At 50.0% G+C, this 142,966-nt stretch overlaps 1 protein-coding gene across 1 annotated transcript; it reads right to left on the bottom strand.

Moving 5' to 3' along the window:
• Positions 1-47,281: 47,281 nt before the first annotated feature.
• Positions 47,282-134,290, bottom strand: NRP2 (neuropilin 2). Its single transcript, XM_059820113.1, has 17 exons — positions 134,202-134,290; positions 122,004-122,181; positions 104,873-105,054; positions 100,239-100,469; positions 99,524-99,679; positions 97,464-97,633; positions 96,251-96,406; positions 87,657-87,801; positions 87,031-87,380; positions 85,771-85,915; positions 81,898-82,014; positions 79,548-79,700; positions 69,436-69,698; positions 67,403-67,499; positions 64,880-64,921; positions 48,213-48,278; positions 47,282-47,594 (listed from the first exon to the last, which is right to left on the bottom strand). The coding sequence occupies exons 1-17, from the start codon at positions 134,272-134,274 to the stop codon at positions 47,290-47,292; spliced, it is 2,829 nt and encodes a 942-aa protein (XP_059676096.1). The 5' UTR covers positions 134,275-134,290; the 3' UTR covers positions 47,282-47,289.
• Between the last annotated feature and the right edge of the window lie 8,676 nt (positions 134,291-142,966).

Here is a 142,966-nt window from a genome sequence, read left to right as displayed (position 1 = left end):
CATTGATCACGGGAGCGCGCACGCTAGCAGTGAATGTGCAGTCGTTTTTAGCAAGAGTTTACCTTCTCACAGGTTCCTCTTCTTTCTACTGATGCACTTCTCAAAATTCACGAAGAAAAATTTAAATTATTCTTTTTAATACCCGCAAACCCAAATAAAAGTATGGAGGGTTGGTGGAAAAATCTACATTTGTGTTTACTAAAATTAAACTTGGACTTTAGGAGAGGGCTGGTCATGAGAGACCTTAGCTCTATCAGGTAAAGTTTTGGTTTTGTCTTTAAAACTAGACAAGAACACTGTTGTTGGGAAAGAAGAGTTTGGTGGAGGAGGAGTTACAAAAGATGTGTCTTAGAACAATTTTCTCACTCATGTCTTCAGCCATTTTTTAAAAAAAGCAACAGTGACTGTTCGGGAGCTTTTCCCTTTGCTGTTCTGCTACTTCTCATGGTTGTTGGGTTCTTTGCTTTTTCCCCTGTTTTATTCTGCTTTCACATACTCCTCCTCTGGCTGCTATGGAATAAGGTAGTGGAGGCATGAAAGGAGAACATGGGCTTGCCCATAGATGGACAGCAATAGTTGGAGAAGGCTTTCTTTTTCTGTCTCCTTGAACTGAGTGTTGGCACCTTTTCAGTCTACTCTGGCTCATAGAATTTGGTTTGGAAGTGAACAGGATGAAACTTGGGCTTTTGGCCTTAAAACTGTACTTACTCGATGTAGGAAAATGCATTCTTCCTGTTCCTTCCCCTTGCTAGTCCCCCAAACACACACACAGTGAGATGTCCAGAGGACCCGCGTATCAACTGCATACGCCTGTTGAACTTGGTCCAGTAATGCAAATGCAAAACCTGAAAAAACCAGAAAACCAGAACGCAAAACCTGCTTTCTGTCGTCGACAGCCAGTGCCCGCGGAGGTGAACTCTTGATAGGTAACATTCCCAGATATCCTCTGGAAAACTTTAACTTTGGTGCAGATTGCTCTGATGTAGCTAACTGCGATGGCGTTGGCTTCTACCTTGGAGTGGACTGATTTACCCTGAAATAACTCTCTAACCTGTGTCTTAAACAGTGTAGTTGGTTCCGGTGCAAATAGATTCATTCTGAAGTGATGGACAGTTCCAGTCTCATGCAAAATAGCTACATCCTACCAGAAGGGGTTGAACCAGTTTCTCTGAACAGTGATGACCTTCACTGTACAGTTTTGGGTATGTCTCAGGGATTCCTTGTGGAAATAAGGGCAGTTAACAAAAAAAAAAGTTGATAGTTTTAAAAGTAAATAATAATTTAAGGTAGAGCGTCACCTAAGTGAGAGCGCAAGAAGGAGAAATCTTTGTTCAGTTTTATAGTCCACGGTGTCTGGCTTAGGGACTCTTTCTCTTCTCGGGGCTCTCATCTCAAGTTCAACATACAGAATCTTTTTCATCACGCTCAGCTTTAAACTTTTTATTTAAAGATACCCTTCCCCAATGAGCTTTCAGAATACTTATTGTAGATTTTAAGAGAAATGGTATATTAATTTATGCTATTAACATCACCTCATAAATTATAAGTTTTATACTAAAGCTGTATTGAGTGTAATGAATTATGTTGCATATGTGTTTTTAATAGCTATAAAATTATATACAAGCTTTTTTGGAAAAACAAACTAGTGAAGCACCTTTTTACACTGGATCTTTGCCGTGTCAAGGTGTACAGCTATTCTTTGCTACCTTGCAGATATCTATATCTATATATAGATATATATATAAATAAAATAAAATGGTATCCTGTATCAACAAAGCATAGAACTCTTTTTAACCCTTATATTACTGTTCCTATAACTCTTTTTAAATTTTATTTTGAGTGTTACATTCTGCAATAATTTATCCGTGGTTTGTACCTATGATTAGAAATTTAGTTACAGGGTAAATAGATCAAATTTTAAAAATCCAACTACTGTAGCTGGAAGTTGTGAACCAAGTTTGTAAGACCTTTTCTTTTCTTTTTTTTTTTTTTTTAAATGTATTTATTTCCAGTTAGCTCTGTGAGTTGGAATTTGAAAAGTCAGAACATTAGGAATCTACAGTGTCTTATTCAGGAATTTTTCCCCTCCTTTCCTCACAAAGGAATTCCCACTGTGACTTATAAATAGAATTAGACTGCTTGTGTGCATGTATGTATTATATATACACACAAAAAATATGCATTGGGGGGGGATGTATGTGCGATACGAATGTGTATATTGTATGTAGGTCATAGTTTTGTAAAGAGAAAAGTAGTCGAGAGGTGATGGAATGTATTGTAGAAATGTGATTATTTAGTAGGGGGTTGTTATGTCCTCACTGTTGTATAAATAACTGAAACTCTCTACTACATAATCTTCTGTTATAAGGCTAACTCTGATATCATGTCAATTTTACTGTTTTTTAAATGAGTTGCATTGAGCCCTGTTTAAAATGCCATGAAAATACCAAGCTCCCAAAGACAGCCTTTAAATAAAACAAATGGGGGAGGAGGAGGGATGGGAGAAATGAGTGATATTTTTCAGGAGAAATTGAAATGGGAAGCTCTGCATTCGGTGGGATGGGGAGGCATGGGAATTGCTGTATCTTTGCAAATTAATACCTGAATCTCCTGTGGTCTGATTTGGAAAATGTTGTCAATCAGTATCCTTGTGTTTTGAAATTAGGTTGTAAGGGGCACTGTTTGTGGGGTCATCTCTGTTCTGTAAAAGGATCTTGTCTTCAAAGTAGATTCTTTTCTTTCCTGAGGGACTTGGCGTGTATTAATTTTGCCCCAAAATTGCTGTTGTGGGATTGCAGAACAAAATAGGATTTCAATCCAGGGAGTTTCACTCGTGCTGTGAAATTTTGAATTTAATTATGGCCACTTAACTTTTTTTTCATAATTGGAGAAGGAAGATTTCTTTATGGGAGTTCTCACTTGAAACTGAGAAGTCGGAAACATTCTTACAGATTGGCTTACTCTTCATACTGTTCTATTTAGGCTGGAGAAAGTAACCTAATTGTTATTTATTCATACAATATCACTATTAATGATGATGATCCTGGTGACTTTAAAAATCTGTTTAGAAAAACAGCTTCCAGTATTGCATAGGCAGTTGGATTTTTGAAGGCTTTTTTTAAGCAGTTGCAAATAAAATCTTAATTTTCAAATATTTTTTTTATATCCCCTTCGCTATCAGTCCCTCCCCCCTTTCTCCCTCTCCACAATTCATTTCTGGCACATATGCATACAAGTGAAAGGGCAGGGAGGTGGAAGTTGTCAGAGGCCTTTCCTTCTGCTTATTTGGTGGTAATGGGAGTTAGCAGCATAAATCTTTATGCCTTTATGGGGAAGAATAGACCCATTTTTGTGTATACCTGTACAGAGAGATATATCTGTATATGAGATGTTGGTAGCACTTTGCAGAATGTGGACTTGCCCAAAATGGTGTACAATAAATACGTATGAATGCAATCAATCTAAATCTATATATACATGCATACAGATGTATAGCTGGAATATACGTTGTATCACACACATGTACGTTAGTTGTATCATGAGTAAGTGTGTGAGCTAAAGAGAGAGACTATCCACGTAACATATGTATAACAGGTAAGCACTTGTGCCAAACAAGGTTGTTTTAATTCTTCTGAGAGATTTGGATGACATCAGTGAGTGATCTGAGCTTGGTCACCATTGATTTGTGTTACTTTAACCCTCACAGTGGAGTTTCCTTGGTAGTTTCTGATTTTGTTTGTTCTGTATTAATACTCGTTGAGGCCTCTTGCAATGCCAACCTCTTCTGGTTCTCTGCTCCATTACCTTCATTCCAGCTCCTCCTTGTCTCTGCATCTCTACAGTTTCTCTTGCTAGCAGCAGTCAGCTTTAATGGCCCAATCCAGCTCTGCTTATGCATTGGGTAAATTCTCTTAGTGACTGTAGTGGCAGCTGAATTGGGCCCTGAGCACTTGCTTGAACTTACGCAGAATTTCCCAGCTATTCAATTGTGCTTGAGTACGACTGTGATTGATTTGCAGATGAACACAAACTTTTCTTAGAACCTGATGCAAAGCTTCCTAGCATATTAAAAGGTTAACCCAGCATCGTATTTTAGAGGTAAATGTTCAAAATGAGAAAAATGCACCTGCCAAAAATTATATCCAATTTTCAGCCCCAGGAAGAAAAAGGGAGTTTGGTTTGTGTTTCCCGTAATGCAGGCAGTAAGCTGAAGGCAGCCCTGTGCTCTGTTCTGAGCACTGGGGTTGTCATCAAACGTATCAGGAGAAACACAGCTCGTTACATTTTACCATTAAACAGATTTCAAAACGAGCTGCAGAGTTGACCATTAACATGCTTGCACTTTGCATCTGATTGGGTATTGAATGATCTTGCTTATGCAAGTAAATTGTGGGTTTAAGTATTTTATTTTCTGTTTTCTGACTAAATGGAGCTTCTATATCCTTTTAGCAGAAAGCAGCTGTCAGAAACCTGCTCAGTCACATTTAAGCACTGTTGAAACTCCTGGCTAACTTAGGCTTCAGTTTCAGTGGAGAGTGCTGCTCCAATTCTGTCATCGAGCTGTACTGCATTCCACGTTTTCAGTATGGATATGGCATGATTTTTCTTGGCCACAATTCAGCCATGGAATTTTGTCTTCCTTGCATTTGTATTAGAAAAAGGTAACTGGTGTACTGTTCCATCTGAGCTTTCATGCAATCATACACGACGATTTCTATACTACATATGTTCGGGCGTGTGTATGGGTATTTCTGTGTACTGTGTGTGTATAATACATATTTATATGCACACATATATTACGCTATTTTAGTTTATGTATGTGGAGAACGTACCTGTTGGTTCTCTCCTGATATATACTCATGCATACATATATTAAATATGTATATAGAGTGTAGATGTCCTGCATATACACATGTATATGTTATGAACCTTGGCTGGCAATTTTTTCCCCACTTTTTGCAAATTGCTGTCCCTTACGACATATTTTCACTGAAGCTGCGTTATATAGAAGAAATGGAGAAATGTGTTATCAAAGTTTTATTTTAAAAAGGAGACTCTTAACTATCTAAAGCCATTTGTAATTGTCTTTTGAATTTTTACTAGAAGGGTTGTTATTTTAAAAAAGAAAAAAAAAAAGACAAAAAAGAGAAAACAAAAAACCAAAAGCAAGCAGACAAGCCCTTACTCCCACCGTCAATTAGATGGACGTGAGAAAGAAATGGAAACACACATTTCTAAATATTTATTTCCTTCAGGGGTTTCTGAGGCATACTGTAATCACATTCTGCCCCATCCCCCCCTTTTGTCCAATTATAATTTAATGATTCATGGTTTCTTTTACACAGCTTTTTTCCTCATTACTTTACTTTCGTAAATCATTGTTCACGTCCTACATTCAATAGTACTGATATCACTAAGGAGATTTCATGTCCTTCTGTCCTTTTCAGGAGAAATACCAGTGCATCACTATTGTGTTACATTTTAACATACTTTGTGGAGGATGGATGTTTTTATTGAAGATGTCTGTAACAAGTCTTTAACTTACTTAATGTGAGAAGCCTTCCTTGGAATCTATCGTTTGTTTGTTTCCAACGAGTTTCTGCAACTGTTTTTTCACCAACAGATTAAGTAGTTCCCTTCTTATTTGATGCCTGAGGTTTTAGGGTTTGGGTTTATTGTTGTGGGTTTGGTTTTGGGGGGTTTTTCCCTCCAATTGCCCAAAATGTTTATCTGCAAGTGGAGCAAAACAGATGTCAGAATCTAAACCAATATCCTTTTTGCAGTTAAGGGTAAATATCTTTATCCTAGATTTAATAAAAGAGAAGGTGGCAAATGGACAATCCGAAGTGCTTAGAGGGAACGCTCACTCTTTTTAAGGCTGTCTCAGAGAAGTTTGTGTTTGGTGTCATTTTAAAGGTAGCTTGATCACGCTTTGATATCAGAAACAGCCTTGTAACAAAGAGCCTCGTACAGTTGTTTGGCCACTAGAGTTTAAAATGTAAACAAGTTGCAGTGGGAAAGCAAAGGTGAGGCAGTGTATTTTGAACCAGTGAATTGTAGCTTGCAAAAGTACCTGATTTTTTTGAAGTAACTGCATGGTAGCAAGGATTAGCAGTCTCTTACACCCCTTCCTTCTTCCCCCTCATCCCCAACACATGTGTTCAGCATACCATACATTGGGAAAAATAAACAACTTACTCCAGCAAGGCTAAATCCACTTAATGACTGCTTAAAGGGAACATACAAACTTGCATTGCCACATCCCGTCTCATGGTATTAGCTGGAAGACTAGCTAGTACGCACAAAAAGCCCAGTCCAGGTTGCTTCTGCGAACGTGTCGCTTTCAGAGAGTGTGGTGCATGGGGATACCCGAGAAGAAGGGTCCCTTCCTACGGGGTCCCCGGCAGCGGTAACAACTCACACTACTGCTTCTAGTGCTGGAGGCTCACGGACAGCATTCCAGGGGCGGGTAGGAAAGCTGGCGTTTGTACTTTCCCTTTAAATAGGAAAGGTTGGCTCACATGTTCCTCATACTTCTCAATGAATGTACTGTATTACCATTAAAAAAAAAAAAAAAAATCAATGAAATGATAATAGATTGGTCTCCTTTTGTTATCTGGTCCTTGTTTAATTTGTTTAAGGGTTTTTGTATACAAAAGTTTACATTTTTATGTATATTTTTCTTGTGTAAAAACTGATGTAATATGTGTATAAAACACTGTATGTATTATCTGTATATAGTGTGACAAAATGATTTTCTTTCTTTCTTTTGGATGTATTAATAAATCTTGCTGTGAAGTAGCCGTGTTTACTATGATGCAACCCTCTTCTCCAAGCCATTTTGCTAAGTCCAAGGTGTATGAATATTGCCCAGGCTGAAATCTAATCCATAAAGTGATTTCTTTTTTCTTTTAAAACATAACCTAAGTACAGTTATTAAACTGTCCTTTGCTTAGATAGCTGTAGAGTCTGATTCTGCTCTTGCCTATTCTCTATTGCTTTCTAATGACATTAGCTAATTAGTTTTGCAAACAAATTGGGGTCTTCAATCTCAGTCCTAATTCTAATTATAGTGCTTTCTAGCTCTGGATCACTGGCCTGGAGACCAGATCCTCTTCATCTTGTTTTCTGGTTTGAGTTTGCAGAACTTTACTTGAAATATAATTTAAGGGGTATAGAACAGAATTTTGTCTTATACATTGTTAATGCTTTCTGAGGTTTAAAAAATATATATCTGCTTCATCACTGAAACTGGTAAGTTGGAGTTTGGCGTTATTTTGGGGATTAGCATGCGGATGAGAAATGATGGTTGCTGAGGTGCCGTGGGGCCCTGGTCAGCTCTCGGGCAGGATTGTGAGGCCAGGGCATGCCCGTGGTGACTACCTGGATCGGTAAGACGCTGGGAATTGCTACTGCCTTGTTTGGACACAGACAGCTGCGCCCTGGGGAAAAGCGGCCGTTCCTGCCACTCTGCTGCGACTGGTGCGAACTGAACTGCCTTGGCTGGCACTAACCCCTTTCAGGGTTTGCTCTCTGAGAGCAGCTTTTCCACAGTAGCTTGAAGGATGCCCTCTGTTTAGACAGCCCTACGCCTCGGACTCTTTGCAGTAAGTAGATGGTTGCTGCGTCTTCCTCTCAGCATTTGTTTTGTGAAGTCTTCCCCTTTGCTTTCTGACACGAGAGTATGTGCTACAACTGTGTTTGCTCTGCGAGTCTCCACCTCCAAAGTGTTTGAGGTTGTGACTTGCAAGAGAAAAGCAGTCATGTCCTAGGTGAGATCATCTTTCAGGTTCTGTTTTTCATAAGCAGTCTCACTTAATGCTTCCCTGATGATCAGAATGACTATCAGCAGAGATTGATGAGAAGGGGATTCAGTAATTTAACTTTTCTTTTTAATGAACAGTGGTGCAGCCATTCTAGACAGTGTAATTAGAGCTGCGTTTCAGTGCCTGATTGTAATTCAGGCTGAGGGATAAGCGGTGACAGCAAATGATGTAGTCTTCCATGCTAACACGTGCTGCAAAGGTTTCAGGGCAAAGGATGGAACTGGTTTGTGTTTTAATATCTTGCCTTCCTGGGAGATGGGAGTACACTGAAAGTGTGACATCCAGACCTTTTGTCAAGACAGAGCAATGACAGAAAAGATCAGATGCTTAAAGTAGACAAAAGGTGAGTCCAGCAGCATAAGTTCAATCCAATGTGGCTGGAGAAAATCTACTTCAGGCTTGTTCATTCTAGGGAATTTTAAAGGTTATGGGCTGAGGCATGTGGACACTATAGGGGTAATAGTGACGAAGCAGTTCTGGGCTGTTACTGTTGCAGTTCTGGCTGTGCATGTGGATGTTGCAAAGTTGATCATAGAAAATGCTCCTGTCTCAAGAAGCGCTCAAAGTCAAAATGGTGAGAGCTGGAAGAATTGTTATGGAGAAAATAGTTGTTAAATTCTGCTTTTAATAAGCCAGCAAAAGTAAGTTGCTATTTGGTGTAAGACTTGAGGCTGCGATGAGGAGTAAGAAGGTGGAAGTTAGGAAAATGTGGTCTCTTCCCTAGGGATGACTCCCTGGCAGAAGCAGAGTTGCCTGGTCTTGTCCCAAGCTGGGCGTTCTCCAGCGTGGGCTTGACAAGAGATGGGCTGAGACTCCTCTGCTGACTATGGCAGAGACCAACTGAATCACCTGGGGTTTTTTTCCAGCATTTCCATGAACAACGAAGAAACGCTGCTCTTTAGAAAATGATTGCACGGCTCTCAGCCTGTAACTTTACAAAAACAACCACTCATTGTTCTAGTGCCACGTTTCAAAACACAAATAGGTTTTGTTTGAAGTATCAATTCAGGAAGAATGTGGTACATCTTTCTTTGTATTTTGACAGTCCTCTCCAGCTCCAACAGTAGCCTTTTAATAGTTGGCAATTATTTTCTCAGGAAAGCTCATTTAGTTTCTACTTGAAAAGCAGGTGACATTGTGTTACAGGAGCAAGTGTTGCTCATGTATTCAGTGAAGCAATTGGAAGGAGAAGCCTTTATTAAATTTGGGAGCTGGCTTCCTGCAGAGGTGAAGACAATCTCTCTCTCTCTCCCTGCATAGTCACAGGCAATTGTCCATCGGGGGGGCCATCTTCCCCAGTCCCCCCTGGAGCCTACACCCCAAGCACAGGGCTGGTACTCTGCAGCTGTCAGGTCTGAACTGGAGATGTAAGATGCTTGTTTTAAGGGGCTAAGAGGTGGTGGTTGTGTTTACTGGTATGAGGTTCAGCCCAGGAATGGCTGCCTTCTTTTACTGCTATTGCTAATGTATGACTTGTGGAAGGTGCCAATGAAAAGTCTTGGTACCACTGAATCTAGTAAGAAAATTGAAGTGGTGTGCTAAAAATGTTCCTGAAAGCAAAGTAGCTTTCATATTCAGATGGATTCTTGTGCTTCTGTAGGGGAACGGTGGCACAAACTTTCTATGCCTGCATCCCAGAACTCCTTTGACAGATGTCCTTAGGACCAAGAGGCTTGCGTGTCCTGTTCACCCCTCACATCTCCCTTGCAATGGCTGACGTAGCCACCGGTGTGGAGGGGAGTCCTGTAACGTGAACTCAGTCTGGCTCTGCTGCCTGTTTCTGCTCAGCTTGTGCACCAGCTTCATGTTCTCGATTGTTAAAATTAAAAAAGTAAAGCCTTTGCTTTCATGCTGTGCAACTCTTGGTGGAAGAACCCCCCTGTAACCAGCCTGCAGCTGTCCTGGGGGCTCTTGCGAACCTGATCTGCGGGACCCTCTGTACTGTGGTGCCTACCAGAAAGCTGATGCTGGTTAGGCTGCTGACAGAGATGTAAATGCTGTCACGCTGATCAATATTTTCTCACAGCTCCCTTGTGTTCTGCAAGCCCACCGTTCCTGGGAGGGTGTCATGGACTCCAGTGGCTTCCAGCTTTCCCACTGCAGCTGCGTTGGATGCAATGGCCTTCACAGCAGGAGAGAGCGCTTGGGTGAGAGGGAGGGGAGAGGGTCTTCAGAGCTGCAGACCGGTGCTGTGAGCCCGCAGTGTGACCCCAGGGAGGGCAGTAAGGCTTTCAAGGAGCACAGCTGGCATCTGCCACGGCACCCTCCCCTGTCCTTCATCAGAGCATCTCCGTGGTACCTGGTAAAACAGGGTATGGCTCATGCTACAAAGAATTTCACACATGCAAAAAAATCTTGATTTCTCTGGGTATCTAAGTGTGTTGGAGCATTACTCTTCAGGCTGGGGCTTTCTTGCACTGAGGCTTTGCATGTGCCGAGACCGGCAGTGCTCATGAAGAAATGCATTGGACCCAAACTCCAGCTGAAAGGGTAGCATCAACCTTGCCTCACCCAGCTGGTGCCAAAGCATTGGCAAGAATAAAGAGCCTGATTAATGTCAGATTTGGGCCAGTACTCTGCCAAAGTTTGATTTTTGAGCTGTGAGTCTCAGTTACTGCCATGTAGTTGGAGTTGGTCCATGTTTGTGCCAGTGGAATTTGTGTGGAACTGGACCCTGGAGGAGTTCACAAATATTTCCCAAAGTGACTATTGTCACCATTTCTACATGGAGCACGTGGTACCTGGTTACAGCTTCCCTGTGTCTCTCCGTGGCCGGCTTGGTGGTGCTGGTCCCTTCCAGTGCCGGGAGAGCTGGCTGAGTCCAGGGACCTTGAAGCTGTTACCAGTTTTGGTCAGGTCTTCAAAATAATGCCTTTGTTAGGTTTCATTTTCCATTTGCTAATGAAAAATGTTCTTTGCCATCACCCCATTAGGATGAACCCAATTGGGATGGGCAGAGAGGTTTGAGGGGTGATTCTTTAAGTGCCTAGAAGCATATGACTGGGTTAAATCCAAAACACATGAGGCATCTGGGTTTCTTCTCTGCACATTCCTGCTGCCTGTTGGTGCAGACATATGGACTTGTTGCCTGAATCAAGAGGCACATATTAGCATCAGTAGTGGATATCTCCCTAAGTGTGTAGTCTTCTATAATTTGTGCTCTCAGCAATTTGCATGCATTTGCTACAGCTGCTTTAGTAAAGAGCTTTTCCAGTCCAGCTGAGTGTTCAGAGTCAGTAAAGCCTCTTGTCTTATATCTGAGAGCACTTGGTTGTTAGGGTTGGGGTTTTTTTTGCCCCAACCAGTTCAATGCCTCGTTTAATCCTGCAGAATTTAATTTTTCTGTTAACCAGCATTTGCTCAGTGGAGCCAGCCAGTTTCCCCTGTTATTAATCTCATTTTTTTCTGCTCTCCCTTGGGTCCTACTGTTTAATATAGCTTTGGGGGTGTTTTTTTTTCTCCTCTTTTTTTGACCAGTGTATTATGCATTCGATATAATACTTTTGTCTTGTCTTCGCCATCTCCTTTCCCCTCAGACTGCAACTAAAATTGTTGCTGAAGAGATTCTGGTAAGCAAAATTAGATTCCTAGAACTCAGAATTGTTCCTTGTCAGACCTTACCCTCTTTACTCGGCTCCTTTATCTCTCCCAGCTCTGCCCAGGTACAGAGCTACTCCTAATACCCCTAATTAAGAAATGAGAATCAGTCAAGGTCTTGTACAAATATATATGTTGTCTGAGGTAGGCCCTTTCAAAGACGGTGGAGATGAGGATCTTGACAAATCATCACTCTTAGAAAAATTCAGCAAAGCTGCTGCGATATTTTGCGTGCCTTGCAAAGCTGGCTGCCTGTAGCAAATTTCCTGTGATGACATGCCAAAAATATGATGCCTTTATCAGACACCGTTTCCCATTAAAAATGCTTAAAAAGCTAGCGGTCCTGCTCCTATCAGTTCCCAGTTTGCTGTGAGGTTGGCTGCTTTCACACAGCCCTGTGCTATGGGGAGCAGGGTGTTTCATGAAGACCGCGCTGTGTCTCTTTGAGTACGTCCCTGCTTTTGGGCAGACTTTGCCCACAGGCAGCACTGCTGCCGTCTGCCTTTGCCAGGTGACAGAAGACAGGGCTGGTCAGTGGCAGCTTAACTCTTACAAACACCGCATGGGTCTTCTAGTGGCTCTAAATGTAATCTAAACTGTATAGAAAATGATGGAGGACACCAGCAGAAAAGAGCGAGTGACTCAATGTGACTGAATCTGTTCAGCATCAGTGGGTGACACAAAAAGGCACTGTCCTTATCTTTCAGTTCTGGTGCCTGCATGTATTTTGGAAGGCCATCTCACAGGCTCTCCACTGTCCCATGCACCTTGCCATCCCTGTGGCACCTGGCAGCAGAGTTGGCTTCACCATCAGCTTGCATACTCCTTGCTCCACATCTTCCTTCTTGTCGATGTGCTCCCCAGTGGATCCAAGCTCTTGCTAGCAACTCTCTCTGGTTTGCTTTCGTCTCTTGTCCAAAACTCCAGTTTGCAGTCCACGGAGCTATTGACAGACAGTATTTTTCATCCTCTTGCTGCCTTATCAGCTCCCCCAGCCCATGTTGCTTACCCTGTCCTATGTGGGCAACCTGTGGTGCATAATTCTTAAATAGATCAAAACTATAAAAGAAAATCCTCTTTTTGCTTTGGTCGTTTCTAATGCCGTAAAAATAAATCCACTCATTCATATAATTCATAATTCAGCCTTGTTTTCCCTCTGTCTCCTGTTTTTCCACCAGTTGTTTGGGATTTGATTTGCAGCGGAAGGTGTTGTTTGATGGAAGGGGTACACCAATGAGAGCAAACGGCTTCATCCTCTTGCACTCGGAGTATTAACTTTTATGGCTTCCCCAGTGCTATAAAACCAACACATCCTATTTTATTTTTCATTTTGGACATCATTCTGTTTATTTTTCTTGCAAGGTTTTATACCAAGATAAGCATTCTCAGAGGTTTTTGTTTACTCTGAGAAAATGGCTTGGCAAAGGAAAGTATTACTGGGCAAGGCTTGCATTATGAGATTGGTTGATGGCTGTAATTTTTATGTGAAAGATGCCAGACTGTTAACAATTGAGAACTGAGTTTTCTACTTCTATTTTCGAACAAGTAATCTGCTAATTATTTATCTAGGGATTATTCCTTACTATTGGCCTATCTGAGTCCATGTCATACTTCTAATAATCCTGCTGTCATGACCTATGCAGGAGAGAAATGCCATTCCCGGGGTAGAAGCGGAGAAAGAAGGCAGCGTGGAGAGGAGGGCAGCAGTCTGAGAGCTGCCCTGCTCGCCTCTGCGGTCACCGCAGCTGCCTCGCTGGTGGATGCATATGGCATGCAGTGCTCAGCAGAGACCCATTTTCTCACAGGAGGTAAGCTAGCGTTAACGCTGTTAACTGCAAAGGTCTGTTTGCCCAGCTGCAGAGCGGGACCCGGGTGGATGCCTGCCGGGTTGCTCTCCGGGTGGAAGCGGCCCGCTTGTGCCCACACAAACGTGCAATGGTGCAAGAGCGTCGTCATTGCAGATTCCAGTATGGCTAAGGCAGGACTGTAGTATATTCTTGCTTGAGATTCAGGTTATTTTCTGCAAGCCAAGACCAGGACCTGAAAGCCATTTTTTTTTTTTTAATCGTTTTAACTTTACGGCTGTAGTCCGCGTTGAGTCTCAGACAGCACCACAACACAACGGCTGCCTGTCAAACTCACTCCCTGATGGCGAGACCTCTCTGTTGGATCAGGAAGCTTCAAATGAAAAGCTTTGAATTTTCTTTTTTCTTCACCGATGAAAACTTGCTGGCGGTGTGAGACAGCTCACCTCTTTATTCCCCCCAGGTCTGAACTACACCCAAATGGAGCTGTGTCCTCCAGAGCAGCACTGGTGTTGACGCTCCCCCACACCTGTGCCAGGCTGGCAGGGCTGTTTGACGGGACCTTGGTCAGAAGTGTGGTCCCCAGCAAGCGCATGGGAACTGCTGAACGTGTTGTCAGGCCCTGGGAGGGAGCTAGCAGCAAGAACCCCGGCAGACAGCCAAGGGCAGGGCAAAGGTGCTGCATCTTGCCGCAGATGACCTACCTGGTCCATCAGCTTTAGTTTTGCATTCCTGGTTTTATGTCATTGCCCAAACTCTGCAAGGAGCAGCAGGCCATTGTAAGAGGTTTTTGTAATGTAAGTATTGCCTGAGATTTAATAATCAACCCAAAGTTGTGCCTGGCCTGTGCCAGGTTTATTCCAGAGCGGCTGTGCCGGGGCTGCCGGCGAGCTCCCGGCAGAAACGACAGCGACAGAGCGTCAGCTGCGGGGCTGGAGCTGTGTAGGGGCTGTGCAGGGGTTGCTGAGGAGCAGGACGGGGCCCTCGGTTCCAGTTGTTCTTTTTCAAACCCAGAAATGACATCCTGCAATACGTGGTATAGTCTGTGCAGAAGCTCACATGTGCAGAACTGATGCTCCCCAAGCTGTGTGAGATAAGGGAAAGCGTGGGGAAGCGGAATATCTTTATTACTTTTTTCAAGGGGAGATTCTCTTTCACTTTTCATTTCCTCTTGCGTTTCCTTTCTGTATTTGTGCTTTAACATTAGGTTTGATTCTGTCTTGATAGCATTCAAGTGAAGGCTTACATGTTTCATCAGGATTGTCTCTTTTGTTTTCAGGACTGAAAGTCCCAAACAGTATGAAGCAGTGACAGCCACGTACACATCTGGAGTCCTTTCATCTGCTCCAAACAGACACTTTCCTTTATTCCTATTCACCCTCATTACTTAATTTCCTAAAGAGGCTGCAGCTCTTTAATGCCTGAGTGACGTATGTCAAAATGTCTCGCTAGGCTCTTCCACTATGTGATAATTCAGTATATCGTGTTTCCAGAGCTGAGGAAATACATTTCCTTCACTTTAGTTCATTACTCTTTAGGAAATTGCTTTTCTTCAATTATCCTGACAACCTGGATTTTGACAGCTCCAGACTCGCTGGGTGAAGCTCCTGCAGTCTCTGCAAACACTTTTTTCCCATGCGACTTCTCTGTCTGTCATCTGTCATGTCCCTCCTAGAGAGCACCTTTTGTTTGGGACTTTTCTTACCTCTGCCGATGGAGGCATGGTATCAGGACACAATTTACAATGCTGATCCTGAAGGTTTACAAAAACTGGTTTACTGTCCCCTCTCCAACAAGGTATTGCATTGCTTTGCAGGCTCAGGGAGATCTCCATAGGTGAACTTGTATTACCCTTTTACAGAATTGCACAGAATCACAGAATCATTAAGGTTGAAACAGACCTGTAAGATCATCAAGTCCAATCATCAACCCAACACCACCATTCCTGTGCTAATGTAACCTTTATGGCCAAGTTTTATAAAAAGAGCCATCACTTGTGTTGTCTGGAACAGGATCTTAAAGAAAGCATTAGCAAAGATGAACTACAGGGAGCACTCCTCAGCACTTTCTAATCCAAGAGTCACTTAACCTATTCAGAGGCAAATCCACAGATTATCTTGCAGAGAGCTGTCATGAGAGCTTTCACTTACGACCAAATACAGATGAGCCCAAACTTCCACGATCTCAATATTGCTCTCCTTCCTTCTCTGCGCTGTTGCTTGTACATGCAGGAAGACAGGCTCCCCCTTTCCCACACCTCATGTCCCCGGCGGCAGCTGGGGGAGCTGGCACGGCCCTCGCTGTGCTGGTTTGCTCAGTAACTCCAGCAACTTCTTGCTGGTCCTTTCCCAGGGCTCTGTGCTGTGCTCTGATGTTGTCTTAGGAGGCTCAGGTGCAGAGGGAGGGTGGCCCCGTGCTGAGACACCTGATTATCTCATGGCTAAACCAGAAATGTCCTGTGCTCCTGCACATGTTCTTGATGCTGTGGACTGCTAATAGCACCTTCCTACCTCCCAGGGTCATCCTGAAGAGAAAGTATGTGACTGTGAGGAGTTCCCATGGCATGCAAGGGAGGAGGCAGCACAGAGGGAAATCTAGACCAGTTCATAAGAAGAAAACACTATACCAACATAAGCAACTATTTATACTTAATGGGAATCTTGCATTTGAATCCTAGACCTTAGTAAGCCCATTTTTTCTTCACAATTGCTTCACTTCACCCATGTAAGGGTCATGACTGCAAACCGCCCCACCTCTCCTAGGGGCTGTCCTGACCCAATCAGTCATCTGTCTGCTGCAGAAATCCCGTTTGCAAGCAGAGTGATTATCCTTGTTTTCAGTTTCCATCAGCTCTAGGTGACAAGTTGGAGCATGGCAGTCCATGGCTTCCCCCAGCCTCTCTCGGGAAGTAAAAGGCTCCCGGCTCTTCCCTTTCACCATACCCCACCAAGAATTACATGTTTTATGGCAAAGTTTTCCTTCTTTACCTAGACCTACGCTGACGAGACTGGGTAAGATGCATTTATTTGCTGGAGACCTGCAGACACATGTTGATATTACTCCCTTCCTAAACGCTGCTCTGAACATGTATCTCATTTTCAGGTGTAATGAACCTCTCTAAGCTTCTCCTTGTCTCATCTTCAACTCTGAACATTTTTTGGCAGTTTTCTGTGACAGTCTGATGGGAAAGAAGCTTTGCTAGATGAGTCTACCACTTGCTGATTGGTTTTTTTCCTCTTTTGTGACAAAAAAGCTCCTGTTTGGGTATTCATCACCTGGGCTCTCCTTCAGGAGAGAAGATGGACTGGCCGGGCAGCTTCAGTATTAATGGGCTCTCAGGTAAGTGGGTCTCGTGGTCCTTTTAGGGACACGGCAACCGTGCCTGCCCGGCTCTGCAAGCGGCACCAGCTGCTCTGTCCCGCTGGTGTGGCTCTTCCGCAGGCTTCACCATCTTGCCTTAGTTTGGTCCTGGGTTTCGTAGCTGTTTTGTCGCTGCTTTTAAGGCAGCCTCAAACCCGCCCGCAGGTGTGCTTCCTGTTGACAACTCCTTCGCCTGCAGTTAAAACCAGACACCAAACTGTGGGGAAAATTAATGGCACCTGCAAATTACGTGCGCTTAAATACTGAGCTGCTTCATTTGCAAGTACAATCAGGTATTTTGGTATCTGAGACCTGTGCCCTCATGCATCTGCATATCTTAAGCATGTAAACAGCTGGAATTTGCTTCACAGACCTGCTGTGTTGGCAGGCAGGCGCGCTGGTGTGGCTGTGCACAGCGCAGTGAAGATGGCTCCTCTGCATGTCCAGCGTTGTGCATGCGATGTTGGTGATCCCTGCCAAAAAAAGCAGCTCCTGCTCTTCCTCTGTCCTCCAGTGGCTTTGGGAACGGCTCTCTGTGGTTCCCTTCAGCACACCTGATTGTTGCTGAGGACCCGAGACTCACCTTGGACCTTGCACCAAGGCACCCTAGTCCAGCTGAGATCCTGCACCCCAGCCAGAAGGTGAGATTTAGGTCTGGGAGACCCGCCTGGCCCTTGCTGAGCTCAGCACAGCCTTGGCCACTTACGTAGAGGACCCACATGCCCTCAGCCAGGGGCACAGTTTGTTGGAGCCCATCAGGCCCTCTAGATTGTCTTAGCTCTGCAGAAGGGCAGCGTGTGCGTGGTATGCAAGCGACCAAATAGCGCAGTTAAACTGAGCAAGGATGTGTCGCTCTTCCTCTCTCTGTTGTTTCCCCCCAGCTAATCGCAAGTCGTTTTGAAAGCTCATGTTTTGGTCTCGCTGTATACAGCAAACATAACATCTCCAAACCCTCATCCCGGCAGCATGTGGTAACGCCATTGCTGCACTTGCCGTCAGTGTGCATGGCTTTCTGCCATGCCCTTGGGCCTGGGGCAGCGGGCAGAGCTGGCTCATGGTGCTCCCAGGGTAGCGAGGGGCTCAGACAGCTCCAACGCCCTCGCAGCCTGTCCAGCAGGAACTCACCCTGGGGAATACGGGTGAAGGTCACTCCCTGGCCCCCCTCACCCCTGGGCAGCGACAACAGCCGCTTCATTGTGGAGCGGGGAGAGGGGAGCTTCAGCGGCAGGACAGAGAACGGGGGTCGCATCGCTGGCTGAGGCAGCAGCTCGGTGCAGCCCTGAGCCTGTGTGGCTGCTGGGGCGAGGGCCCGCGGGATTTCCGGGAGAAATGGGAATGTTGTTCTTTGAATCCAAATGAGGTTTTAGGCACCTCGTCTGCCAGGTTGCTTTGTGGATGGCTGGAAAGTCAAAGGCTTGCGGCACCGTTCTGTCCCCCAGGCTCTCTGTTGCCCCGGCGGGAGCCGAAGCCCCCGGGACATGGCTGTCCCCAGGGCTCAGCGCAGGGTGCGGGACCAACATTGCCTTTTCAGCGTTACGAACGCGTGGAGAGCAACACATGGCAAATCCTAATTTTAATTCTAACATTTGGTTGCTCAGCAGCTGCTGGACCCCCGAGCCCCCCGTAGGGGTATGGCTGAAGAGCTGCCTGCGCTTCCTCCTGCAGCTGAGGCTGGTGATGTTTCCTGGTCCCTGTGGGGCAGCTTTGATGCCCAGTGGTGAGCAGAGCTGCCCTGTGCTTGGCCAGGGAATGGCAGCTGCCCTCCTTCTCTTGCCCCAGCTTCCTCACAGCTCAGAAAGGGCTCAGGCTGCCATCTCCTCCGTGGTCCGGCCGTGGGTAGTGCCGTGCGAGGCCGGTGTTCACAGCCTCATGGCCCAGCCCTTGAGGCGTTTCTGAAGCTGAATTGCTGAGAAAATGCCGGGCTGAGCACGCAGGTGGGACGGGCAAAGCAAGCTGCCATGGAGGTGGTTGCCCTGCAGGACAGACGGACGATGTGAAATCATTAGACAGGCGAGCGAGCCATGATCAAACGGAGCAGAATTACCTGCAAATGCAAAAAATCAAAGCGTGTCAGGGAAAGCGGGAACACAGAACGGATAAAGAGATCAGCATTAGCCTCCTCTTGGGAAGACCGTCAGGGCAATAATAACTTGCTGGGGCTTTGATTTCTGGTGAATGCCTACAACGTGAGCAATTTGTTCGCTGCTGGCAGAAGATTTCGTTGGGGGTGAGGAGACTGGGGGGAGCAGCCCATGCTCGTCAGCTCTCTCCAGATAAGGAACCGTTTGATGTTATGGTACCTCTGCCATTGGAGCGGGGAGAGCGGATGGGCTGTTCTGCACAAGCACTTCAGTCCAGCCAGCAGCATGCAAGGTCCTTTATTACTGTTTCTTATTGTAATTGTTGTTATTAGTATTATTATTATTTGTTATCACGGACACCTGCCAAGACACACAGGCCATTTTTTCTGCCTTCCTAAATGCCAGCACCTATTTTGTTAGCAGTGAATCTGTGGGCACGTATCTGGGCAAGCAACAGCCTACCCTGCCTGCATGCCAATGTGGGGGCATTCACCAGCGGCTGCCCGGTGTGAACTGGGCCAGGAGTGTGCGAGTGTGTGCGCACATCCATAAGACAGACTGTCATTTTTTAACCTTCTTGCCCTTTCCTCCACACTGCCATTCTCAGACCAGGCAAAATCCAGTTCCAGTACATGGAGAAATGTGTTTCTCTGTACCCTTTTGGATGTCCAAGCCTTGGTGTCTCACAGGGCTGCAGGCTGGGTGTGTTTGTGTCAAGTTTCTGATACATCTGTGGAAAGTCAGGTATAAAAGACCTTAAAGTGGTGATGTTTTCAGGTGCAGAAAAACTGACTAAGACCATTTGGCATCCTCTGCATGGGACTCCTGTCCTGGAGCTTCAAAGGCAGTTTGAGAATCAGGGCCCCAATGCTTTTCAGGGGGAGGCTCAATGTACATTTACATCCATACCCCAGACCGCACAGACAAGAGTAACTGGGATCAGGTGCCCTTAAAACCTGGGCAAGACATTGCGGTGACTTAGCTGGCACAGGGTTGAGCCTCAGGCCAGGAGAGATGTGTAGGTGGAGGGATCCGTGATAGAGCCTCCATAAAACAAGGTCAGAGCCAACGCTGCTGCAGCAGGCAGGCAGCCGGGGCGCAGGCGGGAGCACTGTTGGTGAAGCTCTTGCAGACCCTGATTTACACTTGCTGCTGTCTTTCCTGGCACAAAGGTGCATGGAGGAGGGGGGTGATGTCTGGCTTCAGTTGATTCACAAGGTGGAAGCAGGCAGCCACGGTCTCCGCACCACCTGAGGTCTGTGTGCTGGCGCAGCACCCTGCTAGCTCGGCCATCAGCCCTCCCTGGGCCCTTTCCAGGTGCAGGCGCGGCACGCGGCACCAGCTCTGAAACACACCGTGCATGGCAGCAAGAGCACTGCGAGACCGCAGGAACGTCTGGGTCACTGGTGAGGCTGCTGTTAACGCTCTTTCAGTCATCTTAATGTACAAGTCCTTATGATAAGACTCTGGCTTAATCTCAGCTCAACTGGAAAAATGCTGATGACTGGAAATGTCATCAGCTGCCTGTGGGCCAGGCTGGCCCTGAGCTGATAAGGAGCAACGCAGAATAAAAATGTCAACACAAAACCGGAGAAACACAGAGGCTGGTTGCATCCCTTCTCCATCCTGCAGGAAGCAGGGCCTCTCTGCTACCTGCCCTTCCAGCAGCTGGACTTTCCCTGAAGTCTCAGCGAGAAACTCTGGTCTCTCTTAAAAAGGACAAAAGTGGCTGATGTCCTGCCTGCAGAGAAAAAGCAAAGCTCTTGCCCCATAGACTTGAAAAAAGAAGGTAAGTAAACGCAACTTTTGTTGCTTTCTTCTTTCTTTAACTTTTTAATGAAAATCTTGTGATGTTCTGGGTTGGAACCTTGTTTTCTTGAAGCTCTGGTAGATGGTGGGGGAAGGAGATCCAACCAAAAAGAGAGCCGATCTGCCTCCCTCATTGGCCACCTGGAATGAGGGCTTGGAGCACCACCTGGGCACTAGGTTTGGGCAGCAGCTCCTCTCACTCCGTGCAAAGTGTGTGCTCAGGACCCCATAGGAACACCGAATACTGTGGCCCTTGGGCAAGGAGTAATGCCAGAAGTAACTATCTAACCTTCCCTCTCTGGTGGGAAGGACCTGTTAATTCTCCGTGGGGAATGGGGTGCAAAGCTGAGATCTTGTGATTTCCGGAGCAGAACAGTGTCTGAAAACGTCACCTGGGCCTTGAATTTGTCTGCGTCCCTTCTCCAAGTTTACAGAGAAAATAAAATCTAAAGTATAGGGAACTGTACTTGCACAGCCAGCAGGTTATAAGTAACCTATGAACTCAAAAGCAACCTGTGAACATTTCCATCTGCGTTGTAGTGAGGAATCTTTGAAAGAAAGATGGGAGCTGGGGAGAAGAGAGGCAAAGAGTGATTTACAAAGGCTGCAGCTGGCATCAGTGCTGGCTTTATGTCACTAAAGCACTGGGGTTTAGGAAGGAGGGAAGATGCACACGTTCCTCACCCTGCTGGATTCCTTGGCCAAACTCCCACCCCGGGACTTGCTCGCTCTGCCCAAGGCACAGGAGCCACCCGGGTTGGTCTCCTTGTACTTTACCACACCAGCCCTGATGCCAGCTCTGCCCTGCGAGGCCCCGTGGGGTGCGTTGTGCGTTATGCGTGTGTGTGCCCAGCCAGGCAGTGTGATATTTGTGGAGGCTATTCCTTCTCCCGCCGGGCGTGCGGGGACGGTCCATTGTCAGCTCAAACAGATCTCCCTGGTGGAGTTTCCCGCAGCTCCCTTCTTGACAGTGTGGGCGCTCGTGCCTGTATTTACGAGATCACCTTAGAGATTAAACCCTCAAACTCCCTGCCTGGTTCTGGTCTCATCCTCGCAGATACGAGCCCTGTGGGCAGCAGAGTGCTGGCTCCTGACTTACAGCGGCGCCGGGGAGATCTGGATGAGGGCTGACAGGTCCTGGCCGCAGCAGCGGCAATGTCCTCTTGCCACCGGCTCAGCCCCGGCATTTCCAGGGGGACTTCGCGAGGGGGTGACGGCCGCCCGCACCCCTCCGTGCGGCTCGGCTCGGCGCGGGGCCCGGCCCGGCCCCGCTAGGTGGAGCTCGGGGCTCACGCACCGGCCCGCGGCCTCCGCGCTCCGCCCGCCGCCAGCGGGGATCGCCCTGCGCGGCGCTGCCTTCCCTCCGCAGCAGCTCCCCGGTGGCGCAGCTGCGTACGGCCCCCGGAGCGGAGCGGAGCCATGGGGGAGAGGGGACTGCGGGCAACGCCCGCCTCTGCCCGAGGCGCAGCCCTGGAAGGGAGGAGGGAGCCGGCGCGGGTGCTACCCCAGCCGGCGTGCCGCTGCTGCCGGGCTGGCGCTCGCCCCAGCATCGCCCGGCCGGGAGCCTGTGCCGCGCCTGCTGCTGGCCCCGCGCCTGCGGGAGCCGGGGGACGGCGGTGCCCGGGGGACGGCGGTGCCCGGGGGACGGCGGTGGCCAGGCTGACCCCTGTCCGGGCCCAGCCAGCGCGGGCAGGCGCCTGCCGGGGTCAGGCTGCGACCCGAACTCTCCAGCCAAACCCAGAGAGTCCCTGCTCTGAGGGGCTAAAAATGGAAGTGTGGGGCTTGGGTGGCGGCCGCCAAGGAGTGGGCAGAAAGGGGTGGTGGGACAGCAGGGGGAAACGACGCGGTGGTGAAGGTTAGCGTGAAAAATGTCATCCTCGTTGTCAGCCGCTGCCACGTGTCTTGGGAGCGCTGTGGCAGAAACGGGTTTGGAGGAGAGATGTGAAGGCACGCAGCGAGCTGGCCTTGCAGGCATTGAGCTCCTGATGTGTGAATGTAGGAGAAAAGAGAAAAGCTTTGCTAGACCTCTTGGTTTTTTGAATGGATAATTTAATCACTGACATTAAGTCCTCCTAATTATTTCTTGCCACGGTTACTGCCAATTCATTAATTTAATTCATATAAATCCATCAAGCAGTTGTTACACAGCAAGTAAGCAAAAGCACCCCAGAGTTTTGATGGGACCGCATTAAAATACTCGAAGAGGTTAATTATCACTGTTAATTACTTGCTTTGCAGACTCGGTTGCGCACAGCACTGCCTGGTGCCCTCGGTGCTTGGAAAGCCAGGGAGATGGGCCGGGGTAATGGCAGCAGCAGGGGCAGAGGGCAGGGAAGCCCTGCCATCGGCAGGACGCTCGCGGAGGGACCGATGGATGGGTGTCAGTATGTCCAGGCTGGGACAAGGAGGTTTTGTGGAGGCCTCTGGATACCAGTGGTGTGACCAGGAGCATGTTTCCTTACCTTCCAGAGTGATTTGCTTAATCAGCCTTGACTTCCTGCTCAATCAGTCGGCTCCTCCGGCAGGGCAGGGCAGGGCGGCCGAGGGGCTGCGAGGGGCTGCCCAGGGAAGAAGAAGGTTCAGAGGCTGGAAAACTTTCCCTGGAGGGAGCTGTGAAGGAAATTTAAACTAATTTAGCATAACAAAGGAAAGGTTAAGAGGTGACTGGATCATCATCTCTAAGTACTTATTTAGGAAGGAGACTTCTGGGAGCAGAGGCCTGTTTAATTTGTAGCGCAACGGCATAACAACACACAATGCCTGAAAGAATAAGACAGGCAAAAAAAAGGGGCGTCTCCCTTGTTAATGCTTAAGGTTATCTTCTAATGTACTCAGGGATGGTAGAGTTTCCATCCTTCAATATCTTTAAACACAGACTGAAGATCTTTCTAAAAGACATGCCTGGGGTCAGACAGAAATTATGGACTTGTGATTCTGTGGCCTGGGTCTTGCAGGAGTTCATATTAAATGATTTTATGTGATCCTTTGGCCTCAAGATCTATGCATCTCTTTGCGATAGCTAACAGCTGCCGCAATCCATCTGGTAGTTTGTAGATGACCAGGACGTGAAACGCTTTGTGTCTGCCTCAGCCCAAAACATGGTCCTGATGCACAGCCGGGACCGCTGTGCCACTGCAGACAGCAAGGCGCCCCTTGAGTCCCCCTTTTCCCTCAAACGGATTTCAGTGGTGTAGCATTTTCCCCACACTACTAGTTTTCTGTCCAGGGATGGCTGAAGGCTTGCTGCTGCACAATTTGATGAAAGCATGTTTTGTGGTCTGGGCTCTGCTGTTTGCCAAGGACTACTGAGGTATATGGCATCATCTGCAGAGGCTGTACGGCTTTATTTCTGCTGAGCTCTGGCCACTCTGAAAAGTGACTGTCACTGAAATAGTGGGAACCAATACCTGCTTTTCTAGAAAACTTTACAGTTTGGGAGAAGGAGTCCTCTCTTGCCCCCAGGAAATGTTCAGGGTTCTGGTGGCCAAGTCCAGATTTGCCTGATGGGACATGAACCTAAAGCTCTTGGCTGCCAAATCCTCCTGATTTAAGGCTGCTTCAGGGTTTGAATTTCTTCTCCTCAGAGTCCTTGAGTTGCTCAGCTGAGCATTGTGTTAATGCTGGGCTTTGAATGCGCTATTCCTCCCTTGAATTGCTATGCTCGGTTGCCCAACCATGCAGTAGTTCCTCAGCTGATGTAAATCAGTTTAGCTCCGCTGCCTTTGCTCCTCTGTCATGTACCCTCCCTCATGCCGTCTCTGTGAAGCCTGGGGCCCCGGGGCAGCAACCGCAGCAACCTTGCTTGCCCCCATGGGCCCTGCATAGGAGGGTGAGGTTTAGCTGGAGATGCCAATTAAAGCCCAGTTGGCCGGGGCAGAGCTTCGGTGGAGCAGTGTTCTTGTTATCTCGGTCCTGGGGCTGGGACTGGTCTCTCGTATCTCCCACCCTTTGGAGCAGGCAGATGAAGTGCTGCTGCCTGTCAGCCCCCTCAGTGCTGGCGGTGTGGAGGATTTGCCCCCGTGAACGGCACCATAAGCAACATATAAGAAGGCAGCGTCCCTGCGCTAGGTCGTTGACTTCAGCAGGCTTCCTGGTGGATTCAGACTTCCAGCATGACTCAGGGTATTGCAGTGTATCCTTAAGATAACATCTTTTGCTTGCCAACATGTAGGCTGGCTGCCAAGGGTGGGGGAGGAGATCTGTTGTGAGTCTTTTGTATGTGCTCATAGTAAATAGATACATGCCAAGTTGATTGCACTTGCCTTTCTATTTCTTTGCTAGGAATTGAAGGAAGGGAAGAAATAGTCCCCTGTGGTCCGCCCCAAACCACTGCCCCACGCCACTTGTTTCCTCGGGTGCCTGCAGCCGCCCGCCGCTGCTGCAGCCAGCACGCATCGCAGAAACAACGGCGTCGGGATCCAGTTTTTGCAGCACGGTTTGAGATCCCTGACCCGCCGACCAGAATGCTCTCCCACTCCGTGCCTGAACACACTGCTGGGTGAGAGAGGTGCCAGTGTCCCTCGTTATGGGTGAAGGGAACCAGGGGAGAACAAGGCAAAGTGACACGAGGGTGCCGCTGGCCGGGGTCAGAGCTGCCCTCGGCGGGGGCACCCTGCGCGGGTCAGCCCTCGTACTGCAGAGCTGAGCAGCGCGCTGGGCCAGCTCAGCCCCACCTCGTGCCCTTGGTCTATGCCTACTTGCAAAACCCCAGGAGAGCATCAGGTTTTGATCTACTGCCTCGTTGCCAAACCATTAACTTTTCCAGTTCAAACGCTTAATACAATGGCCTTATTTTGAAGACTGCCAGCTGAGCTGCCTCTGCTTAGGACTATCATTTCCAACTGTTCTCTGGCAAGATGCTTTCTCAAATGATTTAAAAAAAATAATCAAAGTTGTAACCACATCTGTGGCTGCCTTTATCTCTGGGAGCAGGGAAAATTAGCTTGGAGGCCGTGAGGTGCTTTCTGAAATGGAAGTCTTCTCCTGCAGACGGCGCAGCTCCTGGTGGTGGAAAGACCAGCCACTAATGTGGCTCTCGCTAAAATTTCTGGCAATTGTGTCCTGCAGCTGAGTGAAAAGAGCAGCCTAAAAGCCACGTGATTTAGGCTGTTATCCTAAATCAGCTGTGGGTTCTCTTTATGCACACCATCCAGCTGCGCTGATACATCTGCAGGCCGACCCGGTAAGGAGATCTATAGTGTTAGTGAGTGGTTTTACTTAAATGCTTCTCTTTTTCTATTAGTTCTTCCTAGACTGCAATATCGGTCTTCCACCCTCTCCTAGCACAGCTGGCAGAGGAGGAAGCAACGCAAATTTTTGCCTCAGTGGAGAATGGCAAAGGTACAGAGTACACCTGGAGCCGTCTTCTGTGCATTGCTCCTGAATTAGCGGGCCGCATTGTCCCCCGATGTAAAAAACCCCACCTCAGTGGCATACCAATGAGGTTACACCGGTTTACTGCAGCTGAGGCTCTGCCCCCGTCATCTCTAGGAAAAGTTGATTAGGTCCAGTGGATTGCTGACTTCTTTTATGAAGAAGCTGTAAAAAGTTCTTTTCTTCTGCGAGTGCTTCTCTCCAGGGAGTTGTTGGCAGAGAGAGGCGAGTCTTTCAGCAATAATACATTTCAAAGTTATTATGCCAGCAGAAAAGAAACACAAGGATTTGAACTTGGTAACATATTTTTTTATGACAGGCCAGAACACTAAAGGGAACCACCCCCCCGCTGCGCAGACCTCCCCGGGTCTGCAGGGCGCCTGGCTTGCTGCACCATGGGACGGCGGCGGCTGCGACTGGGACCCCCCGTTTCAGGGCTAATCCCAGAGGGAGCTCACGAACGCGGGTCTTGGTTTCGGTGGCTTGGTCCTGCCGCCAAGCCGACTCCTGTGCTGGCTGGGAGGGATGGAGATTTGGAGATTTGGATGGAGCTTGCCCGGCCTCTGGGCATATTCCTTCTTCTGGCTGCGGACTGATGGGGTCACCTTCTCCCTCCAGCCCACCGCTGAAACGAACCTGCTGGTAGCGGTAATGCATTCGGGTAGTGAATGGTGCAGCCGAGTCCCAGTCTTTGTGCTGCTGTGGTAATAGTAGTGCTCTCATGTAGGAAATGAGTGAATTGTCAGCTGAGACCTCCTCTTTTTGTAATGATTAACCCTCCGCTAATGATTTGATATAATATTGGGCGACATTGAGTGCTGCGATATTGATGTTTAATGTGGTCCAAAGCAAGGGCTCAGGAAGCAATAAAGATTTATTCCAGCTAATGTGCAAGGGCCGGGTTGTCCCTGGGCCCCATGCTAGCTGATGGCCTGGCGTGTTTGCCGTGGTGTGGCAGCCTCGCCTAACAGAAGCTGAATTTCTGGCTAATAATTTAATGAAGGCTTCACTGTATTTCCAATTACTGGAAAAAGCCGTGATTCTTTTTTGCTATGTGTTATAAAATCAGCCCTTCATACTCCACGGAGCCAAGGAACAACACCTCATCCCTCTCTTTGAGCGCCTAATTGGTCCTCCAGCAAATCCTGCCCACCCCGCAGCGACGTGCTTGGCTGTACAGAGGTGCTGCCCATGGGGTTGGGAGCTGGCTCCCAAATGGAGGAGGGTAGCGGAGGCAGGGCACCGCACCGGGGCACCCACCCGGCCCCAGGACACTCCAGCTGGGCATGGCTGAGGTAGACGGAGCTGGCGCAGACAGGCGCCACAAATAAGGTGGCGTGGGAGGAAAACTTGGAAGGACAAATTACCGCAAGTATTGATTCCTCTGGCTGCTTGCAGAGGGATTTCATTTAGCAACACTGCCAATGACATTATGTGCAGGATCCTGTCCATGGCTGGTTTGGTGGCATTAAGAGAATTACTTTGGCCTAAGGAATAGGAATAAGAATATTTCAGCCTCCTCCCTGGAAAGTAATGGTGGATCATCAAGCGTGCAGCCAAGTTCAGGTCTAGTCACTTACCAAGCGAATGCAAATGACAGGTCGTTTTATTTAATGGAGACCATGGTGTGTTGTCCAAAACTGTTGTGTCTTTCTCCGTGGATTGGTTTCCCACCCCACTTCTAAATCAGACCTTGTCTCTGCTCCTGACTGACTTTTTTTTTCAAGCAGAAGATATTTTTGCTGACTCTTGCACTGAAATATGTCAATGGATTGCACCAAAACTCCTCACTCAGCTGTATTTTATGCTGCACTATGTGAGGAGGCAGGAGCTGATGTGCTGGTGGTGGTCACTGCCAGCCCCTGGCAGAGATGGAGCACCTGCCTTCTGCCAGCTTGGAGCCCGTGAGATGCTCCATCAATTTCACTGCTGCCCCATCCCACCGAGACCAAGGAGGTGTGGTGGAGCCTCACACCCTGGCATCAGGCCCTTTGCTGGCACGGTGGCATGGGAGCACCTGGGCTGCGATGCACTGGGGTTTGGACAAACCACTTGCTCTTGTAGTGCTGTTCAGCTGCCATTCCGCCGGGTGCCGGCCAGCTGCTCCCCTCCAAAGCCAATGATCCCTCTTCCTCCAGCACAGCCTGTGGAAGCGCCGCTTCCCTGAGCCTCTGCTGTTAAGGAGAGGTTTGGAGGGGTAAAAGCCGCTGCGAAGAGCCAGCCCCCCAGCTGCTGATCCCGCACACAGCCCGAATGCCAGGCAGGCGCACTGGGCTGCAGGGTCCAGGCGGTGCAAAGGCAGGGCTGAACCCCCGGGAAACCGAGTCCAGGGGGGTCCCACCTGATCAGGGCCTTTATTTATGCTACACTTACATCGACTTCTTAAACTCTTCGAACGCAGCCCGTGCCTCACCGCGGCTCACCAATTAGATCAGCATGAGACAAAATACTTACCGTCACAAACAAACGTTTTCAGATGGGCCGCAGCATTTTGCTTCATACAACAGTGACGATTTGTAACAGTCGTGGCTGAGGGTGAGTTTTTTCCCCTGTTCTTTTGTGAAAAACAGAAAGTGTTTGCGAAGTAAATGCTGACATTTTAGCTACAGACCAGTCACCTTTCAAATGAAATGGGTGTGACTGCTCACCGGCGGTTAATCCTTCCATGGAGATTTTTGCTTAAAGAGCTGGAGGAAGGTGGGGGGGTTTGTTTATTTGTTCAGAATCAGGGTTCTGTCCTAATTAATTTTTTAGCTGACAGGGAGAACAGGTTTCTGCTTTGTTTCGCCAAGTGTTTTGATGTACAAGCAGAGATGCTGCGCAGGGTGTGTGTTTGCAAAAGAGGCTGATAGGGAAGATCAAGACTGATTTGTTACATTTGCAGAGAAAGAGGCTCCATATCCACAAAACAGAGCAGGGAGTGACTGAAGGCCCCAGACATGAGCATTTTGGAGCTGAAATTGTGGCTGTAAGCTGGTGGCCAAAGTCCTGTTGACCCTGCAGAAGTCAAGATTTCATGCCAGGTGTCTTATCACACCCTGGTTCCCCCTCCCAGTTTCTGACCTGCCCGGACAACGTCTCAGCACAGCTCTGGGCCCTTCTTCAGGATGTCCCCAAGGGCTTCTGCTCCAAATTTGGGCAGAGCAGGGGCTGCTGGGCGATTTGGGAATGAGCTGTCCTGGGAGAGATGGTCTCCAACCATTTGCGAACAAGCTGCAAAATCATGCTGACAATAGGCCTGCAAAGCTGCCTTTTGGCTGGAACCGTGCCTGGAAAATGTATTTCCCAAGTGGGGACTTCAGCAGTCACGAATCTCTGACTGATGTGGTTGAAGGACATGGCAAACACATGACCCGTTACCATGATCCACCAGGCTGAATCCTGCTAATGTGCTTGTTTAACCTTCTCTGACACCACCCAGAAACTTCTGCCTCCGAGTGCCACCAGCATCAGCCCTTGCTGGCACAAACCCCCCTGTCCCCGCAGGCATGGGCAGATGGGAGCTCCCTGGAGGACAGCTGGCCTGGCTGCTGGGAAAGCTGCAGTGGAGAACATGGGAAGGAGCGAGGAGCTGGCTGCGCCGCTCCCATGGAGAGCCTGAGGGCTCACCAAGGCGGTGGCACCGGTGCCGCTTGGCCTGGGGCGGGGGATTGTCACCTCTTCCCTGACATGTGCCTGCTTCTGAAGGCTGTCAGTCCTCCCCCCAGCTCTTTTTCTGCGGTCTAATCCTTTGCTTCCAGCCTTTGTCCTTCGTGGCAAACCACTACCAGGGTGGGTGGGCTGTAGTGTGGGGTCTATGCTGGGGTGGATGGAGGTAGGATGGAGGTCCTGCTTGGCCTCCACAGCCAAAACCCGTGCTTTCTGAGCATGGCAGCATGGCTTTGGGGACCCTCAAGGGCACGGGCACCACTTGGAGAGCTCCCTGTCCCACCCTGCTGCTTGCTGAGGATGTTCACCTTCATGAGCAGCAGTGAGTTGCGACAGTCCTTCACGAGCCATCCTAACTTGTCTCTAAAAGCACAGCCCTCCTGGACTGATTGTCATCCACAGCAACACCATGGCTGAGCCTGAAGTTGGTGCCAGCTGAGGCGCTTCGGCTGAGGTATTTTGGCTGAGGTGCACAGACGTGGAGCTGGGTGCTCTCACCTCTCCAAAGAGCCATGGCGCTGTGTCCTGACGTTGGCATGAGCCAGTGCTGTGCTTGGTGAGTTCAGAGGATGTTTTTACACAATCGGGTCCGGGAAGGATTGAAGAGGATTTCTTTTTCTTCCCCTTTTTAAACAATAAATAACGGCAAAATCCATCTCCTGCCTCTTTTAAAAACAGCTCCTTTTCCTGATGGATAGATACATATAATGAGATTCTAAAAGTCGTAAATCTGCTGCGACTTTATTACCTGCATCTGTTGGAGATGATGTGAAGAGAACTTCATACAGAGAGGACTCTTGAAAGGTTACAAAGGGAACCAGCAGTCTTCAGAAAATCTTCATCTAGAGAAAACAGCCAAGAAAACCCGTGTAGAAAAAAGCACTTGAGCTGGATGAATAGGTGTCAGGGCTGAATGCGAGCGACACTGGCAGCGGGGCACCTTGCCGTGAAAGCGAGCCGAAGCCAGTCCCCTCCATGGGTAGCTCTGGTGCAGGAGCCGGCCAGTGGCTGCCGTGCACAGCCCTCACCCCCAGCACCGGCCGTGCAACGGGCTGGCCGGCACCCCTGCCCTCGCTCACCCCAAGCCCCTGTGCTTGTGAGGGGGGGGCCACAAACAGTGGCAGTGTCAAAGCAAAAAGCAGAGCTCAAATGCACTGTTGCTTTTTTATTTGCCCTCTAGTGAATGTGCCACCATTTCAGCCTCTGCCCTGGGGCAGGGAGACTGGTGAGAGGCAGCCCCGGGGCTCAGACCCTGCTCTGGGCTGCTGGGTCTGCCACAGTGGACAGCCCCATGGGTGGGGGGATGGCACATCATGTCCTCGACACATGCCCATGCTGCCCCACCTTCCCTCTGGGCTCTCACAAGGTCACCAGTGGGTGCATGACACGGGAATGGGGCGGGGTGCAGGAAATGGCCATAGAAAATAACTATTTTTTAAGCTGCTCAGTAGATGAGTGGGGATCTGACTGGCTCCCAGGTGAGCTGGTGGCAGCTCTGCGCTTGGTGTGGAGCCCTGGTCCAGGGACTGGCAAAAACCTGGAAAGATCTCAGTGACTTCTGAGCAGGGTGGCCATTTCTCAGCTGGGACAGGTACCTGCTTGATGTGGCCAAGAAAGCCGCATGTAAATGAGGATGTCCCAGCCTGCGCCTCGCCCGGGGCCAGTCCCAGTGCTGTCAGGGGGCTGCGGTTGCCAGACATGGTAGAAATGGGCTGGAGATGGTGCTGGGAAGTGCAGCCTGCTGCCGGAGCACCACGAGCTGTTGTGCAAGGTCATGTCTGCAGTGTGATGCAATGATGTCTTCATGACATCATAATGCAAGCTGGCAGTTATTTTAGCGGCAAAGAATGAGCCTTAAACCTTCTTCTCCTGATTGCAAGGGGGAAGATAAAAGGAGGAGCTTTGCTTGCTGGCTTTCCTGCCCAAAGTAGCCTCTGCTCTCACCGACACCTCACCCTTGCTGAGCCAGGGAGGCAATCCAGAAAGCAGAGCTGCAAGTGGGGAGACAGCAGATGACATCTTTAAGCTGTGATCATTGAAGAATATTAACTGATCTCGGGCTTTGTGGCTGCCAAAAAGTGATGCTTGAGCAACGTGGCGCCAGGAATCCTGAAGTCACTTTTGTAGCCTTGGAAAATGCAGCTGCTTTGGGATTTCAGCCCAAGACGGCTGTTATTATCCACTGTGCAGAATGAAGCTTCTGTTGGGAGCTTTTACAAAGGCCATCAGTCTTCCCAAATAGTAGTTGTTTTTATCACCTGGCAGTAATGATACTCTCTGGTCCCTTTAATATCCAAGCGTGTTCCCAAAGTGAGACCGGGAAACTCATTTAGGGCTCACCCCCTCCGAGGGAAACGGCTTACAATTTTCTGCCAGGTAGCCCTTACCGTTGTGAGAATGGGCACTGCTCACCTAATAAAAACCTCGCTGACAGACACGACCTTCTGGAGGTTTATCGTTTGTTGTGGAGCAGAGCAACATATATCATGGCTGAAATACGCGCCAAGCAGCAATCCTAACGCACGCGGTGCCTCTGCTGTAATTGATTCGCAGGCAGGACAAATACCCGGCGGAGGATGCAAGGGGCTCTGCGTGCTCTCCCGGCTAAACCAATATAATGGTGTGTGAAATGGTCTTGCTGAAGCCCGTGGCTAAAAATCCAGCTTGTGGGCTGGCTGGCTGTAAAACCACATCGCCCAAAATATGCCTGTCCCTGCAAGCATTGGCTGGGGCACCCAGGCTCCAGTTCAGAAGGAAACGCATTAAAAACCAGATCAGAAGTGATGACTCTTGCCAATAATGTATGCGCAGCATCGCACGTGCATCGACTGCCATTTTTTGGCCAGTGCTGAGCTATATTGTTCCTCCAGGTAAATGTTGAATGAGGAAAGGCCTTGTCCAGTCGCTTGTTCCGGTTGGTAAATGCAGCGGATGCCCCGGGTGGGAGGTGCTGCCGCCTGCTCTCTGGGATCTGTGTGTCCTGGGACCCCCGCTCCCAGAGATGGGTTGAGTGACGGGACCGATGCCACTTAAAACCACAGGGAGTTGTGAGTTTGAGGGATGGCTAAAGTTGATGGGGACGGCTCGGTGTGGCACCGTGGTTCCTCTCCCACCCTGGCTGTAAAGCATGGGGTGGCTCTGGGCACAGCCAAGTCCCCCAAATTAGGACATAGCCTTAAATTTCGTAGCGCATCCAGCATCTCGTATGTGCAGGTAGGGGCAGCTGTGGTACTGCCTCCCCATTGCTCAGTGACTGGGAGACGTGGGGCATGGGGGTGCCCGGAGAGCTGTGAAACCTCACCGGACACCCCTAAGCAGCCTCCCCAAAAATATGGGCTGGCTGGGGGAGCCAGGTGGGGAAAGGCTGCCATCTCCCAACGAGCTGCTTAATTTAATCGGCTGCACAGGCCTGCTTCACCACGCATCCCCCCCCGCACGGGATCAGGCAGTATTAGAGACTTGATCCTTGGGAGGTGCTGGGGGAAATGTCTTACGGTGTGAAACTGGAGGAGCTCAGCCTGTTTAGCTTATTAAAAAGAAGATCAAGAGGTGACTTAATTGTGCTGTGTGAAGTACCTTCACGGGGAGAGAAAGGCAGGTATTAAAGAGCTGTTTAATCTAGAGGAGAAAGGCATCGCACGAGCCCGCGCCTGGAAGCTGAAGCCAGACAAATTCAAATTGGGAATCAAACAGACCTTTTAGAAAATGAGTGTTAATAAAGATTAAACTACCCAGGAGAGCGGTGCATTCCCTCGCCTTTGATATATTTAGACCCAGACAGGATGCATTTCTGCGCCATACACTTTAGCCAAGCAGAAGCTATCAGGCTCCATACAGGAGTAATTGGATGCCAGACTCGGCCCTGCGTCAGGGAGAGGTCAGGCGAGATGATCTAATGGTCTCTGCTGGCCGTCGGTTCTCCTGCGCCCGGCGGCTGTGATTTGTGTGCCTGTGGCTGGCCAGCTGACGGGGATGTGGCTCTACCAAGAAAAATCAGTGGGGAAACGCAAGGAACGTGGCACTGTGTCAGCAGGGACAAGAAGCAGAGAGGTGAAGGCTGGCAGGCATGTGGGGAGAGTCAAAATATTAGAAAGGAAAGGCTTTTAGCCAGAAAATGACTTTTTATAAAAAAACAGATGAACTCTGTGGACATTAGCAGACGTGAATTTTTGGTGCATAGCCACCCCTAAGTTTTCTCACAATTCCTTAAAAATAAAACCACCTCTTGAGTTTTATATTGACCAGAAAAGCAAGATTTTTATAGGAAAACCTCATTTGGGGAAAGAAAAAGACAAACCATATCCCAATTTCAGGTAAGAAGGGTATGATGAAACGATACGTGAAAACCTCAGTAAGATGCAGGAGCGGTTCAGGAACCACTGCTCACTTGACAGTGCTGATGTACGTTGTGAACTTATTTTCCTCTTTATTTCTATGAGCCACTCTTGAGGGCTGGCAGGTGGTTATGGCTGCAGAGAGGAGCTGCTTTGGGTTGCCCCTCCTCATTTCTATCAACGCTGTGATTTGGCAGAGCTCACCTCCCACTCGGAGCCCGGAGTCACTGCCCCAGCCCTGTGGGATGGTGTGCCAGGAGCGGGATTTCAAGATGCAGCACAAAAGCATGGAGGGACGCGCCGAGCCTCAGACACCCCTGGGCTGAGCAACGGGCTCCTTCAGCAAAAGACGGAGCCTGCAGAGGGCTCTTGCTGAGGAATTGTTGTTCAAGGTGCTTTTCATAATATTTAAAAAATGTGTTTGCTTACTCTTTCTTGCAAATGTTCAAACATCTTTAAAGTGTCTGCGGTGCCAAGCTGCTTCTCGCCCTGTTTTAAGAGAAAATAAGCTTTCTTTAAGGAAAAGGAGCCACAAAAAGCACAGCAAGCCCAAAGTTAACAGCGAGCAGACCGAAACTAAATTAACACCAGCAAGATTTCAGCTGCCCCTCCAAAATACTGTGTCTCACGGCAAAGGGTCTGGGAAAAGATGGGAGAACAGATTGTTTTAGTGCATCTTCACGGTGTCTCAGCGGCACAGATGAAGCTCAGGCTGGGTCCCCTTCCCCTTGCCAAGCCTGCGGTGGGGACTCCCAGCCCCCAAAAGTGGACGGTTGGAGGTACAGGCTTGGCAGGGCCACAAGCACCCATGGTTCCAGTGCCATGGGGGGATGCAACGCGGGCTGCTGCAGCCAGCCAGTTTGAAGAAGCATCACCTCCAAAACCGGAGCATGAGCCCGAAAAAGGAGCCTGGCAGTGAGAAGGAGACAAGGGACAGGAAAGGAGAGCCTGGCCCTTCTCCACTGGCATAAAGGCAGAGGCGAGGAAGCGAGAACGTTAGCCGTCGGCCGTGGTGCCACAGCTCCATGCGGATTACGTAGGCCAGCTTCAGCACTGGAAACAGGCAGCTAACAGTGAATTCCTCTTTGTAGCAGATAATAGTCAAAACAGCTTGAAAACTATTCATAATGAGAGCTCTGAGAACAGCCAATGCTACACACACACACAGAGAATACTGTCATTAAGCGCTCTTTGGATGACAGTCCCAGCAGTTCATTATCCCCCGTCACTGCTTGGGGAGGGTGGAGGAGGAGAGAGAGGGGTGAAGGTTTTTTTTAAATAATGCTTTTTTTTTTTTCTAAATTAATCTCCACTGTAAAGCAGAGCAACAAAGGAGCAGTATAAAGACGGCGTCCTACCTCGTCAATGCCCTCTGAGGCTGGAATGTGGAGCTCCTGCAAGAACTGGTCAGGAAAATCGGGCATGGACTGGTAGGGGAAGGGGACGGCACAGGGATCTGCTGCTGTGGGTGTGAGTTAAAGGTAGGACTGTAGGATGTGCAGCAGTGGTGCGGGGAGGGGAAAGGCCAGGCTGCAGGTTAGACACGCGTGTGCGAGTCTGGCACAGTAGCAGCAGCCGGTGCACCTGTGCTGCAATTTGTCACACTGACTCTGCGTGGCTGCCATGGCACAGCGTGGCATGGCACGGCATGCAGCATGCCTCTGGGCAGGCAGCCTGCTCCACTCTGCTCCCACACCCCAAGTCTGCATCCCAATGAGTTTACCCCACATTGAGCCAGGCGTGCAGGAGTGTCGGCAGCATGTCAAAATCCTGCACAGGGGGACCATGATGCTCCTGCTGCTGCCACATCACCCCTTGGGTTGCAGCGCCATCCCGAGCCACCTGTGTGACCCATTTGCCACATGTGTAGTCCATCACTGGCTGCCATGGCACCTGGCAGTGCCTGGGCTTTTCTAGCGCTGCAGGTGATATGCAGCCACTTGACATACAGCACCTGGGAAGGGGCCAGGTCTCTGGCTCTTCCCTTCCCTTTTCTTGCATGGGTATTTTTCATTCAGGCCGCAGCCCACACTGCCCCGGCTGATCACACCCATCCCTGCTGGCTGCGGTGCTTGCTGCGGAGGGAGAGCCTGTGCAGGGCTCCTGCCCTTGCAGCACATCCCCAGCAAAGACTTTGCTGCTCAGTGCCACCAAAACACAATTCCAGCCTTGATTTTATTTAATTAATTTTGCTAATGACTTGTGTTTATCTCCATGATTTCCTTCTTTTTTTAAAATATATGATTTCTGGGTGTATTTTTTCCCTCTGGAAGTGCAAACAAAAGTTTACTTTTCAGACCCTGGCTAACGTTGCTGACCCGCATTAAGCAGCGGCTCTGGCAGACATCAGCTCCAGCCCCACCACCCATTCACAGCAAATGATGCACCAAGTGCCGGGAGCCTCCATCTCCATGCGAGGATGCTTGCTAGCAGGTTGCGACTTCTTCATGCGGCTGGAGGTGGGTGTCCGGGGCTGTGTCTCAAGCCCCTCTACGCATGTAGGGCTCCCTCCTCGTGGGGACTGCAGGGCAGGAGCAGGTCTCCCAGGTCTTGTCCTGCAGCGGATCAAACCCTGTAGTTACCTATGCTCAGGATGGAGGTGCAGGATGACGAGCCTGGTGTGGTCGCAGGGCTGATAGCACAGTTTGCTTTTGCAGACTGAGCCGGAGTGAATCCTGCCTAGGCTAGACAGGGGTTTCAAGAGACCGTGTTTTATAATTGGCCTCCTCGTTTGAAAAAGCAATGTTTGTTTTTGTCAGGGAGAGCATTACAGTGCAGCTTGGGTCGCCTGACCAGGGGTTTTTAGATGTGAAAGTCCCCATACACCCAGAGGAGACCTCTGCGCCCCGCTCACCTGGTCGGAGGAGCCTGGTGCTCTGCTGCTGCGATCCAAATTCAGGGCATCCCTCGGGCATCAGGAGAAACGCGGATGGGGCTTCTTAAAACTTGTGCAAATATTGTCCTAGCCTGCCAAGTTGCCGCGGGCAGCTGCGATGAGTCACTGTGGCTGCTCTGTAGCTCCGTCCCTGCACTTCATCAGCATTATCTCCCCTTCAGCTCCAGTATCTGGGTGGAATCATCATCACTTATTCCCGAGTCAGGATGCTGAATCTCTTCGATTCCAGCAACATAGCTGTGTTCACAACCTTGTCATTATCCTGAGGCTGATAACCTCAGGCAGAGGTGTTCATTTTTTTAAGTCATTGAGTAATGCCCTGTTTGTGACACCGTGGATATCCAGCAAGACATGGTACGGCAGCCCTTTCCATCCTCCCAAATCACCTGCCGAACCCTCCACTGTTCGACCCAGCCTCACCGTCCTGCTTAGCCCTTGAAATAGATCCCAGTTCAGAGCAGCTCTGCTGCAGGTCATGGTACAGCCCCCTCCCCATGTGCCCCGGTCTGGCATCGCTGGGCGGCAGGGCCTGCAGATGGCTATTTTAATGGTTTTATCATGACACCCAAAGCATTACACCGGCTCATTCCCAAATGTGGCACTGCTCTCTTTTAATGAGCTTTGGAGATTGCATCGGCAGCATGGACCTGGCTGTTTGACGGCGGCCAGCGGAGCTAATTAACCTGGTGTGCGCCCAGAGCCCTGCGCCTGCCCGCGGCCCCGGCTGGGGCAACGCCGACAGCACGGCTGGGCTGCGGCTGAGGCGTGAAACTGCCTTAGAAAGTGTGCTTAAAGGGGCCTGTTCTTATCCAGCTCTCCCCCTTAAATTGAGGCTAACACTGTTTCTAATCTCAAAGTTTAACTTTTTCCTTTGAAAAAAAAAAAAAGAAGACTATTTTTGAAACAGAATCCAAGGGGGACTCTGTGACTCGCTCTGTAACGCTGCCAGGCCCACATGAGGATGCTCCTCGCTGGTACCTGCGCCTGCATCCGGCCTCCGCAGAGCTGGTGGGGCCGAGGCTCGGGCTCCCCGTCCCGGGGAGATGGGCTAATGTGCTTTTCACCCCCCCCCAACCTCCCGAGGCACACGGCCCCACAGTGGTGCCCGCGGGAAGGGTTAAGGGTGCTGCTGCCTTTGCCTTTGGCCGCTTCAGCGTGTTTCCTGCTGTGTTTCCTCTGGCCCTTCAGTCCGTGTTGCTGCTGAAGCTGGAAGGAGCTGCTTGGACGGCACTGAGGTGTTTGGGCATTTGAAGTTCAGATAAATGAGAGTTGCTGAGATGGCTTTTCCTTTCCAGGAGGAAAGCAAGAGCCAGGGCGGGGCTTTTCTTCCTCCTCCTTCTCCCTAAACCGAAACAAAACCAAGTTTTTAGCTGCTGCAGCAGTTAATCACTGCCTGTGTGTCAGAAAGAGCCATGGAAAACCCCCTTTGCTCCATAAAACTGAACAGACACATCCGTCACCCTCCTGAACACAGCTGTCCTGCCGTGTGTTGGCAGGGAAGTGGCACCTTCCAGGCACTGGGTTTTTCTTGCAGTGACAGCCACAGGCAGCGGTGACGGGGCAGCCCGCGGCGGGAGGCGGCACAGCTCCCCTGCCTGTCTCCATCCTCATCCCTGTCTGGGCCGTGAGGGATGGGTGGTCCCAGTGTGGTGCTTGGCTCAGCCTTGGCACAGGGCAGGAGGTGTTTGGGCAGGGCCCCCAGTACCCGGGGAGGCAGAGGGCTGGGCTCCCATCACCTCCCCTGCGCGGGTGCAGGAAAGGGATGCTGTGCATGGGAGCCTGCGGCTCCTGGTCACCCTGGCTGAAACGATGTGTGTCACCCATAGGAAGCGCCAGGCCTGGTATTCTACGTGTTTGCAAGATGCCTCCTCATCCAGCAAAATAAATAAATCGATAAATAAGAATTGCCAGGCGAGACGTGGTGGCAGGGTGCCAGTCCCAGCCCAGCCAATTCATTTGCAGTTCTCATTAATTTGGGCTGACCTTTGCTCACATCTCCACCACAAGCACGTTCGAAACAAGGCAGACATTTAACTTTGTTTTGGGCAGTGTTACTCTAATGTGGCTTTTTTCTGCATAGCTCTCTCTTTTATGGTAATCAAATGTACTGCCAACTTTTCTCTTGCTATGTACACTAGCGAAGGGAACCAGATGCTTCGTGTTTTCCTCTGAAATGTATCTGAATGTTGGTTTTTGTTAGTGTTTTGGAGGGAGGGCTGGCTTACAGACAGCATTTCGTGAATCCAGCCGTTGCTGCACCCTGTTTCCCAATTTACAGCAGGTCCTGGCTGCGGCACCCGGCTGGATTTGTAGTCTCTCCTCAGCACAGTGTGGCAGCAGCCCCTGCGGCGCTGCGGGGCTGATCCCCAGCTGTCCCAGTCTCAATGGGGCACGGCTGCCACTGCGGGAGACACCCCCCCCCCCCCGAAGGGGTCCCCGGTAATGTGGGGTGAAAGGTGTGGGGCTGGGCACGTCCATCCCACTGACTTCTTGCACCACAGAGCATCTGCAGCCTGGCTGTGTTGTGCAACTGGCCGTGGCTCTTGGGAAAGCTCTGGGGTCAGCCCAGAGCCACGTCTCAGGGGAGCCGATCCTCGGTTCAGGTGTGGGTTGTGCTGCTGATGGGGAGCAGCATGTGTGGATTTGCCTGGTGAGTGCCGGTCTCTCTCTGGAAATGGAGGGGTTTCGCTATGGCATGCCCGAAGGTGCTGGGGTTGTATGGGGCTCCCTGTGCGCACCCCTCCTCAGCACGTGGTTTAAAGCTGGTGCTCTGCATGGTAGGAGCTGCTCCTCCTTATGTCCATGCAGGGTCTGAGTTGTTGAAGCCCACCCAATAAATTCCTGTTGCACAAGAAATACAAGCGGTCTTGGGCAAGATTGTCAAAAATACCTGTGTCACTGGGGCACTTCTGGTCATTTTTAATAATTTCTCTCCTCTACTTCCATTTGTAGTTCTGCTGCTATTTTTATAATCACTTCTCTGCTTTCAACTCCTTATCTTCTTTAGCTTTCCCTCTCCTTTTCATTCTTTATGCCCTAAAATCTTTTCATCGCCTTTTTTTATTCTTTTTGGGTCTGATTGAGCTTTATTTCTTCTCCTCTGCCAGATTTATGTGAGTTGTCAAGTCCAGCAGCCGTTTGTCTCTGCCTGATGACAGACTTGCCTTCCCCCCCACTCCAGATTCATGGCTGTTCTTTAAGGCGCTTTAATATTTTAATGCTCCGACTATAAATTTTATTTTCTGTAAGCTTCAATCCTTCTGTGGGCTTTCCCGTGGCTGGGTCGGTGGCTGTCCCCCCAGCTCCTTGGCGTGATTTGCGGCGTGTCGCAGGCGGCGTTTGGGGTGGCTTTGCTCCGTGCATGGGGGGGGAAGGCAGGGGAGGGGAGCGTAGCAGGAATTCGCTTTTCCTTAAGCTCAGATGATTCTTCAGAACTTGACAGGAATTGACATTGGTTTTGCTTCCAAGCTGTGATTTGTTGTGGGCTTGTTGTGCCTTTTATTAAAATGCTGTTGTGGAGTGCTTAAAAAGGTTGGCTTTACGGAGCTTCAGCTTCCTTCTTTAATAAATGCAGCCTTGGCTTACAGTTTTTCCCTCTGATGTGTCAGCTGGGGGACTCACTCTCCATCTCAAATGCACCCAGACCGCTTAAATCATCCTTATTTCTCTTGGAGGGAGAGAGACGTTTTGCTCTCCGAAACTTTTCACACCCTAAGTTAATAAAACTCAGCTGAAAGGGATGGATGTGACACTGTGCTGAGGATTTCATGGCCGAGCACTGGATTATTGCTGCAGTGTAAAGGCCTCCCCAGCTCTGGTAAACACATTGAATGTCTTAAAATATGAGGTTGATATTCATTTGGCAACAGCTGTCTCTGAAGGCTGCTGAAAGATCTCCCTGCCTTTGCCAGTGTGGCAGAGCAGGACACCTCTGGGAAGTGCTTCCCAAGGGGCAGCACAGCCCAGGGCTGCCTCTGGATTGTCCGACACAGCCCATCAGTGAGGTGGTGGGGCGAGGGAAGAGCTGCCCTGTGCCTCTGCTGAAGGCCACTCCACTTGGGAGTGTCCTTCAAGGGCTGCGGAGCAGGCTGGGCTTAAGGCCAGGGCAGAGTTACTCTCTGTATAAAGCTGAGAGACCAGGAGGGCAAAAATAGTGCTAGAAATTTTGACGGTGTTTGTAAAGAAGTCAGTCAACTCTGTTATTAAGCATGAGATTGGCAGCTGATCCGAAGGGTGACAAAGCAGCCCTGCATCGTGCCAGGAGGGACCTGATAGGAAATAATCAGCAACATCTGGGACAGCTATTTCCTCCCGGTTTGTAAACATTTAACCAAGGAGATGTTAGCAAAGTCTTTTGCAGCAAACAGTCCTGAGCCGCCAGCCCATGCTGGCTCATCCCACAGCCCTCCACTGACCGCAGCAGTATAAGGAAGCAGGGCTGTATTCTTCACTTGATTTTTTGGCATCTGGGCCAAGGCGGGGGTAGAGCTGCTGAGTGTTTAATTCAGTGCTTTCCATTTCAGATATTAGTGGTACAACTGAGTTATGACACAGGAGCCTAGAGAGGAGTCATTCCCTCTCCACACATTAAGGATTAGTTATTTTCCTATTAAACTGCTTCAGTCATGGTGAGTTTGTTGCCTTAAATGGGTCGCTGTGTGTAACAGGCGTTGATAGGAAAGCCTAATCCTACCTGATCAGTGCGAGTGACAATACGGACCTATTGAATTCAATGCAAATTTTGCTATGAATGTGTACAGACCAAAACTCCGGGTCCCCTCTGTATTTACAGCCACAAGGCTCTGCTGAGTGCCCACCGGCGCAGCCAAAGTAAGGCTGAGAGGTTGCTGCGTGGGCACAGCAGCAGTGGCACTGGCTGCAGTGGGGTCCCTGGTGCTCAGCTCACCAGGGGCCAGTGGCTGGGAGTTCACCATCACCTCTCACATTTGGGCGGGTTTGGTCCCTCTGGAGTGTAAAGTTGGGAGGTGCGAACTATATCGGTGTAGCTACAGTAAAAAGTGCAATCAAACTTCCCCAGGGAGGGCCAGCGGGGAGCTGCCCAGTGGAGAGAAGGTGCCTTTATGGGCATCAGTCGTCATGGTCTGAGCTTAGGGAGCCTGGCAGGTTCAGAGATGTAAAGGCAACATGCTGCAACGGGCAGGCTCCCCATGGTCCCCGTGGAGAGGGGATGTGAGCACCAGCCTCCACCCTGCTTGCCAAAGTCACTGTCCACGGCAAAGCCGGCACCAGGTTTCGCTCAATCCCCTTGGATGGTTGGCTCTGGGAGACAGAGGAGCTCTTCAGAGAGAGACAGAGGAGACAGAGGTGACGGGAGGCTCCACTTGCACCTGCCTGCAATTAATTAATTACGAATCCACTCATTAGCTCAGCCCCATGGCTCCCCCTCACCGCCAAGCCCCCAGCTGTCCAGAGAGCAAGTTATTATTTGAAAAGATTTCCCATTAAACCTGAAAGCAAAGAAATATTTCAAAGAAGAAGGAGTGAGAGAGACAGTGAGGGTGTGTGCACGATTGCAATCAGCTCTCGAGGACGTGCTGGAGCGGCTGGATCCCCTTCTTGGAGCAGGCTAAGAATGGTGAAATCGATTTCATTAGCCCGCTCAACTGCTGATTACTCCTGTGCCACATGAAGTGCCCCCACAGCTCCCCCCCCTCGCCGCCTCCAGCCTCCGCTGGTGGTGGGTACCCACATGTGCATGGCAAATGCACGCAGGCACCCCACCGCAGTCCCACCCCACCCTGCCGGCTGGAGAGCAGCCCACCCAAATCTAATCCCAGCTTGTGCTAAAACCCCTAAAGATTTCAATTTCCCGAAGTGGGTGCCTGCCTCCCCCCCTTTGTGCCCAGGCGGCAGCTGCAGCCCAGCTATCAGGCTTTTAACCCAGCCGGTGCACACATCTGCTTCGCCACCCGTTCTTATATTAACTGCTTTCCGCTCCTCGCTTTAGCAGAGGCACCTCTTTAACCGCAGTGATTTACAGACGGTGTTACAGCAGGACAGGTCTGACACTGATTGAGTCGCTTATCTGCCGTCTCTGTCCTGCTTGCTGACAGCCTCTTCCCCAGGTATCAATCTGCACATCAGTTCTTTATTCCTGGGTGAGGAAAGAGCTGTCAAGGATGCAGCTACACTGTCATCTTCATCTAAGCTGCCAGCTGCCCTTCATCACTTAAAGACCCTCTTTAACATGCGTGCTTTGAGAGGCGGTCCACCGCGTTGGCGGTAAGGAGACGGCAGCAAAATTTCATTTGCTCTGGAGGTGCCCAGGCCTTGATGGATTTGCTCTCATTTGCCAGGGCGCCCGTAAATAAACAAGAGTTTCCATGCTGTACGTTCAGCCCCATTGCTTCTCCAGCCAGCTCCCTGCAGCCCCGCGCTGGGTCCCGGCCAGCCGGTGCAGGGAGAGCGGCAGGGTGCTGGGACACCTGTGAGGTGCGAGGCTCACCCTGGGCCGGGGCACCATCAGGGTGGTGGGAGAGGGTGGAGAAGACAAGTGTGTGGGGGCAGGCATGGCTTTGGGGTTTGCCACGAGTCCCTGCTGCCGGATGCCTCTTGTGACACCCAAGGATGGAGCTGAAGCCAAACCACAGAGGACTTTCTTGGTCCGGTCACTGCCTGCCACTGCAGGGCCGTGGGACCAGGACATGCTGGCACCTGGCACCTGTACTCTGGTGAGGTGGCCGAGCTGGGACAGTCTGGTCCCCTGTGCGCCCGCAAGGCTGGCTGGAAGGAGGCAGAGAGGGCACAGGCTGCTCCCCATGTGGTGCCTGTGCCCCCATGCTCTGAGTCACCCCCAGCCCCGCATGCAGCCGGGGTGTCCCCACAGTGTCCCGCCCCAACCCTCTTTCCCCAGGCTGGCCATTACCACACTATGTGGTTGCACAGCAAAGCCTCGACTGCACCTTTCTGCTCAGCACCCAGCTGTCTTAGTCCTAAATGATGTTTTTCTTAGCCTAAAACCGCACTCCTCTCTGGGAGTTCTGGCAGCGCTGGGCAGCGGCGCAGGGTGGCAGGAAGGGACCTGTGTCCGCTTTTGGCTTTGTGCTCAGGTGCTGCTCTTGGACCAGAGCAGTTTCCAGCCATCCCTGGCTCTGGGGTATGAGAGGCTGTGTCCAACTGGGAGAACGTGTGTGTGCTCAGGGTCTGCATTACAGCCCTGTGTCACCTCGGGGTGACAGGGGTGACCTCCCCAGGAGGACTGGCAGCGCGCAGCAAAGGAGGGGAGTGGGCACGACCCCATGCACCTCCAGCCGTGCCTTGGCTTCCCTGGGGGTTTCTGGCTGCCCATAGCCCTCTCAGTTTGGTTTTCTTGTTGTTGCTCCTTCATAAATAAAAAAGCCACTGAAACATAATCTCTACCATAATGTTTATTAAATAGTAATTTTAAAAGGTTTTTTATACAAATCATATAAACACAGTTTGATTTTTTTTGTTTGTTTTTTTTTTGTTTGTTTGTTTTTTTACACCGAAGAATCACAGTAAAAGCTCTTTAAGTCCATAAGTCCTGGCTCAGCCAGTGAACGGTCAAATACCTTGAACTGCAAACCCTGGAGAAGTTCCATTTCTGCATATAATTTCTTAATGGTTTAATTCCCATGCTCACCCCCTGCACCTTCCCACAAAATGAAATCACCCAGCACTACAGCCCGTCCAGTAGCAACATGTCCTCGCCATGGGAAGGGTGTGGAGGCAATAGCCCACTTCAGCAATGGCATTAACACCAATTTCTTTTTTTTTCTTTTCTCAATATTACAGAGGGAATTGCGATCGGCAAACCTAATCTATTTGCAGAGGAGGATGCAATGAATTGAGTGCACAGATGACTTTTTGTTTTTTTTCCCTGTTGAAGTTACAATCAAACACAGTTTTCTGTAGAACAGTAAAGCACCCAGCAGAGGTAAGTGAGGTATCGGCTTTGCAGCATTATTGGCCTGCTCCCGCCCGGCAAGTGCAGGCGTGTGGGCCCTGCCCTGTCTGGAAGGGGCAAGCAGGACACGCAGGGCGGACGCTGTGCTGGGCCCATGCCAAGTTAGTGCCAAGATCAGCAGTACTCTCCTGCCCCAGATCAAGAGATATATTAACACGAGTCAGTCCCACGGAATAAGTCACATACACGATACATACAGAGAATTCACGTGCGTGTGCAAACACACTATTTCTGAATATATGTATATACGAACTCTTCTCTCTGTACGCCTACTAGACACCATAACACCACCTTTTTAATTATATATTTTCACCTATTGTTTGCCTAAGTCAACTTTTCTACTGTATGGTCCTTTTCCATTCATCCTTCCCCTGACCTGTGATTTGAAGGGGATAAAATCATCGAGCAGCAGCAATCCAGCTTTGAAATGGTCTGGTACATTTCCTCTTACTGCCTATGCTTCTTTTGTGCAGTAAAATAACACCCTTGGGGAATTCGTCCATGAAGAATGCCAAAAGAAATAAGGTGATTCGAAAGGAGAATCTGAGATACATTGACTACTGTTTCTGTTGGGCGCACAGTGTGAATTAAAAAAATGAAGGCCTTTGTGTGTTCGTGTCTCTGCGTGTGCGTGTATGAACTGTGGATGTTTTGATGACACAGCTGCTGGTATCTGCTTCCCCAGTAACACATGCATCTTTCGTGCAGCGGAGAAGTCCTTTTCTTTCCTAAAAACTTACTGTCTGATGGAGGTTTTCATGAAACACTAGACAAATGTTCCTATTCCCACCGCACCGAGGAGCAGCTGTGGCACTGTCCATGCTCATCTCCTCTCCAGATGTTGCTCATCTCCCCAAACACCTGGCCTCCTGCAGCATGTGTTTGCAGGGGCTGTGCAAGCTGAGCTTCACAGCACATCACACCTTCGGTGCTCTGCGGTTAGTGAGGAAAAAAAAAATCCATCCCCAGCCCAAACTATTTGCTAGGCAAAATGTAAAATCAGGACATGTCAGGTATTTCCAAAGAGCCCCTAGAAAAGCAAATCCATTGTGCTGGAAAGGTTTCTCGCTTATATATGTGCAAGCTGATAGGGGCGATCCATCTGTACTGAATTGGAAATGAGGGCATTGGTTTGGGGCCCAGCATTTGAATTCTTTTTCTCCATTAAATTGTTTTCATAACACTCCTCTCCCACGGCACAGTGGTAAGTGGAGAGGTATCAGCTGCCAGACAATGTAGCCAGACCACTTGAAAGTAGAAGGACTAGACTTCTTCTGCCGGGCTCTACCCGGTAGAGAGTGGTGAAGAAGAGCGTTTTGCCGGGGAAGGATGAAGGCCTCACTTCTTGTTAGATACAGCACTGATCATCAGATGGAGGAAAAATACTTCTTCTAAGGCACTTGTTCAAAGTAAAACAAAACACAACTCATAAATAAAACTTCGGGTTTTTGCTGCTGCTCAGGAGCGGCGCAGCTTTGCTCCGAAGGGGATACGGCGGCAGCCGTTTGGTCCATCGGTGCTGACAGCGCCGGCTCGCACCCCCAGCTCCAGGGAGAAGGGGAGCACTGCAGAAGCGAGGGGGGCCAGTGGGGGCCATGGCTGGGCCCCGGGGCTGTGGGCATGGCTTCAGCCTCCTTCCCTGTTCATTCTCCCTCCCTGGCGCTTCGGACAGGCCTCAGTGCTGTGCCTCAAGTCAAACCCCAAGTGAAGCCCCCTTCCCCCCTGAGCGCCGGGAGCCTGACAGGCTCTGTCTTTTGTTTGCTGCGATTTTCTCATTATAGCAAAAAGAAAAAGAAAAAGGGCAGGATCAAGAAGGGTGGGAGAGTCAAAGAAAGGCCTTCCTGATGAAGGCCTCAGCTGTTGCAATCCAAGATCTGGATTTAATAAATGGCTCTTATTCACAAATCACTTTAAGGCTCTTCAGCTTCTCTCAAAGAGGTGCTTCTACACAGAGGGTTTCCTTTCTATTTTATTTCTTAATGATTTCAGAAAGCGCTGTTGTTACCATCGACACTAAAGCCTGTATCCCACCTTTCCCCCCTACCAGGAGAAGGAAAGTTGAGGGTAACAACATGCTTCCATTTTCAGGACTGGAAACTGCAGCTTCCTGGACTTAGTGTGACGTGCACAAATCCCTACAGTCAAAACAGTATCTGGACGGGGTCTAAAATGGACAGGGTCTCCACGTATGTGTGTGTGTGTTAGTTCTAAAGACAGGGTGGCTGAAGAAATCCCTCGGCCTTCTCAGCAACTCACCAGAGAAAGGAGGTGGGAAATAATAATCAACATTTAGTTTCTCACATCCAAAAGGTAAACCAGTCTCCCTCGCCATGTCCCAGCCACTCGCATCAGCAGAAAATGAAGATGAACCAACAAACAAGGGTCTCAGTCCCCCCTCGCCCGGCACAGTCCGGTTTGAGGGAATGCCCGCTCGGTCCTGGCGGAGTGTCCCGCCGGCAGGACCTGCGGCAGGAGCAGCGCCTCCCCTCGCTCCTCCCGTGCCCGTCATTCCCCGTTATGGCATTCAGTTCCCATAGAAAACAGCAAAAAAAGTAACTCCCCGCCAGCCCACCTCACCAGGTGCAACACCGAGGTGATCTCCAGGGCACCCATCAGGCCTCTGAGCAACACTTCTGGTGGTTCATCTTCACCTTGTGCTTGATGCCATCGTACAGCTCAAAGTTGTAGTTCTCCAGTGTGGTGGAGCTCCGTGAGGACAGCCCGGCATACGAGCACGTGCAGTAGAGGAGCAGACCGGCGCAGATGGCCCCGAGGAGGACGCCGAGGGAGCTCATCGCTATGATGGTCACCAGAATGGGATCCAAGGTGTAGAGCCAGCTTTTCTCTTTGTCCAGCTTCGGGGTTCCTGGAGAGTTAGTAGAGAACAGTGTGTCGTTCCTATCCGATCCAAAGTAATCTGCAGTGGAATGGGCACTTATTATCCAGGGATCGCTTTTGTTTCCCCCCACCTTTGTGCATTTCTTACTTGGAGTTGTGATGGCCTTACAAGAGTATAAGCTGCCCCATAGGTTTATCTCAGCAGTATTCTCTAACCCAGGTCTAGAAGTAATATGAAGCACCGAACTACCAAGGAAGTTAGGTGCCCTAATTCACTTTTACATCTCAGGCTTTGTAAATAGCATGCTAGCATTTTACACCCACTGAAACTCTGGCCCTTCAAATGCCATTGGGTTCAAAACTATGGAAACAATCTGTCACAGCTCCCAGACTTAATTTTCTCCATTTACAAGTCAAAATGCCATGCAAGCAGCAATTAATGCTTGAAAGATCAGTTCCACTTGTCCCAACACAAATACAATATATTGACTTTGCAAGGTTGCTTGCTGTTGAAAAAGGAAAACAAGAAAAGAAAACTAATGTCTTTGTCCAGGCACTGAGCCACCACTTGAGTGTATGTTCTCAAGCATGTTCTAGCTCCGAACCCCCATTAAAGCTGAGGTTTGTAATTGTAGCATCTGATACTGAAGCACAAGCTCCTCCAGATAAATTGCCTATGTGGCGTTTGGGTACCAACCTGGATCGTCGTCTTCAAAGTCTTGCTCAGAGATCAGAAAGTCATCCTCCATTCTTGGGAAGTTCACTAGAACAACAAAATGGGAAGCGCTGTTTGTTTAAGGAGGCCTTTCGGGGGCATCATTGCCACTGGTCATTGGGTTGTGAGACTGGCCAAAAGAAAGCAATAGTTGAACTACTGCAAGGCTCTTTCTCACGGAAGGAGGAAGAACTCTTCCTCTTCTTCCTTTGGCCAAAGTCAATGGAGACTCTTGCACACTCGAGAGAACAGGATCTGCCCACTACATCACACTTCATGACCACCAAATGACCAGCTTTTAAGAAGAAAAAAGAGCGAGCGAAAAGCAAAGAAACCAGGTAACTTGAATAGCACTAAAATATTGTCATCGGTGCCTGCATAATGGCCATAATTAACCATTAACATGCTCATAGGTACTATCCTTATAACTTTGAATAGGATCTTAGTGCCTATCATTACTTGCCACTAATGCTAGATCCATTTAGCACATTCTACTTTTCATCTTTTCCCATACATCTTACTGGACCCAGAGCTTCAATGACCCAGTTTCTCTTTGGGTTTCAGATAAATTCATAGTAATTTGAGGAAGTCATGTATCATCATTATATGTTTTAATGCAAAAGCTGGTTGAAATGGGGAGAGGGGCAAATGGGTGTCCATATCTAGGCATTTATGTTAATGTTTCTCTGATCCAAAGTCCTTTTAGTGACATTTCTTTTTATTGTTCAGCACAGATCAAGCACTAGTAACCAAATGCACATGCTGTAATCTGAGCAAAAGAAAGTTATTTTCCTGTGCAGTTTTCCTAGCATTATTTCTACATATAGTTACCATGTTTTCAGTTTTTCCAAAAGAAAATGCCCTTTCATTTTGATCTGCTTAGATTTTTCAAAGCTGACTGTAACTTGGGGTGCTCAGCTGGGAAGGCATCTCAAAATTATCAGCAATGCAGGAAATCAGGGACTATTAGAAAGCGGTAGAAGTCACGCCTTTGAAATAGTTGTGGTTGAAAACCAAGGCTACTTCACGTCTTGCGCAAAAACAGCAAGAAGAGTTTTAAGAGGTTACTTAAAACCAACCAAAGCCAAAGACTGTAACTTCTGCCTAAAAAGTCACATGCAAAGAAATTGTTCAAAACCCTATAAAAGAATATTTGTGCATATTTGCACAGAGATTGAGGACTGGAAAAGGCCTCCTGAATTGTCAAATCTATTTTTTTGCTACCCCAGGCAATCCCCACCAGCAACATTTCAAGATTCACTTCCAGAGCCGAGGGCTCTGCCGAATGCCACGCTGCCCCAGCACCACCTCACACCTGACCACCTCTGTGCTGGTGCTGATGATACCTTCCCAAATACCCATTCTTTGGGCAGAATTGTCTTTTGCCCTCTGCACTCAAAGGATTAAAGGATTTCTTTGAATTTTCAAGCAAACCTGGCAACAGGAACACATAAAACCAAACACTTGCCCCTCCTGACGACGAGCAGCTCATCTAGTGAGCCAGGTAATTAAGCTGATTTGAGGCTGCTGGTAGCTTGTTGAAGAAACATAGGTGCACACCATCTTCTGTAACTCCTCACTTCAGCAGCAAGTTCACATGATTTCTCAACACTTCCGGAACTGACAGGCCCAGATGGCAACATCTTAGGGCTGGGAGAACTGCCTGAGGGCCTCTTGCAAACATTTAGAGCCGAACATGTGGAATAATAACTTGCAAAGCAGTTCACACGTGGAGATGGTGGAAATCCAATTTCCAAAGGTGGAAGTTGGACCATGGTCTACCCAAGGAGCCCATGTACAGGGAAAGGCCATTGGAAATCTTTTGCCTTTCCGTATTGTAGCTCCTCTAAATTTTGTGTAAGAACAAGCTAGCAATTTGGTGCTTTTTTATTTCCCAGGGAAGCCTTGAGGGAAAAGCCAGAAAAAACAAAGTATCAGTTAATCAACACTTTCAAAAGAACACCAGTTCTTCAGGCCTGAAAGGAAGGAGCGCTGGGAAAACTTGCAAGAACATTTATACAAAAAGCCCAGCCCAAAATCTATTTACTCTTCTAGCAGTTTTCTCAATTCCCCATGCTAATCTGACTCCAAGTCCTGCTTAAATGATACCTTCCTCCTCGCCCATTCTCCTTCGTCCTCAGGCCTGTGGTAAGCCCTTATTCTCCTGTTCCCTGCATGCCATTTCATTGCTATCAGATTGTATGTTGTCACGCAGGGCTCCACGCTGGCTTTGGAAAAATACAACTCGATGTTTCTTTTTCCATACTGGGGTTTCTTGAGTCATTAACAAAACCAGCTCTGGCTGTGTGGCTGGCTGTGGGAATTGAAGCTGGTGGTCTCAGTTCAGTTCCTAGTGGAGATGATTTCCTGTCACAGAAACTAGCCTGCTATTTGTCGTCAGTTAGGCTCCTTTGTGACAAATCTGAGCAATATTGTCACAAGTGGAGCGCGCCATGGCAAGTGACCCCCTTGGAAAGTGGTCCCCAGAAAAACCCTGCAAGCTGCTGGGCAGATTGGGAGAAACATACATCGCCCTGTGCTGTGGAGGCCCGCTTCCTTAAAGGGCAGCTTTCAGGCGCAATTTACTTTGCATTTCAAAAGGAAAAAAAATACACTGGAGAAGGGCGGACAAGAAAGTTAGGGGGAACGGTATGTAAAGAGGCGGAGAGCTTTCTCCTGAGTGAAAGGCCCTTTTTAAAGCCTGTGTGCTGAATGATGGCTGTGAGCACCTAGCCGGTCATGCCCAAAAGATGATGTTAGTGATGCTGTTGGAAACAGCCGGATGCTGAGAAAAGGCTGTTATCTATTGGATCTGAGAGCACTGCCAGCTAAAAGGCTAATTTATGGGGCCTGAGAAAAGAAAGATGAGATTCTAATCAAAGACAAGGAGCAACTTAAGTACCATGTTCGTATGAACTCACACAGATGGAGAGCAGGAGAGAATTAGTGTTTGCAGAGATTAAGGAGCTTTAATCTACATCTATTTTAAAATAGTAGCAGGGGCAGGAGGGATTGGGACAGGGAGGGGGTTACTGGAATGCGCTCGATACGCCTTGCCAGGGTGGACAGTGGAGGCACAAGAGCAGAGGAGGTTCTCTGGTGTCCCACCACAGACATACACATGCCTCTTGCAGGAAAGCTCTCCAAACCTGCCCAAGGCAGCTCACCTCTGCAGAGCTGAGGTCAGCGTATCATATGGACAGGCATGTACTTCCCGCCACCACACAGCCCAAAGCCAGCCTGCCTGCATGGGCTTACCAGCAGTGCCCACCGCCTCAGGCAAAGACCTTTGCACCAAGCCAAGAGCTATTGCTTTGGGGAGGATACCCAGTCCCAACTGCTGGAGCCTAGACACACTCCTCCAAGGCAAATGACCACCATTGAGAAAAAAATTGCCTTCTAGACTGACTTTGTCTGGTTTAAGCCTGGGCACGGAGCGCTGCATCCTGCTGGGTCCCTCCATCCCAGGGCAGAGCTCTGCCTATCACCACGCATCTCTCTGCACACAAGCATTTGCAGATGGTGGCTGTGGCACCTCTCGGGCTCCTTCTAGGTGAACAAAATGAGCCTCTCAGCAGGAGGTGCCTTTCCCAAATGATATATCAAATTTGCAGCAATTTCCAGCCCTTTTTGTTGCCTGCCCTCAGCCTCTCTGCTGTAGGGGAGCCTGGCCTGGAGAGTGCCCGGGATGCGCTCCCACCATCCCCATGCTCCTTGTCCCCGCTTCCCACAGGAGTCTGTGGGCTCTGGGGCCGAAGGGGATGCACCAGGTGATGGTGGCTTGTGGACTCTGCTACCTACTACCTTTCACTCACCAGTAACATCTGTGGCTGTGCCTTCTGGTACAAAAGAGAGGTAGCCAACTGCCCTCTGGTCCTTTCCACAGCAGACGAACAACTGTGTGCTGTTCACTTCCCCGAAAACAGCAAGATCCCTCCTACGTGCTCACCCCTCTCCCTGCTGCCACAGCAGCCATCTCAGCTAGTGCTACCTGCCCTGCAAGAGAAGTGTTGGAGGTGCACGGCTGCTCTGTTGCCAAACAGAGCCCACGAGGGCCTGAAACATTAAATCCAGCTTAGCCCAGGAAAACGGGGTCAGAAATTACCGCTCCCCAGCCTTGGCAGAGAGAGGCAGAGCTCCAGCTCTGCTCCGATCCTCACTTTTCTCCCTTTGCTCATTCCCAGCCCTTTTCTCTCTGCAGCAATAGCGTGACTCCAACACACATCATTTTGTTTTGACATAGCAGAGCAGCCGCTGTGGCCTCCCCTCGACACTGCTCCATTTGGTGGTGGTGGCACAACGCTGCTCCTCCGGCTGGGAGCCCTGGGTGCTGGCGGGGGGGGGTGACACCTCCCACCCTCGGTGAACAGGGAAGCACTTCTCAAAGCAGCAGCACAGGCACCAGGCAGAAGCACTCCCTCTGAATCCCCCATCACTCTATTTCCAGCCAAAAATCCACCTCACTTCTCTCTTCCCCACTCCTCCAGAAACACAGAACAATTTTAGTTTACGAAAGGGCTAAATCCCTGCCAAATTTCAAATTAAAACAGTGCTTTGGCTACAGCTGAGCATTAAAGAAAGCAAACAAGCAGCCTCACCCCTGGCTCGGCCACCCTCCGCAGCGCGGGAGCCCCCAGACTTTATCCTCAGATTGCCTCGGGGCTGCCCCAGCAGTGGTGCACGCTGCACACTGCGGCACCATCTTCAAACTGGGTGGCACCGAGGAGCCGCTTGTGTTCTTTGGGTTTCCTGTATGCAGGGAAGATGGGGAGGCACGGGTGGGCAGGTGAAGACCCCCACCGAAAGCGCTCAGAGACGTGAGGCTGAGCTGGGTGCTTGATGCGGAGGCAAATGCGAGCAGGCAGCTATTTCCAGACCCGTCGCTGCCCTCCAACGCATGGCACCCTGCCCTCGCTGCGCGCACGGCAGATGGCCAAGGCGGCTGCCCAAATCAAGGACCCTGCCAAACCCTCCCCGCAGCAGCCACGTCCCCCGTTGCAGCCTGACCCTTTCCCTGGCACCTCCCCAGCATGTCCTGCTTTTGCACCTCTCATCGGCGCTGGCACAAGGCCAGGGAAACAGTGGTGGCGGCGTGCACGTGTACAGCATTACAGTGTCGTTATACAGCGTGGTTTTCCTCTCCCTCTCTCTTAGTGCTGGACTACCTGGGTAAGGAGCCCTGTTCAGGTTTAGCGCTCCATGCTGGAGCTCACCGGTCCCAAACCAAGCAGTTGCTTGGCGTGAGGGCAGCGCTGCCAGCCCACCACCGCCATGCAAGGGCTTGGAGCTGGGGGAGAAACCAGCAGCTCTGCGGCATCCTGATATGTTTACCGCCCTCCCCGTTGTTGCTGTTTGTTTTTTACAGTGGCAATGGCTAACGACACTATTCCTCAAACTGGCAGTCACGCCTGCAATCGCTGCTAAGAGCTGCCAAAGCCACTGATGGAGGAGCTGTGGCAGAAAGCCAAGAGGCTGTCCAAGCTCACCTCGGGGCCCTTGCCTGGTGTCTGTGCACCTCACTCTGCTGCCCTGACATGGGGTAAGCTGGGGCTGGCCCCGATAAAGTCAATAGGTTTTCACAGGGTTTCTAGAGGGGCAAAAATCCCAACACAGCCCCATGCACAACCTGGTTTCTACCTCACTCCCTTGCATTCACCAGCAGAGGCATCTCAGCCCTGCCCAGGAAAAAGCCAACCTTGCCCTTACAGCCAGGGGGAAAGCAGCTCTGGGTTCCCTGCGCCAAGTGCCATCTTGCAGGTGCTTCCCCTGGCAGGAGGCTGACCCGGCTGCGCGTCCAGTCTCTGGGCTGGGTGAATGAGTGCTGTGCTTTGCAGCCTGTTCCTGAGTGATCATCCATCTCGGGCACGCTGACATTGCCCAGGCAAGGCACAGCACAGCCCTTCCCATGGCGCCCTTTGCTTTGCCAGGCCATTGCTCCCTCTTTCACACCCCCGTTTGCCACCGGCTTTGCCCATCGCTTACGGAGAGTGCCAATGGGCCCTCTCCCACCAGCTGCACGGAGTCACTTTCCCTACAACACGGCAGGAACTGCAGAGACAAAAAGACCGACACCATGACCCCACATACAAGCCGGGGAGCCACATCCGGACTCTCCCCGTGGCACGCAGGAGACATCACGCTTCCACCCCTAATGCCACTCCCCGAAATATGGAGCCCCTACTGCTACCCCAAAAAGTTTACCCCTTTTTTTTTTAAGTAGACTCTTAAACACCTGAAGTTACCTGCAGAGGAGGTTGCATCAAAATCACACTAAGTTGTATTTATTTTCTTAAACAAAGTGTGCTAATTTTAGCTGCTTTCTTCCCTATGATGCACTGCAGCCTGAGCAGCACCTAACTCTCCGGTCAATCTGGCTGTGTTGCGCATACGGAATAATTAAACTCTGAATGATTCCTCCCTTTTCGTCTGTTTACTTAACAGAATTTTTTTCTTCCTCGTTGGGAAGCCATCAGCCAGCCTCTCCTTCCCTGTTTGTCGCATGTGCTTATTTGTTTTGAATTTTGCTTGGACAGTCACTGGAGTGTACAAAATGCAAATTACAAGTGTATGGGCTTTGCTGTACAATTAGAGCACAAAAAAAAAGAAAAAAAAAAGTGGCATGGGTCCTGGTACTCAGCTTTGCTTGTGTTTGAACAGCCAAAGTGAGGGATCACATTTGAATTATTTTTTTGTTGATGGCCTGAATTCCTAGTAAAGCCAGGAAGTTTCATTGCAAAACTAAGCCGTATGCCAGGGTAAAGAGTATGATAGAAGGAAAATAAATGCAGGAGGGAAAGAAAAACCTCTCAAACTGGCAGAAAAATATATTTCACATGAAATGTGATGCTGCTGACTCCTCTAAAGGGGCGAAAGGTGCACCTGAAGAAGATGGGAAGGAGAAATGCTGCAGCAGAGGTCTCTGGAAGAAGCTGGGAGGACTCGGGTGGAGGGAAGGCAGGGAATGCATACCTCTCCAAACCCTCAGTGCCATGGCACTGGGGCTGCTCCCATGCAGCTCTCCTCCGCAGTCTGACATGCAGAGGTCTGGCAAGGATTTTACAGAAGAGGAATGCATTGCCATTTTCATTATTAATTTTGGTAATGGCTTACCCAGTTTTCGTGGTGCTTGGGGACGGAGCACGTGGCTCAGCTGAGCTGGCAGCCGAGCCAGCCCCCGGGGCCGGGGAAGTCAGATGTCCTGTCTCCAGGGGCCCTGGCCCCAGAAATTCTGCATAATCACATTGAGCAATTCAGCACTTAAGCAATGTTAGCGAAATCCCCAAACAATCCTAAGTGTCAGTCCAGCTGCCCAAAACTCCTGCTAAGGACTGGTACAAATGTAATGGATCTAAAAGCTGCTATTAATGGCCCGATCCCGAGTGCAGCGAGGCAGGGTGCGCACACCAGCTGTGCTGCTGCGAGCTGGGGGTTAGCCGCGGGCCTGCATGCAGCAGGAACGGGAGCTTCACTTTCCTAAAGGATATAGCCCTGATGCTCTGAAAGGAAACACGGAGTTCTGAAACACCACTTCGCTTCAACCAACAGTGTTCTTGTTAGCAAAGAAAGAAGAAGGAAGAAAAACCCCAGATATTTTTATAAAAATATCATCATTTTATTACATTCCACACAATACATCTTCAAAGAGTTTCAAATTTCCACAAGATATTTTTCACACACAGGCAACTGGGCAATGCTGGGGATGTCAGGGCTCGAGGAGCAGGGGAGAACTGGGAATAAAAATCTCGAAGTGACCTTCTGTTTTGTCTTTGGTGATTTTGGTTTGAAAGACAGGGTGCCACATTCTCCTCTCTGACACACCGATGCGCACTTGCTAAGTCCACGGGGGTGAACCCGCTCAAAGCAAGCGGATCGTCCGACCTAGGGAGATTGAACTGACTTTGGAAACGTGACAGTATTGTCTGCTGACATGGCTTGGGCTGACCTGAAAATGCAGCAAGCGCATGCCAATGTTTCACATCTGTTTTAATTTGCAGCTGGCTGAGGGGGGGTGGGATTTCACATCACAAACCATACGCACCACACCACCTGTGCTGCGTAATGAGGAGGCTCACGGAGAAAGCACCTCGGCACTGGAAGCCCCTCTCCGGGGACCTCTAAGAGGCACTGCCTGCAAGGTGGCAGGAGCTCCCCCAGGTCCCCTCTGTCTCTGCTGGGAAAGGCATGTCCCTGCTGCCCTCGAAAAGCTTGTGGGAGCCAGGCCCTGGTGGGATGCACCCACCAACCCTAACATGCTCGCTATGTCAAATCACCCTGGGTTTTTCTGCACTCCCTGCATGTTTTAGACACTTGCTGCTGCAGCTGAGGGGGTCCTGCTGAAATTTGTTGAGTAAACAGCATGAGGAGCTGAAACAGGCTGCATGAGTAAAGGCAGGGAGGGAGGGGAGAGTGACAGCCCCATCGACAGAGATCCCCTGGGGAGAGTGCTCCGCTGCAACAGGGGCCAATACCGCGTACGCCCAGCACCGTTTGTGTTTCCACTTTTTCCCCAGACCAAAAGGAAGCTCAAGACTGTAGGGAAGTTAACAGAGCTGCTCGTCTCCATTCATTTTATGCAATATTCATGGGCAAAGGAGTGGTGGGGAGCACTAGCAAGTTTAGGAGAGGGGATGGAATCTGATCATTCATCACAAATGAACACAAACAAGATGGAGAACCTTGCTCACTGGAGGTACTTTTTTTGCCTGCAAACAGATTAGAGTTAATGATTCAAACCACTTTTACATGTCATCATTCAGTAATTTATATAAGGCATTTCCACTACAATATGCTGGGCCATTCAACAGTCGGAGGCATGTTGGGGGCTCCACCTTGCCTCCCCGGTTAAAGCAGCAGCAATAGCTGGCCCCCCAGGCGCGCCTGCTAGGCCTTGCTTGCTAGATGTTACTGATGCTTTAAGAAGCAGAACATTAGCAAATGCAAAACTAATTGACATTCTAGAAAGTCAACTGGCAATTTTCATGATTCAGCAGCTATGAATTGGGCAGAGGAAAAAACAAACCCAAAACCCAGAAAGGGAAATTATACTTGTCCCTTGAACGTTTCTAGCAAAAAGACAAGGAGGAGCGCTCTCCCCCTTCCCCGTGTAAAAGCAAAACCATCAGCACCCAGAGCGAGGATACTTACAAAATAAATAAACCTTCAACTCTCAAGAAACTACAGTATTTAGCATCCACCTTAGACCTGCTGAAGTCTATGTATTACCCTAAGGCTGGCTTTAACAGATACAAACAAAACATTCATTATGAGCTTCTCTGATATAAGGCAACTTTAAATAGATTCACTTGCAGGTGGGTGAAGAGGAGGGTTCCCCCCCACTTCCAAACAATGGCTGTGTTATCATGTTGGCTGCAGAAAGAATAAGATGGAGAGATCTTACTTTTTGGACGTCTATGAACCTCTCTGGATTCTTCTAGCCATCTGAGGTGGACATTTCTACTGTCCAGCCTGGCCTCTTCTTCTCATTTTGCACCCGAGACATTAATGCTATCAAACAAGAAACCCAGCCAAAGCTAGATAAGGCAACAAAAAAGCATTGCTCTCTTTCCCAAGTAAACAAATCAGGGTATTTACCATAAATGTGTCCCAGACCTTCCAGAGGGGAGGTGGGAAGGGGGGGAAATAATAAAAAAAATAACATTCCCTGTGCAAGTAGAAGCAACAACAAGCAAATTAAAAAGGGATTGTTTCTAAATATACATTCAGTCAGTCAGACGTGCGCACTCCCATATGCACACTCGCATACACAGATTTAGCACACACACGCACGAGCCGCACACACAAGCTTCCAGGCTCGCCATCAAGTTTCCTTGCAGGATGCCCACTGGGAGGAGAAAAAACCAAACCAAACAAGCCTACCAACAAAAAAATATTCCCCAAACAAACAAACACAACAAAACAAAAAAACCCCACCCGACACCCCAAAAGTCCTCGAAAAGTAATCGAAAGGGAGCGTTCACTTCTGAAGTGAAGGGGTGGTGTGTCTCTTCTGGTGATCCAAGATGCAGCATTAGTTTAGAGTTTGTAAAAGATTCGGGGAGGGCTGGGGGGACGGAGAAGGGACGGAGATGTCTAAGAGTTCACACGTATGCTAGGTAAGGAAAAAAGTGCAAAACTGAGGCAACATATTTGAAGTCTTAGTTTCTGTCTGTCTGTCTGTTTTGTGTTTTGTTTGCTCTCTTGTTCCTGTTCGGCTCTCAGCAGCGCGAGCTGGGGTCTTGCTCTAGTTTTATGGTTAGGGTGGGCTCCACGGCCACGGGAGCCCCGTTGGCATAGTGGGAGGTTTTGTAGGTGATGGAGTGATCGCTCTTCTTGGCCGCATAGCGGAACCGGTGGTAGTGGAGCACAAGGGCCAGCGCGACGGAGACCAGCACCACAACAGCACCTCCGGCGGCAATAACGTAATACCAGTAGGCTGGGATGGGCTGCACTGACACCGTGTCCACTGTGGGCTCGGTCCCTGGCAGGAGGGTTGCCCCTGGGGAGGAGACACAGAACAGGGTTGCTAGGTGGGAGGCATGCAGACGCAGAAAAAGAAACACACATGCTTTCAAGAGTACAGCACGGAGTAATACGAGGTCCCAGGGCTGCCTCCGGATACGGGGTGTGCTCCTGAGGGGGAGCACAGCCTGGCATTTGCTGAGCCTGCATGTTCAAGGGCCTTTTTCTTCCCTTTTAATTAATCAGGCTGCCTGGATCGCAATACAAATTCCATATGCACGCTATTATTACTGTTATTTCTGGCATCAACAAATGTTTTTTTCCCCTCTTTTTTTTGGCCTTCTCCAGATCAGCCGCCTGGTTTTGTCTCCACATGGCAGATGTTGTCAAGCAGTGACAAAACACATCACGTTCCTAATTGGAGGAAGAGCACAATCTCAGATGGCCAAGGAAGTTACCACAGGAGACTGGGAAAGAAATTACAGGGAGAGACATCTGTTGTTCTTACGGAAAAGACAGAGAAGAAGATCTCTGTCTGAAAGTGCTCTGCACACAGATCTGGTCTCATTAGGTGCCCCACTCACAGACTTACAGATTTCCTTATTATTTTTTAAAGTGAGAAAAGAGAGTTATGATTATTTACATGGCACAGGCTGCGAAATTCAACCCAACGCTCACATAAGAAACTCATGCTCTCTGCAGCTTAAGCAAGCCAGGACTATGAATTCATGCTGATAAAGCAAACACACCTAGGGAGGGCTGGAAAAGCACCTGCCTCCCTTAAATTCCAGGGCAGGCAGCGCTCAGGCTCAGCCCAGCAATGGTCAACCCTTCCTACTCTTGCAGCTTCAGCATGTTGCAGGGCACGGCTGCAAGGCGCTGCTCTCCCTTCCCAGGTCATCCCAGGACAGCTCGGCGCACATCTGGTGATCAGATGCGCGTAGGACCTCACTGCCAGTCCACAGAAGCATGCATGCACACGCACCTCTGCCAGGCAGCGAGGAGAGGAGCGCCGGTGTCTGTGCTCACGCCTGCAGCCTGAGAGCGGCTCTGCGCTATCCCTCCCGCACACGCTGCTCCCACCTCCCCAGCTCCGCTCGTGGGGGCAAGCTCTAAATAACTCAGGAGAGATGTGCTTTTGCACTACTACCACTGGTTACTGGCTACTTCAAGGGGGCCGAAGTCCCCAGGGAAACTCTCCGAAGGGTTTGCTCTGCCACTGGACACACTGACACCCCCAACCCTGCTCACCCTCTCTTGCCCCCAGCCCACTGGCAGGGGACAGCCCCCTGGCTAGGTACTGGCAAGCAGAATTTTGGGGGCTCCTGTGGTTTGGTGTCAGCATATCGCTGAGCTCCACACTAACCAAACTCCAGCTTGGTTTCCTGAGCAGGCTTGGAGGATGCCAAGGGGAAAAACAAAACAATGCAGGAGGCACCTAGCTTTGCTAGCAGCAAGGGCATCTTGCAGCACAGCCTCCGCCCTCCCCTCCAAACGCTGCCCTACCAGCAGAGCCAACGGCTGGCAAATTTGGGATGGCGACGGGTTTTCTGCTGCTGGTGGCACGGGAGATGAGGCAAAATGATGGTTCTTTTGCCAGTCACAAGGCTTTACTCCCCTCCCGTCCCCCAAAATCCAGGCAGAGGGAGTAAAAATAAGAATGAACGCTGCACCCAGCTGCATAACTACAACAAAAAAACCCCTCAAAACCAAGGGAAAGAACCCCACAGGTAAGACAAATCCTGCTTTTACAGAGCAGCAGGCTGGGAACCACCCACATATTTGTCATTTTAGGCAAGAAATTCAGATGTCTCAGGAGAAGCCTACCTGCCAGATATGCCGCCCTTGCCCCGTCTCACCCCAGCCACCCCTTGCTGCCAGGAACGGGAGTGGCCCTGTCCCTCCTGCCCCTGACAGTGCCTGGGGAAGGGGGTTCCAGGCTGGGCTGTGTGTTGGGGTGGTGAAGGCAGGGAGGAGGCAGCCCACCGACCTCCTTCTCTACCTTCACCGGCCACTCTGGCGTGGGGGAACAAAAGCAGCACATCCCTGTGCCTCCCCGAGCAGCTGCTGCCCCTCACCCGGCTGCGCGGGGGGTGGCAGTGTGTGGGACACCCCATGGGGGCTGCCGCCAGTCCCCCGCCGGGGCGAGCATGTTCCACACTGCCCGGAGCTTCACTGATAATCCACCACTGTCTCCCACTGCAGATCCAGCTGGCTGAGCCGCCCCAGTCCCATACGCAGCCCACCGCCATCCCCAAGGGATCAGCAACACCTCGCCTGCGCCTGACAGCACCGGGGTGCGGGACTGAGCCCCGGGAAGATCATGGGGCTGCTCGCTGTGGCAAGGCCACTTGTGTTTACACTCGGTGACAGTCTCTGCTTACACACGGCCTTGCTCGAGCGAGAGATTTACAGGTGAACAGCCTCTCACACCACCGGTGTGCACCGGGCCCCGTCAGTGGGAACTGGGCTGGGGAGAGGGGGGCAGGTGTCAGAGATGCCAGTAGCTCCCGAGCCTGAGGGGGAGCAGCACTCCCCTCTGAGAAACAGAGGGGAGGAAGGTGTCTGTGGCCTCACGATGGCTGTACGTTGCCTGGTGCAGGGCTGGGAGTACAAAGGGTGGGTCTGGCCATAGAGGAGCACATGCCATGGTGCCCAGCCTGCACCCTTGGCCCTTCCCCACGCACCTCTGCCCTCTGCCTGCCCGGCGATGGAGGGAGGCAGTGCGATGCGCCCTAGATGATCCCCCTTGTGGGAAGGATCCCTGGGGGATTGCGAGGTGGCTGCGGGTTCAGGACAACCTCTGCTTGGCTCTGACCCGCTCCAGATGTCCCCGTGCACCAGCCAGGGCTGCAAGTGTGAGGGGTGGTGCAGAGGCCCTCCTTGGCTCCTGTTTCTGCACCTTGTGGCTCTGCTGAGGAGATAGCAGAAGACTGGAGAGTTCATTTAGCAACTGAAGTCATTAAGGAATCACACTCAGTTGTTTCTAAGCCCTAATGAAGCCAATTCCCAACATTAATGATTGTTCTTCCTTACACTGTCAGCCACTAAATATAGCTGCCCATCCACTCAGCACACAGCCCTGATGTTATCTGCTCTGTTTTTACTGGCTCTGCTGCTCTCTGGAAGTTTTTTCTTATATCAGTGGAAAAGTTCTCTGCTCAGGGACATGGAAAAAAAAAAATCCATCTTCTTAACTTAATAATTTTTCCACTCCTCTTTGCTTTCCGCCACACACACACGCCCTTCCTCATTTATTCACTAGGGCTCTTGTCTTAATGAAGAAATGCCTCCCACTGTTGCTGTCAAGTTTGTGGGTGCTGTGTTTATGCATGGCTTGGGACACTGGTCAGTGGAAACCTGATTTAATCCCTACAGGGTGGATGATTTCATGTGGCTGTGCTGCTGCACTTACACCTCCAACCTGGCCAGGTACAGCCCCCTCCTCTTCCCAACAGGAAAGACTCTACAGGGACCAGGTTTAGAGCTGTACAGCAGAAATTAAAACCCAAAACAAGCAAGAGCAAAAGTCATCTGGGGAAAAAAAGGAGAAAATCCTTTCCAGAGAGACTCCTAGAGGGCTGCCTGCCTTGCTCTGCCACTGCTGTGTCACAGCTCGTATTCCGCTCCGAAATCACTGACATTAACCGCTGTGGACAAGCAACACAGCTGGGCTTTTCATAGATGGCACAGATGAAAGCGAGTATTACACTCATCTAATCTGAATGCCACAGAACCAGTGTCAGCCTCAACCCCTTAACTGCTACCTGTCATTTCTCCAGGAAGATATCCCTGTCTTGATTTCAGGATACCCGGTGTGGGAGAATCCACCAGTCCCAAAGGCAAATTCTCCCCACGGTTTGTCTCCACGCTCTAATATGTCTCTTATTTTTAACCTGGTATTTACCTAACTCCTTGCTTCCAGGCACTTGTTATACCTTTTCTTTAAGGGTGAGATGCATCAACTCTCAAATGCAGCGCAGTTTAAGCACACTTGACTGGTCTTGTAAGATCCCGACCCGCTAGCTGAAAGATATTCCACCCACACAGTTCTTTTCTTATTATTTGCCTTGTGATCCTGGAGCCTGGAAGGTGCATACTTTCAGCTTTGCTCCTAAGCCAGGAGAGGAAGGATTTGCTATTATTTTTAATGGCATCTGACTTTTTCAGCTCATCACATAATTGCAGGAGTGGGGGCCGCAGAACATCTCAATACTTCCTGCACAGTCTTTCCTCTCCAGCTTCCTTTTTTTCTCCAGCCAGGGACTTTGTCACCTCCTTTTACCCTCTCCTTCTGTTGGGCATCTCTGTCTTTCCCTCATTTTAATTACTATTTTGCGATCTCCAATCTTCATCCTTACTTTCTTCATCTTTTCCCTCTACATTTTGCTCTTTCCCTGGTCACTCCATCCCTTTGTTCTATCTATTCCTGCCCATCAGCCATGGAAACCTTTTCAACCTTTTGCTGCAATTGCTCCCCTGTTGTGACCAGTGCTAGGATGTCCTCAAGGGAGCTAGCAATGGGCAGGAACCCTCTGGCAGAAGGGGAGGTGTGCCTGCAACAGCATCTGCCTGTCGTGCTCACAGACTTCACTGTGCTGGGCATAGCAAACGCTGACCCTACCCAGCCAGCATGCCCTCGGGAATACGATAGGCAAATGGAGGCATACAGACAGCAGGGTATGGGGTGAAGAGGAAAAGAAACAACATGAGTTAGCAGGACTTTGGGATAGACTCAATGTGAGGACCCAGAGGGAGGTTCAAACTGAAGGTGACACCCATGTTGCAAGCCCCAAAAGACAAGGATGGTGTCTGCAAAATAGGTACCAGACCAGGCCCAGGAGAACAGCGAGCAATGTAAGTAAGGAAGGGTTGTGAGGCTTTAACTGTCAGCTGAGAATATTGCAGCAGCTTTTCAGTAACACCACAAGCCTCAGTAGCAGATAAATAAGCAGCCTACAAACAAGCAAACCCAAATTCCTAGTTGTTACAGTACGGGTATGACTGTAAAATACGGTGTTACGCCCTGCACACGTCCCTCCCATTGGTAACGCTCCACAGCCTGCATCACACCCCAGGGACGGAGTTGCACACGTGACTTCAGTCTCGGTGTCTACTTTTCCTGTACTGGCACAGCTCCCAATGCATGTACCCACCAGAGACAGCTTTGCCCCGCACAGAAATGCAGCTGCTTCTAGGGTAGAGCCCAGTCATATCTTACAGCCCACCAACAGAGTAGGGGATGGGAAGAGTACAGACATCATGTCCAAGTGAAAGCAAAGGGCACGTTGATTGAACTGACAAAGCAGCTTTCAAGGTTAAGGGGAGCCCCAAGTTTGCTCTTCATCACAACACAACCCCCAGACGCATTCCTGAAGAGGCAGGCAGGAAAACAAAATCCAAAATCAAAACACGGGGAAAAAAACCTCAAACAGACTAAACTGATCTTCTCCGCAAAAGCAGATAGCTTTTCCCATGTCAGAGCAAGACAAACAGCATCCCCATTGACTCCTCAAAGGGCGAAGCAGTTTTTCTGAGTGCCTCACCTTTTTTCTTACTCTGTAGGTTTGATCAGAGAAATGCCGGTTTCTATCCTCCAGGCTAGTATTAAGCTATTAAATGCACCATTTCACCTTCTCTTCCTGTTATTGACTGTCACCTTCAGAGTTCCTCACGTCAGTTTGCTCCTCCACTTCTACCTCCCAACTCCCTTCTCCTTCCAAGCAGACAGGCCCCACCCTCCTTCGCCAGCAGCTGGAACACCACCACCACCAGAGCATCTATAAACTAGAGAACAACCTTCCCACACACTAACGTACGTCATTGCCACCTCATTTCACTTTTAATCAGCTACTGGTTTTTCATTTAAGTCACTTGATAACTACTCTTTACTCCTTAGCCTTCCCATTTGGGGTTCAGCTGCTCTTCAGGAGGCTGGGTGCCCCGTGATGGCAGGTTTCCTAATGCTGTTCAGCCCCAAGACAGTGGGACTTGTCTGTTTGCCTGCTCCCTGTCACCTAGCAGGAGTCAGAGGGTGCCACCTCCTGCTGCTGCGGCGGGGAAGGTTTAGCACACACTTGCCGTTTCACTGCTCAGAACATTTGCTGTTCGTACAAGCACGCACGTCGCTTTCCTTTGATGTAAAAGCCCATGCCAGCAGAAAGAAACCACTGAGAGAAGTGCAGTTTTACCTGGAAAGTAGAAGTTCTCACCTGGGAAAGCTGTGATGGGTTCTGCAAAGGAAAAAACCAAAAACTAGTATTAGAGAGGGGAATATTACACAAGGCCACAGTTCATGCCTCCGCTGACTTACAGGGGCCAAGTGGAGCAGGCATGCGGCTGTGCCCCACGGAAGCCACTTGCTGGGAACAGCGCGGGGTGCTAGCCAATGTTACCAGGATGGGGAGAAACCCTGTCTCGCCTGGGGACTGACCAGACGTAATGAGCTTTGACTCAGATACTGACTTCAGAGAAAAATATGTCCGAGATTGAGGGTCATTTGGATTCAGCTGGCTGGCTTGAGTCATCCAAAGACAAAGCCCCACCTGGCCCAGTGATGCAACCCTGAAACCCCCTAAAATTTCCAAGAGCAGTTTTGTTTCTGGCTCAACTCTAGAATCGTTATTCACATGGGAACTGTGTTACTTCTGGGCATCGATGCCATGCCTCCCCTCCATCTCACAGTGCCAAGAAACAAAAGCAAGTGATTTTTTTCTTCTTTCAAGATACTTTGAAGAAGTCATCTATTACAAATTATTGGATCTGAAAAGCAATAATCAGTACTTATTACTGATTACTTTCTCGCAGAAGTAATAGACTTCTGATTATTTTTAGATTACTTCTGCATTATGCCTGTGAGTCACATAAGCAGACTCCAGCTTTACTGAGTGCTATGAAATCATCACTCAAGTTCAGAATGCGAATGATACATTTGTTAAAGGAAAAAATTATTGTGACTTATTAGCATTCTTTCACGCTAAAAAGGAATCAGATTACTTCCCAGGATTACATTTGAAAAAACAGTAGCCTGTGCTGGAGTCAGCTGTTCTCAAGGCTCTGACAGAGAGAGAGCAGTATTGTATCTCTACCGTTTCATTATTATTTTGGTGACATCGGAAATGACCCATGAGTTACGTTAAAGATTGCAGTGGGAGCCCTTTGTTAGAAATGATCTGAACCAAACTATCCTTATCGGTTTTAAGATTCCTGTTCAACTTCCTAGAATGGGACAAACAACTTCGTGTAGCAGTTTGGTGTTATTTTTAAGGCTGGCAACACTTGAAACTTTATGATTTATTAATGCTTTTGTTTTGAAATATTAAGCTTTAGGTTCATGAGGCCTGAGACGCAGTGACACTAGAGCTAGGTGAATTGCTGAGCTCAAAAAAAGTTAGATCGGAAATGCTGTTAGTGTTAATCATCAGTCTTGCTTCTCTTTAATGCCATAGAAGGCAAGGGATTAAAACACCACTGTTAAGCCTTAAACACAGGGAATTTGACATATGGAGTATTAGCTCCTTTAGCAGACGGGAAACCAGCAGAGTTCAAAGCATCAAAGAAACTGGGACCAACAGTGCTCAAGAGCATCTCTGGGGCAGTCCCGGTACTCTGTTCTATTATTAATGCTGGTTCCTCCACCATCTTCACCATCACCTGCTTGCACAGGACGGCAAGCAACACGACCAGCCCTTCCCAAGCACAAGTTGTCCTACACCTCCTCCCCTGAGATACACCCCTTGGAAGTGAGCGTCTGTCCCACTTGGGTTAGGAGGCACCGGGATCCTCCCCCTCCCTTGGTGGGGGAGAGGAGAGCAGCTTCACTGAACGGAGCCTTTCAAAGCCCAAAGGGCTCGTCTCCTCCTGACTTTTTCCACTGACTTCAGGGTGGGTCAGACACTTTGCGGGTGTTTAACAGTGAAACACGCCTCCCCCAGGTCACGCAGAAGAGCAGGGCCTCATTACTGTGGGCAGCTCTCAGCACAGATCCCACTAACTGAATACTGCTGGTCCCATGCTCAACTGGGATGGCTCTAAATCCACATCCAAGCTAGATGGCGACCAGAGCCATCAGAGTGTGTGCACAGACACACCAGCTAGAGGAACAGGACAGGGCAACGGCTCCACCAGCAAACTGCTGAAATGCACTTTTTTCTCTCTCTTTTTTTTTTTAAAGTCCTCTCTGTCTTTCACATTGAATGAATCCACCTGGCTTTTGGCCTGGTTTGGGGAACAGTGAATTCTAGGACAAAAATTTCTTTTGTTATTCTGTTAACATTGCTGTAAAACCCCTCTGCTATTTTATTTCTTTATTAGAGAAGACTCCTTTTGAACTCATCAGCCCCTCTAAGCGTGTAATACTGACTGATAGCTGGTTTCTTTTGTCCAACACTTTACTTTTAAATTTGGTGTATGTCCTTATCGCATAGAACAGTCCTTGGTAACCCTCAGCTGCTCTTTCAGCTTTGCACAGCAGAGACATGTGCTTCCTGCCTCTCACACCAAGGCAGCCAGGGCACCTGTCCCCTAGAGACTGAGTATGAGAAATGAGTTCTTTCATGGGCAAGGAAAGTCCGAGCTGAGATCCAGAAACTCCCGGTAACTCAAGCAGGGGAGAAGTGGCCCACTGGCAGCCTGCAAGCGAAGGCTCTCCAGCCCCAGCTGCGCCCCCCCGCCCCCCGCCATCCCTGGCCCCCATGGCCAGATGCGGCACGTACCCATGCAGTTCTCCAGTGGGATGTCGGTGCCTAGCCGGATGTCATCGAGGGCGAGCTCTCCTGAGTGGCCGTTGCGTATAAATCCCTCAAACACAATCTGTGAGAAATCGGGACAGAAATGTCAGTGCTAAGCTGGGAGGCAGAGTGGCTGCTGCTCCCGAGGGAAAGGGCAGGAAATCTGCTCCTGGCTTTCCCTGCACACCTGCAGATGACCTGAGACTAGTTCTGCTTCCTTGCCCTGCCTCTGCCTTCCCTTCCCCAGGGAAAGCTGCTCTGCAGGGACGGGTTCGGCAGAGAGATTGTTACCTGGCCTGGCAGCACTTGGCTTGCAATTTGTTCAATTAAATGACTCTTGCACGGAATAAAGACTGAGTGAATCAATGTTCCGCATCGCAGACCACCCCCCCAGCCCTTGCACAGATGATGCAAGTGGCATAACACTGACTTACAGCAGCAGCAGATTTGGCCCATGGTATTAACTGGGCTATGATCAGAAAAAGTAAGGGAAGGACACAAAATGCACAGCTACGTTAACTGTAAAGTGCTGTTCCATCAACATTACATAAGAAATATTGAAATGTTAGAGGAGAAGGGTCTATTTATTCCTACTTAATCACAGGCAAAATATATTTACAAAAATAAATAGTTGTTAGTGCTAAGAACTGCTGAGTGGAGCGACTTGCATTATTTACATAATGATGCCATTATTTAGCTAATGCTGGTATATTCACGCTTAACACACAAAGTAGTCAGCCAGTGCCCATCATTCTCATCTGCAGGCATACTGCGTTTACTGGTATTTTTTTAAAAAATCAAACACACACATGCAAACTAGTCACGCAGCTCCAGTGCAAAGCTTTTGCTTTGTATCTCCCTGCCTAGTCTCAAGGGTCCAAATAATTTCCTAGGGCTATGCATTTCACAAACCTCCTCTCCCCATTTTAGGTGCCCCCTCTCATCTGGGGTGCGGGGCAGCCCAGACCCATGCCTGCCTGCAAGGACATGTCTCTGAAGGGCTGCACATCTGACTGCGCAGGGGACAGAGTGTCAGAGCTGTTGGTCCCAAGCTTGGGCCATCAACCCACACGGGAGGCAGCAGTTTGGAGGGGTCAGTGGCCTGACAGCAGCAGCTCCCCATGTCAGGGTAGGGGCTGGGAGCCGTCTGGAGCAAGGCTCAGTGCTGGGGTGGTCGTCAAAATGCTGCCTCAAGCCTTCAAGTACATGTTTCCTTCTGCTTTGGAGGGTGCTGGATGTAGCGCTGATGCTCAGTAACAAGTGACAACTGTAGCCCTGGCTCCCTGGCAAACGGCACGCTGCCTGGAAGGGCTAACCATGCCAAAGGCACTTCTGGAAGCAGCAGCCTCTCCGCGGGGTGCTGGCACAACCATGCTAGAGGGGCTTGGGTGGCTGCGGCAAGCAGCACGGCTCCCACCAGCTCATCCCTTCTCTTCCACTGGTCTCCTGACAGCGGGAGAAGGCCTTGATCCGACAGTCCTGCACCCAGCCCTCTGATGTGGTCTAAGGTATCCGAGAAGCAGATTCACAAATGAACCCACATTCTCTCTTCCTTCTCCCACGTCAGCACTTGCAGTTGGGGCTGGAGAAGGCTGTTTGCTGCCTAGCCTTAAGAGTTGGCCATGCCCCCTCCCATCTTCCCATTTCTCCTGCCTGCAGGGTTTGGGTTTGCTCCCTGCAGCTGCACGCCTGCCTCTGGTCAGAATATCTGATGACCACCAGCTTTTGGGGGGATGGGGAGAAATGCACAAAACAAAATGAAAAAAAACCAAGGGAAAATATTTGCAAAGTGGGAGATTTGAGGAATATAAAATGCAACAGGCTGAACAAAGGCCCAAATCTGTGCAGAAGACAGGCACTGTCTGAGTAACAGTGTCGTTTAGTTACTATGGTAACTTGAGAAACACAATGAAAACAGCCACATTCCCTAATGATGAATGGGCCCTGGCTCTGAAACACTGAAATAAAGATGCTGGAGATGCTTGCCTGGTCCAACACACCTTCCCCGAGCATCTTACCCGGTAGTCCATGTCGTAGCTCGGCAAGATGATGCGTCCTTCCCTCCATTCCTCCCCTTGGTCCTCTGTGATGACCCACAGCGCCTTGTGCTCCTGGCTGGCTTCCCGCCAGACCCGCAGCATCACCCCGTTGCTGCCCCACGCCTGGTAATGGAAGACCATGCAGACAGCACTCCGGGGCAGATAGATGGTGGGGCTGATGAGCCGGGCTCGCTGGCCTTCCCTCCTTCCACTGCTCTGCAGCTGCAGGTAATTCTTGCTGTCTGTTCAAAGAAGAAAACACCATTACATTATTTTCTGCAGCCACTTGCAAGAAGTGTCTCACCTCCTGCCAGGTGGCTTTGGCAGTGCTGGGCAGGCTCTCACACCCATGCCTGCAGGACCGGGGTCTCGCAACAGCACCCTCCGCGTGCGCAGCAAGCCGTGCCACTGCTGCGCCCTGTGCAGGCTGGGCAGGGCATCGAGGAGCACGCTTCCCTCACCAGCCACCACTGTCTGGTAGGAGACTGACAGCAAAACCAGAAACTGGTAAGCCGAAGATCGACATAATTAGGAGAAGTAAAGAGCAGTTATTGTCAGAAGAAGCAAGGCCACGATAATGACATTGGCAGGGGGGAGGGGGATGGGGGTGGTGTTTATTCTGCTGGGAGCTTGCTCAGTGAACAAGCCTGAGGTAGGTTTTTCTAACCACCGGTGCTGAAAAATCATCTTGGGATGGGGATCTCAAGCTGTGTTCATCCTGCCTCTTTTCATTCCCATTGGTAAGTACTCCACAATCAAGACCCAGCTGACAATTTTGTTTTGAGGATATGCACGACAAAATGAAAGCCTGGCTCTCAGCTTTTCTGTAATGCAGCAAAACAGCCTCTAAAGCACAGCACAGAGGAAGGATGCGGACCCAGTGAGTGAAGTATGCACAGGTGACACGCAGGTAGTTGCAAACTTGAAGGTAGCTGAAATACATACAGCAGGGGATTCACTTGCCTTAATACTACATTTAAATTATGCCATGCTTTTTGTCAATCCTCAGGGAGGAGACTCAATACGCTTGATATCCCAGGAGAAGTTCAAGGCTGAGACTGGAATTGGAGATACTTGATCTGAATACCAATAGCAGCAAAAGCCCGTGGATACAAATCCCTGGGCACGGCTGATTTGGTCTGGAATCAGTGGTTTCCAGCCCTCTCTGATGAGAAGCCTCCTCAAGGAGTTTCCCATTTGCCGCTTGGATGCCTGAAGTCCCTTAGCACAGACTGAAAGTCAAGCATGTAGCTGATCTGATCCTTACCTGCCCCCCACGCCCCCCATCATGACCAAAGGCAGGACAGACTCCCTTGGGTTGCTCTGACTGCAGGTCGTGCAGTACAAGGTGACACAGACAGGCCAACGACAGGTATTGCTGTATTTTGCATTTCACTCAACAGAGGGATGAACACGCTTGCTCTTGCTAGACGGTGGGCAAGTGTCATTGGTGCTTCATGCCAGCACGTGCGAGCCCTCCTGCAGCCCCGGGGTGTTACCTCTGCCCCAGGACCACACCTAAGGGTCTGTCGCTTCCTTTCCCCACATCTCAGCCCACTGTGCTTGATGGCCAAAGCTCTGAGCAGCAGCTTGCCTCCTGCTTGCCCTGCTCCCCCTGCGGCTTCAGTGCCCACAGCAATGGCAGAAGAGCAGTGTCTGCACTGAGAATGTTTGCAAAGTGCACCCAAAACACCTCCAAAACTTAAACCAGAGAGACCTGCACTTACAGCCCAGTTCCTGAGCATAGAAAGACAGGTCCCACCCAGAAAACAGCAGCTGACCTCGCTGCTGCTCAGCAATCTGGTGACATCCCAGCCCAAGGGAGATGTATCAGTGGTTGCACAGCCACTGGCCCTGCCACAAGTTTGTCACGGCCAGAGAGCTGGGCTGAAACCAACCACTGTGAGCTACACAGCTTTCTAAAATAAATTTAGGGCAAGACAGCAGAAAGATTTGCCATCACTCTACTCCTGGGATGTATGATCAAAATATTTCAAAAGCGTATCCACTCCATATGAACTTCCACTGATTTTGCTGCGTGAAGGACAAATCTGTCCCTGACCGGCCACATAAAGAAAGAGCAACATTTTCCAAAAATATTTTCCAGCACCTATGAAAGGTACTTGGGCCACATGGCACTTTATGCCAACAAACAGTAGCAGAAAAAAAGATGAAAGCATGTTTGCCCACTCCTGCTTGAGTGAATCACTTGAAAAAGTACCATGCCGTTCTCTAATGGAGGAGTGTTCTTGTGATTTACCTCAGAGTGGTAGTGGTGGAGGAGGAGATGTGGGAGATAAACAAGTGGAGAAAGAAAAAAAAAAAGAACAAGCTGTACTCCATGCCTAAGGAGCGATAAGGCATAGTAAGTCATCAAGGTCTCCTGAATTAAAATCCTCTTTTTGTGATTCACTACAAGCCTCTTCAAAGAAAAAAGCAACAACAAGAAAAAAGCAGCAACAACAAACAAGGTGGAAGAGCAAATCAGACTGCGATCATACAATTACCTCACAGCTGAAATGGTCTCACAGGCAAATCTTTAATAAAAGCTCCAGCCAGCCAGGCTCAAGAATAATCAAATCCAGATCCTCAAAGTTCAGGACCGACCTTTGGTGCCAGTATCTAGGCAGTCTGATTGAGTGCAGGGATGCGAGCCATCCTTGGATCCACCCAAAGCCCACAGCTGACCACGGGGGACTATGTTAATTGTGCAGCTGGACATCCCCCACGATCCGCACCCCACACTGGGAGCCGCTGGTGCCTGCATTGCTGCCTCTACCGCTTCAGCAAAAGAGCCCGTCTATGTCTGAGTCACATCCCTTCCGCCAGGGATGACACCGACCTCCTGTTTGTTCCCGTTCCTATCAGGCTGTGAAATGAAAGAAACTCCAAAACTGCAGCCAAAACCAATGCCTCCCTCAACAACACAGACTTTTTCAGAGCCACGGGAGCCCTCCCAAGCCCTCCATCTCCCAGCGCTTGCTGGGGCCCACAGAGCTCTCCAGGACCTACTGGCAGTCCCAAGGGCTGTGGGGAGGCTCGGTCTTCGAGTGATGAACGCAGCTGCTCCCCTGCAAGCAGCAGTGGGTTTGGGCACCACGCACTCCCACTCCTGGTACCAGTTTCTGGAGCGGAGAGCTGAGTGCAAGCAGACACGACTTGCTGTGTCATTTGAAGATGAAATGGCTGGATCACTCTAACAGCTAGTTGGACCTTCTGAAAAGCTCCACGAATTTGCTGAGACTGACTGAACAAGGGCACTGTGGAGCTAATTGTTGGAACAGCATGTGGGAGCCCGGTGGTTCCAGTAGTCGCTCTGTTTGATACAGTAAATGGAAGCCTTTGGCACAGAGAGCACCTGAAAGGCTGATTTCCCCTGCTAAAACACTTGAAGGGAGCCTTGCAATGATGAGCTGATCAATTCTTCCAGGATCAGAAATGCATTTTAATCTTTCCCAGAACTTTGCTTTGCAGCCTCTATTCCAGCTAACACAGCAGCTACATCCCCCACCGAACTGCTACTGGTAGTTCAAAGCGCCGGCTCAAAAAAGGCAGGACAAACCTGCTCAGGCATTTTAACCTACCGCTGTTTTTGCAACTGATGCTACGGCATAAATCTCATGGAAGATTTATGGGATCATCTGGATGTAGGGGAGCCAGAGGAGCGTGAACACACAACCATCCCCAGCCAGACAACAGCGGAGTCGCTTGTATGTGCACGGCAGTGAGTCCCGGATAAATCACCAGCCAGGCCCTGCAAACAAACCATCTGGCCAACACAGTTTACTCTTGGCGCGCCCGTCCCCTCCTGCTAGCAAGCCATCTGAGAGGACATTAGGGGCAGCGGGGGATGAAGCCTCGCGGTTTGGGTCAGGCTGCAAGCACGAGCCATGGCAGCCGCCCCTCTGCAAGGTCAGCCTGCCTGTGCTTGGGTCCTACATGTCTCACCCCCTCTCCCAAGAAAAGCACTTTCCCTCATTGGTCTCAGCAGCACATCCGGCGGTTTTCCAGCAAAACATGTTGGGCAGGGTGTACACAAGCAATTACTGAGATTTCAGATTCCCTCTGCATTTCCCCCTTGCTGGATATCGTTGAGTTACAGCTGCCGCTCCTATGGAGGACCCATGCTGAATTGCCTTCACTTATGTCCCTCCAAAGGTCACTGCACTCTTCTTCATTGCAGAGCTTGTTTCACATCGTGTTTTAGAGGCAGCGCTGCAGCCCACTGGCAGCCACCTCTTGTCTGCCAAATCCCACAGGTGACACTGGGCCCTGCCTGCTGCCCGCACAGCCCCAAATGCCACACTGACCATGCTGTGTCAGGGCCAAGAGGACGTCCCAGTGGGGCCTGATCCTGCCATTCTTCTGGGGCATGTGAGCTGGAGGTGGCATCAGCCCTTGCCTTTCCTGGAGAGTGAATGAGATCAGATCCCCTCACAACTGCAGGGTGCTCTGGTAGCAGGGGGATGGCAGCTGCATGAATATGCAGATTGAAATTGGATAGTTATTATATTTTAAATTTTTTTTGGCAAATCATGCAAATTCACCTCAAAAGGCTACTGCCGTAATTTCAGTGACAGGCCTCTCCTCAGTGACAGACTTTCATTTACGAAGGGAAATCAATCCTCCATAAAACTAATATTTATATTAACTAGATCACTGCGTCTGCTGGAAAATCCCCTCAATTTTGATTATGTGTTAATTAGCCTGCCAAGTCCTTGCCATTTCAGTCTCTAAATCAGTCCATGAAAAGGCATAAAACCCCACACCTGCCCAGAACCAAGCCCTCCGCCTGCTCTCCGGAGCCCTTCTAATGGACGAGCCGTTACATCCTCTCTCTTAATTAAGCCTCACGTCCTCAACAGCGCGGTGCAACTGTGAGTCCTACTGCCTCCCCCCGGGAGCTCAGGGAGGGCACAGTGTCCCTGACAAACCAAATGCCAATTAGAGCCTGACATTTATGCTAAGCGAGCTGCTTGCCACAGCGCCGCGTCCACCGCCAGCCTGGCAGGCACACTGCCTGCCCCTACATGAAAGGGTGTGCGCAGAACCACCTGCGCCCGGTGTTTGTGCATGCACAATTAAAGGCATTAACCGAGCCAGCACTTCCACGGCACAGGCTGCACATTGCAGCTTGCTCGCGTGCACGCACACACGCTTTCCTGAACCGGGCTCTGTGACTCACAGGCTGCTAAGTCACTGCTGCAAAGCGACGGAGTGATGCACACACTAAGATTTGAGAGACAGTGTCTTGCCTTCCAGAGAGCATTCCAGCCCCGTTTTACAGGCCGTGTGTGTCACTGGCACTTGGGTCCAAAAAGTGACTAAGGACTCAGACAGGCAAGCAGCAGAGAAACGGGTGAGCCCCAAAGGAATGGTTTCTTCTCCTCTGCCTCCAGCCCAGCCCAAGCGAGCAGGAGCTTTTCTGGCAATGCAGGCACAGACCACGGCCATGCCCCTTGTCTCATGAAAGACAGTATGGGCATGAGGGCGGCCACAGCCTGGCCACAGCCTGGCCCTAGCCCACGGCCAGGGCACTCGCACAGCCTAGCTGACGCTCAGCAAACCTCCCATGATCTGGGTGCCAGGATGTCCCACCTCCACCATGCTGCAGGCAGCCAAGGCACGAATGACTTTTTAGGGTTTGCTGTCCTCACTGTGCAAATGAGGGTCAGGAGAGCCACGTACAGCTTTGCTGAGAGGCAATCTGCACCACACATGGGAGGAGCGGGGAGAGACAGAGCCGGGTACGTGGTCTCCTTCCCACAGTGTGCAGCTGCTCAGTCATTGCACAGAAGTGCTTGACTTTCACACCACCCCATATGCAAAATTCCCTCCTACTTCAAAGGGGACAGGATTGACCTTAGAGGTCAAAATGTGTCCCCAAGGCACAAGCCCTGAGAGTAAGTCTCATGAGAGTAAGTGCAGACCCAGTTCAGTCCAGCCCTGATCCATTAACACCATGAAAACCTTTCTGCTGGTTTTGGACAGAGTAGGATCAAGGCCTTCAGGCAGAAGTTCTCATGGATTGCAGGAAAAATATGAAACTTTGCCTTTTAAAGATCCCATGGGAAAAACACAGGAATGGTAAAGGGTCATCACCAGCTTAAAAACAGCTCAACATTTGTTTTCCTTAAAAAATAAGCTCTTACGAAACTTCAGAGCACTACAAACATTCCTCTGCTGGAAATGCTTTGAAACAAATAAACCTTTCCCTGCAGCGCTTGCAACCCGAATGAGCAGCATTCCTGACCCTCAAAGCCAGAGAGGCCATGGCCCACAACAGAAGCTCTCGGTGGATTTTCGCAGCCCAGGCCAAAAGCTATGTGCTCAGGAGAGCTGCAAGGTTAAAATTACTTCCTTCTCCACGTGCTTGTACAGCTGCCAACATCTGTATAACACGGTGTTCACAATGCTGCCAGGGCTCTGACCCCAACATCGTGCTCACCCGAATGAGAAGCAGTGTGTGGTAGAGGTGCAGACCCTACAGTGCTCTTCTGGGACCACAAGGTATTTACTTAATGACTGTAAGAAAAGGGGAGGGGAAAAAAATGGGTAAACCACACTGATTCTAGCTTTTCAGTGCTGGCTTATTAGCGTAGCATCACTGAGAGCAATGCAACCACATCTACCAGCTAAGGATATGATCCAGGATCTTTACACCCTTCAGGATCAAGGCCCCAGTGAAATTCAAAGACGGTGAAGTGTTGAGGTGCCCAACTTATCAACCCAGATTTATTTTCAGGTCTTAAGACCTCCATCTTGACACCAGTGGCACATTGCATGCAGGAGCAGGGGGAATGAAACCTCATTGAAACCTGAACTTGTTGCTCCTTGGAACTTGCTAGGTGCAGCTAAGGGGAGTCTTTCTACAGATGGGAAGAATCTGAAAATCCATAGAGGGAAAAATCCTGGCAATCTCTTGTGGGGGCATGGAAAAGGGAGCAACAGTATTTTCTAGGCTTGCAAAGGGCAGGGTAACAGCTGGAACCATGCTGGGTTTCTGCTGAGTTGGGCGCTTTGGGTCCACTTTCACCAATGGTGTCCCCAGACGTGTAATGGGAGCTCGCAGGAGAGGACGTGGAGCTAATCCATGGTGCGAAGAGCCCAAGGAACACAGGGCTAAAAAAAGAAATGCAGAGCTGCCTGAAAGAGTATCTTGGAAATAAAAATAGTGGAGTGAGAGCAGTGGGTGTCTTGTCAGTCTCGAGAAGTTCTCCGCGCCAAAGACGAGGAGGAATTGCATGCAGCGCATAAAATGAAATTGGGAGATATCTGAGGAATTCAGGCCTGTCTCTCAGCAGACTTTTCTAATCAAGTGCCTCACAGAGGATATTTCACCATGGTCATTTCCTTCCCCCTCTCTCTCATGCAGACTGAGCCAGGGCTCCTCCTTTCATTATTATTTTTTTCCCTTTTAATTTTTGTTTTGCCATTTTCAGAAGAAATAGAAACACATCCTACATGGCTCTTAAAGGCACAGCACATTTCCTTGCTACCACAGAGCAGCCACAGCCTCTAGCCCAGACCAGCACCTTTAAATCAGAGTAAGTTGGGCTCCAGCAGCTTTGAGTTCCCGTTAGCTTTTGCCCTGCCCCTAAACCAAGCACAGCTGCTCTCCTTCACCCAACTGCTCACCCCGGGGTGGGGAATTCACAAGAAAAGACCACCCCGAACAAGGACTTTTCATTCCTTGCTCCCTGGAGTCTGAGGATGAATTTTTTAAGTAGAAACAAAGTGCTGGAGGGAGCACAAGGGAAAGGCAAGGGAAGAATGGGGGAGTGTGAACCAAACAATGCTTCGATTCTGTCCCTGCCGAGGGGCTGGCATCACCTCTTTTTCATGTTTCTCGAGTTGCTTTTAAAAGCTGTGTGGGGAGGAAAAAAGCAAATAATTGCTTCTTTTTGTGTGATGTCTTCTTAATTTCTAAGACCAGGACCAAAGTGAGGCACAGCAGCGACACCTTTGCATGCCAGCCCCTCCGCAGCGCATGGGCAAGGCAGTGGCACGGCTGCCAGGAGGGCGCATCCCTGCCGGACCCAGCCAGGAGGCTGATCCCACGGCAGCGCCAACAACCATCCCTCAGCCTGTGCCTGGCGTCTGCTGCTGACTTCCTCCACCGCCGTGGGCAAGTCACTCAGGCCCGCCGAAGCTGCTACCTCCTCCTCTTCCTCTGCCCATACAGCCCGAGACTTGCCAGGCAGGGCCTGAGTGCCTGCCTGCACCTCCTCGGTGCTTCGGTGCCCGGCTCAGCACAGCACTGTACGGGAGAGCTCTCCACGCTGGCACAAAACCAAATCACTGAACTCAGTAGGAAAACGTTCCCCTGGCCGCAGCGATGAGGTTTTGCAATTCATAACTAACTAAGAAAGAGAAGAAAGGGTAGGAGAAGGGTAAAAACCAGAACTGTGTGCTGAGCTGTCTGAGGCAGCACCAGCCTATCCCGGGCTGTGCATGCGTGGACACACGCCTGCGCACATGCAACAGTCTGCTAAGAAACTATGGGCAACTAATTGTAGGGAGACTCAGGGGAGAGGAAATGAAATGAAAAATTGAGTCTGAGTTATAAAAATAAGTAATTTTTATCCTACTTGCAGGAGGCTTATATTAATTAAACATTATTACAGTGAATGAGATGGGGAGGGTTATTAAGTCTGGGGCTGGCTGTAAGTGTTCTCTCCTGTTGCCTGAGGCTCCACTGAGCTCCAGATATTAATCTTCTAAAGCACTCAAATGCTGAAGAGATAAACACTTGAAATATGAAAATGTTTTTCTCCACAGCAGACACTGTGACCCTATGTCACGCCAAAGAATTTGTCAGATGTCCATATAGGCTGCACTTACAGCATTACTGTGTCTCTTCGAAAAATGCCGAGCACCTCAGGAGCTGAAGAGAGAAATGATGTGTGCATTTGTGTGGGGGTGATTTGTGTGTGGAGATGTAGCAGATTCTCCTTTTCCCATATGTTTCTGGAATACATATTTTCCTCTTTAGCACTGCCTACCAGGTGTTGGCTGCACGGCTTTCCAACTGGCTGGCGGCTCTGCCAATCTGGCCAGCGCCTCTGCCAGGTGGCTAACAGGTTCGCCTGAATGTTTGCATCTCGAGATTCAACCTTGGAGGCGGGGTGGAGGGTGGGAGGAGGAGCCCACAGCATGCATGGCTCCCTGGGCACATGGCATGCAGACACTGGATTCACCGGGCATTAGGGCAGAGCTGGAGACAGGTAAGATCAGCCAGCTCTGCCCTGGGGAAGCCTTGATTTTCATAAGCAATGACGGATGATGAAGAGAAGTGATGTTATGGTGACACAGTCTACTGTCATAAGGAAACTGGCAAATGTTCTTCATGCCACCCGTGCCACAAAGTCAATGAGGGTAAGGAAAGGACGCTATAGTCCTGGGGCAAGTTCCAAGATGTGAAGCTGAAGAACTTGAGCTATCAACCACACTGCCAGAGGCAGGCTTCCTTCCAACCCATGCCAGCACATCTCAGTGAGGTCCTCCATAAATTAGGCTCTGCCACACTCATGCAAATCTGCTTCTGAAGCACAGAAGAGAAAAAGAGCAAAAGTCAAACAGCAAGAGGCTGGCATATTTCAGCATTCTTAGGGCTTAGCTCATGCTTCACTTGGAGAAGGCTGAAATCCAGCCTATGCAAGCCCAGAGTGCAGAATAGCTGAAGACTATAGGCAATCTGAGCAACATATGGGGGGAAGAAATGCATCTCTAACAAAAGAGGAAATGCATTCTGGGGAAAAAGCATTGGGCCCTACAGAGGACATTTGGATCAGGATGTGGAACAAAGCCTGGGCTAACCTTCACAGTCACAGGGGATTCAAAGCCCAGTGTCTGATTCAAGGCTATCTCAAGAGTATAGTTAGTATAATTCAGTGCCAGCAGTCACAGTCCTATAAATAAGTCATGAACCATACAGCAAAGCATCTGAAAGCTTCCACAAAAGAAAACGTTCAGCTCTGCACAGCCTTCACAACTCCTGATAGCTGTGCAATAATCAGTTATACTGTTCACACAGAGAAAGCCCCATCAGCTCCCTCTTCCCTGCTTTGGTATGGTATTAACCATCTTACCAGGCACAGTCTCAGGGCTTGGTTCAGAGTTGCCAGTCCAGGTGCGTGTAGGCTGAAAAGACCACGTATAGCCTGTTGCCAAGTCATGTGACCAACCACAAAGGTCTTCAGGGAGATCAAAGTTGCAGTTGAAGTTCGCAGGGAGGTGGAAATCTTATAAAAAGAAATAGAAGCAAAATAAAGTTGGATTTAAAAATTATCTACCCATGAAGGGATGCTATTAAAAAACAACCCAAAACTAAAATAGCTGGCAAGCCATACATACTGAAGAAAGCATGAAATCTCACTCACGCTGATGCTTTTAACCTATCTCACATTTCGTCAGCTCCAGGGATCAGCCTTAAGTTCTGTATCATCAAAATGCTCACACTGCGTCCTGTGGCTAATCCACCAAACTAAGCAAATATAAAAGCAAGTACCAAATGCTTCCAGACTCTAATCAGCACCTTCTCTTCATCCCCTAGAGCGGTCAAATATTAAATGCCTTCTTAAATGTCAGGGAAGAGCGCTTCTTGAGTGCCCTGTGCTCATCAGTTCCTGCTCTGGCTCCAAAAGGAGAATCTCAAGTGCTCCAGAAACCCAGCTCCTCAGTGACAGATCTAGCCACTTGCACCAGACGGGAGCTGTCTGTCAATGTGGCGAGCTGTCACTCACCGCTTCCTACCTTCTTGTGGAAATGCTACCAGGCGAAATGTGGGGCCACTGTGAGCTCAAGCTTTTGGATTCTGAGTGAAAGGAGCCAACCTCTATTTCTAGCTCTGCTATGGACTCACCACATGGTCTTTGGGCGGGTCATTTAACTTTTCATCTGTGAAAGAGGAGCAGAGCTAATTCCCCTGTGTCAACAGCTTTAAAAGCTCTGGAGAGCCTTCCTGCAAAGACAGGTCTGTGGGCAGGAGGGCACATGCCAGGGGCTGCATGTAGCAGCAAGGCAGCTGCTGGCTCCTTCACTCAGGGAAGCAGCCATAAGGCACGGAGGCTGCAGAAATGGTCTGAGACCATCCCACGCACTCAGCGGACATGCACATCAGAGCCCAATTATAGGCTGGGTTTTTCCTGAGCAAAGAGGAAGTTTTAAATCACAGTGCCCACAAAGTGAGCGATAGCCAGAAGGAGGTGAGTGACTCAAGCAATAGGCATCAGGGGATCTTTGCTGCGAGGGGCAGATGGCTTTCTTTATATGCTCCCACTCCAAAATAAAACAATGCAGATCATGGATCCTTTTATTCCAATCTAATCTCATACCCTGGAAAACAGCATTGTTTCTGTTTGGCTGTCATAAATCTGATTGTCCAGAGAAAGACACTCATTGTTTATGGAGTATGAGAATGAAAATTGTTGCTAAATCTGAGGGAAGCTGACAGGGAGGCTGGTTTCATGCTCCACGGCATACTCTGCTCACTCTCTTGCCCTGGACTGCACCCAAGAATCGTGTTGTTGCAGAGACTATTACTGGCCTAAATTTCCTCTCGGCAATTTTCCAAGTGCCTCAATGGTAGCAGGGTTGCACAGGCTTATCACTGAGGCAAAGCAATGAGACTCAGACCCTTTGAGCTACTTCTGCAACTTGCATTTCCAGAACTGAACTACGGCAGAATCCTGATGGGAGGTGTGAAAAAGCCAATTAATGTACTTTTGAAAATTTATTTATTTTAAAATCCATTATTTTTTTCTGTGGGACTGGAAGCTGAAGTGACAGAAGTCCTAGGAGCTATCTCAGAGGATAGCTTTTCCTTGTGAGACTTGTCATTGAAGTCCTTGTGTAAATGCCCCTGCCCCGGTAGGGGGATGGACAGCATGTAGTCTAAACTAACATTCAGCCTCTTCTGTAATCAGAAGAGGCAGGCAAGCGCCACAGATACCAAACCAATCCCTGTACATCTGACAGCCATCTAAGACTGGGGGAAGAACTCCCACCCGGAGTCCCACAGTTGTGACTTGCGCAAAAGTAGCCCTGCATACCGGCCAGTCCGAGTCTCTCCCTTGAATCACCTTCTGAATTTATGACACCCAGCCAAGGGGATCTGGAACGGAGGCGACTCTAAACAGGGCACTAAGTGAGTTTCTTCAGGTCACATAAGGAAGATGGGAGAGCAGCTCTTCAAGTCTCGTACCCTAGGGACTGAATTAGCTGCTATCTCTTGCTCTTGCAACCTTCCTTGATATAACTTATCAGATTTTGGCAGGTTTTGTTTGGGTTTTTTTTTTATCTTGGCCTATCACTAATAATATTACTCTAAGCTTTCCAGGAATCAGCCCCATGTATGGGAGCTAATGGGAAGATAAGAGTATTTGCTTAGCTCTTAACCCATCATTTATTGAGATAAAGATGTGCTACTCTGATACATACCCTCCTCTTCTCCACAGCTATCACCACACTCAGTTGCCTCTTCATCAGTTGGGTATGGGGTGGTGGTCTCTTCGCTCTTCAAAGTGGGCCCCAGCGTCTCTGCAGTGGGCTTTACATCTGAAAAAAATGGAGTAGAGATGCTATTTGCAATAGACAGTACAAAAAGCCCAGGTAGGAGGAAAGAAAGCAAAAAGTCTTTTTCTCATGTTCTTATAATGGCAGGAAGAGATAGAACAAGAATACCATGAAATCTCCCTGTGCTACAAATGTCAGCATGGTTTGAACTTCAAGTGAACTGGCTGCTTCCATATGGGAGTTCCTTTGATTTAGAGTTCCCGTTGGACAAGGCTCTCCTCGAGACATACATGCTACTTTTTCTCTTAATTTTTTAATCTACACTGGTGTTGGCAATCCGCTTAGCTGTCATTACTGGATAAGACAGATCACAGGCAGAACGTCTTTTTCTTTCATAAAGGCATATGACATGTTAAAAAAAACACACACAACATTCTCTCTAATAGTGCCAATTTATAAAACAAGTCACTCAAACCCACAAATGACGTAACCGCAAACGGACCCAGAGGATCCCCTAGTGTGCTCTGGCTTGCTGCAGAAAGCATCTGGTTTCACACTCCAGGCTCCTGACTACACTTTCAAAGGGTCTCTGTCCAATTTCCCTCTCTCCAACACGGCCCATGTGAAACAACCTCCGAGCAGGTGTCAGGGGAAATTTAATCAAGAAAGGGAAGGACATTAAGATCAATAGTAAACGCCATTAGGTTCCAGCAGTCTCTCCTTTTATGGGTGCGTTAACTGGAGTACAGCAGGCTTGACTCTTTCCACTTTTAAAAAGAGGCTGCTTTGCTCAGTTATGTGTGATTCTGTTTCTTTGTCGGCACCCTTCAGGATATCATTTAATAAAGCCAGAAGCAGGAGGAAATGGCTAAATACATTGAATATTTTCCATAGGCTCCCTTCTGCCCTTTTATTTTCCTGTTATTAAACATGTTGCACATAAACTCTCAAGGTTTTTTTACTTTTTTTCCCCCCCAGTGGCTGTCTTTTTTTCAGGATAAAATACCAAATACTCTCAAAGTCTTTTAATTTGTAAGTTCAAATTTGTTACAACCCTATAAAACCCCAAATGCAACCAAGAAGCAAATTGTAAGCAGCCAGGCACAGAAAAATGTCACAAAAAAGAAAAGGAAAAAAAAAAGCAACAGGTGAAGGCAACATATCAAAAGCTGCGAGTTATTTAGAGCTGGTACATTTTTTTAGGTTGTTGGTCTTGTATATTGAGATTTATAGCTGAAATGTGACAATGTGGAAGAACCTTGAAAGCCAAGCCATACGGGACACAGATGCTGAGCGGATGTAAATCAACAGAGCTGCGTTGTCCTGGACAAGCCGCAGAAATATATCTTGAAAAATCAGTTACCATGGCAGAGCCGCAACATGATGGTTACAAGAGATAATGAAAATAGCAGGGAAGACAACGTGATGTGTGAAATGGAAAGTGAAAAAGAGAGGTCTTGCTTGCTTGCTTTCTCTCTCCCTGGCCCAGCAAGTGTCTGTGCAACTGGTGGTAACTGCTGATCAAAATGCAAAGTCACTGAGCAATTGAAACCAGATGTTTGGAACTTCAAAGGAGAGAAAATCAGCTGCAAGTGAACATTCATCAATCTCCACTCTTCAGAGGAAAAATTTTGGCAGGTCTTTGAAAGAAGCCAATTGCTGACTGCCTGCTTCCCAATTTTTGAGTTACTAGCCAACTAGTTTGTGAGCCCAGTTGCTGTTAAGTTACCTGTTTGACTCAGTAATTAAGATGCTTGTTGCTGATAAGAAATAGGAACAGCTGAGCAGGTTACACATGGGCTTAGGTCCTCACTTGAAAATATTTTCAATCAGCTTGTTTTAATCTATCTCTTAATCTTGTTGCCAAGCAAGTGCAATTGCCTGGGTTTTCACAGCCAGTTCTGTAACGTGCCTGGGTCCTCCCAGCAAAGGAGAGCTGTATCTTAGTGTTGTCAAGGACTGCTGCGTGTAGCCAGCTTGGATTTAGCATGCAGATAATGCCATGGGCTATCTCTGCTCCCCAGGTTGCATCAGGGATATAAATGCTTTTTACAACATGGTGAATCCACAAGATTACAAGCCCTACTCTGATTACAAAGCTGAATGCCTGTAGATCAATAAAGCTACAAATATTTATGACTTGGCAGTTGAATTTTAAACATTACAATGTGCAAATGATTAGACAGCCACACTGGGAAATGACCATAAAGCACCCTGCCTGGAAAAAACATGGGCTGTTGCTGCTGATATTGAAACTGAGCATGGACACAGCTGTCAAAGAAAATTTGGACCAAAAATAGCACTAGAAGTTGAAGATGCCAAACCTCTCTTATTCTCCAATTTGGAGGAGTGCAATGGAGGGGCTGACATGTACATGGTCGGAGGTCTTGTGCGACTGCCTCCCTTTGCGGCGGTGATGCAGCGCTGGGATACACCAGCCAGCAACAATCTGCAGAGATCTGGCAGCTGGAGACTCCTGGGAGCTGCAGGAAGCAGCGATGTGGGAGCTGCCCAACCACTTCTGCACAGAGCCTCAGCTCCCGCTGCTTGCATGAAAGCCACGGTGCCTGCTTCTCCTACAACGTCCCAAAGATGTTGTAAGATTTAAATTAAAATCTAATCTTGATTTAAAGTTTAGATCATTTACAATGCACTCCCAGTCCAGGGGGAGATTTGCTATTGACTTCAAAGGTGACAAATGATCATTATTAATTGTGTGTACGTGTGTTGTATGATTTGCTGTTAAGTGTTTGTAACAAATCTCTCTCACAGCACATCACAGAAGGAAAGGGTAGTAAAGACTCCACAAAAGGGTGGAAAAAACTCTGTGTCTTAAGCTTCCGAGAATGGGAATTCTTACAAGAAAATGCCTTCTACAGATGTGTTTATAAAATGGAAATCATACCTCTTTATCACTGACATCTGGACACCAGATTCAGATTTAAGCAGATTATTAAAAAAATAAAATAAGATTTAAAAAAAGGGACAACTAGCCCCTGGCACTGAAAAGCTAACACCAAACTCAACGAGCTGTTGGGTGAATTTTTGACTTCTGGGGATGAAACTATGGAGCAATCAATCACCATTGAGCCTCAGAGGGTCAGAGGCACAACCTCTACTGATACCAGTGAGTGTGTTAGACAGTTTTCACCTCTGTATTAAAGCCAATGGTGGCTGCAAGGCATACCACTTGTGAAAAACAGGTGTGCAAAAGTGAACAAACTTCCCTAGTCTTAGGGATGTTGTAGAGACATTGTAGAGTTAATTCCCAACTTTGTCTGCAAAAGGATTTCCACACAGGGTTCAATGAGAGAGGGACAGTTTATACAGCAAAGCCTTATTGGGGCAGCTCAAGATACTTGTACTGGTCACTGCACCCCTCTTCTGCACCTCTGCTTCTCTTCCTACTTTTTGTCTTATCCATTTGGATTAAAAAGGCCAAATGTTATCTAACACAGAGACTGGGAAAGCCTGCACAACATCCAGATAAAAGATCTGAAAGGAGGGAGAAGGGAGCTGGGGACAAATCCTGCATGGGGCTCTGTGTGAAAGCTTGGATTGGGGTCCAAACATTGGTGCTACATCCTGCATCAAGGCCAGTTCTTTTTAAGGTGAAAGTAAAAAGATGGGGTCAGGCCACACTGCAGGTCCTGCCTTCATGGCTGCAGTCTCCCTGGCCACAACATGGCCCTGAGGTGGGACAGCAGGAAAAGAAATAGTATTACACTTGCAACTTGCTGGTTTAGTTGCTGTTGCGGCCCTGAGGGAGCCAGTGGGCAGAGGCACAGGGGCTCTTACCTGTCCAGTCACAGCCCAGCACCTCCAGGCGCATTCCTATTCCCGCTGGGGACCACCTCTCTGGGTGCACTCGGACGTACTGGGCAGGAACAGGGTCAAACCTCCGGACTTCAGGGATATCGTAGTGGATGTTGCCTTCAAAAAGCTAGAGAGAGAAAGAGAGAGGGAGAGAAAAGGCAAGTGATGTGTGCATCCCACATGCTCTCCACCAGACTTGATAATTTGGGTCTGGCAGGACACAGACACAGTTTGAAATAGTTTAGCTGTCCGACTCTGGGCCGTTGAGTCCAGCTGAGCAGAAACTGGGCTGTTCCTCCTCAGTTGCAAATGGACCAGACAGGCTGTTTCTAAGAAACTTGCACAAGCTCTCTTGGCCTCTGCTTTATATCCAGGGGTCAGATTCTGATCCAAGCCACACAGGGGAAGCCTGGGGAACATCCACTAACTTCACATATAAGTAAGATCAGATTTGTCCTTTGGCAAATCAAGAAGCTACTGCATGTTCTAAGATAGTGTAAACACTCAGTTTTCCTCACAGTCCAAGTACTGCTGCTTTTCAGCTTACATGCACAAAGTCAAGTCTGTGGGGAATAAACAGAGGGTGGTACATAGCATCAGGCCTTCTAAGACTCATTTGTAGGATCAGGAAAAATTAAAACTAACCCAAATTTTCAGAAGCAGATTATTCTGTGTAAAAACAGAACAGGCAATAGCAGAGAATTCATTTATTCCTCAAGCCCCCCTGCCATGCCCATACCACTAAGCAGAAAGATTATGGCAAACTCCAACAACATGGGAAAAACACAGAGAATTTCAGGGTCACACCAGCGTGGCAAAAGGGACTTCAGATATATCGAATTCCCCAAAGAGAAGTTGTGATTCATCTTCATCTTTCAGAGGTGCAAGCCACAACAGCAACACCTTTCCCCTTAAAATACGTAATTAGTTTGTGTCAAACATAATCGAACACACCATCTTGCGGGCTCTGACCTGCAGGAGCTGGGAGGACCAGAGGGTGATGTCCACATCCCCAGGCCTGGTCCACAATAAGAAGCGAAGGGAAATTGCCATCCCTGGGGCAAGGTGGAACCTACAGCCTCTAGTACAGCTTAGGAGCAGGACCAGCAGACACAACCTGGTGACAGCCCAAACTCCCAAGGTCTCTTGTGGGCAGAGACAGCTAATTTCCCAAGACCCCATCAAGCAGACTGAAGATAGCCAGAAACATCTCATTTTGCAGCTGCTCCAGGCAGTGCTTACCTTGGCTTGCATTGTTTTGGGGTCCTGGATGAAGTTCCAGTCTTTTCCATTCATGCTGTAGGCCACCTTAAATTTCTTCACGAAGGAGCGGGACTCGGTGGTGGTCACGCTGTCCCCTCCACGAGCCCCCTGGATAATGACGCCTTTGATATTCTTCGGGATGCCAAGGTCCACCTGCAGCCACTCCTCCCCAGGCTGGGCTTGGGGGACGCGGGGAAACCAGCCTGAGCGGCTGCTCACCAGGCGGGCCATGCTGGGAGACCAGTCATAGCCTCTGATGGAAGAGGCCGAGATCTGTGAGTCAGGGATGAGGCCAGAAAGCATTCCAAGCAAGTTGGAGCAGGGTGAATCTGCAGGGAAGGAAAGGGCATGAACAGCTGGGGTGGTTGGAGGGAGTGCTCATGGTTTTACTCGCAGGTTTAAGCTCTGGGCACTAAACCAGCACCAGCACTGGGTGCTTCTCCCTTGCCTCCAGGGCCTGGGTGTCTGTCCCCCCAGGCACATCCCTTGGGATGGGTGCCTCCATCCCCAAGCAGCCATGACAGCTGCGGGGGACAGCACCTCGGGACAGGCTGTTGGAGGAACAGAGAGGAGGGCTGAGGCCGAGGGGAGGAGGGGACCCTCACCAGTGATGCGGCAGCCATACAGCTCCAGCCTCAGGGCAATGCCGTTGTGCCAGCTCTGGGGACGGATGCGCACGAAGCGTGTGAGCACCGGGCTGTGGATCTTGTTGAGAACCACCTCTGTGGCATCCTCATTGGCCTGAAATGTCTGCAAGGGAGGGGGGAGAGAAACACAGTTACGTCCTCTCCAGGCAGAAAGAAATAACCAGATCAGCAGTTGAAATAATCTCAGCAGGAAAAACCAAGGAGAGCCTTTCTGGGCAGGGCCAGCCTCCGGCCAGAGCAAGCACCCAGAGGCAGGCAGGGAGAGATGAGCCGCTGGCAGGACAGCATGGTGGATGGACTCACCCATCAGGCAGGAGACCCAGGAGCTTGCTGCCCCGCTGCCTCTCACAGCACCCTGAGGCACCTTGGACTATCAGGCCACGGCTGCTTCAAGCTCGCCCCCAAACCTAGAGCCGCTCCAACACAAAAGGCCAGATGTCCCCAAATGCTGCATGAGATCTTGCCTCCCCTCTGCGGGTAAACGGGCTGACATCCTGACACATCCTTGCACCGAGCTCCACCAGGAAACATCGTGTGCAAGCAGCGGTGCAAGCAGGAGGATGCCACCTCTGCCTGGGGCAACACGCCACTGTCCCAGCCTTGCGGCTGCCTCTGTGGCACGCATGCAGCCTGCCACACAGAGACAGCTTTTTGGGAGAGTTTATCATCCGACATGATATGAAAAGGCTGCTGCCTTACCAGATGGCCATAATCAATAACTACCAGATGGACGTTAGATCCACCCATCCTGCCCATTATTTTAATAGGCTGGACAAGGACTGGATACTTTTATTTCTGTTTCAGGCTATGGACCCATAGCGGGGAAGAAAAGGGGGGAAAGAGGAAATACCCAACCTGAGGGTTATTTTCAACCCTTTCTCTGCCCCCAGCATAAAGTACTAAAGCTCACAGACCGAGGCAGCAGTCATTGCCCACTTTCCCTCCAAGCATGCAGGCGCTCAGGTCAGGGCTAGAGCATCCTCTGATCTCAGCCAGGAGCCACATCCACACCGAGATGTTGGCTGGGCTCTTCTGCAGGCTCCTACCCTGCATATGCCATGCTAAGCACAGGAGATCCTGCTAAGTTTATCTCAGAGCGAAGCAGGAAAGTGTCATCTCTGGCACCGATCTCCTTTTGTCTGAGGCAAGAGTCAAACAATTCCACTGCAGATCCCTGTGATCGGGGACAGAAAAAGGGGTGAGGCTGTATCCTGGCCTCTCACCTTGAATAGCAGTTAAGAAGCATTTTATAAGCCTCCCACCGCCTGCAGACGGCACATGTTACTGCTCTTCTCCCAGGATCCAGCACACCAGGGCGCGCAGAGGGTGTCTGCAGAGAGGGACAGCAGCTGTTCACTGCACCACAACCAGCTCTGGGCTGCCCCTGCGCATCACCATCCAGCCCGGGACAGTGGCACTCCTGCCAGGGCAGGGAGCAGCCACCCCGCAGAGGGCCTTGGTTGCAAATCTGGCTGGTAATTGGGGTTTGGGGTTGATGTGAACTTGAGCAGAAAAGCTAATCCGGAGAATATATATCATGCTGCTACCGCTTAGCAACACAGCACGGTTTATGTGTTTTTAATATCCTGTTTTATCCTGTCTGACCCCACTTCCCATCCTTTTCCTTGCTCAGCAGACACCAAATACCCTTTTTTCCAGCAGGAGGGCTATAAGAAGAGTGGTTACTGTGAAACACTCCCCAGGCATGCGTGCGTGCGCGTGTGTGTCTTGTAAACATGTGGGAACACACACACACACACACAGGCTGAAAGGATACACTTCTACACCACAGCAAAGCCTCCAGCTTTATGTCAACACAGAAGCTGACACACAACACCTTACCTCTGAACCTAACACCGGAGGACAGGAAATGTTTATCTGAGCCAGTGCAACTATTTGCAACGTGAGGAGCCGCACGTCAGGTCAGCCCAAAGGTCCCTCCGTCCCAGGGGACAGGTCCCGGTGGTGGCCCCCGCAGATGCCCGGGGGCAGTAAGCCCGAGGGAGTCTTCTCCTGGCAACCTCTCTTCACCTCCCACAATCAGCAGTTTGAAGACTCCACGAGCCAAAGGTTGCATATGGACCAGCATGTTTAACAGTCACTGACGAGGTTTGCTGCTCTTTTTGGTTTAACATATTTCCAGTTTTGTTCTTTTTTAGCTCACTTCACGCATACGAGCATCAGGGGCCAGAATCCAAATTTACACCAGCATAATTTGTTGCTGACTTCTGCAAAGTCAAGCTTGACAGAAAGCAGAAGCAGGGCTGAGCCTAAAAACTTTATCACTACCACATGCATTGTTGAAAGCATCTCTTACACGACCTTAGTCCCAGCCACCGGCTTCCAAGGAAAGCAACCTCAATTCTGCTTTAGATTTGGCGCCCAGTAATTTCCTCAGACTAGATCACATTCAACAAGCTCCCTAACTCTGAGTCGGGGCCTTGACACTCTGGACTGCCAGTTTATGAGGGCAGAAACGGCACCTGACTTCCAGCTCTAGTACCAGCCGTGTTGGCAGGATCTGCCCCAGTGAGCCTTGTTTCTGAAAAGCCCCAAATGATCATAGCAAGTCACTGCTTCGCATGCCGTTCAGCATAACAGAAAGGGGCCATTTTCAGACAGCAGGTGCTTAGTGCTGTTAGAGAAGCGGGGTCCTCCGGCGTGCCTGGCCTTTCAGCCTTCTTCCCAAGTGGAAATGCATCATGAGCCCACAGGTCCCAACGCTGCTGACCAGGGTCTGACCCTGAGCATACCCTTTCTCTGCACTGAAAATGCCAACCCCGGAGCCCGACCGCACCATGGAGAGTCCCATTGACTTGAACAGGGCCTACATCCTGCCTCAAATTAGCACTCATGGCATGGGAAGAACTAGCAGGAAAATGTGTGAAATTGGGAGCGCCAAGAAAGCAAAGATTTCTTCCCCCTTACCAAAATAGAACATTGCTATTCCTCCCATCCTATCTGCTTGCCATCCCACTCAGCACATATTTCGAGCCAAGTCTTCGAATGGTGTAAATCAACATACCGCCATCGAAGTATAAGAAGTCACAGTAATTTACACCAGCAGAAAAAAAAAATCTGGCTGTGATCTAGAGAGATAGATAGACACACACTCAGCAGAAAGCACACATGCACACGCGCATGCACACGTACTGAAGGGTGACGGAGCCAGAAGACGAATGGGAAAACCATTAACAAATTAAAAGCACCTTCCAAGAAGCAGTCAAGGGAACTCATTTTCACTGCTGCATCAAAAAGCTGCCCGTCCCCTCCCCATATACTTCATCTGTACTTCCGTTTTAGTCCAGTTGGCAGGTCTACATGTAAAATTAAATTGATAATCAATGAGAGCTGACCTGCTTAATTAATTTGCTGCAGAAAGCAAGTGGTGGGAGATGAAGTCTAGGTTAGAGGAAGATTGGGCAAGTTTTCCATGTGCACACACATGCAGATTCTACACCAACACTTCCAAGTCGTATTGCTGACATGTTGAACCGCTGCAGGGTGATGGGGGGATTTCTGAAGCTGCATTAGTTCCAGTAGGTATGCGAATTGTGCCAATGGCAGTTTGGAGTGAAGGGAGTGAAGAACAGGGAGACAAAAAGCGCCGTGAAGTCAAAGAGGCAGCAAGTCAGGGAGGGGGCAGGAGGTAACCTCTCTCGCTTTATTTATTGTGCTGCTTGGCCACTATGCAATTTCTTGGGGAGCTAAAGAAAGTGGTGGGGGGAGGCAGAGGAGAAGACCAATGATGGCAGCAGCCCTGCCTTCATCCGTATGTATGTGTCTCTCTGGACCTACTAGATTTACTGCAGGATTATGTTACTCCTGTGGAGACAGAGCCCTGGAACAGAGCATGCTAACAGGATTAGGGCTTCAGGATTTAGACAGAGAAGCATGAAGGAGAAAAGTAGGGGAGATTATTTTCCTTGTCAGATAGGGAAGGCATAAAATGGGGCATGTTTGATGGTGGGAGGATTCTGGCTCAAGTGGAGGGTGGATAGTTCTGGATTTATTACATCCAGGAACAAGGAGGTAAAAGAAAAATGATATGTGGCAACACTCAACAAAACACAGCTGTCTGGGCAAGGCACAGCATGCTGGGCAGGGCTTGCCAGTGCGATGTCTTTGAGAGGCTCCACTCAGATGCAGGAGTCACCAGGGATGTAAGGAGTGGCACTCTGTTAGCCCGCAAAGGAGGTATCAGGCCCAGAAGTACGACACTGCAACCTTGCTAGGAAAGCCAAGGCTGTAATTCTCCCCTGGTACTGCACCAAGGGTGAGTGCACAAGGCTGCCTTTCTCCAAGCCTGATCTCTTTGTCCTGCCTGCGAAAGCAGTAGAAGCAGGCTGGAACCTGAGGATGCTTCTGGGCAAACCCTCTGCACCATGATGTCTCTGTGCAGAAGCACTCATGGCCTTCTGGCTGATCACGCAAGCTTTTCCTGAGTTTTCCAGATAAAGAAGCCACAGGATTGAAAGCTTTTCTCTCCCTCCCCAGGTGAATGAACATAGGAGACCTCATTAAGATCTGAAAGGACAGAGGAATGCTCCTAAGGGAAGGCACAAGAGTCTCCAAAGAGTCATCCTCAATATTCTCTGCCAGCACCAAATACCTCTGACACCCCCAGTTCCATGCACAGCTGAGATACTCGGTTCTTTGCAGCAATTCAACCTGCCTTCCTACATCCACCTGAAATACCACCCAGGCAGGTTAGCTGATAACAAGTACAAAGCCATCAAAATTAGTAGGAAAAGGAAAATGCACATCAGCTGGATCTTGCTGCCATTTCTCATCCATTGACTTCTACAGGTTCTCAAAGCAAATGTTTCAGTGGCATCCTCCCATTTTACACACAAAACAATGGAGGCAGCGACAGCACCCATCACATTCCCAACCCACGCAGAATCCTGAAACCCACCCCGTCCCCCAGACCCTTGCCACACTAGATGATCCCTGTGAGCTGATCTCCACAGTTACTAAGATGGAGCAGCTCAGACCACACGGGAGCTGGAACCCAAGACCCTACAAAGAAGGAAGTAGATCAGAATGGATGAACACTTTGTTTTCCAATAAAATCCTCATAGTTGAATCTGTCCGAAGAAAATGGCCGAAAACAAAAGGTCAAATCCTGCCAGGTGTTCTTTTCCTTCCTTGGGTTCAAGAACGAGTTGTTGTTTTCTAAAGACATTTGCAAACTGCTAGATAAGATCTCGGCGCATGCACCAGGGTCAGTGCCTGGAAGATAACCTCTGGGGCCATCGACCCAGGATGACACAGAGGGGGATGCAACAGGGAGGGCAAGAGCCAGAGCAGCCTTTCTGGGGCAGGGTTTGTTTGGCCCTGCCCCATGGGGATGCGCTGCTGGGTAGTAAGGGGCAAGCGTGGGGCAAAACGTGGTGGTGGCCACCCTCCTCTGCATCTCCTCTCTTGGGCGACACATAGAAGACAGCTCTGCACTTTCAGCCAGGTCGCTGGGTTAGCCTCTCCCCTGGTCCCACACCCTGGACAGGGGGACATCCAGGGTGTGCTGGGCTGGGCTTTGTGGGGAGTGGGCTGCCCTGCAGGGGGAAAGCCTGGCAGGGATGGGGTGGGAAACGAGGTGTGAGTGTGGGGCTCCTCTCCTGCCGGCTGCAGATCTGCTGCTGCCTCCCCACCCCAGAAACGCAGCAGTGCTTGGCACGGAAACAGCCCAGCCAGCCCTGTCTGCTGCGAGCACGTATTAATCTTGTTTTCCTCTGTATCATCCTGCCTTTCCTGTTTCCCTCACCGTGAGCGCCAGCAGCTGGGGACTCAAAGGTGAGCCATCACGTTTTGCTGGGAAACACCCTGGCCCCACTCTCCTCGAAAACACCAGAGGGATGGGAAGCGGGGGGTGAAAGAGAGGAGGTCAGAGCGCCCCATCCTCTGCAGAGAGCGCTATCCCCTCCCCACCCTGCTGCACTCACTGGTTTTCTCTTGCTTTAGTTCCCTGATGAAGATGTAAACGTTACCTGACCCGCCTATAACATGGCAGAGCTTTGCTTTTGGCCCACACAGCCGGCAGAAATTCAGAGCAGTGTTTGATACACCCCATATGCCTGTGTGTGCATCTGCATATATATATATATGTATGTGTGTATATATATACACACGTATATATCTGCATGTATATAGAGGAATAGAGAGTCCCTGTCTGTCCACCCCTTCCCCTCCCTCCCCGCTCCTCATGGCACCAAATCAAGCTGCGGCAGACTTGACAAATCTATTTGGCATGGTTCGCTCCACTGTTGCAGCCTGAACTGTGCGGAGCGCCGCACTGACACAGGGAGAAATTTGCACCTTGAACACAGACATCTGGGAGCCTGCCTAACACAGGAATATCGGGGATTCACACCGGCGGGGAATGGGGGGCCAGAGCCCCCTGGCACCAGGCCCGTGAGCGAGGGGCTTTGCTCTGGCCCTGCTGCGGCTCGGTGGCTGGCGGCCGGTTGTTTGGCGGGGAGGGAAAGCAGTCACATGGATGCAAGGGGTAGGCGAGCCACCAAAAAGCACTCACTTATCCTCCAGCCTTGGGAGGTGTCTGCTAAATTGAGGCCAGAACATGGGAACGAAGCGCGACTGGAATAAAGGAGTAAAAAAGGAGAGGTTTGATTTTTTCCTCTTCTTTATGAAGAGAGAAAACAGAGCAGAAAAAAGCTGATAGGTCTCAAAGGCCAAACCCTGAAATGGTGGCAATTCATGTGGCTATAGGACTGCTTTGGGTTGACACCAGCCCAGCTTTAGGGTCTTGCTGGAGTGATGTAAATTGGCCCAGCAGCAGTGAAACCAGCCATGCTGTCCTGCCCTACCCTGGCTGAGGACCCAGCATCCAACGCCTGGGACTGCAAGGACTCTCCCCTACTTTCTACTGTCTGCTGCGAGTAAAATCACTCTCCAGGCCAGATTCCCACTCCAGTTAGACTCCGAAAGGTGAATTTATTGCCAGTGGTTACTTGAAACACTGAACTCTGTATTTAGCCCATCTCTCTGCCCGGTGTGTTGCCAATCTCCCATCTGCCTTGGCTTGCAGAAACGGTCCCAGTGAGACCTCAAACTCACCCGTTTCCACAGGGTGCCTGGAGTGCGGAGACATGGCCCCGGTTCACAGAAAGGTCTGCCGCGGCCACTGGGTCCTGGGAGAGCACAGAGCCTCCATACCAGCACAGAGTCACCATGTTAGGGTTATACATGTGCTCTGCCATGAGCTGTGGCCCTGGAATCAGCCCGCCCGAGGTCTGGGGGAGTGTGGCTGCTGATTCTCCTACGGGGTGCTGGGCTGCCCTGTGCCTCCATTTCCCTAGCTCTAAAATAGGACTAACACCACTTCACTGGCATGCAAGGAGCTTAAATACTCCAAATACTCCCCCCCCTGCTAGGGGCCTCTGCACAGAGAGGACTCATTCTGGGAAGCAGAGTGAATTTGAACCGTGAGACACACTTGTGGGGAAGGGGAAATCACACGGCCCGGAAGGGAAGGAAATGTCTGGATGAATCCTGGACAAGGCAGGCTACTGCATTTCATGCCAGCAGCGCCTGTGCCAGCAAAGGGAGGGGACAGCTAATTTAACAGAAGCGCTGAGCAAGCAGAAATTGGTGGGACGTGCGTGCAGGGGGAGGTGTGTGGGACCCCAGCCACCGAGTTCATGCAAACAGATTATGGCACATCAACGGGGAGGACATGAGCCGTGGCAGCAGTGCTGGTGGGCACCACAGAAGAGCAGGGAAGGGCTTTCCCAAGGTGCCCTTAACCAGGGGACAACCACACACCAAGGCAAGTGACAGAGCAGGACCAGCCCGGCACCATGGCTGCCTTAACCTCCCTCCCCATACTCCAAAGTTCCCATGGGGACCACCTCGAGCTTGTCTTTCCTGGCCACGCAGCAGCACCCGCAAGGCTTGGAAGGGCTGAACACCCATATTCACCCTCCCTCCCCCTCGCTCCCATCTCTCTGTACCTCCCAGAAACACAGCAAAAGCGTGCAGCAGCTCCCAGGGCTCAATGCATCCTTGCCGACCACGCCTGCTAGCGCAGATCCCACAGCTCTGGCAGCCTGAATTGCTCCTGATTATTTATTGTTCATTTTGTTCTCTGGGATGGTGCGATCCCCTCTTAGGATTTGTGCCCTTTCATTTCCAGGCCTCAATAACTCCTGAACTACAGTTTCATGTGGTTTTGTGATTGTTAACCCAGCATGCAGACGGGGCTACGGCCATAAAAGCTCAATGAATCTTGTATGGCAAAACGCAGGCTGTGAAAGCATTTTCTCCTTCATTCGCAGTCAAATAACATACTCTTGCCACCACGAAAGATGCAACAGCAGCCAGGTTTTCCAAGGAATAGTGTTTCCTCATTGCTGGGCAGGGAAGAAAGGACTATTTCTGCTCAGAGCATCATCAGTCTTTTAGCCCTCATCAGGAAAAGGGTCCCTCACAGATTAAACCCTCTGGGCCTGTAAAAATCTCTCTGTTCTATTCCCTCCCGTTGGCTGCAAGACTCACCAAGGCGCATGCAAAAGAGACAAAAAGGCCTTTACCTTGTGGTTTTTCCCATGTCGGTACATCATCCAGTCCTCCCCATTGGTGCTGACCTCCAGCTTGTAGGTGCGGACATAGTAGCCATTCTGAGTTTCTCTGGAGATGGCACCCTGTGTGGCGATGGCTGTAAGCACAGTCAGGAAATGGAGGTCCACCTTTCCAGGGGAAAAAGGGACAAGAGAGAGAATGGTGACCCCCTGAGAGCCAACCTGAGAGGTTGGCTAGTTAGTTCCTCTCTCTGTCTCTGAAACACGAAAAGGTGCGAATTCAGTCTGTCTCACTCTATCTGCAGGCACACATTTCAACAGGACAAATCCCCTGGGCTGACTTCAGCAGGATGCTTGCATATAGGACCATGGGACAAAGGTAACTAGGGATCTTGATGTCTGTCCCTACGGGACCATCACAAAGCCTTCTTCCTGCCTCAGACCAAATAACAGGATCTGCACAGAAGCTCATGTCCATTAAAGCAGGACAGAGGCTAACTTTTTCCATGTAAAATAAAAGCATAATGTCCAATTAACAAGTGCTGCTGATCCTGGTTTTCCCTTGCTCTTTCTTTTTTTTTTTACAATGTGGGTTGAGAAATGTCAGGAGAGCTGGCTTGGTAGCACTGCCATGAATGAAGAATGAGACGTCTGCTAGAGGCAATGACATACACCACCTCCCGTTCCTAGTGCCCTTTAGCAAGCAGTGTCTCACAGCGATGTGACACAGCCAGAAGCCCTGTGCGGACAGAGACTGTGGATCTAACCGGGTCCCAGGGAAAGCCTTTGCTCTGTCAGCCCCCTATACCTGACGTTAGCCTGCTCATGCTCCCTGCATCGCTGATGAGATAAATATTATTCTAGTTGGTTTTCCACACGCCTCCAGGAGACTTTGGTCCTCAGGTCAGTGGTGGAGTCAGTGGCCCTTGTAAGTGGCAGAGGTCCCTCAGACTCTGTCAGTATGCTGGGAAGTCCATCAAGGTTTTGGGCAGGAAGGAGGGGCTGGGAGAGGGACAGCAGGTCGAGTCAGCCCTTATGCAGGAGTGCTAATGGGAGAGCCAGCCTGCTGCATTTCACAAAGGCACTGCAGCTCCCCTGCTGCTCGCTCCCTATGAGCCACGGAGGCAATAAAAAATTCAACAAGCCTTATGGTCAAGGGTCAGTTTAACAGTGTGACACTCCATTTGGTGGGGGAAGAGGCAAGGGGGCTGGAAAGCGTGCATACCTGGAGGTACTCTTTGTTGCTGTCTACATTGGGGGTCCAGCCGTTGTCATCACTGTTGAGCCGGCTCTGTTGAGGGGTCCATCGTCCATCTGAGTAGGTGGAGGAGGCACTGATCTGCATGTTGGAGATCCTGCCAGACTCCATCCCCAGCGGCACGTTGCACTGGAAGTCTGGAGCGGACACACACACATGCACATGCAGATCAGCTTACAGTCTCTGTACTTCACTCCCAAGCAGAAGGCAGCCCTGAACTATCCTCCCCAGTTAACCCCAAGCAAAGCTGCCTGCTTGGAAAGATGAACAGATCTGCACCATCTTGCAGGTTGTGTGTGCTAACAGATGGCACTGAAAAATTGAAGATGGGGCAGTTTTATGTTTGCATGGCCCTCTGAAAACTAATACAGTCCAGATCTTTCGCCCTTTCTCTATCTCCTTCACCTTTGAACGGGTTTGACACAATTCTGTCCCTTCCCTCCCTCCATCTCCATCACGGTGTCCCATGTCCCCCTGCCACAAAGTTCCCCATCTTCTTGAAGGCTGGAGGTGAAATCTAAACACTGACAAGGCAAGGAGTATAGGCAGGCACAACGCAAGGGTGCTTACTGCTGTGCTGCCGGCAGGAATGTCAAGGCCTGGAATGGGAAGGTCTAAAGGTTTTGTGTGCGTGTGAGAGTATGGGTGCATGTGTGTATGTGTCTGTGTATATGTGCATGCGCTATATGTGGTATCAGGCCCATAGGGATTAGCCAGCCAAGAATATGAAAGACTCTGGTATGCTTTCATTTGCGTTTCCTCACTTCTAAGGCTTTAAAAGTCACGATTAGCTCAATCTGATTGCACATCTCATATATTTTATGGCAGCTGTCCTGTAAAAACAGTAGCAAAGAAAACATTGATAGGAAATACCGCATGGGCCCAAGTGTGCCGCTGCTGTAAACCAATGCGGCTCCACCAAACTGCCTTTTAATGTGGCCAAGTGAACCCTGGGTGGAAATGATGGGCCAAGTTAATATCTCAGTGGTATTATTAAAGTTTCAATTTTACACCAGCAAAAATCAAAACAGGCCTGGCCCTCTAACAGCTCTTGTGCTTGATTTCTCAAGCTTTGTGTGTCATTAAAGTTTTTTTTCCCAATCCTTTTAAACAACCGAATAGAAAGGGGATTAAAGAACAGATCAACTGAGTGTGGATATAGGTAATGGTGAACAGCTCATACTTGTCTGTAACTCTCACAGCCTCAGCAGAACACCCCTAACTCAATCACAGAGCAAGAGCCTGTAACCCAGCTGCCCTAGCACTGCACAACCCCTACTCTACCCTGCTCTCCATCGTGGGCTTTCAGTGTCAGGTCAGGGACCCTCTCTCTGTTCTCTGGGACTGAGGGGTGCGCTGAAGGCTTCTTCTGTTGTATCACAGGTTCACTGCTAACAGAGGTTGAGAACTGTATCTCCGATGTAAAAATACCATGGGAAAACAAACTGAATCTTTTCTCGCCTGCAAGCACTATCACCAAGGATCAAAATGCTCTTCATTCTCAAAACACACAACTTACTTCCTCCCTCCACATCAATTTACCTCCCTTAATAAGGGATCTAAAACAAATTTTGGTTTGAAATTCTTAGACCTTTAGGCATTTTTTAATTAGACAGCCAAGAAATTCTGATTTGTAGTTTGGGGCTGTGAAATTTTGGAAAACCAGAGAGCGGGAGAGAGTATTTTCCCCCGTGCCTTAATGAATCCGCTGCATCCGCTGGGCTGAAGTCTTCTCCTAAATCCTTTGGGCTGAGCACATAATGAAGGATTCTATCCCAAAAGGTATTGAGAAGACTTCACAAGCAAGTGAAAAGTCAAAGAAAGGTCAGAAAGTGTGATTCTTACTGAAATCTCACTTCTATGAGAAACAGAGAACATACCTAGTGCAACTGCGGTCTGCACTGCTGGTGGGGGACCAGCCCCTGGACACGCTCCTGCCTGCCTCACTCTCGCATGTGCCAAGTGAAAGACTTGGGAAAAACAGGTGACACGATTGCCTGAGGTCATACACACAGTTTCCAACTTACTTTCTGGGACCTCCTGCTGAATCAAGTAGTACTGAGCAGAGAAACCATCTTTAGCCACTGCCAGGTCCGTGTGGAAGGTGAGCGAGAGGACACCGGTGGTTGAGCGGATGTCCGACGGCATCTTAGTCCCACAGTACCTGCCTATCAAGGGGCCAACTGCAAAAGATAGAGCAGCAAAGGTAATGCTTGCTTTTCCACCAGGCTCCTGGGTCACCAGCAGATTGGCATCACTCAGCAGGGATGCCTTAGCAGGACCGATTGGGACAAAAGAAAGGCTTTGGCGATGGGCTGCTTTTTATATCCGCTGGCCCGGTGCCATGCAGTGCGCCATGCAGAAATATCCACTGCAGCAGGCGTTGCTCTGCAATTGCTGGGAAATGCTCCAATCTGCTCTGTTTCTCAGCGTTGGTACGTGGTAGGGAGGTCCTCCCAGCACTGCATAAACCCACTGCCTTTCCCTGAGGGAGGACCGGTGGTATCTTGGAGTGTCCTATAGGGCTTTTCAGATCAGTGGTTACAATGGAGCAATAGTTTGGGGTTTAATGCATTCAGCCTTCTGCAAGCGCACTGTCCCCACAGCCGGCCACGGAGCACCCCAATGGCAGGCTGCATGCTGCAGCCACATCTCAGGTTAGGCACCTTTGGTGCACATTTTTGGAGCTTTGTGAGACACCAAGAGAGGCTGAGAACAGCAGTGCAGCACCCCATGGCTTACCCTGAGGGATGCCATCCCAGATGTCCAGCCAGTCGTACTTGCAGTCTCCCTCCCCCGCCTGCAGCGGGTCGTGCTCGAGGTCGAACAGCAGAAAGTGGAGGAGGATTTCTGTCTTTGGCTTGGCTATGATGGTGAAGACGCAGTCCAGGTTATGTGGATACTTGTCAGGGAAACCTGGAGACTCAATAGTGCCATTGGAGGCAGTGAAGTTTCTGGAGCAGTCCTCAGAGCCTGTAGTGGCGGGAAAAAACCTGCAGCCTTAGCAACAATGCAGCTTAATGCCAACAGCCTGACACTGTGGAAACCCCATTTTGAGCTTAGAGGGGTTGTGTATTCACTTCTGGAAATGTCCTGTAACCCAAGAGCTGTGTGAGTTCCTCAAAGGACCGAGAGGGTGATGTTCAAAGCTTTCCATAGCTGGAGAGACAAGGTCCATGCGTTCACTGGAGTGGCCAGCATGGTTCTAAATCCCTCAGACAGCTCTGCAAATGTAACCTGTACACCACTGCTGATCCGCCTGCTAATTACTTCAAAAACAGGACTAGGAGAGTCATCCCATCCAAAGCCACCCAAAGCCCCAGCTGTGGTTTGGCAGGCCAGCGCCCTGCCGTGTGCCCCACACCAGCGGTGGTGGCCCTGGTGGGGACCACACCAGCAGTGGTGGCCCTGGTGGGGACGGGAGGCCACACCAAGCTGGGCTAGGCTTCCCTTGCTGGCCCTATCAACTGGAAGCCGGGCCCCCAAACAGCGACCTGCCAGAGACCTGTGTCCCCCGCCCCAAAGGCCGCAGAGGGGCCGGCCAGCGCGCAGGGCGCTGCCGTATCTGATCCTCGCTGCCGCGGCTGCCACCCGCCGGCCGCGCTGGCAAAGGGCAGCAGCAGCTCCAGGTCTGATGGAGGAGCCCCTGTTCGGGGAGGGGGCTGCCTGGGAAGGGGCAGAGAGGAGTAACGGGGATGTCATCTCTTTGGAAAAGCTGTCCCCGGGGGCTGGTCTCCTGCAACCTCTCTCCCTCTGGCATGGACATCTGTGCCTCAGTTTCGTCTTGAGAAAATCTGGAAGCACAAATATTTACAGAGTGACAGGTCCCGGGGGAGGGTGCCAGTGTCTCCATTATTAGCTGGAAACCCTCGGGAAGCACGCAGTTAGCCTGCGGCCCCCCGAGACCCACGCAAGGGACGAGGGCCAGCTCCAGCATACGTCCCCGCTCCAGCATATGGCCACGGCAAGAGCAGGGCTAACAGGGGCCATACCAGTGGGATCTCTGCTGAGAGGAGGAACAGAGCCCTCTTTCTCACAGACTGAGCCGTCCGCACCAGAAATGCAAGTTATTTCTCTCCTTAAGGAAGACCTTTGCGTGGCGCGGAGGGCAGACAATGTTGCCTCTTATTTATTGCTGACCTCAGCTGCAGCCGGGGCAGCTCCGTGCCCCCTCTCACACAACCAAGGTGCCTCGGGGTGGCCGGAGAAAGCGGAATTTGTGTCGTATTCATACCACGGTGACTTTGAAACCGCTGCGCTGTGGAGACAGGACAACAAGAGGCAAAAGAAATCTGCAGCCTGAAGCAATCAGAGGCGAAAGGGGATGTTAGAGAAGCTGCCGGCCGCTGCTGCTACCCAGTGTTAGCACTTGCAAAGGCTTTTCCTTCGGTTTTACCGGGACACCCTCCTTCTCCTCTACAAATCCGTCTGCTCCAGCTCTTCCAGGCAGCACGAGACTTCCTGGGACTAATGGGAGACTTGTTATTCAATTCAGCATTAACCTACAGGAGTCAGGCCAGCAGCCCGCAGTAATAGCAGGATCCCTGCACTGCATTATGCAGGCCTAGCTGGAGAGCTACTCAGGAGAGGCTCTTAATTGACTACCTAATGAAGCAGCCAGCTTTTCTGGTGTGAACCTGAGGGGTAAAACACGAGGCAAAAAATAAGGCCAAACAAAAATCACAGCATAGCACCGTGAACAGGGATAAGGGTGTACTTCGTTCCAAACAGCTTGAAAGACAAATAGATAAATAGGGAAAATAATATAAGCTCCGAGCTAGGGAGAAAATCAAAGACTAAACCCAGAGTCAGGGACTGTCCTCTAGAGACAGGAGAGAGACATAACTATGTCACTGCATTAAACAACAAGTTTCCTCATGTGGGGTTCTTAGCGCATTTAGCATTTTTGTCTACAGTTTGGCTGATACCAGCAAACACAATGATCAGGTTTTTTGTAAGGAAGCGGCAGATAATCAACGGGAGTCATGCTGGCTTCAGCAGCTCGGACCAGCCTGAGAGGAGACTTTGATGCCCAGCGATGGAGAGCTCAGGCCAGCTCTGCCAAACTGACTCACAAAGCGAGCAGCAGGGAGGCTGGACCAGCCAGGGCAGGCGGCTCTTTTGTCAGCCCACAGACCGCTGACTGATACCCATCAGGGGATTCAAAGACTGGTATGCAGTTGTTTGTATGGAGATTGCTCCTCTCTCACACAGTGATAAGGGAAATCTAGCACAAGGTGTGGAAATAAATGCTCAGTTGAAGAGAGTTGTTTTTTTAGGTCACCTTTAAGAAAGAAAGAAGCTGCAGCCACGCTGCCTTTATTGATGTGGACAATGACAATCCCATGACCTTTAAAGCTGGTGACAGCCTTGCTGGCTACCCTGCCAGCTCAGACGCAAAACTTGGCCCCTGCCTGCCTGCCTGCCAACAAAAGGCAGGGTTTGCTAGTACTGCGGTGGCCCCGCAGCCAGCGCTGCCCACTGCCCTCCCTGGGAGCCCCGGGGGGACAGGGGCTGGGCAGGCGAGGTGGGCTGGGGGTGCTCCCGGATCATAGGCTCATCCCCACTCCTGTGCCAAAACCTGTCTTGCCAGGCTGGATTTCTCAGGCTGTGGCTGGAAGAAAGCATGGCTATGTCTGGAGAGGATGGCTGCCTGGGGGGGTGACGGTGGCAAAAGGAGCCCCAGCACCACTTCAGACCTGAGGGCAGCTCTGCAGGGACCTACATCGAGGGACACAAACTCAGCTCCTGCCTCCATCCAACATCCGCCCTTTCCCAGAGCAGCCCTTGCTTCCTCTCCCTTGCTACCAGCAGCAACAAAATCTCCCTTTCCCATGAATTTGGCCCCTTGCTGGCTCCCAACCCAGGCAGACAGGGTTCCTGCCTGCAATCCCTTCCCACGGCCACACTCAGCCTGGCCTAGCCACCTCAGCCAGCTGGACCACTCCACACGGCCCCGTGTCCCGACTCAGGGCGTGGACCAGATGTGAGGACAGGCACAACCCAGCACAGTCTGCTGGGCTCAGAGGGGGTGTGTACAAGGAGCGAGAGGCAAGGGAGGCTGAGGTGGGTCGGCACTCTTCCCACTTGAACCCAGGCATTCTTTGCCATCCTCTGTGCTGGCAACTAGCCTCAGCAAACCCCCATAGCCGGATGAACCACTAAACCCTTTCAGGACTAATCTGCATTCTAACCATTAACAAACAGCAGTGGTGAGCTGGCTGCACCACAACAGCTCAATGGCCAGTTACACAGCCCAGGCAACCACCAGCAACAGCACTTTCCTCATCCACCTGAACCTCCAGTCACCTCCTGTCCTCACCATTTCACAATAAATTTGGGGAGTCTCATTCCCATCCTCTTGAAGCAGTCTCCACATTCACATGTGGAGCAGGTTGCAGGCTGCCTGCGCACCTCTGTCTGCAGCACAGCCGGGCCAGGGCCCCCGGGCACTGGTGCCTGTGGTCCCTGCCTTCCCTTTGAAGAGGATGGATAAGCGACCCTGTTGAGCTCCTTTCTGGTTCTTCAGCAGGAGCAGGCATTTTTTTGGTCTTGGATGCAATAACACGAAAACCGCCCGTGTGTTTTCTTCCAACGCACCACCGAAGGAATGTGGGCCCAGGGCAGGCGCCCGCGTCCCTGTGCAAAACACATTCTTGTTCCCTCAGCACACAGGCACACCTCTCTCACCGGCACACATAGAGCAGATTTAATTTTCTCAAGCCTGCTTGTTCCCAGACACACAATTCTGGCAAATATTTAGACAGAAACACTATTAAAAGGTCTTTGAACAGCTTTTCCTTTCCTCAATAATCGTTCGGTATTAAACAGAATTATGAATAGTTCCTCTTCTATCTGCCAGGAAAGGTGCTGCCTCAGACCTTGACAGCACTGCTGACAGCAGTCCCTTGAAAACCAGAGCTTCCCAGTTATACACCCTGCTTCCAGGGAGAGAAAACACACCGTCACTGATCAACCCTGAATCGCAGCTTCACAGGAGGGGGAGCTCCATGTGCTCCTAACAGAGGGACAATGCCCTCTTAGCCCTAACAAGCTCCACACATGCCAGGGAGAAACTATATATGTTTCTAGTCCTCGAATACAAGAGAGCATTTAAGGAGGAACCCTGCTTTTGATGCCACACTGTGTTCCGAAAATGCACTATCATGCGCCACTAACACCTTTACCTTCTTGGAAATGTGATGCAACAGACTTGCTTAAATTAAAAAAAAAAAAAAAACAAAAAAAAAACCCCAGACCCCTTTATCTCTGGAGAACATACTAAAAATTATATTGAAAAGGTGGCCAAAGACATCTCCTTGTGAAGATCATCGTGGCAAATAGCCTGGGAGACAGGCACTGACTCAGACACTCACCTGTCTTATAGATCTCGTAGCGCAGGGAGAAGCCGGCACCTTGCCGTGCATAGTCCGAGGTGAACTTGATATAGAGAGAGGGGCCAGAGGAGATGATGGTAGGAGGTGCTATGTTCCCACAGTGCTTGCCCAGCAGGTCTGCTGCTTCACTGTCCCCATCTCGGATCTCGATGTAGTCGTACCTGTGGAGGCAGGTGAAATGGCAGCAAAACCATCTGTCAGGGAAATGCTTCAGGATGCCAGGAACAGATACAAAACACTTCTTTATATCTGCATATTTCACATGACATCTTCCAGACAGGTACCTGGGACTTTGTCACTCACATCGCACCACACCCCCACCCAAGATATTTCTTCCCTTTTGTCTGCCTGGCTACATCTAAGTCCCTTCTTCTGTTGACGCTCACATCATTAATTTATTGCACCCACATCCACTTCAACTTCAGAGCCAACATGCAGAATCTAGGACACAATTTACTTCCATTTCCACAAGACTCCTTTGGCATGGGAGAAGCTCAGATACAACTCTCTGGGGCTGCTCTCCTTCCCTTGCCTCTCTCCTGAGGTGCCATCGTGCTACCTAGCACAGCTCAGTTTATTTCACTATCCAGGTGGGATTTGGCCAAGCACGCACCAAGCATTAAACAAATAGTCAATGTTCAATCCATGTGAGTGGGTAGCTATTTTGTGCATTGTCTGACACCACACTGGTCCTTTAACAAGCGTGGCCAGTACACTCACTTAGCACTTGGACAGTAATACTGATCTTCTTCTATTAAGCATTAACAAAGATTTTCTGTGGATCAGAAGTGCTGTGTAACAGCTGGGTAACCACATTGACTACTGCCTGATCCTTGTACATCCTGTAACCACAACCTGCCTTTGCTAAACCCTACCCGGAGATGTCCCACCTGCGCACTGGCATGGCTCCTGGGCATCTAAATAGTCTGGGGGAGGAATGTGTAGGGTTGGAAGAACTGCCTCCTGGTGCAGAGACAAAAACTTGTTGCAAAGTCTGGCTGAAAGGTGAAACTCCCACAGGTTTTCTAGGCCATGGCTAATCACAAGGTGTTATCAGGCTCTGTGCGCTGTGAAGAAACAAACAGCTTTTACGTGAACATCTTGTTCTTCAGCTGCTTTCTAACACCTGTACTCTCCTGCTGCTCTTCTCCTCTGGCCAGGACGCTGCTATTTACAGAAACTGCCCATCTCTCTTTGACTGTTTATTCGCTTTCTATCAACCTGTTTGAACAAAATGCTACAGCTCTTCTCACGGGGCCAGGGAGGGAAAAAGCATTTCCAGGCTTCCAGGAATCTGCCTTTCTTCTTTGTTGCAAGATCTCCTGTCTGGGAATGGAGAGTTGAAAGGAGAAGTAGCTTGCTGGATACAGAATGATCCTCATGTGACTCATTTCTGTTCTGCAAAGCACACATCATCAGGCAACAACCTCTAAACAAACTTACAGCGACTCAGTGTGCTCCTCCACAAAGAAAGACGGCCCAGCCAGCTTTGGTTTCACTCCTTTCTGGGACTAAATCAGGCTGAGAGCCAGAAGCAAAACGCCTGCAGACAAAATCCTGTCTATGTTGGACCAAGCACTCAGCTAGCTGCAATCACCCAGCCTTTAACTTCGTTACAGACTCAATTGGCTTGGCCAAGGTGAAATCCAAGCAGTCTTGAGAAGAGGCACTCGCACAGGAAGAGCATTTGGCTTAGCTGGTGGGTGGACACACAGCGATGTAACTGAAGATGTGTTCCCTCTGCTCTCTCCTCAGCTCTGTGTTAGCTCCCTATCACCTCATGACCCCTTATTACCCTGACGTTGTCCAGCAGCACCCTGCATGACCCCACTAATGTCCATCATGTGTGGCTTGATCCCACCATCTCCCCAGGGAGGAGGAACATAGAGGGCAGTTTTAGTGCTTCTTTTAAGTAGAATTTTTTCCTCGTTTGTCTGTTTGTTTAAAGTAGTGCTGAGCAAACAGCGGGGACATTTTGTTCTCTAAATAACTACTTGCTCTCAATGTGCTTGCAGCCCTTCCACATCTGAAGTACGCATCTGTGCTGCAGGACTACCGGCTAGTAGTGAAATTGTGAATATGTGGCAAAAAATTAATTTTGCGAAAACATGAATGTTGGCAAAACACAGTTAACGGAGTGGATTGTTAAAGCTGCCATTTGCATGGCACAGGCAGACGTTAGCTGCATTCCAGGGAATCACATCTGTTTGTGTCCTCATGGGGTTATAACTCGCCAACACAGTACATGGCTTCAACTACTTGACTGTAATGATCACAGCTTACTGCTGTAGCCAACACACCAAACATTCTAGTGCAGTCCACATGGGTTCTCAAACCACCCAGTGCTGTAGGAGCCCTGGCAATATCAGAAGCAAATTCTGGACCAAGAAATATTTACTTATTGAATGGGTGAATAACTTCCAATAATAAATATAATTTGGGAATATTGCAATCTGCTCATGGGCAATCTGGAAATGGAAAATTAAAAGAATGACTCTAGTAAGTAAATCATCAGGAAATATTTGCCTCTCTGTATTAAACCCTGTTTGGCTTCATCCAAGCATCTAACTGAGCTTTCTCCTACTGGAGCTAATCCTTGATAAATCAGATGTTACAAACAACTAAAAAAGTCCCTAGGAGAAGGTCAGGGAATCATTTTTGCCAAATGTAAAATGAATATAAATGCATAAGAGTTTTCTTCCCTAGTTAAAAGTAGTGGCCCAAGCCCTCTGCTCCTCATATGGCAAAACTCTCTTTCTTCAGATCATATAAACAGGGTGAATTGGGAGAGTATTACACTCGGGAGGTAACTCCTGCCCAGATGAGCAGGAGCACCTGCTTCCTCGCCAACATAGCAATTGAGCTTTAGGCTTTCAAAACGAAACACCAAAGACGTCTGGTCCGAACTGTGAAACTTTCAAACTTCAGCAAGAACACTGGCTAATCCCCACCACACACTCTTTTGGCATCACGTCCTTCAGTCCAAGCCTTGGCCCTCAATCAAACAAGCTGATAAACCCCATTCTCCTCATGCTGGGTCACTGGCCATGTTAAAACCTAGTTTGGTGAGACCTTTGCTTCTGTTAAGCTCAAGCATGGTTCCCAGACTTTGTTCTTCCCATGTGAAAAACAAGAAGAAAAATTACAGACTAGGGCACAGCTGGGTGAGACACATTTGTGCAGTGATGGCATCCAAACTGTCTTGACCAGTGCCCAGCAATTTGCATTTCACTCATATAACCAAACCCATTGTTTCAGCCAACATGCTCCAACATCCTTGTGGGCTGACCTCTCCGGCATTACCTCCACTGGGCAAGCTGCCATCTCCATGCACATTTCATGGCCACTTCTCCCCATCTAGGCACTGCTCCAATGAGCCAACATAAATATGTGAGGGCAGGGTGCAGCATCTGTAACCCACAAGTATAGTCAATGGATTAACCAAGTCTTCTCGCAAGGAAGGTGACCGCAGTTGGCTGCTCCTCCAGCAGCAGGGTATTTTCAGCTGTTGCTTCAGTGGGAAGGCCAGCCAGTTGGTTTGAAACCACCTCAAACACAGAGGCTTCCACCAGGGACTTTTAAGGCAGGGAGGCAAACCTGAAGTGCTTTTAACTGCCCAGACAATGAGGGGTTGAGAAAGGAGGGAAATGCATTGCTTAGATGCTCTTCATGGAGCTGTTTAACAGAATTAAACAGAAAACGTACAGTGCTTACAAATATTGCTGCATTTTTATTAAAGATTTCTAGTAGAAAGTGCTTTGCTGATGTTGAGAGCTTTTATAAACTAATTATAAAGCACTTCTAATGCCTGTATTACTCATGCTTGCTTGCTTGCATTTTCCTCCAGTCAAGCCTCTCTGCTTCCCAGTCTTTCCTTTCTCTCTATTTTCCCTAAGTCACTTCGCTGCTGACTCCTCAAACAAGGCTGCAAGGCACAATAAAGGCAAACAAGCCCCAACTGCAGTGATTATGACAAAACCTCCACCTTTTCAGTCCTTTTCTGTTGTGAAATAGCTGATCTGCTCCCTGGCCATTGAGCTGTGCTCCACCCTCCCGCGAGGCCAGCACAGACCTCCCAGATGCCCACCCAGGCACTGGTGAGCTCCAGAAACGCTGCCACCCACCTGGGGAGCAGCGCCAGAGAGCCTGCACCATTCCTCTGGGTGCTCCTTTCCTGAGGCGCACAACTCGGCACAAAGCTCAGTTTTGGGACTCATACTGCTCCACGCATAATCAACAAACCTATTGCCCCTCAGCCCCAGATTGAAGAGATGCTGAGTCTTTCCCCAGTGAAACATGCTTCAAGGACATTGCAGGGACATGAGCTTAGGATGGAGAGAAATACGAACAATAAATCATTTATATGCTCACAGCCATACTACGAGTTCTCCCAATTCGTAAACTTGTGCAAGGCTTGCTTCAAAGCCTGAGCCGGACTGGCTCCCCAGACAAAATTCTGACCTAGCTGGCAGCTTTCCCAGTCTCTTCCCAGAGCTATGATTTGGAGTAGGTAAGGGCTCGCACGCAGCTAAGCCTGGTTTCCAGTGCTTGCCAGGGCCGGAGACAGTCACAAGGCTCTAACCTGAACTTCCCCAATGTTTAATTTTGAGCTGTTATTTATAGGCATTTCCATAGGGCTTATGACTGCACCTGGCAAACAGTAATGATGGGATCCTCACGAGACCCTGGGAGGTGGGAAGACAGAGAGGAGCAGTGGCTGGCCCAAGGTCACGCAGGAAGTTTGCAGCACTTGATTAGACAGATTATATTATATTGGGGGAGTCTGGCCTAGATAGACAGAGAGACAAATAGGTACTGACTGTATGCCAACAGCCCCAAATTTGGGAATGCCCAGTGTTGACTGGAGCCTTTGAGACCTCTGGTCTGCTTGAACCATATATCATGGTGTCTTGAATGCATCTGCTGAGAATAGGAAGAGAAACTGCAGTTCTACTGAAATTCAGCAGGCATTAATACTCTGCAGGTAGCTGGGGGATGGCATGGGGAACCTGCTTAGCTGCAATGGCAGCTGGTAAATGCAACTGTTCCCTTTGAAAGTGTGGTGGGTGGTTTGTTTCTCAAAAATTGCTATAAAAAGCATAAGATTTTTTAAACATGCTCTAAGAAAAGGCTGTTTCTTAGAAATTAAATAGCAGCTGCAGTATAAAGATGGTTAAGAAATGGTGAACCAGCAGCTCCATGATTGTTTTGCAATCAAGGGGTGGCTAGAATTAATGTCCACTACATGCTAGCTGGCTTAGTTGATTTTTCTGTGTCACCACCCATCTTCATGCTCTTCCATACACCACCTTCAAACCAAATCCTTATTTCACGGTGGTTATGTTGTGAAAGACAAGAAAACTTTTTTGTGATGTTTATTCAATCTTGAGCAACTGCAGGACATACCTTTCAAAGGTTAAATTGCTGCAGGAGCTACTGGGGACTTTTAAACGATATTTTTTTTTACAGCCATGATAGCAGAGGCAAGCACCTCTGCTGTCTGATGAAACAAGAGCAATGAAGTTTGATCTTAGCTGTCAGCCCTTAATCAGAGTAATTAATTATAAAAACAGCAGAAGAATTGGATTCTCCTTTGACTTGAACTGGTTTTACACATGTATAACTCACCATTTTAACTGTAATCACTCCTAATTTATCCTGGGGTTAGAAGAGAATTACTACTCGTAGACAAAGATCCTGATATAGATTTGTGCACAGACCTGAAAAGCTTGTATCATATCTAGCTTTAGCCAACTAAACGTCCTCTGCTCTCAGTGGAAGCAGACTCCTCACACCCAGCTTGGGATGGGATTAATCGTTCTCCTGCACTAACAACAGAGGTAGTTTAAATCACTCTCGCTGACTGGACCTGGACTTTGGGTGGCTGAACATCGAAAAGATGAATCTGGTCTCAGTCTGCAGCTTGTGGGGCTGTTTTTGCCCATGCTGAGGCAAAAGATGCTCACAGAGCAGGCAGAGCTTGCCCTTGTTTTGCCCTGATGGAAACAACTGCCCCTGGCAACAGCAGAGAGACATAGGCTATCATTGCTCTGAATCTGACTGGATTTCACCAGATTGCAGTGACTAAAATGGCCAAAATCCTATAGCAGCAAGGGGAGAGACAGGCTGGGGGGGGGGAGCATAATTGTTTAGGATTTCTTGGAAGTTTGGTTTGAATCTGTTGCATCCAATTATGTCTTGTGTAATGGCAATATTGTGGGGGGTTGTAATCATTCCACTGTGCTTTGGATTATTTTCTTATATCCTCAAAAATCTGACCAAAATTTCTGAGAAATGAGAAAAATCCAGTCATCCAGTCAAAAAAAAGAAGAAAAAAAAAGAGACAGAGAGGTAAAGAAAAAACCCTAACAGATTGGAAAACTTCTTCAAAAATGCCTTGAAGACAAAAAATGGAAACTACAAATAGCCTCTATTTATACTCCTTGGGTTGTTTTCACCCCCATACAAGCACTACTGATGGGAAGAATCTCAGCAGTTACTGCTAACTTATTGGGGGGGGGGGGGGGCGTAGCCAAAATACATCTTGCAAAGGGAAGAATAAAACATAGCTGCAAACTGCTCCTGTGGCAAGCTCTGATTCAGGAGGGAATTTCAGCTCCTAGCATGCTGCGTGCTGCTGCCCCCCCCAAGACGGGAGAGCAAAGGCTCCCCCGCACTTTGCCGTTCAACCTCGGGCTGCCTTCTTCAAGCTGTGTTCCCAGATCGCTGCGGAAAAGCGCGTTGGAGTAGAGAAGTGCTCTCATCTGGGGCATGTCTGGAAAACCGTTCATTATATAAGAAAACAAGATGTGCTAATGTGCACTTTAGGGGTTTTCTGCAGGCTGTTGTTCAGGAGTTACACATGGCTGTTTAATTTTATTTCTGTCTCCAAAACCGCCTCTATAAATTCCTCACCCTTCTATCTTTAGCTTCAGGGGTCTTTTGTTGCAAGATGTCTTTGGTATTCTTTGGGGGGAAAAAAATCATGGTGAAACCATGAGTAAAATATATAAAGCATGTTAAGAATAAGCCCCTTTCCATGGCACTCTGCCTTCTGTTGCTGCTTTAAGGGAACTGAAGCAACTCACAACCCTTTCATACCCCAAAATGCAGGACACTTCAGAAACTGCATTTGCACTTTCCTCCTTCTGCTACAATCCATCTGTGGAAAAAATTAGACTTTGGTTTCTATGTCATTTTACTGTCACCACTCACAGGCACTTGATCACTAACAGAAAGAAAATAAATATATATAATAAAAGATAACAACCACAAGAGGAAAATTTACTGCTGAAAAGCAGCAGAGCAGGCAGGAAGCAGGGGACTTCTTTGCCCCCTTTGCTCGCTTTGCAGTGGGGGGAACAGGTGAAGAGGCTCCCATCTCCTGATGGGATCCACTGCCTGACAGCCCAGGCAATAGACTGAGCCCAGTTTGGGCCAGGCTGGCCCTGGTGGCTGAAGGTCTGGGGACTGCCTGGCAGCTGCTGCTGAGGATTAGGAGATGCTCACATGCTCTGCTGTGTCAGCCCTGTTCCCAGAGGAAAACACCCTCCACGGAGCCATAGCAAGGGATGTCCCATTGCACCTCGCTGGCATGGTATCAGTCATGGCCTTAGACACAACATGCCGAGAAGAACGAAAGAGCTGGTAATAACTGGGATCAGATAGGAGCTTTGCAGCTCGGCTTTCCACATATCACTCATTTGCACTGGCTTTTTTCAGCACAAAACCAAACCAAACACCTTATTAAGCACCAATTGTATAAAGGAAGTCGCAAGAACAGAGCCCTGACCAGCCCACCCTCGTGCTCCTGGCTGACTACATCCCTCGTTAATGATAGATGGTCACTCTGGGACTGGCCCCCCACAGGACAGCTTTCTGACCCCTCAGTTTCTCAGACACAGCCTGTTCACAGCCCAGCTCCTGCCTTAGCCGATGCACAAGTAAGCAAAGCTTTGCCACCAATGCTGGCCTGCAGCCTCTGCTATTTGGGCACTTCCACAACAACTCGACGGTGCCAGCTTGTAGTAAGAGTAGTTTCTAAGGCAAACAATACAGCAAATCTGCCTGATCCCTCCTTGCATGCTATGTAGGTAGCCCAGCATCTCCTACCCCCTTCTCCTGCCAAAATATGGGCACTTGCAGCTCAACAGTCATCTGAACCTAGCCTCGCCGAGGGTCTGAGCACAATCAATGCCTGGATGAGGGCGAGCGCTGTGCTATGCACACATCATGCCTTGCTGGGCATTCGCAGCAGCGGTGTACTCCCACCCAGGTCTCGGAGGCAGCAATATCTATCTGGGGGTATGGGAGGAATTAGCCACTTGCAGGGGCTGGTTGGTACCCCGGAGGTGAGCTCAGCCCTGCCTGGCACAGCAGGTTGGAGAGGCAGCTGCTCCGAGACAGGAGAGGGAGACAGAGATGAGAGAATGGGCTGCTGCATGAAGCTGGTTCGTACCTTTTCTCCTTAATGTGCTCTGGGAACAGGGGGATGGGAGCGTCCCTGTTTCTCCCACAAACAAGGGCCCTGCCACTGCTTTGTTCAAGAAGATTTTCTTTGAAGCAACCCTTTGTGTCACCCTCTCGCTCAGCCGTGGCAGTGTATCTGCTTTGTCCTGCCAGCTCAGCCATGGAGTGTTTACAAGCCTCCCTCACCCTTCCAGGCTGTGGTTCAGCTCCATTGACACTGAAGGCAACAGACTCCTCTCTCGGCGTGTGATGAATCAATTACTTCTTCTGACACTCTATTACTATCGCCCTTACATCTCCAGATTGCAGATGAAAAGACAGGCTGAGAAGGGGGACAGGGAAGGGGAGAGGTCTCCTGAGGTCTCCTTCAATTGAGTTGTTGGACATCTGAAGAAATCCCCATCTGCCATATTTAAAGACACAGAGAGATGTTTTACTCCTGAATGGCAGAAAAATCAGAAGGTTTTCACAAAAGGAAATCTAAGAAATCAAATGGGTCAAAAAACTTCAACAAGATGCAGTGAACATAGATCAATGGTGAGTCAGTCCCCTCTGCTGATGGAGATCCCAGACCTTGTTCCTGCCCATGATTATCAGCCAAACATCAGCGCTACCAAAGGCACAATGTGTGAGAGCCAGGCATTACACCTTCCCTTTTCACTGCAAAATAACAATGTAAATGAAACCTCACACCAACACTCACAAAAGAGGAAGGAAGCCGAGCACATGCCTCAAACTCTCATGCTGCCCGCGGGGGGGTCCTACTCCTTGTTGGACATCTGTCAACAAGCCCAGCTCCGAGGGTTCCCTGGAGGTTTCTAATACGTTGAGCACTTCCCATGCAAACACCCTGCACGCGGCGTGGGCTCGGCAGGCACGGGGCTGAGCCCAGTGGGTGAGCGCTGCCTGTCTCAGCAAGGGGGGACCCCACCTCAAAAAACAGGGGCACACCCTTCCTCACACTGACCACAATGTCTTCTGTATCTCTGCAAGAAGTGACTTTTGGAGCAGGCACAGCACGTGTGTGCACGGAGCTGCTGCCCTGCCAGTTTCCATGCCGTTTGTAACAGGACTAAGTCTTTGGCATAGGGTCTTTGGCATAGGGTTTCGGCTGTCAGACCCCACTGCTTCAGGCTCTGCTTTTAGCAATTTATTGAACACTGATATCTCTATGTCTGACCCAGCGCTACTTTGAAACTACCACCATACTACTGGACTGTGATTGCTCAGCAACACTGCACATAGATCCCAAGAATTCCTTGGGATTGGGGGGGGGGGGGGAGCCAACAAAAACCCCCAGGTTACTCACTCTTTCTAATGATCTACTAATCTACTCGCAAAGCCGGTGCAAGGAAGGCTTTCTATGGCCTGTTTGAACTGATATATCAAAGACAGTGGCTTAAAACACCCTAGCTGTGATTAGTGGACCATGACTGCTATTAACTTATAAGGAATTCCAGGATCACCAGACTGTGGTTTGCAACATATTATTACATTGCCATTCAATGGTGGCGTGCAGCCACTTGATTTAAAGAAAAGGGAGAACTAGTCTCAGACTAAAAACTAACCTCCCCCAATTCTTTCAAATAAGCTCTGTGCTGAGCTCTGTCCAAAAGCAACCAGAAATTTCTTCTGTTTTCAGTCTGCTCTTTGCAGTCTGTTTTTTATTTTGCATTCATATTTAATTGCAGAATTCACACCCAGCCAGAAAAGGCTGAGAACGAACCAATCGTCGTCTGCAGCGCTCTGACCTGCTCCTGTGTGATGCTGCTACGCAGCAGCCTTTGGAGGGGAGTGTGCAATGCGCTGTTGCTATCTAGACTGGGTTTTATGCCTGCAGATGCCCAGGTCTTCTCTTCTTTATAGGGTGGGGAATTTAAAGTGATTTGCCAAAGCAGGAACGGTAAATCAGTAGCAGGAAGGGGGAAGAACCCTAGTCTCACAACTCCCAGCCCTGATACTGCTGGTGAGTCTGCCACTCCCCTGTTGCAGCCTGACAATAGGGATGATATCCATTAAAAAGGCTGCGCATAGCTAAGGCAAACAGTTGCTCATTAAAAGCCTAATCCAGTTCCTATGGAAATCAAGGTAAAACCTCCCGCTGCCTTTACTGGGATTTTCGTCTGGTCCTCAACAAAAAAAAGGATGATTTTTAAAATATCTGGCACTCTCCTTACAATTCACTAAACCTTCTTACTCCTGCATCCAGATAGCAAACCTGTGACACTGAAGAGCACTGCTAACCCTGCTGTGTGATGCAAAAAAAAGTGACCAAGACTCATATCCCCACAGACATTTAGGCTCCTGAGACCCACCTGTATGGGATGAGCCTCTGTGAATGCTGTCACCTGGTGTCACGCAGAGAGCCAGAGCACTGTTGCAAAGGCAGCCAAGGGTCTTGGGCTCGTTGCTGAAAGCACGAGCATCTCAACGCTGTGGTTATCATCAGCCCGTTTCAGTGGAATTACTCTACTACTGTCCTATGGCATCTGTGCTAAGTGGGGTCAGCAAAGATGCAAGAGGCTTGGAGCTTGAGCGTGGCTTGCACTGCACGCTCACAAAAGGCACACGTTTCTGACACTTTTAACTGGATCCTGAACCCAGTTAGTGAGGAGTGACCACAGCCAGCCCTGTCCTCACTCCATGTCCAGATGCTGCAGGGGACCCACGGGTCCTGCTCTCTCCCTCGCTGGCCAGAGAGGCTGAGTAAGAAGCGAGTACACCACCGTCTCCCCCTCCTTGCTAGCAGGAAGGAGGGTGAGAGGTCTCTATCTCTAATGCTATTGTTCCCAGTGTCACCAGCTGGCCCTCAATTTGTCATCATGCCAACAGGAAACAAGGTGCAAAACCAGATCTGACTCCTACGCACCACATATTGGTGAGCCAGTGGGACATAGGAGACCCCAGGAGAGTGCCTTTGGGGCCATCACCTTCTGCAGAGCCTGGACTTGGTCTGTCCCACTGGGGAGAGGCTCTGGGGCACGGGGAAGTGCAGCCGTGGAGCAAGCGGAGCTCTCACAGCTCTGCAGATGGGCAGCAGAGAAGAAAGATGTGAACAACCTTGAGCTGTTAACTCATGCGCTGGTCTAACGCCATCACAGCTAGCCCATTCATTGATGTTTCATTTTGGAAAATGACCTGGGCTTGATGGGAATTATGACACATACAGCAGATGCTGGATGGAATTAAAAACAGTAGAAGCTCACTTGAAGACAAGTTGAGCTGCAGTGTCATGTTACCCAGACTGAATTATTTCCTGTACGTTAGAAATACTGCTTCTGGCTACCCATGCCACAAATGTATGAGCAAGCAAATGCCTTCCTTAACATCTCATCTTTGACTTCCCCTCTCTGCAAAGTTAAAGCTCGACTCCCACAGTGTTGCAGGAGATGCAGTCACTTTCCCTTGCATCCCAGCGAAGAAACCCCCAAGCCCTGGTGTTCTGTAGTGCTCCAAACATATTTCTCTTTCCTAAGCATTTTCCCAATCTCAATATGAACTGCATTGTTTCTAAAATGTCTACTAATAAGCTAATTATGCATGCTTTTCAAAGCATTTACTAATTAGCTATCCATAATTGCTGCCTTGTCTACTTTTAACCTTTGCTGATGGAAGGACAGCTTGTTGCAATATTATGCTCTTGTTTGAAGGAGATGGTCAAGAAAGCCAGGCTGAATACTGCAGCTACAAGCTGCTTCCCTGTCTGTGGGCACTGGGGCTGGCTGCAGCTCCCCCCGCCGCCTGAGCAAAGGACTTGGGCCAGCACCTCTGCTGCTCTCTAGGAAGGATGCAGAGTTGTTTTGTTCCAGTGCCCAGCTTCCTGGAAGCACAGGAGATGGCCATGGTGCCATAAGAGGCCTTCACTGGCTAGCCGAGCCCACACGCTTCACCCTTTGTACTGTGGCGTGGGAACACCAGCACATTACTACCAGTGTCCCCTGGCAGGCAGCGCTCTGCGAGATGGGCACCAGCAGTGTGGTGTCTTCCCTTGCCTAACATTGGTCCCCTCTGCCCTTCATGCTGGGAGCAGGGGCATCTCCTGCCATACCTGCCTGGCATCCAGCACACACCAGGATGCTGTCTCTTGGCACCACAGCAGCACTTAGAGGTCACAGTGACAACTGCATAAATCTCCACATTACGGTGGCCCCAGTTCCTGTTTCTGGAAACCCCCAGTGCTTGACATAGGGAGACACAGTCAGGAGGAAGAGCCTGACTGTGCAGCTCCAGCTGTCTCCAGTTTGCTGGCTCCTGCCTGTTTTTGAAGCCCTGGGCCCCCGCCTCCAAAAACCTTTGCCAGCATTTGGCATGTGCCACCAGAGGGGGCTGAGAGCTACGGCAGTGCTCCCCCAAATCCTCCCTCCCCAGGCAGGGATCACACCCATCGCAACCCAGTTGTGGCATGTGTTGGAAAGGGCTACAGAAAAACCTGCTGGCACGGTCTGATTATCAGTTGGGCTTTTTTAAAAAAAAACGTTCCTCTGGTACAGATGTTATGACTCAGCTGAAAGGTTTTCTGCTTGCAGAGCGAACACGAGCCCATCCACTGCAGTCTGGAGGGAGCGTGCCTCTGCCATGTGTGTACAGCAACGTCCCAGCACTCAACAGCAGCTCTGCCCAGCCTAATCCTCTGGCAGAGTCAGCCAAGTGTGGCCAGGGATGGCAGAGTCCGTAGCCAATCTCAGGAGGGAGCTTTTAAGGGTCCAAAGAGAAACCTAGCAGTGGGAGGGAGGCACGAATGGAAAAGGTGGTTATAAATGCAGTGATTCACAAAGAGCTGAGGTTTCTGACTTGGAGTTTCCAAGTAAGCAGCGCAGACACCACAGCGAAATGGCAATTAGGAAGGAGCGGGCAGCACCACTACGTGACTGCGCGAGCTGGGGGACTGCCACCCCTCCTGCACACCTATTGCGAACGGCTCAGATTGCTCCTGGGATCACAAATAAACCCTGGCATGCACAAGGCTGCCCCACTACCGCCAACGCCATGCGGGGGGTGGAAACATTTCGCCACAGTGGCAGCAACATGCTCTTTTCCACTGGATGCCACTTCCCTGTTCAGAGAGCAGATACTAACGGCACAGGGCCGCGGTGCCCGAGCAACAGCTGCGCTCGCAGCACAGGGAGGAAGAAACAGCAAGCAGACAGGCTATTACAATTATTTCCAAATAGTCTGGCAGGTCTTTTGTCGGAGCATCAAACTTCCCTTTTGGCTCTGCCATTACTGCTGTGGCCCCACGGTTGCAGGACAGCGCGAACAATGGCCTGGGTCCCATGCTCCCTGTCACAGCATACCCACTCTCCCACAACAGGGATCCCTGCTGTGCTGGTGCACAAGAGCCGCAACAGCAGGAGAAGGCCAATTTTCTTAACCTGAAGTGCCTTCCCAAGGTAAAGGCGCTTCCTCAGAGCACGAATGAAGCACAGACAGAGAGAGAGGGAGGGAGAGACAGAGAGAAATATGTTCTGGGGCTTCAATTACACCAAATTACTCCTTGCGTGATGGTGGGGGGGGTGCAGTTACTTCTTAATGCAGCTGGACACAGCCGAAAAATAAAAGCCCAGATGCGCCTCCAGAAAAACAATAGCAACAATCAGCACCGAGCAGCCGCCCCTGGCTGCCACCTCCGGGCTCCATCCCCGGCTGATGCTCCCGCCTGCAGGCAGGGAGGGCTGGCTCTCCGCAGCCAGCTCTCCGCTCTCCGCAGCCAGCTCTCCGCTCTCCGCAGCCAGCTCTCGCTCCAGTGTCCGGGTAGCACCAGGTATGCAGGCCCTTTCCGGCCAGCTGCCGGGCGAGGGGAAATCACTGACCTTTCCGCAGAGGTCCCCAGGGTGCCGGGCACTGTACAAAACACAGGAGGAAACGCCTCCCGTCCCAAAGGGAGATCTAAAGCAGATACAAGGAAGGCCAGAAAGGACACAGTAAAACTAAAAAGACTTTTGCAGATATTTTTGTAGGCCTTAGAATGGGTTTTAGGAATGTAAATGTTATGCTTTGAGGGAGCAACTTTAGCCTAATAAGGTAAAACGAAATGTCGAAGGAAGAAGCAATAGAGGAAGAGGTTACAGTGTTTACCTCTGGCAAGCTGGCAGCACAGACCGGTCCTGCTCCTGCTCCGACAGCTGCCAGGTAGCAATAGCAGACTAGGAGGAACCCTGTCTGCCCAGAGACAGAGTGCCACAATGGGGTTCATCACCCTGTCACCTCGGTGTGAATGTGCTCTATATTAATGATCAGATGTCAAAAGAAGGGCTCTGCCCTGAGACTGTATTTCTTTGATGCTGAACTGTTCCTGTTAAGGTTCCCACCTGCAGCTGCAATGAGGCCTTTGCTTCTTCATAAAATACCCTCTGACACTCAGATGAGATTTATTACTAGATGGTCACCTATTAGTACTGCTTAATGCCCAAGCATTACATAGTATTAATACTTGTCTCCTCCTGGTAGGTCACTTAAAAAAAATAAAAAAATCTCCTTCCTATCAATTTCCTTCAGGCAGTGTTTATCATGCACTGTTTTCATTTGTTTGGTTATGCTTCCTATCAAGCACTGTCCATGAAGTTCTTTCAAACCCACTCCCTTGCGGTGCTGGCTCTGGGGAGCAGGCACCCGAAGTCAGCTTGGCTCCCAACTCATACCTGTGGCCAGCAGAAGCCCAAGTGCACTGTGGATGAACCCTGTTTCACTTGCACACAGGTGGCAGCTGAGGGGAGAGCGGTGCAGGCAAACTTCACTTTCAGGAGAGGTTTGATGTTAATACCTGGTTTCTAGAGAGCAATGTTGCCACAGGAGCTGAACCGAATCAGAGACCCTGACAAACCCTCCAACATTCATGTCCCACAAGGGGGTCTCCAAAACCCTCCAACTCAAACGTTTCTGCTTTAACTAAAGGCTCCCTCGTGCCCGTACACACAGAAAGGGAAAGGGCAAGACCATGTAGCAGGCACTTGGAAGATCTGCCACAGTAAAGTAAAAAGCAGCAAAGGGACACCACCTCCGGTGCTCAGGCAGCCCCTCAAGCACACACCAGCTGCAGCTTGGGACCAGACCCTGCTCTCTCACAGGCAGCAAAATATGGCAAAAGTAGTCCAAGGTGCTCAGAGCTAAAATCGACAGCTTCCTACACGTGGAGGAAAAGCCAGGTGCCCGTGGGGGTTTCTAGCTCTCTGACCAACCTGGCTTTGCTTGCCTGAGACCTTGGAGAGGCAGAAGCTGGAGTCCCTCCTGCTCAGCTCAACCCCTGCCCTGCCCACAACATTGCCCTGCCCAATACATATTGCATACTCTGCAGACTGTGGATATAGGCCTATAAAGCTTTTATTACTGTGAATTTGGGGCAACTGCATTAGCTATTAGAAGGCTATACAGTTCAGCCCATACAAGCAATAATAAAATCCGATAGCAACCATCATTCTCACAAGCACTGCCAAGGCCTTGTTGTGTTCCTCTATGCCCACATTAAGCCTTTCCCCTCTCCTTAAACCTTCTCCCCTCTCTAAACACAGGCCTGATCCTGCAAAGTGCTAAACACCTTGCACACACAGTGACTTCAGGGAGAGTTCATGGTGCTCAAAGCCTTATTAGCCCAGGCTTTATCTGTAGGGGGTGATGAGATCCCCAATGACATCAGTGAGCACACCTTCATTAGAGTTAGAGGAGCTATGCTGATTTATGGTAGCTGAGGATCCAGCTCTACACTTCATAACCTTCAGTACATCAAACCCATGCTGAATTCTTTGTTCTCCACAGGACTGATTCTACAGCCCCATAAATGCTTCCCTGTCCCTCTGTCCTTTCTGCAAACAGAGTTCCCCCTTCCATATATAAACCCCTTTTAATCAACAGGACCAGCGTGTCTGGCAAGACTGCTGTGTCAGGCCCGTTTTAGGAGACCCCAACCTCCTTCACAGCTCAGGCATCCCTGTAGCTGGCTGCGGATTCCAGATTAAACACACAAGTTTATACGTCTGCTGAGACCATGTTATTAACTCAGCCTTTTATGGTGCCCTTTGATGCTGTTAATTATTCTTTACTAGCTGTTAATTGTTTTTCCTGGACATCTAGTTTCAAAGTTGTTTCTTAGAAGAGAAAAAAAAAAACAAACCCAAACCCCCAGTTTACCAAACACAGCAGAATAAGCACTGTGGAGAGTCAGACCCAGCCCAAACAGCTCCGAGCCCCAAGCCCCCAGCCTCACATGGCCCGAGCCTGGGTCTCCAGCCCTAGGGCTCTCTATGCCATACCTCTGTCTAGTTACACGCCAGGAAATTGCTCTGCTCTCCCAGCACGGTTTAAAGGGACAGTGAGGCCACTTCAACACTGAGAAAAACAAGCTGCCTTTTAACCAAAGTCAAACTCGGGTTGAAAGCCAGTTAGCTCTTGCTTTCAGGTGATATCAGGCTGATTAAGAACCACCAGTTCAATGCGGAGTAGGCTCACCCTATGTGTCCAAAGCAGCACCTTATAACCACCCAGTTGGTGGAGGCACACTTGCCCCTGGAAGGCAACGAGACGCAGCACTATGGGGGCTCAGGACGATGCTTGTTTTCACATGCAAGGAAGCATGATGAGGCCCATACCGCTAGGTAAAGGCAGGAAGAAGAGGTGACTATGTACTAGAGAGGAAGAGGAAGGTTCTTACTTGCAGTCGTGCTTTTCGATTTCAAAGTGAGGGTTGAAGTTGAGGATAATCTTCTGGTTGGATTCAGGGGTGTAGATGACCCACTCGCAGTTCTGGTGGGAGGGGTAGTCATTGGGGTACCCTGGGGAGGTGATGTACCCGGCATCCTTGGAGTTCAGGCGGCCCCCGCAGGGCTGAGCTGCAGAGACACAGAAGGGAACAAGGCATTGAAACAGGTTCTGGGCATTGGCCGCGCACAGCCGGTCCCTCAGGGCCACTGCTAAGGGTGGTCTGATAAAGGTCATTCTCCAGGCCGTTGGCATCTGGTACTCTAATATTTCATACTAATCTCTGGGCAAGGGCAATTATTCTACACAACAAACCCCTCCACCTCCTGCCACACTTACATACCAAATTTCACACAGACCAGAAAAGAGAAATAAACGCTCCTGCCGAGGCAATTACAGAGCGATAAAGTAACAGACAGATTGATATCAGATCATCTGGAGCCACCTCATTTTATCCCTTCTTTTACCTCCTTTGCAAGCTGCTCTGTGGCAGTCTCCCACAGCTGCCTTAAGAGACACCAAAATTTGGACGCATATGACCCTCGGTACAGCTGCAGGAGTGCAGAAAGCTTTGCTGGTCCCAAGGAAGGAAACTGAGGCACAGTGGGGCTGATGACGAGCCCAGGCCCACCTGCATGGCTGGTGACATTGCTGCGGAGAGCCCTTCTCCGCTTGCTGTGCTCTCCCTCCCCAACCCCGCCTGCCCTCCCCACCCCATCTAGGCAGATTGGCCTCCTGCCTTCCAAAACCTTTCAAGCTAACCCAGCTGTTGGAATTGCAGACGCGGATAATCAGCAGTGGTGGTTTTGTGGGGCTAGCCCGCAAATGGCTGGCAACGGCTGCGTGGTGAGCGGAGGAAGCACTCTCAGCTTTGGGTTAGAACAGGCCCTGGAGGATGATTTCATCTTCAAAAAAACCATTTAATCGCATGAACACTGCAAATCAAATTTATTATTGCATTACTTGCTGGGAGGAAAATCTGCATCACAGTGTCGATTGATAACGCACTACAAATCCCGACAGTCCTCGTGCCACTGCCCTGTCCCAGTGCCAAGGCCCCACAGGCTGCCACAGCTGCCCCCAGAAAACAGCATTGCCTCCTCACACCCAGCAAAATGAGCAAAAAACCAGCAAAATGGGCAAAACAGAGCAAACCCTAAGCCCTTCCACAGGGGGGGCCAGCAGGAATACAGGGTGACCCCAGTCCCGTGTTGCAGAAAGGCTTTCCCCTCCCTCATGATAAGGGGGGGTACAAAATGGGATGCAAACCCTTGTGGGTTGTCCCCACTATGAGGCTGTCCCCACAGCCTCCCCACAGCCCTGGAGGGCTCCGGTCCCACAGGAGGGTGTGGGTGGGCTTTCCTGGGGCCCAGATGTGCACACCTTGTGATGGGGCCTGAGGTGCATCCCATGCCCCCCGAGGGAGCAGAGGCACAGGAGGAACATCGCCCTCAGTGTGGGAGAGTAACCACATGTCCCACACTCCATCGGCTCTGTGCGCCAAGGGTCTCCGCGGTGCCCCTCACCACCCTGGCCCAGAGGGCTGTTCCTGTCCCTCCCACAGCGGCACTTACTGCAAAGCCCCGGGGACCACCCGGGAGAAGCAAAGCAGCGCAGACTCCTGTGGCCTCAGCCCCACACCGCAGGTCTGGCTCTGTCCCTCTGCCATGGGGTCCGCCAGGTCGCAGGGGTGTTCCCTGCCAGGCTGTCACGAGTCTGCCCGCTCTCAGCTGGGGACATCCCAGCCTGCCCTCAAACTGCCCTCTTGCCAGAGCCAATGCAAGCAGCAAGAGCAAGGCAGGACCCCTTAGCAGCAATGCTTCCCGGAAAAAAGCACTTTGAATAAACAACCTGCTGCCTGCACACTGCCTGCATGCTGCCTGCAGAAAATGCATCTGCCCTATGTGGGAACAAGGGCAACAGGAGGGTACTTCGTGGGGGACTGAGGCTTCCTTCACTATGAAAAAGCACTATCTCAGTTTCCCCCCTGTTTTTCATGCCCCCTAACACATTCATTCTTCAAAATAACTTTCTTCTTGTGCACCCAAAGGCATTTCTGCAGCCTTCTCTTTTTTCTTAAAATAATCCTGCAAGCATCCTGAAAAATATGAGGGGGAAAATAGCAACACTGCCACAGAAGAGCTGAGAATACCAAAAAACATCTGGTTTTGTTCCACAGGATAGCTTGCTCAACACACAAACATTTATAAACCTACATTCTTGCACAAATCTCTTCTCTCAGCAAGGCATATTTGCCCACACACGTGTCTACGTGGGTTTGGGAGGAGAGAGGGGGAGAGAGAGAGACATTCACGTGGAAGGAAGAAATTCACGGACTTGTTGACATCAATGTACAAATAGACGTGTAATTCACACTTCACTCATGTACACACTTTCACACCTTCTCATAAAAATTCACACCTCGTTTGCACACATGTCCAACCCCTCCAGCAAAGAGAAATATTCAAGCTGCAGATTATTTTTCTTGGAAAGGGCAAAGCCTCGAAGCAATGAAAATACAGTCAATCCTTCCACACCTCGTCATCCCCTCCCCGTCTCTCCAGCTTTCACACACATGCTACCCGCTAGGCTGATACCACCAACATCACCCACCACTCAGAAGCTGCTAGCCCCTTACTCGTGCCGGATCCTATGAACACTCTGTAAGCCGTTGCAACTCAACCAACTGGAGGGGAACTGCAATGTGAACAGGGGTGTCAGGATCCAGCTTGCTCCAGCTCTTCCCTGACAAATGAACTCAGGAGCAGACCAAGTTTACCCTGATCTCAAAACCTCTCCCTTGCCCTGCGAGGCCACCGCAAGTCAGCAGGACCGAGCTAAGGAAATCCACAGGCTTGATCCTGATTTCAGGTCAGCTTGGTGCCCAAGTTAAACTGCTGGTGCCAGTGAGGATAGCCTGAGTGAAAGGGGCTGGAGCCCAGTTCTCTGCGACTGTGATCTCTGCAGCAAAATAGGACAACCGGGCGAAACCACTGAGCAGAGAGAAGCACCAGCCACATCCCTCAGGTGTTCAGATACCACCAGGAAAATTTCACCATCTTTCTGCAGCAGGGAAAGCCTTCCACCTGCAGGAAAGCTTATCTGTGTCTCTCAGAGAAACAGATTTTTGTCCTCCCATTCATCCCTCCCCAAGAAGGTCCAGAGAAATGAAGGGTGCTACTTCAGTACAGCACTGCCTTGTCCATGCACAGCACCAGGCCACATGGTGCATACCATAGCATACCAGGGAAACCGCGGCTTCTTAGAGTTATCTGAAGAGGCAAAATGACTTTAATATAATTGTTCTGTTGGGCTTTTTCTCTTTTGATTCACTGGTATCTAGCAGAGAAATACCTGCAACAAAAAAACCTATCACTGTGCCCACTGACAAGCAAAGACTTTGCCTCTGCAGACATGCCAAACATTGGCTTTCTGTATAAAATCAGGCCTGTTTTGTACACAGTACAGGGTCAAGCTTCTACATAAACGTGTCCTTTCAAACTGATGCATTGAATCCCCACAAAAATAAAAAAAAAATTAAAAAAAGAAAAAAGGTGAGTGGCATGGCTACTGCCCAGGCTGTATGCTTTGGAAGCAAGACATGCTCCACAGCTAATGGGGCTCTGGCAGCTTTTGCCAGCCTGGAATTCACTTAATAAAATTAAAATTAAATTCTGAAGTATAAGCCAAGTCTGCCAGGTGCGTGGGACATCCCATTGCTCCGTAAGCAAAATGCAGGCGTTGAAAGCAAACCGCTGGGGCCCCTGCCAGCCCACATGGTGGAGTGGCCAGTGGAGCGCTGTGCCGATGGCGAGGCCACAGGAGGGCAGCTGGGCTCCTCAATGGAGGCTACGGAGGCCAGCACTCCGTGGCAGTGTCAGAGCAGGCTGTGTTCAGGATGGGAAACCCCCAGAGCCACACCTTCATTAAGGCTCACCACATGACTTAGGTTGTCCCAGCAGCCCTTTCCTTGCAGGACCACCTGAACAGGGGAACTACACCGGAGGACGACAACCAAGCCACAGGGATGGGAAAGGAAGACCTGGAGAAGCTCACAAGGGCAGACTCCTGCAAACACCACAGTGTACGGTGGGCAACTCCAAAGTTTCCCACAGAGATAGGTATCAGCAGCTGAACTCACCCTTTGCGAGGGGCAGACCCCTCTTTTCCTGCCCTGACCTGCTGCAGACATCCAGGCTGATGAAGTCTCCCCCTGCCTCCCCCAGGCTGCACTCAGGGGACTCAAAAATAAAAGCCAATCCCCGCAAACCTCCACCCACACTTAGGGTTTTTCAGCTCTGCAGCTCATCAGCACACGCTGAAACCTTAGGCTGGGAGCAGAGCATTCTCCTACTTGAATTTCCTTCCAATTAAACCCCTCTGGATTTCTCTCACCCCAGGAGAGTAGGGCTCACTGTTATTGTTGGACCTTCAACACAGAAACTAAAGCCAACTCTGCCTGTAACAAAAATAATCATCACCAGAGAGGCCCATTTCACAACAAACACACATACTACAGCCTCTCAGAGCTTGTAGCGTCCAGCAGAAAACTATCACGTGTTTCGATCTGCTGGGTTCAGTTTACTTTGGGGATGTAATTCAGGCCTGCGCACAAAATTTAAGGCATTCTTGGTGCCTTAGAGGCAAGCAGCAGCATTGGTGTCTGTGCTGCTCGGAAACAGCAGCCTTCAAGGGCAGCAAAGGAGCAAGGGAGAGAGATCCCGGGAGTCCCACGGCAGAGGGATGCACCGTCTGGCTTCATCAATTATTTCTCTTCCCCACATGAGGCTCTCACAGCCCAGCTCCACACCCTCATCCAACCACTGCAGAAGATTTCTACATCCTGGGATTCAGCGCTGGACAGAGGAGATTTGCCCTCCTCTGACAAGGCAGCAAAATACGGGTCCTGGCACGCACGACCTACTGCTCTCAGAGCTGCTGAACTTGGTGCGAGCCCTTTTGCAGCAAACCCTGTATTTCAGTCCCGTTAGAGCCAAACAGCTCTTCAAGAAGCAAAGTATTTCAAGATCCACGTGCGTCCAAGTGCTTTGCCAAACCCTGGCACGGAGAGGAGAAACAGATCTCTTCTGCTGAAGATTCATTAACATTCATCCTGCCTCATTCCCCAGGCTCTGGCCCTGGGGGAGAGTCTGGGCATGGCTAACGTGGCAGGGGCTCTCACCCCAAACCGTACAGCACAACTTTCGCATCAGGCAGGAACACGAATGCGAACTCTCGGATTTGAATGGTACAGCTTAGCCCTTGGCCAGGGAGAGAGACACAGTGCAGAGGAAGCTAATAAGATTAGATATTTTATCCCCAGTAGCATAGATCATTTTAGCAGAAGCATGTTTGCTTTGGATTGCGAGATAAAGCTTCAAAGGCTTCCTGAACAAATTAATGGACAAACACACCCAAACAACACAAAGCATTTACACGCACGTTTCATCCCAGAGCGGTACCCATATCCATGTCTTGGGATTTCACACAACCAGGGAAAGTCCCCTGAACATTTCACCGAAGGCCTTTACCAGTTTAACCAAAATTTCACTTAAAAGTAGAGGCACAGAAAAGCAGAATTTAAAGACTGCTTTTGTGATCTGAACTAGGATTTTGTATGATTCAAAGTGTCTCAAGCCTGTCACGAGACAGGCTCATAAAAACACAGTCTGGGCTTAAGCAAGAAAGGAGCGCCAATCCATCAGCTGAGGAATGCAGCCGTTTGACCACTTCCTAAGGCAACTGGAGAGGGATGCAATATATTCATTTTATAGCGCTGGACAGCAGTGAGGGGGCAACGCTGGAAAGCTGAGCAAATGGAACATTTTAGCTGTGAGCCTTTGCAAAAAGAGATAATTTTAAATTATTTTTAAATAAGAAGTGAGTGTTGGAGGGAGGAAGAGAGAGGAGATTTGGAGATTTCTGATACCTGCACTTTCTTTGCCATGTTAATCCACAGAAGAATTAAGTAGAAACTTGAAATAGAGACCTACTCAAGCTTCACTATGGAAAATGAGAGGGCCAAATCCTGCATGCAAATCCAGGTAATTTGCTTTGAAATCACTGGAGTTCAGCTGATTTCCACACCTGCGGTTCTGGATAGCCACATTCTATGGGCTGGCATTGCTTTGTACCACTTGAGTCAGTCAGTGGCAACCTTGACCTTGAAATGTTGCCACTTTGGGGTGTTGGTCGTTCCCCTTCCCTTTGTATCTTTGATGATATTTTGTATCCTGGTTTTACATGGTGCCACTTCCACTAACTTTGTTATTTATCATCTTATATCACAGGCAAATGCAATTCCAACAGGGCAACCAGCTTAACAGTGTTAGTCTTTATAGAATTGTGTGCACAAATATCTATAACGGCTTGCCTGCGAATGTAATCGGTGGGTTTGGAATTACAAGTCTTGGCTACTCCAGCAATAAGTCGAGAGAGCGCGTGAGTGTGTGCACGCACGTGCAAGGGAAGGGGATAATTGCATATTGAACTTGCAGGAATCACGCCTATTTCTCCTGCCTCTGTGTTAGGCTCCCAAGTGTTTGAAGTCTTGTGGAAACACACTGCCATCTCCCAGGAATAGGTGGCAGCTTCAGGAGACCTTCAAGCTGCAGATTGGGCAGTTTCTGAGGAAACCTTGCTGGTACTGCAGGCGGGGAAACAGGGACTTGGGGAAGCTTAAAGGCTCAGAGCAGAGGCAGAAATAAAGCAGAGGCTTCCTACATGGCAGCCTGCCACCCTACCTATAGGCTACACTAGGAAATAATGAGGATGAAACAATTTGCTGAGCCACCCCCATGAATGCTATCAATAACAGGCTGGTTTTAGGGCCAGAGAGAAAAAGCGAGAGACATTTCTAATTGCACACGTTAAAGAAAGAGCCATGGATTCACCTAGGATTCCTCCTTAAAGAGTTTCAGGCTTGATGAAAGGTGTTCAATGCCTCTGAAATACTAATTAGTATTGTTATTATGACAATTCCAAGAAGAAAAAAAGCCTATCTCATCTCTCATCTCCCCCTGCGCCCTCCCAGCTCCCTCACACCTTTCGAGCACATCTGTCAGGGTCCGTTCTTCACAGAAACTGAATCATGGCTTTCCCCACCAGGCAAAGGCAGTTTATTCCTGCCTCTTCCCAAAGTGGCTGGCAGAGCCTCTCTGAATCTCGCACCACCCCTGGCTCAGCCCTCCCTCCCAAGGGCCCTGTTGGAGCTGCAGGGCAAAACCTGGTGCCTGGGCAGCGGGCAGCCCCACGGATGGGACAGGATGGGATGGAACAGGAGGAGATGAGAGGGAAAGCAGCCCCTCCAGAGCCACCCAGGGAGAGGCCCCGCCAGAGCTCCTTCCACGCTCGCTGCCAAGCACCAGTCTTTACGATGGCTTGCTCAAATCCAGCTACTGCTGAGCCTCGCTACCAGCACCGAAGTTATTACACATTCTGGCGAGCGTCTTAAACACATTGTTTCCTGCTGAGCACATTTTCAGCGGTCAAACAGAAAGAGAGGAACGCAGGAGCAAGCCTGGGGGGTGTGCATGAGGGAGAAAGTTGCCAAGGGGCTCTGGGCGCTCGAGGGAGAGTGCAGGGAAGGGGAGGATGCAGGAGTGTGTGTGTCAGGCAACAAGGTGGGGGAGATCGGAGGGGCTTTTTGCATAAGAGAAAAGGTAGAGATTTGTGGGCTTGTGAAGAGAGAGGAGGAACCAGGGAGATAGTAAGTGTGTGTGTATGGGTCTACATACACAAAGGGCTGGGGTTTTCCTCCCTCCTCTCCCCACAGGTATCCCCTAAAAACTAGAGTCCAAAGGAGCCTTTCAACAAAACATAAGTGAAAGGACAGTGTCCTTTTGGCTTCACCATTTTCCTAGGAGGGACATAGAGAAAGGCAGGCATTCAAGCCCCACACAGACAGCACTTCACAGCTAGGGGTGACCCACCAGAGCAGCTGGGGCAGATGTCTTGCCTTTGTCTCAAATGCACGGGGAAAAAAAAATCAGGGCAGGTTTCAAAGACCTGGAGCCCATCACTTCATCTCTGGGGCCCATTTTCTTTGACTCATCAAGTATGAAAAGAGGGGGAGAAGCCTTCAGACAGAAAGTCTCTGCAGCCATCCATCCCTGCAAGTAATACTTCAGGCTATTCTGCATGCCGACTCACTGCTTGTACCCCTTTCCCCAACCTGTGTGGGAAGAGGCTGCCTCACCAAGGCTGTGGTTGGGGCCCCGGTGCCCCAGTGTTACCCTAGATGTCCTCCCCCATGTGATCCACAGGCACTGCTTACACATAGAAAGGGTTACAGATTCGAGTTGTGATTTCAAGTGTTTGGCCCCGTGCCTGCCGACCTCGTGCTGACAAACCTCTCCTCTGCGTCTGTGCTTGTGTCTTTTCACTGTACAGGCATCAAGCCTGGCTCAGGATCCAGCCTTCTGAGATTGTGATTTGGCTCAGGCAGGGAGAAGGCTGACCCTTTGATTCTGAGTATGATTAAAACCATGCTACTGTAGTGCTAAGCCGTGTGCAACACTGCTAGCAACAGCCCTGATTTATGTTGTTGCTAGTATTGCGGTTTCCACCAGGGTGTAGACAGGGATTTTGAAAATAGCCCAGCTACCTCTTTGTCTGTGTGTGTATTATAATTAGAAATGTGTCAAAGGGCTGTTACAGAGTGAGGGTAAAGCTGGAAACATTCACACCCCGCTTCTGCCCCCACCTCTGTGCCGACCCCGTCAGCCCCAGCTTGGGTGGGTGCAGGCACATCAGCTCTCCACACTTCCCAGATCAGACAACTGTATTCCCGAGACCCCATGGGGACGCAGTGGCGGTGACTTCACTGCACAATGGCGAGCAAGTTTCACAGCTTCCAGTTTGGTCTCAGGCTGCTGCAATCTGCCCCCACCATCGTGGCTAAATGCCGACTTTTTCTATTTCGATTTCAGATAGGATCACGGGCCTCAGGTATAGACGATTTATTTTCCTAGCACAGCTGGTCTGTCAGAGGTCATATTATTTGGCAGCAATCCCAGTGCTTAAAAATTAATTTTTCCTTATTAATACAACTGGGGGTCCCACAGGATAGGATCCCAGCCTTATCTGAACCTGACAGCTTCCTAAACCCCATGAAGGATGCTTTTTCCTCTCAGGCTATCTGCGATACAAGGCCACCATGTCCTGCAGCCCGGCAGCACTGGAGATTTCTGCTAGGAAACTAACCCACCCGCCTGCCCAGAGCAGCACGTCGCTGGAATGGGGAGCGCTGCCTTGTCCAGCCCAGCAAAGCGGGTTGCTTTCTCGTTTTAACCTTCTCAGCCACGCACCAGGTACCAAACACAGAGTAAATACTGGGAAGGGGGCTGGGGGGGGGGGGGGGGGGGGGGGGGGAGAAGGAGCAGGACAGGGAGATGGGAAGCGCCTCCGTAGAGCCCCCTGGGACCAGTATGCCTCTCTGTCACTCCAGACACCACGCACCATGATTTTTCTGCGGCAGGAAAGTTAGGAAAACAAAATGCAGCATCCTAACCTGGGTCAGAGCCCCCCACTGAGCTTGTATCAGTCGTTTTCAGTGATGCTCCTGACAACTGCCTGATTCCTAGGCTAAAAAAGCTTTTGTTCCCAGTAAGAGCCGAGTTAACAGCACCACGGGCAAAAGGCATTACATTCAATGCTCATGTGGGCGTGTGTGTGCTTGTTTGTATGTGTGCGGCCGTGTGCCTGCTTGGCAGCAATTTGTTTTGGTCCCCCTCCCCACCTTACTACATCTCCTAAGTCGTTACTAAAAATACTAGCTTTTAAGCAAACTATTTGGAAGGCTTCAAGAGTGAGCTTTGCTCGGAGCTGCATAAACATCGTCTGAATGGCTCGGTACTTGGGTCACTCAAATCTGTTACTTTGTTACTTGATTGCTTTTTACGGGAAGATGAAAAACACACAGCCATCCAGCCTTCAGATTTATCTTCCAGGGTCTCCCACCCACTCCCCTCCGTGGTTATCTCAGGGTTTGCTCGGCTACACACAAATTGGCAGCTGCACTGTTTATCTCTTACTGTAGAAATATTGCACAAGGGTTTTTTCCATGTGGATTATCATATTATTGTCTATTAAAAACATCTCCCCTCTCTACTAACCTCCCTTAGGGAACCTTAAGAGGGACTTTCATAATGGGAGAAGGCTTTCAGATACACCAGACTGAAACATAAATCCATCTACCTCTGGCATGTTTTCCTTACTAGACTGGCTAATTTACCGGAGCTAAGCGTAGCCTGATCGAGGTTCGCCTCCTGCTACCCCATACCTTTGCTCACTGGACTAGCAATGAAGTCACTTGACCGGGTTTGCAGCACCACAACAACGTCTCGGCAAACAGCCGCTGGTGTCAGCCGCAGGGAGACAACTTCCTTGCTGGCTCCAACACCATGTGATGCTCTGCTTAGCCGGGAAAACCCCGCGTTCAAATAAACATTTCTTTATAGCGACTGAATGGCCTCAGAGACACGGTTGGCTGATAAACCCCTTCCCAGTTAGAACTCCTGAGCCCAAGCCCACGGAGGGATAGAAGGTGAACACACAGACACAGGCAGGCACCCAGGCTCAGCAGGCACAGGGATGGCAGCCAGGCTGGCCAGTGCACCCTCAGGAGCGAGCCTCCGCTTACAGCCCCATCTGCCTCCGCACCGTACCCACTCCGGGAGACCAGACACTGCCTCTGCAACAGGGACCATCTGAAGAGACTGTTGCACTCAGCAGGAGTCTCCCAGGACTTTGCCCTCTCTCTTCACTCCCTCGAGTGCCTATTTATTTGGTTTCCTATTTGAACAAAAGATGGGATTTTTTTCTTTCCTTTATAACCATAAGGAAGGAGGCGATGCCAACCGGCAACTGAATGTACACGGAGCGCGTTTGCCGGGAACGTCTGTGCTTCACTGCTGCAAAAAAGAGGGACTTTTGTCAGGCGGCAGAGACTGTCCACTTCCCTTTTCAAGGGGGAGCTGGTGGCCATGCCGCTCCGGGGCCGGGGAAGGCAGAAGGAAAGGCAGGGACCGACGCACGCACATCGTGCCTTGCCATCTAACGCTGCCTGGGTCTGACCGAGGCTCAGGACCCTGCGTCCCCGCGGGCTGCCTGAGGCTTGTCCCGAGGCCCCGGCTAAGGGAAGGGAAAGAAACCCACAGCTCAGCAGCTGCTGGCTTGGCACCACCGTCCTGCCAGGCAGCTCACCGCAGGAGGAACCCCAAGAGAGCGGTGGACGGCTGGGTGAGGCATATCCTTTTCCTCCAGTGACTGCTCCAGGTGGGGACCCTGCTGCCCCCATAATGGGTCAGACCCAAAAGCCAGTGGCCAGGGAGCACAGGGCCCAGCCTCAGCCCGCCCTCGCCCCTCTCCTGTTCCCAAGCCGAAGCAACGCAAGCACCAGGGCTTCATCCCAGCGCCTCCTGACAGCCCAGCCTAGCTCTTAAGCGAAGACCAGAAAAACACACTCGCGCCCTAAAACCTGCCACGAACCCGCCAGGTCCCGGGACACCCCGGCGTTTGCAAAGTAAGCGCGGGTCCCGCACGTACCGCGGGCAGGCTTTCCCGGGGGGGTGCCGGGAGGGTGCCTCCAAGGGGCGGGTGCCACCACCGCCGCAAGCCTCGCCTGCTCCCAGCGCCGCCCTGCACGGCTCCCGCCTGCCTGCTCCCTGCCAGAGGATGTCAATTTCTCACCTAAAGTTTCCCGAGGTTGCAACCGGGCACGGGGCCGCGGGCATCCGGGTGCGGGGGTCCGGGATGCGGCTGGTCCCTACCGCTTCCCCTCCCTTCCCCGTGCTCCCCCCAAAAACCAGCACGCAACTTTCCAATACGGCTCCGTCCCCTCGCCCCTTCGCGCCGGGCGATGGGAGCTGCGCGACTACACCCGCTGCGCGCCTTGCCGGGGGGGGGGGGGCTGCGCCATCCCCGCCCCGCCACACGCAGGAAACACACACCCCCCCACCCCAACCCGTACTGCGAAAGCTGCGCGGCGCCGCCGATCCCTCGTTTATTCCCTGTGCGATGCCCGAGGCCGGGCAAAGCCTCTGTGCGTGCGCCCGGGACCGCGCACGGGCACCCGAAACTTGGGCGGGCGCGGAGGGCTCCCTCCCCCACGCGCGGCCGGGGGCATCCCCCGCCCCGGAGGGCGCCTTACCTGTCTCCGCCGCGCCTCCGGAGCCGGGCAAGCACAGCCCTAGAAATCCCCACGCCAGAAGAAACGTATCCATCCTTCGGAAGAAATGAAAAAAAAAACCCCAACACCCGAGGCTGCGGGGCCGGGCTTCGCCTGCCTGCCCCGGGCGCGCCGCGCCCCGCGTGGGCGCCCCACTCGCGAGCGGCTCCGGCGGGGCTCAGCGAGGGGGGGCGGCGGCGGCCTCCCCCGGGCCGGGGCTGCGGGGCGGGCGGTGCCGGCGGAGCGCCTCTCCCCTAGGGCGACCCGCGGGGCCGGCGCCTCGGCATCCCCCGGGGCGCGGCGGCTGCGGTGCGGGCTGGGGCGCCGTCTGCGCCTCCTCTCCCTCCCCGCCGGCGCCTCGCAGCCTTTTCAGGCAGGGCGGCATGTGGCTGTCAGCGCCGAGCGGCGGCACCGCCCCCCGCGCCCTCCCGCCCGCCCGCGCACCGCCCCCTCGGGGCGCCCGCGCCCGCGCCCCGCCCCGCCGGGCCGCGCCCCGCCCCGCCCGCAGCCGCGGAGGAACGCGGGGGCTCCCGCAGCGCCGGGCCGCGGGGGGCAGCGCGGTGCGCGGAGCGGCTCCGCGGCGCGCGGGGCCGTGCGCATCCCGGCTGCGCGCCGTGCCGCGGCTGCCGGCCGGCCCCTTCCCCGAGCGCTCGCGGCCTCGCAGCGCAGGCAGGAATCCAAACGCCCGACTGAAATACTTGCACGAGAGCAGCGCTGCGCGAACGGGAGACACCCAGAAATTGTCAGATGGGGGAGCGTCAGGACAAGGATTGTCCCTGCTCGTGGGCTTCCGCCGCTGCCGGCCGGGACCCAGAAGCGCCGTGCCTCGGCCAGAGCTGCCGTGCCATAGCGGGAAGCGGGAGCGGGGAGCACACGCTCCCTCGCTTCTGACACCCGTGGTGCGGTGTAAAGGCTGCTACAAGGGACGAATGCAAAACCTCTCCGGTACCACACCACGGTTGGCTTCCACGCTCCCAAGCAGTTTTCTCCAAGATGCTCCTTAGAAACACAAGCCGAGAGCAGCGTTCACATAGTCACCGCAGAAGTGCTCAGAAAGTTTGTTCGCCTTTGCCCCTGAGAAGGTCAGGAGTCCCTGTCTGGGTTGGAACCACCGGAACCTTGCATTTGCTTGCCACTTAAATTCACACACCGCAACAGGCTTAAAAGCCGGTACGTGGCAAACTGGGGCTAACTCACACCTCCATCCTATTTGAGAGGTGAAATTTCAAAGCGCACAAGTGAAATGAGCCCTAAAACCCCACACCAAAAAGAAACTTGAAAACAAATTGTTTATGTTGTCGATCAGTCCCTAGATTATAGATTCTAACTTCCAAATTCACAGCAGACAAAGGGATTAAAACTACGTTACCTCAGGTTTTTTAAGTAGATAATCAGAGAAGAGATACTGGCATGTGGCAGAAGTGAGATACATCATTGTGTGGGTGAGAGGGAAAGTACAAACGTTTCACTGGTATTCGTTTAGGGTGATGAGACTAATTATTTTGTACTCAGCTGTCTATCAGTTACGGGTAGCATCACCAGCTCACGTCAATGAAATCACGATGCCAACCTGTTTGAGCACATTCACACAACACGAACGCACCGAGTTCCTCCGAGGCCGGTGGAAGTTCACTGGTAGCAACAGATTTGGCTTGACAGATAGATCTGATATTTCAGCCTGAGGGCTGTAGCATCCCTCTTCCTTCTGTGTGTTTTGATACCTGACTTTGCATCTTCTGTGGCTCAAATGTGCTCCAACACCTGTTGAAGTCAAAGCAAAGCCAGTGGCGACTGAGTCTACTGCCTTATTTATTGTATTTTGATGTGGAATTATGCAACTATTATTTACTACTTGCTTATAGTTAGACTACGATCAAGCTAGCAAAGTGTGATTTTTCGTGTGTATAAATAGCCCTCGCAAACCATAACACAGATATTGGAGTGTAATATAAACCCACAGCATGAATCATTCCTCTCTTGAGATGTGCATGGAAAAGGAAGAGGTTACCAAACACTAATCGGAGATGGCCCCATCTCGCACACCATACAGCACAGGGGCAATTTTCCTCCCATTACATTCAGAGTTTCCCCTGGTTAAGGTCAACAGAAGAGTGCAAACACAACCTTGAACTGATATCAGCTCTGACCTGCTACTGAGTGAAGAGAAGATAACCCTAGGAAAGAAAATGGTGATGGGAAATGAAGCTACCTGCTGCTCCACAGAGGTTTCTCTCAGCTGCTTTTCAATAGCTCTCCACAAACCCAGCCCTGTGTTTAGTGTCAGATCACAAGTCTCCTCTCCATAACATGCCACTGTAAGGAAAGAAAAGGCACTACTAAAATACCAGGCAGTGCTACTGCAGTTTCTACCACTGCAGGCGTTCAGGACAGGATGACAACCAAGCTGGTGACACCTGCTAGACCAACTCAGGTACAAAAGAGTAAAAAAAATACTTCTTTTGGGAGCATTTAAGACTCAGATCCTCTCTCAGGTTTGCAGGAACTGAGCATAAGGTGATGCTACGCACCTTGAACTTACCTCTGCCTGTTTCCAGGGGCAGCTGCTGGCGCTGTGGGTGCTGCTCCATGCCCCAAGCAAGGCTGGACCTCATCATCTCTCCGTGCTGGGGAAGTCCTGCTTCTGCCAAAGGGCTCAGGGCTCTGCTCTCTGTTCAGTCCTCTTGTGGGTATTTAAAACCCATGAGTAAGCACTTGCCAAACCCATCGGGAACTGCAGCATTTTTCCATATCTGTATGTCAGAAACATCAAAAAAACCTCACTGAAAATGAGACAATATGTAATTTAATGGTACTGTAATATTTAATGTACCATCTGCATTAAATTTGGTTGAAGGAATTTTGCAGCCCAAGCGTTAGTCAGAGCTGTGATGCAGTGAAATTTCCCCCATCTCTCTCCTCCCCTGCAGCAGAACGCCTTCGCCTCCTCCGACACTGCCTAGTTCCCTGCTGCTGACCCGAGGGCCTGCGTACTTAGGGTTTTCCCTGGCACTCTTCAGCTCTGCTCTTCTTTTCCCTCTAATTGCAGCTCCTTTTCAACATTGATCATACAGCCTCATTTATTTTCAATCACAGCTTCCTCATCCTTCTCACCCCATGAACTGACCATCAGAGGAGGTGTCTGTAAAGCAAGAACCCCCCCCCCCCCAGCTTTTCCTTAGACCCTTCTCAATCCTGATTTAAAAGAAAATAAAATTAAAACCAAGGCGGCATGTATTCCTGTAACCTTCTCTGGGCTCCAGAGTAGCTGGACAAACAAGGTCTCTCCCCCAGTTTTATGTCAAAACACACTATTTCCAATGCAGAACTTGACAGCCTTCCAGAGAAAACAACACGGCAGGTCTGAAAGAGGGTTAGGAATGAGAGTGGGGGAAAAATGATACCCGGCCTAGATAAAACGGTAAGTATTGTCAGTCAGCAGGAGAGCAGGGACTCAAACATTTTGGCAGGATACCCGAGGAACAGGAGCACGGGGCACAGGGGCAGACGGCATCGGTTGTCTCCCCAGCTCCTCGCAGGATTGCACACTTCTTGCTGCAGTTTTCCTCCTCCAGACAGTGCTTTGAGATCCTCAGCTAAAAAGCTCTAAGTGCATCATATAAAATGTTTTTATTAGTCTACCAGGTGCATGATTACGAGATCTCATTTTATAGCCACAAATAGCCAATAATTACCTTAGCATCCCATTAGCCCTAGTCTTCAGCCAGACTATTTGCTCGGGAATTCGTTCCTATTCAAAAAGCAGGCCAATACCCCAACTTGCAGAAAGCAGTTTGGCACGTTGCATTCAAGCCCATAAACTTCCAGTGTAGAGGTGGCTTAATTAGCAAGCTGCCCAGTTAATTTTTCATGGGGAGTACCAAGGCTGCTAATCTGCAGTTGAAAGCGGGGGCTGCAGGGCGAGCCCAGAGGCTGCCCCTTTGGCTCTGCAGGTGCTGTAGCAGGTCAGTGCTCGCCCACCCCGTTACTGCCCACCCACCCCACTCCTGCCCAGCCCATTACTGCTCGCCTCCTCCCAACATGTGTGTCCCCCCCATTTTTCCAGCTGCCGGACCAACTGCAGGGTGGCAGGAAGCTGCTTTCTCCCACCACCTCTCCTGCTCAGGGCTATTTCATGCAGGAGGAGCGTTGCTGGCATGCGAGGCTACTCCAGTGTTCACGCTGGCCGGCTGCAGTGTGGCCTGAAGCTCAGGCGGCCACAGTGGGCCCTGGGCCAGTACTGCCTTGCCATGGTGCCAGGAGCTGGCAGAGGGCCGTGGGGAGAGCCGGGGAGCAACACCATTGCCGGGGAAACGAGGGGAGTGCTGAGGCAGCCTGGAAAGGAGAAATGAAAAGAAGGGAAGAAAAAAACAGGGGAAAAAGGAGAGAAGAGCGAAGAAGGGAGGTGGCGAAAGAAACAAAGAGGCAGAACAAGGGGATGGGGGGAAATTAATAAATGGCAGAAAACAGGGAAGAGAACAGAGGAAGCAAACTAATGGAGTTAAAATCCATCATCGGATTAGTGGAGAGAGGGAGAGCGATTCCTCGTGGCTTGGGAGGTGCTCAGCTGCGGGAGGGGCGCGGGCGTGCTGCTGGGGGCCTGCTCTGCGCTGCAGCCTGTGCGGGGGGGTCGGTGGTGCCAGCTGGGGGGAGGAAAGCCCCTGCATCTTCAGATTTAATAAAAAAAAGCTTTCAGACTTCAGCAGGCTGACTAAATTAGTCTGAATATAAAGGTGCTGTATTATTTCTCAATACGGCAGCAGTATGAAAGAAGGCAATGCGTTTCTTTTGAAGCAGCTGCTGTGTAATCCTGGGCTTTCAGGTGTACTTCAACCAAACACTCTCCTGGTTTCAGCAGGTTAACTTCATTAAAGGCTCCATCTACCACTTTAATGTTCACTGAAATCCCACTGGGTGGGTACATTAGGCAGAAATAACCCCCACAAGATGATTGCATGCTGTTGTTTGGCACAGTGAATGGACCTGGAAGGGGAAATGGAGGAGGGGAGGGGGTCACACAGTGACCCAGGCTGGAGAGGACAGATCCTGAACCACTGTAACATGCTAACGGGCCTGGCCCTTTGCTAACAGCAGCAGAAGCCACTGCAGCAAAACCCCAAGCCTGCAGGGAGCCATCCCTCCTGACCCTACCTCTGCGAATAACCTGCTTGGTTCCTGCTTCGCTTTGGTATCCTCCTTCTCCACGCAGCCACTGGTGCTGGCCCCCAGCTTGCGAGGAAGGTGCCGATCCCCCACAGCTTCTCCTCACCTGCAAAGAGGAGACCATAGAGCTGTAAAGGCCGTCTGTCCTTCCAACAGACCCTGGCAATTCTGTTGGCTTTGCCACTGAGGGCTTTGAATTGGGCTTGAGTTTCTTACCCCACTGTAACTGTGGGGAGCTGTTAAGACCCTTGAAAAATCAAAGAACCTCTTGCTAGTGTGAGGTGACCCAAGCTCTGCATGTTCATCTGCTAAAAGCACCCAAAATGGCCCACTGACCGTGGTCTCTGCAGGTCCCTACCCAGAGAGCAGCATCCGGTCAGCTTCACGCTGGACAAGCTCCAGTTGGACCACACTCCAGGTAGGGTCAACAGTAAGTGTTCCACAGACTGAATTAGAGCGGCACATTTGTGGACCCCTACCCAGTTACAGTCACAAACCAGGGGCCTCATTTAAAGTCTGCTGAAGCTGGTGGGAGTTCATCCATCAACTTCACTGACGTCTGGAAGCGACCCAAGTGGCTGAGCCCTGCAAAGCCAGCATGACGTCTTTAACTGTAAGTGCTGCCATTGACTTCCGCCGGGCTGGCTTCCACGGTGTAAGTGTCATGCTCTGTAGTAAGTACTTACAGGGCTGTGTGCTCGGTGTTACAAAGGGCCACGCCAGCAATCTTATTAAAACACCTCCTTAAAAATACACAAATTCTTAAACCAACAAGTCATTTAGACCCCCCCCTCGCCTGAAACTTGGCAAACAAATTCTTAGGCCAGAAGCGATTTCTTTTTCCTTATAAACAAAATGCCATTACCATGCTTTGGCTCTTGGCTTGATAGATCCTGGCAAGAAAATGCATGTGTATATTTTAAAGGGCTTTCTCCTTTGCTTATCATGCTTTAGCTTTTGACCTCTCCCCTCTCCCCCCGCCCGTGCCCAGGCGCATTCCGGCATTGGCTCCCGTGACGGTACATCGCACAGCCCTCCCAGCAACTGGGGTTAGACACTCCCTCCAGCAGATAGCACATTCTTCTGGAGCACTGTCATGTGGGGAAGCCTTGAGCTATGAAAGGTTTTCTTTCCCTTTTAATCTTTTATTTTCTTTGATGTTCATTTTAAAATACATTATTGTGCCTTATTTGTATTATGGTACCTGGCTCTGCAAGGACTGGGACCCCTCTGCTGTCCAAACACAGACTCAAAGACAGTTCTTGCCTCAAACAGTTTACAATCTGAAGAGACAAAGCAGACAAAAACCACGAGCCAGATACAACGTGGATGACAAGCCTGTGGATTACTTTTGCATTTAGTTAAGTTGTAAACTGTTGAGGGAGAGATTGCCATTTGACTATGCCTGTGCAATATCAGAGGTAGGAACTTTCTTCCGATGCTGCTGGATACCCAGTTGTTCGGAGATGGGTTTTCAACATACAGCACTTAAGTGAGGATGTCCCAGGAAGGCAGTGATTCCTAAGGGAGCCACTGCTTTTCACCTGATGTCACCAAGCATGTGTCAATGACCCCAAAAAGCAATCTCGTAACAGAAAAAGCCATGTATATTCTGCTAATAAAAGACAGATGAGGACAGGAAAGGGAGCAGATCTAGAGGATCCCAGCTGATAGCTGGAAGCAATGCTGTGTTTTCATCATAGTCAAACACTCCTGTGTTTTGAGAACATTTCAAAGCATGTTTGGCACAGAACTTATGTACATGCTTACCTTCCTAAAAAATTCATAGTGGTGCTATGATCTTGCTGGAGACAGCTCTGCTGGATGTATCAGGCTGAAAAGTGTCTTTATAATCCTCCCTTTGACATACGTGCACATCTCAAGTCAGACCGTGCATTTACACTGCTTCCTAGACAAGAAATCCATAATCTCAGAGGAGCTCTACCCTGCCTCCTTTCTGTTTCTGTGAACGTTTTGAGTCACAGTCATCACCCTTTCCCTCTGGGGATGGGGCTGCTTCCTTATCATTGCAGAGTAGCTCTTTTTCCCAAGAGGTGTCTTCCCTCTGTCCCCAGGATCCTGCACACAGACCCCATTGATTTTTCAGTGTAACTTCTCATGGAAATCAATGGTGCTAAGGCTGCTTCACAGTTAATAGGCTGGCACTGAGGCCCATGCCTCAAATAACTACACTGGATGGTCCTCCAGGGAACTGGGACCTGCAGAGCAATAGTCAGGAAGCTGCCCGTTTTCTGGGCATTTGGTACGGCAGGGCAGTGCTTTCACTCTCGTGCTCAGCTGCCTTCACAGGACAGGAGGAGTATGTGGCCCTCCGCAAATTCAGGCTGTGCTTCTCAGGAGTTCAAACTTAGGGCTTAGCACCGAGAATTTGCTGAAGTAAAGAGATTCACTAGAATAACGACTGTCAGGCACTCTGAAATGAGGGGTGGTTTTGTGGCTGTGAAACCACAGATTAGGATAATCAGAAGGGTCTTTTGGTCTTCCTGAGCCAGACAAGTGACCCAGGACCATACCCAGTGTAAGCCTGTGCGCAGTACTGGACCTTTACCACACTGTTTCGTTTCCACGTTAGCAAAATGGGACTGTTAATACCTTTTCTCTCCCACGCCTTGTCTGACTTCTCTGCTCGATTTTGAACACCTGAATTGTCTCTCCCCATGCACAGCACAGTGGGTCCAGTGGCTACTGTAATCCAAACAATCCTCAGTTGCAGGTTTTTCTTCTTCCTCCTCAGTGTGCTACATTTATCAGCATCAACCACGAGTCCAGCACAGTCAGGCTTTCCCTTGCTCTCAGCACCTCAGAGCATTTGGGTTCGCGAATCTTGCTATTAATAATACATTGTGCAAAGTAGGTACAGAGCTCAAAGTTTTCCATGTGTGTGCTGGAGTTTGATTGTAACTGTGGGTATCATTATCATCAAAGAGACTGAGGAATGGCAGCTTTTAGTTAAACAAATGAAAAGCTGTATTTAGTCTCTTTTGCCACATTGTGATAGGGAAGAATAAAGGCTTTTAAATATATTTTACAGCTGCCGTTTCTTAGGTTTTTCTGCCTTACAATAGTCTCCGTGGTTCTGACTGGGAAGTTGTTGCAAAAGCTTTTTGTTTTTAAGCCTCCTATTGAAATAATACATATTAATTGCCTCATTCCTGAGTTTTTTGTTGTGGTGGAAATTTTGACTGGGGGGAGGACGGAGGGACGAGCTGTAAAGCATCAACAGCTGAGAGGGGGTGCCCTGGGTGAGAAACGAGAGAGGGGGCTTAGATGACATACTGCTAGCAGAGTGCGAAGGAGAAGAAATGTCTTCCTGGAAAGTGAGAAGACAATTGGCAGAGTAGCCCGGGGCTCTCTGAGGGGAGCAGGGCAGAGGCAGAGCTGGGAAGGGGGAGCCAAAAGTGCTCAGCAAGGAAGCCAGGTGGGAGCAGGGACAATACTAGAAAGCAGCAGCATGACAGCATATTCTTTGAAGAGAAAAAAAGAGCTGGATTCATCATACTGTGGCCACCAAAAATGAATATCAATGAAACAATTAGCTCTGTGAGCAATGGGACAAATGAACGCTG

The sequence above is a fragment of the Gavia stellata genome, chromosome 8, assembly GCF_030936135.1.
Source record: "Gavia stellata isolate bGavSte3 chromosome 8, bGavSte3.hap2, whole genome shotgun sequence".
NCBI lineage: Eukaryota > Metazoa > Chordata > Aves > Gaviiformes > Gaviidae > Gavia > Gavia stellata.
This window is presented reverse-complemented; position numbering and strand designations above follow the sequence as displayed.

Coding starts and splice junctions, on each gene's coding strand:
- NRP2 (XM_059820113.1), bottom strand. CDS start 134,274: ATGGATACGTTTCTTCTGGCGTGGGGATTTCTAGGGCTGTGCTTGCCC. Junction 100,470..104,872: donor CTACGAGATCTATAAGACAG/GTGAGTGTCTGA, acceptor CCGCCACTACAG/GCTCTGAGGACTGCTCCAGA. Junction 48,279..64,879: donor TGAGAACTTCTACTTTCCAG/GTAAAACTGCAC, acceptor TTGTTGTTCTAG/TGAACTTCCCAAGAATGGAG.